We start from the raw sequence: 144,179 nt of genomic DNA, 5'->3' as shown, positions 1-144,179 counted from the left end.
TCTTTCTGGGTCTGATCCGTGTGTGTACTGTACACCAAAAAGAGTTTTGCCCTGTTTTCTCTGTCTGCTGTCTTGTTAGGCACATACATGATATATGCAACTCTTTCTTTACACAGATACTCCATTAAATTTACACATTTTTCAGAAACATTTGATTTCTAATTCATTGTGGAATTATGACTTTCACGGGTTTTAAATAGTAAATTTTGAATGCATGACATTTCCTTTCTGAAGGTATAAGTGAGCATGTTAGGTTGACAAAGGTACTTTTGATGAATGGAAAATGAACAAAGTAAGTTCACCGAAAATACAACTGGCCACAGTGGAGTTTGTTTTTTTTTTACCACTATTGTGCAACTTTGGAGTTGGTATATATATATATATATATATATATATATATATATATATATATATGTTTGGGGGGGTGCTCCCCTTGCAAAAAAAAAAAAACTTTCCTCTGGATGTTTGCTGAAGGCAGTTTTAGCAAACATTTTTCAATATTTTTTTCATTCTTTGAAACTGCCTTCAGGTAGTCAACATGGATCCCTGTATAGTACGGTGAATTAATGAATTTTATTTCTTCACATTCCTGGCCACTCTGACATTTTAGCTTCCCTTATCAGTTGCATTTATGTATCTTTTCTGTTAGCTCTTTTTTGGCTTTTGTTGTCTTCCAGGATTTACTTGAATTTGTGCTACAACTCACAGTACTCCAGATCTTCTTCTTTAAAATCTTTCTTGCATTCATCAATATATGTTTTACTTAACATGTTCGCAGTTTGCATCTGTGCTCTTAGCTTTTGTACTGTGCTTTCACATATTATTATGTCAGCAACATTGTTTGCAATTGTGCAGGTTCTTTATGCAGTGACTGTCTAAAGATGTTTTGCAAATGTCTGCCTCTTTGTCTTCTATACATGTAATTCTGGAATTTCTAACAAGCAAAGACAAGGACTAGCATATTGTTCTCCTGCTGTGCATGTCAAGTGTGAGCAACTGTCAAAGTTCTCGACACATCTGCTGTCTTGCAGTAATACCGCTGTTAGCCTTTTTCATCTACTTGAAACATCCTAAGTAATGCTACATCAAAATATTAAGTGCTGTTGTGGTGATTGCAAGTCTTTAGTAAATCAAAGCTCTTAGTTTGTTCCCCTTTTCAACTCCAGATTTTATCCTGCTATAACAACTTTAGAGGTACAGTTATATCTGATAAATGAGGTGTGAATTTTTGGATATTGTACCATCTTCAAAATTGTATTAATGTGGTTGTTTGCATATCTACAATAGCATATACATTATGTGTGTCTGTTTATAGTCCATTAATAGTGAGAAGATGGCCCATACCCACCTAGTTCAGAGGTGACATACCAATCTAATGTTTTTTGCTTTGTTTACTGTCAAGCATTGTGATCTTTCTTCTGTCCAGTTGTTTAATTACTGAGATGCCATGTTGTTTGGTAGAGCCCAATACACAAACATAACCAGTTATGTACACATTTGCTTCTAAGCCTGTAGGCATTTCAGTTACAGCTCTATGAATGCTGAGTTTAGCAGAAAAAATGCTAAACCATATGTTAGGGGAAGTGGCTTATAGCTTTCTTCATCAAGTTTGGTTTGCCAAAATTCCCAGTTGGTATCAAGCAGTAAAATAACTTTGTGTTAAGCAAAATAACAACCCTTTGTACTCTCTGCAAATTGTGATGTTTCCTCAGAATCCATTTAAGATCGTTTGGGTCTGTATATATTCCAGCTTTGTCTTCCTTCAAAACAGTTGCCATAATATAGTGGCATAGGGTGCTGACTTGTTGGAGCATGGGCTAAATTCTTGACTAGGCTTGTAAGGGCCTCAGGGCCAATAGCCTAGTAACTTCCTATGATCTTATGATCCTGTGACACATTCTGTAAATTCAGTCAATTTGCTTGAGCTGTATATACAAAAATTAAAGTGTATTTGCAGATTTTTCAAGCAGTGTCTCTCCAGCCTCCGTTATTCATCTAGTAGCTGTGGAATGGCACACCTGTAGTAGCTTCCACATGCTCTTAAATTCTTGATCATTTTCTGAAAATCGTAGAGCATTTGTTGTATGTCAGATTGAAAGTAAACTTCTTCCTATGCATGAGTTTTACAGAACACTATAATACAGATCTGGGGAAAAAGACAAGCATGACTTGAGTGTTTTTGAAAGGGCTGACACTGACAACTATGCTTGAACAGTTGAGGTAATGGTAAAGGAGATATCAGAAAAAGAGTTAGCACAGGCTGTTTGGCAACTATGGGGTGGGAGTGTTGCAGACCCTAACAGAACAGGAATTGCTTTTACAGACATGCATTAAAGAAGATGTGGGCCCATAATGGTAACTTACTTTAATCAGTTGTCATATGCTTTGGCAGTAACAGGTTTAGAAAATTATTATTTTTTTATTGCTAAAGCCATGTAACCCATATAGGGTGCTAGGTAGTTGTAGACCAATTTCCTTAATATCTGGGAGCATATGAACATGGACAGAATACTAGGCAAGTGACCATGAGAGCTATTAAGATGCCCTTTCATGTACACCTTTAAACAGCCGCACTTAAAATGTTCTTGCCACACTTTCCAAGCACTTTATAGTGCTCAGTTCCCTAATACAGCAGTCATGTGTGACAAACCTGGCGTAAGTTTGTGAGCAACCATCCGCTTAAAAGGTACCTGAAGAAATACTTTGTTTGTCCTCTCAATGGTAACAATCCATAGGCTGTGAATGAGTTGGGAATCTATTACTCCAGTGATTCTTGTTTATTTGTTGGTGTAGATTTACGTTCATATTGCAGTTGTTTGCAAAGCCACTGGTTTTGTGAATAGGATTATCTTTCGCTGTTCAAAAGCTTGCATATGCTGCCTTGAAGCAGCCGGTAGGCTACTGTATTTTAATAGATGCAGAAGCAGCTCTTCTGCAGCCCTTCTTTGAGAAGAAGAAGAAAATGTACTAAACTTAAAAGCTGATTTTTATTTTTAAATTAAAAATAATAATCTGCTTTCTGACTGCTTGTTTTGTGTCGGAGAGCCTTGGACTTCCGTACACTTGCAGTTCTGAGGCACATACCTAGTGGGAGCATACCTCTCAATTGTACAGATTTTTAAAAAATGTCATGATTTGTGTTCTTTTGATAAAATCACTGGGATGATCTAAGGATTAAAGTCATTAAGTATCCCTATTTTTGGCATGGGTGAGTGGAGGTGGCATAGATGCACTGAATTGTCCCTATTTTTTGCAGAATGTCACTTATTCTTTGCATCATATTTTGGTCTGTTCCTTGTAAATTTTGTGGTTTACCTGGCAAATCAATAGCAAGGCTGATGGGAACATTTAGGTATTCAGGGATCAAAGGTCAGTTCCTGGCAGTTGAAAATATAGGGTGCCCTCTTTAACAGAAGGAGTTATTGGGACCATGTTTTGGGTATGCAAAGGAGTGTAGAGGATTTAAGAACTAAGGCAAATCAAGTGAAAAGACTGTTGACTGCTTCTCTGGGAGGGTTTACATTATATTACATATGGTATAGGTTGCAATATTCTTGAGGAAGGTGGAGTTTAATGAATCTAGTCTGAGAAGACAAAGGTTGGTTTTGTACCACAAAGGAGCAAAGTGCTTCCATACAGTACAGGACTGACGTTTATGAATGAAACGGTTGGAGATAACCTGAAGAAGAGGTGTCCCCTCATCCAGTCATGTCTGTCATATTGTGACCTTGAAAAATGATGTCAGATCTAGGCAGGAATTTGATGATGTTAGCCTCTGTCACACTGATGCATGTTGCTTAGGTTTTGGTTAGTTGACTATAACAATTTTTTTGAATTTGTAAAAGTTGGTCTTTTTATTTTACCAATTTGTTGACCAGTAAGCACACTGGACACAAACGTCCCTTTTTCAGGGGTAATCCAGGAAGCACTGTCCGCTTAAGTGACTTGTTCAGTCACACAGTAGGCAGATGGAGGTGGAAGGAGTCAATGCCTGAATTGTGAGCGCAGGAAGCAGCTGATTTATGGCTCATAGCTGTAGTTCCCTGCGCTAACTGCAAGACTTTTGCGGATTGTCAGATGTTTACATAAGATATGTTAGTGTTACACAGGTAGCCTCTTCTTCATCCCTTCGCAGAGACTTCCCTTACTATGGAGCAGGGTCCCGATCTACATAAGACAGAGCCCCTCACTGTCACTCTTCAAGAGGAACCTTGATGAGTGGATGGGTAACAGAAAGTTCACACCGGGGATCACACCAACAGCACTACTAGATAGGGGCCAAGGGTACTAGCTGCTAGTACAAGGGTCTAGGGAACTACTAAAGGGGCGGTGAATAACACAATGTGGCTGGGCTAATATATGCCTTCGGGCAGATAGCCCAGTACCAACCTATGAACCTATAAAGTCAACCTGACTGCAGGAATTAATGTGTTAGCTCGGTCAGCATGGATGTACCTTTTAGATCATAGTACATGTTGGTGACAAGGAATTGTGTTGATAAGATTTGTATATATGTTTAAGTCACGTTAAACTTAAAACCTACTTTTCTGTATGTGAGATATTTCATTTTGTCAATAAGTTTTTATTTTTTAAGTGCATATTTCATACATTTGTAAGATGTTTTATCATACCCTGAGAGGACAGTTGCAGAAGTACAAAATTTTTTTATTGTTGCAAAGCAAAGGTTAGGCTTTACTAAAATCTGCTGTGCCTTTTTCTTTAGAGTGAAGCCCTTCTGACCAACTCCACAAGACAGGTTGGGGTAAATTTCACATTCAAATATAGTTTGTAGCTACAGAACAAATAAGTAGCCATTTATTTCGTTTTTACAGTGTTCCAACAAATGTAAGGCAAGTACGTTAGAACCGGTTCAATTTATTTTGTTAAGTTACTGGTAAGCTGATGTAGATGAATGTAGCACAGTACGTAACTCAGAAGAAGTGCATGAATTTAAAAATATGGTGTATAAATAGTTTACATAGTGTACACTAGAACTGATTAATAAATGACTTCATTTTATTCATCTGTAGGCTCACTAGTCAAAGAGTCTCATTATTAAACTCCATCAAGGAAAGTGCAGTGTAATATTATAAGGACGGAGATGTTCACATTACTTGTTAAGTTTTGTGAGATGTACTTGTGTCACATTTAGGTCTGCGGTTTTAAAAACACTGCATGGAAGACTTGTGAGTTTTATTTTTAAAAGAATATTTGTTTTTAAATGTCCATTTTTACTTACAAAGGGAATGTGTGTATTCTTTAACATAGAATGTCCACCGTGTTGTATTTTATTTATTTATTTATTTGTTTTATTTTACATTTGTTAACTGGGATGGTCCAACTGGACACAGGTCCATTTTCATTGGAGGTCAGGGGAAAAAAGCTCCACAGTAAGTAAAATTTTACACAATATGTTAAAATACAGTATACAGAGAATTTTCAAACAATATGTTAAAATACAATAGACAGCAGAAGGCATAACAAGATATATATATATATATATATATATATATATATGTATATATATATATATATATATATATATATATATATATATATATACAGGAAAAATAGTTACACATTGTTAATAACAGAATAGGTATACAAATTCATTAAGCATTAGGAGAAGACCTAGACTGAGTATATATTACAGTAGGTATATTACGAAGGGAGGTATATAAGTGGAATAATCTGAGGACTTATGTATTACATGGGCATAGACACTTGTTCTTTAAGTGTGGTCTAAGTAAGTTTTTAAAGTGAGAAGAGGTAGGGGCAGAAATCAGAGCAGGAGGGAGATTATTCCAGGTTCTAGCTATGGAGTGGGAGAACAGTGCATGTTAAGTTGTCTATCTCGCCTTCATTCTTGCTGGATGGGTTCGGAGCCGACCTCGGCTCCGACTCGGCCACTCTAAAAGCTCGAGAGTTGGTTCCACCGGCTCGAGGCTCCCCTTATATCCCACAATGCTAGGCGAGAGTTACCTCAGATCTCGTTTGCCGCTACAGCTATCGAGGTTGGTTTTCTACCGGTTCTTGGTAAGTGACTTTTTCTTGTGTAATTTAGTCTATCAAACCCCTTTAATTTTAATATTTTTACTTATTTCCCTTAGTTTAGAGAAATTTTATCCCCTTCTAAAAATTCTGCTTTTTCCCTCAAGAACTTTAGGTTCTTCCCTTGGGCCTACAGGCCTTTTCTCTTCCTAGTGGAGTGTGTATTATTTTAAAATCCTAGTTAGTGGTTTTTATTATAATTTAAACTTGACAGGGTGTAATTAGTGTGTTTGTGTGTGTGTTTGTTTACACCTGTTAAAAATGTCTAAGGAAGCAAAGGTCTCAGGATTCAAGAAGTGTGATGCGTGCTGTCAGAAAATGTCTCTGACAGACGCCACACTCTTGTGTCTACTGTCTGGGGCCTTTGCCTGCAGGACTCCTGTGCTGTGTGCCATGGCTTCAGCCCCAGGGTCCTGCAGGAAAGAAAAATAAATTGATATTAAGAGGCTTACTCAAGCCAGAGGATTCCCTTTCTGTTTCTACAGGAAGCCCTCTAAGGCATCTAGGTCTTCGGCTCCGACAACAGAGCCGAGACCTAAGGTTTCTCAACCTCTGCCTTCATCGGCTCCGGCTGGAGCCGATAAGTCTCAGTCCACAGTTTCTGTGGCTCCCTCGCTCGGCGGGCCGAGGTAGAAGTTCCCGTGTCGGCTCCGACCAGACCTTCAGAGCCGACAACTAGGAAGAGGTCCAGGTCACCATCTCTTGGCTCCGTTCATTCGGCTCCAGGATCTCCCCTGCTGTCTGAACGGAGCCAAAGATCTCACTCCTCTAGGTCATCGAGGCTATCGGATCATGACCTTCAGAGGGTAGTGAGTCGACTTCTTAAGTCCGAGGCACTGGCCCATATGCTTCAGAGCCCGACTCATCAGTCGATGCCTGCCCCGGTCCATCAACATATTCCTCCTTCGACTCTCTTGAGCTCGGGCCGGTGTCGGAACCGAGACTGTGATAGCGTCGGAGCCGATACAGTTGTCTTGGCTCCGTCCGGCTCGCTTTCTTCCTTGGAAGAATCTCGGCGCCGGACTTCCTCGCCGGCTCCGAGGGGTGAGTGGCATCGGACCCTTGTCCGACCCTCCCTCTCGGTGCTTGGCGCTGGTGAGTTCGGCTCCGACATCGACCTCGGAGCCATCACTGTCGGTGCCGAGGGGTTCTTAGCTTCTCGGAGACCTCTGGCTCTGCCTGACAGGGGTGCATTCGAGGTCATGCGGAGTGTGTTAGAGCCTGGCTCTACTCCACAGTCGGCTCCGTCCGCCCCTCCCTCTACAGTGCCTCAGGTTAAGTCGACTCACTCCCTCATCCCGGACCGCAGAGAGCCAGCTCCTCAGGAACCCCCTGTGGGGTTTTCATCCTCTTCCGAGGCCTCTCCTGATTTGGCAGAAGAGCCCCCTCGGAAGAGGAAGTGTAAGAGGAAACACATTGACTCACCTGAGTCCATCACGTCAGACACAGATTTGGATGACTGGCTCCTCACAGCTCCCACCAAGCATCTCCTTCTGATGGCCAGGGATTACACTTTTCGCGTTTGTCAAAAGCTGGGTATTTCAATAAATTGCAAAAAGTCTGTTTTGTCGCCTTGTCGTACTATTACCTACATAGGCGCAAATCTAGATACAGTAAACATGTCTGCGAGACTAACACATCAGAGAATAACAGACATTCACAAACTGGTATCACTCCTTTTCAACAACAACAGAATCAAAGCCAGGTTAGTTCTGAAAGTGTTGGGAATTATGGGCTGCCATACCTCTGCTTCCATTAGCCAGATTCCACATGCGGATCCTTCAATGGATGCTCTTTACTCAATGGTCATACCAGCAACTTCCAATGTCTCACACCATTATGATCACGCAAGCGTGCAAAATCATCTCATGTGGTGGATGTCTTCCCTCAGCTCTTGTTGGGAAGACCCTTTGTTCCACCTCCTCCGGTTGCTACTCTGACAACGGATGCCTCCTGATCGGGTGGGGGCATTATCAGGGCAGGACGGTCCAGGGCACATGGCAACCAAACGAATGCCACTTGCACATAAATGTTCTGGAGATGAGAGCAGTGCTTTTAGCGTTGCAAGCCCTTCAAGACTCTCTTCCCTTGGGAGCGATTGCAATCCAAACAGACAATATCTCTGTTATCTGGTTCATCAACAAACTAGGCCGAACCACGTCATACCCTCTGTGTCAAGAAGCTCTCTGACTGTGGCAATATGCGATTTCTTCTCAGCGGTTTCTGATAGCAACGACATCCCGGAAAGTCCAATCAAATTGCGGACAAGTTGAGCAGAGCTATACTCATGCCTCACGAGTGGTCTCTGAAAGACTCTGTAGTGAGAGAAATTTTTCTCAAGTGGGGTCAGCCTTGCTGCGATCTTTTTGCTACACCCCAAAACAGCAAGTGCAGAGAATATTTCACTCTATTCCCTTTACCAGGCCAACCCAGCAGAGACGCTCTAGTCCAAGTTTGGCCCGGGGACTTCTGTATGCATTTCCTCCCTTCCCACTAATCTCTCAAGTGATACAGAAAGCTATCGCTCAGAAGGCCTCATTGATCCTCATTGCTCCTTACTGGCCTCGACAAGTGTGGTTCCCCTTTCTACATCGTTTTCTTTTGAGCGACCGTGGAATCTGGACCTAGTTCCAGATCTTTTGATCCATCAGTCGGGTCAGTTTCATCGCTCCCTCCCCTCTCTGAACCTCACTGCTTGGTTCCTCCAGTTCCAACCTTAGCCAGGCTTCCTCAGTTATCTCACTCTGTTAGAGATATTTTGATAGCTTCCCATAAATCTTCCACTCGAAGATTTATTTGAGAAAGTGGAAGCGCTTAACATATTGGGCTCAAGGAAAGGACATAGATCCTTTCACTGCTTCCATCAATTAGTCCTTGATTTTCTAGCTGAACTCTTCCATGCAGGTTCATCTCCCTCTACACTTAAAGTTCAATTGGCAGCTATTTCTAACTTTCATGTGGGTATTTCTGAATCTGCCTTAATGTCCCACAAGCTTTGCAAAGCCTTTTTGAAAGGAGTTTTTCTTCTCAGACCTCCTATAAGAAGTCCTCCTTCTCCTTGGGACCTAAATTTAGTTCTTGCTTCTTTGATTCTCCCCCCTTTCGAACCTGCAGTCTCCTGTTCTTTAAAATTATTATCATGGAAGACTCTTTTTCTGGTAGCTATTACATCAGCTAGAAGAGTTTCAGAGCTTCAAGCACTCAGCTGTCGTCCTCCTTATCTTTTGTTTCATAAGGACAGAGTATCCTTACGAACTAACCCGTCCTTTTTGCCTAAGGTGGTCTCGACGTCAAATCTAAATCAAACCATTGCTCTACCTGTCTTTTTTCCAGAATACTCCAATAGGTCTGAACAAAAATTACACTGCCTGGATGTTCACCGTCAATTGAGGTACTACTTGGATAGAACAAAACAGTTCAGAAAATCTGATCAGCTGTTTGTCTCCTATGCGGAAAGCAGAAAGGGACTTTCAGTTTCAAAGGTATCATTATCCAGATGGCTAACATCTTTGATTTCCCTTGTATATGAAATTAGACATCAAAAGCTGCCTGATAAACCTAAGGCCCATTCCACCAGAGCTTTGGCTACTTCTTTAGCCTTCCAAGACAGACTGCCTATTGACACCATTTGTGCAGCGGCTACTTGGGCTACTCCTCACACTTTCATTTCTCATTATAAGTTGGATTTAGCTTCTAGGCATAGAGCTAACTTTGGTTCCACTGTTCTCAGGAGTCTGTTCCGTTAGGCCACCCGGGACAAGGTGCTAGGACGGTCCCATCCAGCAAGAATGAAGGCGAGATAGACAACTTAACATATAGAAGTTATGTTCTTACCATAACGTTCCATGTTAGTTGTCTTCTTCTCACCTTCTTCTTGCGTCCCACCCTCCTTCCCCCTGGCCTGGACAGACCTAGAGGAGTTGTGATTGTGACCTCTCTTTCTACCACCTCTTTCTTAGACATATGCTATTATGCATATTTCCTGGTTCAGGATGTAGGTCACCCTTCTTTCTTCCTGTTGTTAGAGGTGGACTCTGTTTACAGTTATACTGTTACTATTATAAGCTGGGGTTAGCTTACAAACGAGATCTGAGGTAACTCTCGCCTAGCATTGTGGGATATAAGGGGAGCCTCGAGCCGGTGGAACCAACTCTCGAGCTTTTAGAGTGGTCGAGTCGGAGCCGAGGTCGGCTCCGAACCCATCCAGCAAGAAGAAGGCGAGAAGAAGACAACTAACATGGAACGTTATGGTAAGAACATAACTTCTATTTTTCCTGCAGTATTGTTAGCCCTAGAGATACAGAGGAGGGGGTTGTCAGAAGATCGGAGAGGACGATTTGTATTATAGTGGGTGAGAAGTTGGCCTAGTGCATGTTTTTTTTTCTGGATGTGTTATCACATTATAGGCAATGACTAATTGGTGATAGGTAAGTAGCTGGGGAAGTTCCAGCCATTGTAGTTCCCTCAGAGCCTGGCAATGGTGGGTTCTAAAGGTAAAGTTGTTTGCAAACTTGGCAAGTTTATTATAACATAATGCGAGTCTGGCAAGGTCAAGTTTTCTAAGCTGGGTAAGAACTGGAGCAGCATACATTAGGGTAGACAAGAGGTGAGTTTCTGCTAGGCTAGGTTAATCCTTGCTTGTTTCGAGAGGGATTTCCTGTGCCTGTATAGTGTTTTGGTAGTTTGTGAAATGGGGACGTCGATGTGTGAATTTTATCAATTTCAATGCCTAGGAGTTTGGTATGGTTAGAGGGAAAGATAATTGTGCCGTTTTTGGAGGAGATAGTGAAGGATAGAAGGGTGGAAATGGTTTTGTTTGGGGTGAAAAGTAGTAATTTGGTTTTATTAGGGTTTAGGATAAGTTGGATCTGAATGATCCAACTTTCCACAGAGCTAAATGATTCCTGGGTGAGTTGTTGTAGGGTGGGCAGTGATGGAGCTGAACAGATAAGAGTTGAATCATCAGCATATTGTATAAGTGAAGCATGCTGTGTGGTGGTATGGAGATTATTGGTAAATATGGAGGAAAAGAAGTGGGCCTAATATGGAGCCTTGTGGTACACCTGTGGTAGTTGGGAGTAAGGGGATAGTACATTTTGACATTGGACAGATTGTTGCCTGTTTGACAGATAGCTTTTAAACCAGGCCATAGTGGAAGGGCAAAGGATAGGGATGTCAGGGTGTCTAGTAGTAAGGAATGTGAAACCATGTCAAATGCTTTGAAGAGGTCTAGAAATATTGCAGATACAAAATTATTTTTATTTCTATGTTGATCACATTGGTGAAAGAGAGCAGAGCGGTGGTTGTGCTGTGGTGTTGTCAGAAGCCATGCTGTGTGGGGGAGAGGAGATGTTGTGAGTTTAGGAAATGTATTACCTGAGAATGTATACATTTCTCTAGTATTTTAGCTAAAGGGATAGAATGGCAATGGGGCTATAATTTGAGTATTCGTAAGAGTTTCTGCCTTTATGTAGTGGAGTAATATATGATACCTTCCACAGCTGTGGGACATATGCTTCTTGTTTGGAGCGATTGATAAGAATAGAAATAGGGTAGGACAAGGATTCAGCAGCTATTTTTAGGAAATTGGCTGGTAGATTGTCAGCGGCAAGGGTGGTAGGTTTCAGTTTTAGGAGGTGTTTTTTAATTGTTGTGGTGGGAACAACAGGATAGCAACTCCACCTCCCTTTTCGCCCACTATCCAGTCTGGTGGGAGAATTTCTTCATTTTGGGTACTAGGTTTTAGCTATGTCTCGGTAATGGTTAGTATGTCAGGGAAGTAGTGAGCTATAAATGTGTGTAGGTCAGAAAGTTTGTTAGAGATACTTCTGATGTTGACATTCAGAATCAATAGGTCAGAGATTTGCCTAGCAGAGAGTAGAGAGTTTTGTGGTCCAGGGTTTGGGTGCATGTCTCCAGATATAAGTAGATTTTTACTGATAAACAGTATGTGTTTAATTGTGTGCATTATGTCTATGTTGGATCTAAATTATGTTTTTCTAGTGCAAGATGGTGTTATGTGAGACTTATGAATGTGTAAGATTAAGCTGTCTTTAAGTAATGTAGATGATAGGAAAGAAAATGTGTGAGTGTATATTTGTTTGAGAAAGTGTTATGCAGAATTAAGTGTTTTCTAGTGATGTGTTTGTATATAATGATGTGATGTTTGTTGGGTATGTGAGGGTTAGGAAGATAAATCCTAGGATTAATGGTATTTTATGAGGGAGTAGTGGTTGGGTCTTAGTGGTTTTGGGGTTTAAGTATGGGTGTGAGTGTGAATGCATAGCAAGCAGATACTATGTACTTTTTAAGGTAGAAAATTGATAGGGTGTGTGTATGAGAGGTCTTTGATTGGAGGAGGGTGTGGTCAGGTGATCTGGGGTTAGAATAAATGTAGAGGTAGTGGGGGCAGGGTAGGGGATCAGAGTGAGCCAAGCATAGCAAGGCTACACCAGTCCTTGAGACTGCAGAACCTATCTATAGGGCTGGTCAGGACAGAACAGTAAAAGAAAGATACCTCTGTAATTAAGCAAGTGTGGGAGGGAGTTGTGCAGGTTCAAGGTGGGGGAGGGGGTCGACACAAAGTAATACAAGGCTGTAAGTCAGAAAAACTGGACTAGGCCAGCTGCTAAAAAAGAAAACAGTAAAACCAAACTAAGCCAATTCCGGGTCAGTGTAGTGCAGTATCTTCCTAATAACTACAGATCTTATGCTACTAATCTAGTACAGTGTGGTGAAAAGGACCACCACTTTTACAGGGGAAAACAATTGAAGTATGGGCTGCAGGTACATAGGTAAACCTTTTCCAAGAGAAAGTAGTTTTAAGTAATTGACCTAGGAGTGCAATAGGAAGGGAAAATGGGGGGGGGGACCAGTAGTGTGCACTTGTACAGTGAAAGGGGAAAGAGTCTTCAGTTTAGAGGACAGATTAAATACACCTCTAACATACTCTAGTGTAGCTGAAAGCACTTTAGTGTTCCACCGACGCAGGGTCTCACAGTGCAGGGCAACGAGACAGCCTTGGGTTGATTGGAGGTTGGCCAAGACACAGGATGAAACTTTTGCTGAGGGGACTGGAAGTAAAAAGGAAAAGGAGGTAAATATTAGGTCTGACATTTTAAAGCACTCTGATTACCAAGTAACTAAGATAGAGGATGCAGGGGAGGAGCAGCATACCTTGTAAGAAACAGCACAATTCTATGAGCAACACAAAATGCAAGGATAGCAGAGAAAGAAAAGCTGCGTAGCTGGGTTCCTTGAGTTATGATATTCCAAGATATATTTTTTTCACCTAAGTAGTAGAAATGCTGGTGAAATACTGGGATATTTATGTTACATTGCAACTGCATAGAACTGGATTTTGGATGCCAAGAGAAATTAAGTTACAGTTCATTTGTATTATTTTATTTGTTTGAAATGCATTACATATGTATTAGAGGGGTCTATTTTGGAGTTTATTTTATTTATTTATTTTACATTTGTTTACCGGGAAAGTCCGACTGGGATAAGACCCATTTTCCGCAGAGGCCCGGGTAGAAAAGCTTCACATGTAGATATTATACAAAATTTAAGAAATTCTACAAAACTTATACAAGAAATTATACAAAAAAAAAAACAAGACATACAGTACACCAGAAATTACATTCTATGCTATTATAGCTGTCATTTGTATTATACAGTCATCTGATATAATTCCTTATTGTAGTGTAAACATTGTAGTTTCTCAAAGTAAGCTGATGAAGGGTTTGTAGGGGGGGGGATTGGATAGAAAAGGATGAAGTTAGAAATTATCTAGACACGAGAGAGAGGAGAGAGCATAGATTATGAGGTGGTCAGGGAAAAAGAAAAATTATGACCAGAAACTATTAAAACTAGTTAGGCAGGAGTAGTACAGGAACAAAGCCAGGTGGCATTAAGATCATTTTTAAGAATCTTTTTGAATTGGTTGGTATTTGTGTTGGTTCTGATGCTGTAAGGTAGTGGATTCTACCTTATTGCTACATGATGAAAAAACAGGGAGTCCCCTGCCGTATTAGTGGATTTGGACACTTGTAATAGAGTTTTATTTCTTGAGCGAAGACTTCAATTTGTGGTATAGAGCTGGAGAATATTCAGAAGAGCAAGTTTTTTTTCAGGTTGATATACTAGTTTGTGTGCTAAGGTTAATTGGTTATAGGATAGAAGCTGTGGGATTTCTAACCAGGAGAGTTTTTTTAGGAGTGACAGTGGTGAGTATGATGTGGGCAGTCAGATGTAAATTTAGCTATTTTAATATAGCATGTTTCAAGAGTAATTAAATCTGCCTTTTTAAGGTTGGTGAGAATTGGGGAAGCGTACAGAACTGTTGATAGAAGATGGATTCTAGCAATGACCGCCCTAGATGTGTTAGTTAGATACTTTTTATTTCTGTAAAGAGTACCTATTTTTTGTGATCTTTCTTAATTGTTTGTGGTATATGTAGGTCAAATCTTAGGTTATCTATTATGACTCCTAGAAGTTTTGTTTGTGAATTGGTATTAATTTTAATATTATTCCTAGCTGTGATGTAGAAGGTGCTGGGGGAGAGGATCTTGTGGGTTGGAAGATCATGAGTTTTGTTTTATTGTGGCTGAGTATGAGCTGATGGTTAGAGAGCCGTAGCTCGGTATCTGAGAAAGATATTTGGGTTATATCATGGAGGTGTTGCAGGTTATTAGCAGTGCATGTAAGTGTTGTGTCGTCTGCATATTGGACAGTTGAAGCCAGTGGAGTAGCACTATGCACGTTATTTGTAAAAATAGTGAAGAGTAGCGGCCCAAGAATTGAGCCTTGAGGTACTCCTAGTGTGATGGGAAGAGGTGGGATATGACATTAAGCCATTTTACAGATTGCTTGCAGTCCTGTAGATAGCTTCAGAACCATTGAAGTGCAGAGGGGCTGAGGTTCAGTTTGGCAAGTGTATTTAATAGTTTGGGGTGGGAGACTGTATCAAAGGCCTTGGACATATCTAGAAAGACAGCTGCTTTACCATTGTTTCTGAATTGGTTGATGGTATTGGTGAAATTGAGGAGTACATTTGTGGTACTATGATAGGGCCTAAAGCTATGTTGACATGTTGCTAGCATGTTGTTGAAGGTAAGATAATGAATCAATTGGGACTGGATACATCTTTCGAGGAGTTTAGATAGTGGAGAGAGAATAGCGATTGGTCTGTAGTTGATCAGCTGTGTGGAATTTCTACCTTTGTGTAAGGGAATAATGTGTGAGATTTTCCTTATTGCTGGGACATGTTGTTCTGCTATGGACCTGTTGATAAGGATCGACACTGGATAAGATATGGCTTCAGCTGCTAGTTTTAAATATTCGGCTGGTAGCTTGTCAGCTGCTATTGAAGAGGGTTTGAGTTTTTTAAGTAGTTTCTTATTGGTCGCTCTGGAAACAGGATAAAAGGAGAAGGAGTTGTAGTTAATATTAAGAGGTTTTGAGGCTAGTGATGGTTCTGTGGAATTACTTTTAATTAGAGATGGTACACTTTCAGCAAAGTATTTATTGAATTATTCTGCAATGGTGGTAGGAGAGTGTGGTAAGTTGGGGGAAGGGGTAGTGGAATGTACTGGGTGAAGAAAGGCATTTATGGTGTTCCAAAATTTTGGGGGGGTTATACTGGTGTTTATGTTACAGGTTATAGTAGAAGTTCTTTTCATCTAGGTTGATTTGTTGTTTAGCCTTGTTTGTAATGTGCTAGAATGTATGTGGTTGGTTTGGGTTTTACAGGTGAGCCATGTTTGCCAAGCTTTGTCTCTTTTCCTAAGTAGCGTTCTGGTGTTGTTAGTTAGCCGTGGTGTGTATGTGGCATTAATATAAATTGACCTGGGGGTTCCAGTTTGTTTAGAATTTCAAGGAAGGTACTGTTGAAATAATCTACTACAGCATCAAGGGTACGGATCGGTTAAATTTTTTTAGGGTATTGATTAAGTCTTAGGGTAAAGTTTTTTTTACTGCAGATTAGATGGAAGGGTGAGCTTGACAGTACTGATGTTTCTTCTCAATAGATAGGTTGCCATATGGTCACTAAGGCTGTCGGGTAAACAGCCACTAATCAGATAATTCTGAGGTTTGTTGGTTAGTGTCCAATCCAGTATAGATTGACGGCTGGAGTTTTTATCTGTTTGTGTTGGAGCTTGAATGAGGTGTGTAAAGCCATCGATATTGATGTGATTGCTAGGGTTATGTGAATTACAAGTTGTCCAGTCTATATTAAAGTCATCCATAATGATAGTTTCTTGGGTTATGGAATTTGATATAGACTGGATGATGTGCTCTATAGTGGAGATGCTATTTCCGGGTGGGACATAGGTAGCTATAATGGATATGAATTTATTTTTGTTAAGTTGAAGTTTAGTAGGCAGGATTTCTATGTTTCGAGGTTATCTATGTTAGTTATTTGTTAATGTGTAGGGGCAGCTACCATTCTGGAGTATGCTTGATGATTTAAGATGGCGGTTATTTTTCACAAGAATGATTTACATATAGCAAGCGTTGCATCTTTTCTCCGTGCCTGATTGTGAATGTCACAGAGAAAAATTGTTTTGACAAACTTTTGTTTTGTTTTTCTTTATAAAATTTGAATGAGAAGATACCATATTACTTATTAGGGAAACAACATGATACCTTTGGTTTACCTTTTCCCATGATGACCATGATTTAATGGAGAGCAGCTTGGCTAATGTTTTCCACTTAAGTAATGCACATTTAACCATACAGAAAAAGTTTATCAAAGCAGACTGGCAAAACACATGGGATCTTTATAAAAATAATATCCATCAGATGGAAGTTTTGACTCCTTGGTTGGTGTGACTGCAACTTTTATGAAATACTTGAAGCCATAGTTCACAAGTTTGTGAATTATTTGTATTTTAATGTTTTGTCTTACTGTCCTATTAGAGTAAATGGGAAATGTTAAAATTTAATTTTGTCATAATTTAAAGTTAAAACCTGCAAAAAGCACAGGTAGAGTTCCCTAAAATTAATTTCTGAGTAATAGGACAGCAAACACTGACACTTCTGGATATGAAACTCCTTAAGTTTGTGTCCTGCAGGGTAAGCCATGGTAATGTCCACAACTCTGACACTGCCTGAATGTGAATGCAGGATAAAACTTAGGTTTCACCACCACTGAAGTAATGGAACTAGAGTAGTGTATAGGTACATAGAATCCTTTGTCAAGCTTATGACCGACTGACCTTCAGAAAGCTTGACTGTCAAGTCCATGTTGATGCTTTCTTTTTCATATATATTTTTCAAGATTAATTTTGAAGGAAGTTTTCCTGATTATAACAGGAACATTAGTCAATATTCTTGGATGGTATTTCATAATGTGTCTGCAGTGTTTTTTTTCCTTTTATACCTGAATCATATGTTTCACTCTAAATGTTATCAGATGCATTATTTCTGTATTATAAATCCTCTTGCTTATTACTCTGTTTTTTTGCCGTATTTGTACTAGATGGTAACTGTTGTTTACCAATGTATTAGTACTTAAAAGTATGCATGCTATAGCTTGCTTTTCAAATATTATACAGTTCTTTCTATCTATGCTTATTTCTGTATTTTATATTATGTATTTTCTGTTTCTTACTAAACACACAGATTATGGCTAAAAAAGATCAATGGAGAACCATCCCATGTACCTAGTGAAGAAATGGAAGATAAAAGAAATATTTGCATGAGTGGCTTTGGTATTACATAAGAGTGAACTGGCATTGAGGTGAGGTAAAGAAGATAAGCATTCATAGAATTTGTAGCTTTCACTTATGGGAATGGAGCTGGTTCCAGGTATCTACTTGCCCTTATGCTAAGTGGCAATATGTTTTATGTCTGTATATCTGTCTGCCTGTATGTCTGTATGTATGTCTGTAACCTAAAACCACAAAAAAGTACTTAATGTCACCAAAAAACGAAACAAGCCGAACCAGCAGGGTAACCAAAAAACAATTCCAAGTCGTCAGTAATAATTCCAAGGAAGATAAAACAGTTGATAAAAATTAATTTATTCCAAACTGGATAAAACAACAGTATCATAAACACGCACGAACATTCAATGGAAGCCACAGCAAGAAATTTAGTTAAGCGCTTTCTCCTGGTATCAGTACCAGGCTTCTTCAGAACATTTTTAAAAATAGGCAACCATGTGCTTAAATAACTTCTCGTAACATCATGTGACCCCCACGTCATTAATAACAAAAGTTCGTTTTTACAAAATAAGTTACAAACATTCAGTCCTTTAAAATACCCGAACCCAATGTTAAAAATTATTATTGCACCTTAAATACATAGACTTTGCAAAAATATAAATTGATATAATGTAGTGTGATATAGAATATACCAGAGACCTGGAACCACTCAATTTAATTGAATTAAAAAGTAAAAATATGTTTAATAAATATTATTTCTTGTATGATATACAAACTAAGAAATGACATTAAAATAAATATTAGTCATTCCTTACCAAAACCCATACTCATAAAACATGTATACAACAGAATATTGAATAAAAAGTTGCCCTATCCTTACTACAACCTAGCAGATCTTAATTTAAGAACACTACTAATATTAATATTGTCATTTAACCCCGGGGTCTTGTCTGCGTCCAACTTAATTTGCCACAGCAACTCCCTATACTCCAATTTTGTCTCCCAACTTCCACCCCTGGGGTCTAAATCCACTTGCTCCAACACTAAAAACTTGAGAGCCATATTAGGACATGTAAGAGAATGTTTATAAAAGGCATGAGTCTCTTTTCTTTTACTAACATCATAAAGATCTTCATAGACTCTTCTATTCAGGTGCCTTTCGGTTTTCCCCATATAAAAACTGGAACATGTTACACACATCCCCAAATAAATCACCCCTTTTGATTTACAGTTAAAATACTGCAAAGATCTTATATTAAATTTCCTAGATGGAATGTATAAAGTAGTCTTATTAAACATAAAAGGACATTGATGACAAGACCCACATTTAAAAGTGCCCATCTTTTTTCTTTTGTCCCATGCCCGCTCTCTGTTTCCCCTTTCCAAATATTCCTTAAGGTTCAAATCTCTTTTTCTAGCAAACCTAGGTTGGACGGGTACATAATCAGATATCTCTTCATTTACTCTTAATACATGCCAAAATTTGTTAATAATTGTTTCAGTCTCAAATGATGATTCAGTAAAAGTATGAACAAATGCTCCAGTCTTATAATCCAAGTTAGTACCAACTGTCTCTATAATGGTTTTTCCTTTTCCAATAAGCGGATAATATTTATTTTCCCTGTTCTCAACCACTTCTTCAACAAGTTGATCAATAAATTCCCCCGGATAACCCCTTTCCAAAAATAAATTTTTAATGAAAGACACTTCATTCATAAATTCATCTAACCTACTTGTCATTCTAGAGGCCCTTATTATCTGTCCCTTCACAATCCCCTTTTTTTGATACAAGGGGTGGCCGCTGTCGAAATGCAAGTACATGTTTGGAAAGGTCTTTTTACGAAATATTTTGGACTGAAAACAGTTGTTTGTCAAATCTTTGTATAGGGTAATGTCCAAATAATCTAACCTTTCCTCTCCAATATTAATAGTAAATCTTAAAAAATCTGTTGTTTCATTGATATAGGCAAAAAAAGTATTCAACTCTTCCTTTGTTCCCTTCCATAACAAACAAATATCATCTAAAAATCTAGTGTATTGCACAATGTATTATTTCCAATCTGTTTCAAAAATAAATCTCTTTTCCCAATAGTATAGTACACAAGTGGCATACAAGGGGGCACAAGATGCCCCCATAGCTACACCTTTCATTTGATGATAATATTCCCCATTGAAGTATAAAAAAATATTTTTAAGGACCGTTTCAGTGAATTCAATCACCAAATTAATAGATTTACTATCTAACCCTGATTCACTAACCAAAATATTAGAAAACCATTAAATTCCCTCTTCATGAGGAATACTTGGAAAAAGTTCTGTAACATCTATTGTTACCATTAATAGTTCTTTATCAAACAATTTTCTATTGATCTTTTTCAAGAACTCCCACGAGTCCTTACAAATGTGTTGTATTGAACCTACAAACTTCTTAACTGTAGTGTCTACAAATATAGCTAATGGCTCGGTAATACCTCCTGCCCCAGCTACAATAGGTCTAAATTTCATGTTTCCTATACCCTTATGTGTCTTGGGGATACCGAAAATTGTAGGTATTTTGGTTTGTCCACCCTCAAAAAATTGTAGAGTCTTTCATTAATAGTACCTTGTAATAAATGGTCATACAAATAGTATTTTATTTTGGCATAAGCTATATTAATCTCATTTCGAGAAACGGATTCATATTGATCATTGTCCTGTAATATGTTATGTAAGTGAATCTCTTAATCATTATTATACATCAAAACTACACCCCCCCCTTATCAGGTTTTATAACTCTACATTTATTTTCATTAAGGGAATCTAAAAGTTCCATATCTTCTTTAGAGAAATTATTCTCGTTTTTCTTCTCTTTGTGCTTAAGAAGCCTAATTTCTCTCTCTACTAATTCTTCAAAAATGTTTAAAGAGGGATGAATAGGGGGTTAAAAGTGCTGCTCCTAACAAAGTCTGTTTTAAATTGACTTTGACCTTTGAATAATATATTCAAATTTAATTGTCTCACAAAAAGTTTTAATTCAATAATGGTGTTAGCAATTACTCCAGGACGCAAGGGAACAAAATGAAAACCCTTTGTGAACAATCTAAAATGCTGGTCCGTAATTGGTATATCCGTAAAATTGAAAATGGTAAAATTGTCTTTTTTACAAATCACTTGTTTTAAAGTCAGATCAGTTTCACCAAAAACCAAAACATTGTTCATCTCATTCTCAGGACCAGTATCTAATTCTGTCCAATATTCCAACTCCTCCCCTGAAAACTGTTCCCTCTCCCCCTCCCCCCCTCTGATAATGAAAATCCTGAGTAGATGCATTTCTACCCTTTTCAGCTATTCTCTCACTGCTTCTCAAAACCTGCGGTTTGTTAGAAAAGTTGTTCATATGATTTACATGAGAATTTTTATCCCCATTCCCTTGAAACACATTGTCCTGAAAATTGACCTGATGCCTAACATTAGGCAACGGATATGCTCTACCTTCTCGGTATTCTACCAGGTCTCTCTCTAATTTTCTGATTTTCCTATCACTAATTTTGTTACAATGATGGCCACTTCTCTAAACACATTCTCATATCTAATCTTTTCTTTCCCAACCATTTTGTCATTAATAAATGTCTGGTTTAATTGATTCAATTCTTTCAAAAGATTCTCTCCTTTAATTTCATAGTCCCTAATCATAAGGTTCATTACGTCAATGCCTGCTTTGTTAAATACCTCGCACAGTTGCTGATGTAACATACTATCCGGTTTCACATTATTGGGGTACTTAAAAAAACGCAACCCCTTAGGCACTCAATTCACATGAACACATTGTTTTAAATAATCAATTTCTAGCTGATTTACTTTAAATAAATACAATTTATCACTAAAAACTCTAAAATAATCATCAAAATTATTTACATTATTAGGAACCATACCTTCAGTAAAATGAAACCTCCTAGTGGTCCAGGTCTCAAAATTCAAGTCCGTGTAATTATTAACATTCAAATTATGTCCTTTAATTCCATTGTTCCCCCCTAAAAAAACAAATGTACTGTTATTATTGTTGTTTCCCCTAAAAGAGTTCATATTACTCTCAGTCTGGTTTAACAATGCCAGTCTGTTTACTTCCGTCCCTGACAATGGATTAGGCGCTCTTTCATTTCGCCTGTTACCATTGTCAAAATACTGTTGCTGGTTACCAGGGAGACCCGACCCGGTCTCAAATTCTCCATCTCCCATACGATTAGTAAGTTTAGTTAATAAAGCCAAAACTTTGTTAAATTCACTCCTGGTAACTGGAGTGTTGTCATTATTATCAGTATTGTCACTGTCTCTGAACACGGAGGGAATTTCTTCCAAATTGTCGGCCCCTTGCTCGCCGGCCATAGTCAACTCAAAACCACAAAAAAGTACTCAATGTCACCAAAAAACGAAACAAGCCGAACCAGCAGGGTAACCAATAAACAATTCCAAGTCGTCAGTAATAATTCCAAGGAAGATAAAACAGTTGATAAAAATTAATTTATTCCAAACTGGACGAAACAACAGTATCACAAACACCCACGAACACTCAATGGAAGCCACAGCAAGAAATTTAGTTAAGCACTTTGGTATCAGTACCAGGCTTCTTCAGAACATTTTTAAAAATAGGCAACCATGTGCTTAAATAACTTCTCGTAACATCATGTGACCCCCCACGTCATTAATAACAAAAGTTCGTTTTTACAAAATAAGTTACAAACATTCAATCCTTTAAAATACCCGAACCCAATGTTAAAAATTATTATTGCACCTTAAATACATAGACTTTGCAAAAATATAAATTGCTATAATGTAACGAACTTTTGTTATTAATGACATGGGGGTCACATGATGTTACGAGAAGTTATTTAAGCACATGGTTGCCTATTTTTAAAAATGTTCTGAAGAAGTCTGGTACTGATACCAGGAGAAAGTGCTTAACTAAATTTCTTGCTGTGGCTTCCATTGAGTGTTCGTGGGTGTTTGTGATACTGTTGTTTCGTCCAGTTTGGAATAAATTAATTTTTATCAACTGTTTTAACTTCCTTGGAATTATAACTGATGACTTGGAATTGTTTATTGGTTACCCTGCTGGTTTGGCTTGTTTCGTTTTTTGGTGACATTGAGTACTTTTTTGTGGTTTTGAGTTTACTATGGCCGGCGAGCAGGGGGCCGACAATTTGGAAAAAATTCCCACCGTGTTCAGAGACAGTGACAATACTGATAATAATGGCAACACTCCGGTTACCAGGAGTGAATTTAACAAAGTTTTGGCTTTGTTAACTAAACTTACTAATCGTATAGGAGATGGAGAATTTGAGACCGGGTCGGGTCTCCCTGGTAACCATCAACAGTATTTTGACTATGGTAACAGGCGTAATGAAAGAGCGCCAAATCCATTGTCGGGGACGGAAGTAAACAGACCGGCATTGTTAAACCAGACTGAGAGTAATACGAACTCATTTAGGGGAAACAACAATAATAACAGTACATTTGTTTTTTTAGGGGGGAACAATGGAATTAAAGGACATCATTTGAACGTTAATAATTATACGGACTTGAATTTTGAGACCTGAACCACTAGGAGGTTTAATTTTATTGAAGGTATGGTTCCTAATAATGTAAATAATTTTGATGATTATGAGTTTTTAGTGATAAATTGTATTTATTTAAAGTAAATCAGCTAGAAACTGATTATTTAAAACAATGTGTTCATGTGAATCGAGTGCCTAAGGGGTGGCGTTTTTTTAAGTACCCCAATAATGTGAAACCGGATAGTATGTTACATCAACAGCTGTGCGAGGTATTTAACAAAGCAGGCATTGAAGTAATGAACCTTATGATTAGCGACTATGAAATTAAAGGAGAGAATCTTTTGAAAGAATTGAATCAATTAAACCAGACATTTATTAATGACAAAATGGTTGGGAAAGAAAAGATTAGATAAGAGAATGTGTTTAGAGAAGTGGACCATCACTGTAACAAAATTATTGATAGGAAAATCAGAAAATTAGAGAGAGACCTGGTAGAATACCGAGAAGGTAGAGCATATCCGTTGCCTAATGTTAGGCATCAGGTCAATTTTTAGGACAATGTGTTTCAAGGGAATGGGGATGAAAATTCTCATGTAAATCATATGAACAACTTTTCTAACGAACCGCAGGTTTTGAGAAGGAGTGAGAGAATAGCTGAAAAGGCTAGAAATGCATCTACTCAGGATTTTCATTATCAGAGGTGGGGGGACAGTTTTCAGGGGAGGAGTTGGAATATTGGACAGAATTAGATACTGGTCCTGAGAATGAGATGAACAATGTTTTGGTTTTTGGTGAAACTGATCTGACTTCAAAACAACAAGTGATTTGTAAAAAAGACAATTTTACCATTTTCAGTTTTACGGATATACCAATTACGGACCAGCATTTTAGATTGTTCACAAAGGGTTTTCATTTTGTTCCCTTGCGTCCTGGAGTAGTTGCTAACACCATTACTGAATTAAAACTTTTTGTGAGACAATTAAATTTGAATATATTATTCAAAGGTCAAAGTCAATTTAAAACGGGCTTTGTTAGGAGCAGCACTTTTAACCCCCTATTCATCCCTCTTTAAAAATGTTTGAAGAATTAGTAGAGAGAGAAATTAGACTTCTTAAGCACAAAGAGATGAAAAACGAGAATAATTTCTCTAAAGAAAATATGGAACTTTTAGATTCCCTTAATGAAAATAAATGTAGAGTTATGAAACCTGATAAAGGGGGGGGGGTGTAGTTTTGATGTATAATAATGATTATGAGATTCACTTACATAACATATTACAGGACAATGATCAGTATGAATCCGTTTCTCGAAATGAGATTAATATAGCTTATGCCAAAATAAAATACTATTTGCACGACCATTTATTACAAGGTACTATCAATGAAAGACTCTACAATTTTTTGAGGGTGGACAAACCAAAAATTCCTACAATTTTCAGTATCCCCAAGACACATAAGGGTATAGGAAACATGAAATTTAGACTTATTGTAGCTGGGGCAGGAGGTATTACCGAGCCATTAGCTATATTTGTAGACACTACAGTTAAGAAGTTTGTAGGTTCAATACAACACATTTGTAAGGACTCGTGGGAGTTCTTGAAAAAGATCAATAGAAAATTGTTTGATAAAGAACTATTAATGGTAACAATAGATGTTACAGAACTTTTTCCAAGTATTCCTCATGAAGAGGGAATTGAATGGTTTTCTAATATTTTGGTTGGTGAATCAGGGTTAGATAGTAAATCTATTAATTTGGTGATTGAATTCACTAAAACGGTCCTTAAAAATAATTTTTTATACTTCAATGGGGAATATTATCATCAAAAGAAAGGTGTAGCTATGGGGGCATCTTGTGCCCCCTTGTATGCCACTTGTGTACTATACTATTGGGAAAAGAGATTTATTTTTGAAACAGATTGGAAATAATACATTGTGCAATACACTAGATTTTTAGATAACATTTGTTTGTTATGGAAGGGAACAAAGGAAGAGTTGAATACTTTTTTTGTCTATATCAATGAAACAACAGATTTTTTAAGATTTACTATTAATATTGGAGAGGAAAGGTTAGATTATTTGGACATTACCCTATACAAAGATTTGACAAACAACTGTTTTCTGTCCAAAATGTTTCGTAAAAAAAACTTTTCAGACATGTACTTGCATTTTGACAGTGGCCACCCCTTGTATCAAAAAAAGGGGGTTGTGAAGAGGCAGATAATAAGGGCCTCTAGAATGACAAGTAGGTTAGATGAATTTATGAATGAAGTGTCTTTCATTAAAAAATTATTTTTGGAAAGGGGTTATCCGGGTGAACTTATTGATCAACTTGTTGAAGAAGTGGTTGAGAACAGGGAAAGTAAATATTATCTGCTTATTGGAAAAGGAAAAAACTTTATAGAGACAGTTGGTACTAACTTGGATTATAAGACTGGAGCATTTGTTCATACTTTTACTGAATCATCATTTGAGACTGAAACAGTTATTAACAAATGTTGGCATGTATTAAGAGTAAATGAAGAGATATCTGATTATGTACCCGTCCAACCTAGGTTTGTTAGAAAAAGAGATCTGAACCTTAAGGAATATTTGGAGAGGGGAAACAGAGAGTGGGCATGGGACAAAAGAAAAAAGAAGGGCACTTTTAAATGTGGGTCTTGTCATCAATGTTCTTTTATGTTTAATAAGACTACTTTATACATTCCATCTAGGAAATTTAATATAAGATCTTTGCAGTATTTTAACTGTAATTTGAAAGGGGTGGTTTATTTGGGGATGTGTGTAACATGTTCCAGTTTTTATATAGGGAAAACCGAAAGGCACCTGAATAGAAGAGTCTATGAACATCTTTATGATGTTAGTAAAAGAAAAGAGACTAATGCCTTTTATAAACATTCTCTTACATGTCCTAATATGGCTCTCAAGTTTTTAGTGTTGGAGCAAGTGGATTTAGACCCCAGGGGTGGAAGTTGGGAGATGAAATTGGAGTATAGGGAGTTGCTGTGACAACTGAAGTTGGACGCAGGCGAGACCCCGGGGTTAAATGACAATATTAATATTAGTAGTGTTCTTAAATTAAGATCTGCTAGGTTGTAGTAAGGATTGGGTAACCTTTTATTCAATATTCTGTTTTATATATGTTTTATGAGTATGGGTTTTGGTTACGAATGACTAATATTTATTTTAATGTAATTTCTTAGTTTGTATATCATACAAGAAATAATATTTATTAAACATATTTTTACTTTTCAATTGAATTAAATTGAGTGGTTCCAGGTCTCTGGTGTATTCTGTATCACACTACATTATATCAATTTATATTTTTGCAAAGTCTATGTATTTAAGGTGCAATAATAATTTTTAACATTGGGTTCGGGTATTTTAAAGGATTGAATGTTTGTAACTTATTTTGTAAAAACGAAATTTTATTATTAATGACGTGGGGGTCACATGATGTTACGAGAAGTTATTTAAGCACATGGTTGCCTATTTTTAAAAATGTTCTGAAGAAGCCTGGTACTGATACCAGGAGAAAGCGCTTAACTAAATTTCTTGCTGTGGCTTCCATTGAGTGTTCGTGGGTGTTTGTGATACTGTTGTTTCGTCCAGTTTGGAATAAATTAATTTTTATCAACTGTTTTATCTTCCTTGGAATTATGCCTGTAACCTATATGAAGGACACAGCAGGAGAAGGCAGTGAAAGTCTGAATGGTACAAAGGTAAACCTTCAGAAAATGACTTTTGGGGTGCAAGGATCTTTTCAGAACCCTCATTACTAAGAGGAAGATGCATGCTTCCTGTCACCTAACAAAAAATGATAATAATCTGAAAAGTGTCTGTAAGTAAGACAATGCAAGACACAGTGAAGGTTTATTCTGTCATTGGTATATCACCACCCTATGCTACAGATGACTATTCAGTGACATTTACATATGTTAAAATTTACTGCAATGAATAAAAATTAAAAAAGCCTAAACTCTCCTATTCCTTTTGGATGGATTACCCCTTACTCTGCTGGGTGGAAAAGATGAAAGCAATGGCTGGAACTGGGGTTTCAGGCATAGTACATAGAAAAGGTGAGGGAAGATGAGTCTCTTTTCCATTTTATAGTCCTTTCCACTTTGGTGAAAATAGTGCTATAGACTTAATTCCAGCACCACAGATGCAGTGTGTACAATGAAATTTGAATTTAAAAAATTATCCATTCTACGACAATAATAGTTGTTTCATCAGATCATAGGTAAAAGCATTACTGTCCTGTTTGTGTGTATGTCTGTGACCTGTATCTGTATCTGTGTCTGTGTCTCAGACTTATCTCTAGCAGTTCTGCTTAGAGGCCATCAGGACATATCTGAACCCTTTGTACTTACACTCACAAAAGTAATTTGATGTAGACCCACAAGTTTCATCTTCTTTTTGAAAAACAAAAATGAATCCCTGAAAGCTGTGACCTTGCATTTTTTAGGGACACTGAAATATTGGAAGGGAAATAAATAAATTATGTTATTAGCTGGGAATTAGAAGAAAGAACTTCAAAATGTGTTTGCCACCATATATAAATCTGTTATGTATCTCAAGAGACTGTCAAAAAACTGAGGTATTTGGATACACCAAGGTTTGTTGTCATTCAGGATTGAGAGACATTATGGATGTTCTTGGTGTTTCACTGTTGCAGTCCTGACTTGTGGGATTTCCTGCCATTAAAGCCCTTGGCCGGCCTGACTACCAGAGAAAATATTTCCCTTCTCCAAGAGCTGGTGGACGTCCGGACTGACGTCAGTATGCTCGAAGATATAGGGAACCAGCTGACATCATGATTTCAGTCTTTTCTTGCCTTTGGAGCCCAAATCAGTATTTCAGTGCATCAGTCAGCCTGTATGAGAGAGAAGTCATCTGAAAGCTAAGTACCCCATTGGGGAACCTTTTTTTCATTGATTGACCCATGTCATATAAAGTTAATTGTCTCTGTTGTGGTAAGCAGCCTCCACACCAAGACTTCTAGTCTTTCTGTGTCACTTGTTTAGGTCCAGATCACACCGTACCTGGCTGGTATCTTCTTCACCTCCACAGAACCAGCAGTACAACAAACACCCAATCCACCAGCAAAATCTTCAGGCATAACAGGTACTTAATCAAGTGCATTAACTGTTTGAAATGTGTTCCTTTTGCACATCAAACAGAGCAATTCCTAAACAACTTTCACTATGAGCTTGATGAATGGATGGAAGACCATAAATTCACACCTAGAGGATGTAGAAACAGATGGCTTACTTGAGAAATTAACACGTTCATAATATTTTTAGGTGATGCAGGTTATTGGTGATCTCTTAGGCCATAAACTTACTGTGAACCTATAAATATAAGTTCAGCAAATCTATCCACACTGCTCATTTTCCAGTGGACAAGAGACCACCTGTAATGTGCAGATTGTTAGCTGACTTTCAAAAGTATTGTCATTGCCGTGAAATTTGCTTACTGGCATAAGTGGTTGACATGTGATTTTGCTTTATATGGGTTTTTTTATAGGTGGCAGTGAAAAACAATGACATTTTTATACCTCTTTCCTAATCTCTTATTTGCAGCTACAAGGACCAAGCACTGCAAGTCTGAGCCAGTGAGAAGTACCAAACCAAACAACGTGAGCGACACAAGTGAGATGCAGTGCACTTGCACAGCCTGTGGTAGGAGTATGACTTTCACCATACCAGATTTATCCAGCACAGAGGAGACACTCTTTATCTGTCCTTACTGTGGGGAGAGTTTCGTAGGCCAGGAGTCCAGGAATTCGGATCAGGAAACCCAAAGAGGTGAGTGGCAGTTTAAAACTGCTGTACACATTATAGCAAAACTTTGTGGACTTTTTCGCTTTAGATTGCTGCGCTTACTTAAGTTTTTGTTAGGATACTGCTGCTTTTTGTTCTTCTCTCCTTAATGTACCTGTAGAAATATCACCTTGCATTTGTGCAACCCACTGTTTACTGTTTTCTAGTTAAATCTATGCAAAAATGACTTCCTTGCTGTGGACTTGCTTTGTAACAATCATTGTTTAATCTACATTCATTCTTAGTGCAAATTAAGTGAATACTGATTGTTTATGTAAATATACTAAGCTTTGTTTTGCTTTACATTTCTGACCTAATTATGTTGCTTCATACATCAGTTTCTTAGTAACCTTTCCAGCAAAATGAAGGTTAGAAAGGCACAAGGCAGTGCTTCTCCAGATTAGAGGGAATTCAAACATGTAACAAGGACATAAGTAAGTCCTCTCTTAAAAGTGGAAAAACTCCCACTCATAAAGATACCCTCATAACCTGGAGAATAACTGACCCAAGCACTTCCAGGCAAAATGAAATCAGCCTGTTAGAGCCTGGGGTCCAGTCCACAGTGTATTAAATGGAGAAACAAAGAAACACAATCTGCAAAGATTTGCACTGCCTACTCAACTGGGGAGAGTCCTTTTAACAGAAAAATGGGTTGGGTTTTACAGACTGCCCCTTACCCAAAAGGAAGATTTGTTTTTGAAACCACCAAGCTTAAGATCATTGTCTTCTTAACTGAGATTTCATGCCACATAATGGGCATCCAAACTAAACTTACCCTCAATTAGACAAAATTTTCTGTTGATGTTCTCTAAGCTGAGAACTGTCTTGCATTGCAAACCAATGTTACATTCACGAGGCACAGTATGAACAGGTCATGTACATGCATGCATGCAGACACACGCACTCACATACACGCATGCAAGCAGACAAATGCACGCACGCACGCACACAAGCACTCAGACACATGCACACACACAGATGCACTCAGACACATGCATGCACACACACACACATGCACTCAGACATGTGCACGCACATGCAGCCATCGGACTGTCAGGCTCACCAGTACTGTCATTCAGCTGGATCTGGTTCAAGACTGGGATAAAGTTACCACTTGCAGTGCTTCTTAGCTCCTCAAAACTGAGCCAGCTCAGAACTGGGTGATGTAACCAGAGGATGCATTATATAGAATCTAATCAGACTGTGGTCTAAGCATGATATTGGTTCCATTTCCAAAACAGAAAATTTACAATGAGAACAAAGATTGTCCAGCAGTATTTCATGGTCTACAACATATAAATTTGCAAACAGGGATGGAAGGGTTCAAACATAGGATTTGAAAGATGAGCTGACATAAATATGATATCATTTGTGGCATGTAACAGGGTCATATAATTATATGATCAGATCAAAAGTCAGATTGAAAAGGATCAAAACAAACATGAGATGTCAAACAGAAATGTATAGTATCTGCTCAGTAAGTAACCTTTCCAGTAACATGAAGGTTACTCACAGGGACATAATTTTCCAGATCAGACAGACCCAAAGATGACTTATTTAACATAATTAAAACCTCTTTAAATTTAAATACTTCATCACATAAAGACACCCTTACAATCTTGATTTCACAAAGGCAGTAAGATGTTCTTGACATCTGTAAATTCTTTCCAGGATAGCATATGGTCACCCCAACTTCAGTTCACTCCCTTTGGTAATGGTAGGCTAGATACAAGCGTGTATCACACAACATTTGTTTGCCCCAATCTATAGCAGCATATCATAGTACTGCATGAGTGACAGACTTAATGAAACAGTCACAGGGTGATATAAAGTCCTCATCGTAAGTTATAATACCCATAACAGACAAGAGAGAAAACACTGTTGTATCAGTTTGCAGTTAATGGTTATATGCATGCATGTAATGTATAATTTGTGACTCTTTATTCTTCACTTGTTGTTTGACTTTGCAAAATATTTTAAAATGTGGTTCTTTACAGCTCAGTGTACAACAGAACATGTTCAGCTATCCAGTGTTGAACTCCCAAATCTTTACCTCCCATAACAAATCAATTCAGTGCAGTTTCCAAATGAGCATGAGCAGTGATTCCTTTGTTAAGCAAAAATTTCCCAGTTCTTCATGTTTGTGCAACCTGGATTTGAGATATATATATATATATATATATATATATATATATATATATATATATATATATACACACACACACACACACACACACACACACACACACACACATTTATTTATTTATATGTAAATTATGGGGTTATGATGAGTCTGCCTCTTTCAAGGGGTGCAGTGGGGTTTGCCCCCTGTAAAAAAACACTTTTTTTATAATTTTTCATCGGTTGAGTTCCCACAAGCTGAATTCTGTGCTCATTGATACATTAGTGAAACATTAAAGCTTTAAAATATGTGTGTGTGTGTGTGTGTGTGTGTGTGTGTGTGTGTGTGTGTGTGTGTGTGTGTGTGTGTGTGTGTGTGTGTGTGTTCGCTCGCACGTGTGTATATGAATTTCTCTGTGTGTGTGTATGTATATATGTATGGGTCTGTGCTTATGTATGTATGTTTTATAAAATCATAAACAATCCACTACTTTCCTGATACAGGTGTAAAACCCAAGGATACCAAAAACAATCTGTTATATACCACTTTCATCCTTCTTCAAGCAAAGACTTCCTCAGAAAAAAGACATTTAAAATACAGATTGTATACCCTACTACACATGTAAACTATAATGACCTTATTCAAATCCAGATCATAGTCAAATGAGGTCTTAGGCAGGTAATGGATCATGCCTTCTGCAACCATTCTAGTGTCCAATTACTTGGCCATTTCTGCCCATTTGTATAACACTGATCAAATCTGCGTGATACTATTTTCTTTAATTCTATACTGATTTAATTTTAAATTTTTATTTCAAATTTTATAGCACAAACACTGATAGTCATTTGCTAAACAAAACAGTACAGTCTCACAATGAAAACAGACTTATCGTGAGCAACATCCCTCCCCTAGAAACTCACATTCATTGAAACTGCATGGAAACCCACATTCGTACAAAATGCATTTTGGCCAGTGGCAAATTAAGTGTACCTTTGGGCTGTTTTCAAACCATGGGTCCCCTGCACATATTCCTGGGACCGTGCATAAATGCATGTGTTCTTTAATTAACCTTCCTGATTGTATTAAATTATATTCCTTGTGTAATATAGCACTACTTGTTAGTGTGCTTTATATTTGTAGTTTTTAACATTTTTCCAGTAAGCAGTGAAATAAAACATATGAACCAACAATGACAAAACTACCCATTTCAGAACATTTCAATCATAAAAGGCCACTCAAAGTACTGTTGTTAGAATTAGTATGTTAGTATTAGTCAATATGCATAATCCCTGCAGATGTAAATGTCATCTGAATAAATCCACATTAAATAGAACTGTAACTAATGGAAGAGGTTGCTGCTGGCAAACAACTTTGCATTTCAGTGCTTCATCCACAAATTCATTGTCTGCTGCCTTTGAAGAATAAATTGCATGTGTTATATTAAAAATGGTGTGTGCCAGCAATCAATCTACTTGGTGTGGGAAAACAACCCACACTCTTCTGCATTAAAAGCAAGTGTGCTACCTGTTGTACCACTGACACTGAACAGCACAACTATGAAAATGTATGATTAACACTGACAGACTGTAATCTTCAGTGACTTACAACTACAACAACAACTAATAAACACAATTAAAGGAGGCTTGGCACTTGGTGTTATGGAGGTTTTAATTAAGATCAGGGTTTCACTCTGAGCAAAGTCACTTAACTAAACATTGCCCCTAACTGGACATTTTACACACAAGCATGCAAACACACACACACACACACACACACACACACACACACACACACACACACACACACACACACGCTAAGGGATTAGAGGTATGCATCTATTCGCGTCTGTGATTGGGCTTGGCTGCTGCTCTTTACTGACTTCTCATGCTGAGAGGGTTGAGGCTTCACTACTGCTGCAGGGATTTTCTAATGGGGGTTGCATTATAAAAGTTGTCCTAATGCTGAGGTTTCTGAGACTCGCTGTGTTAAGATTTTTTTTTTTAGAGAAGCCCCCCCCCCAGCCAACACAAGCCCTAGGCAACTGCCTAGATCACCTAGTGCTGGAGCCAGCTCTGACCCTGTTACATGATCTTAAAAACTTTTAAAACTACAGCTATGCAAAGTACCATATCATAATATTAATATCTTATGTTATAAAATACATTTAAGAATATATACATATATTGAACAATCTACTACACTCCTCCTATAATGCCACAAATTATAAAAATAATCATATTGTAATTTTTTTTTTAATTTTCTTTTTCTTAAAGTACATTTAATATTAATAGTTCAATTCAGACCTGGGCTGTGATCAGCACATAGTCTTAACTGCCATTGTATTTCTTTTGTTTCTGCACAATTGTTATATTTTCCACCTTGCACAGCTAAAGGTTGGTGCTCCACTAGAAAGAATAACATTTTTTCCAGTGTGGACATACTATGATATGCCTATACAGTGCATTTTGAAACATTATACAGTGCTCTAGTCATCTTTCCTACATAAAAATCAGGACAGCATGGACACTGTGCAACAAACACAGCCCACATGGAATTACAATTGTAGCTCTTGGACACCCCTATATTTTTATCCATATGAGCCAAAAAATATTCTGTCTATCTAAAATGGAACAGCACCCATTACAACTTCGTCATTCATAAGTATAATTTTCCTTGGAAGGCAGGGGCAGCTCAGTTATGGTACTGTCATGCTGCAGAATATCATTTTAAAGGGGTAGTTTTCTTATAAGTAAAGGTTGGTTTTCTGCCAACAATTTGTGCAAGATCATTATCATCATCAGCCCCATTTTCTACATGGGGACGGGGAATTGTGTTAACTGTCGCCATCTCTCTCTCGATTTAATGCCACACTCCTGCCTTCTCTGGCACTCATGCCTGACTGTCTCAGATCTTCTTTCACAAAATCCAACCACCTCTTTGCTGGACATCCTTGTTACCTCTTACCTTCTTCCTGTCTGTCCAAAGTCTTCTTCACCAGATTGTCTTCTGCTTTTCTCCGCACGTGTCCAAACCACAGTGATCTGTTCATTTTGATCTTTTCTGCAATTGGAGCTACTTTGGCTTCTGCTCTTATGTCCTCATTTCTGTGTCTATCCCACAGAGTGCATCCTACCATCCTTCTCAGGCACTTCATTTCCATCACCTCTAGCTTCTTCATCTGCATTGCCTTTACTGCCCAGGTTTCTGCACCATACAGTAGTACTGGTCACACCACTGTCTTGTACACTTTACTTTTCAGCTTCTTTGGCATTCTTCTGTCATAGACTACACCTGACACTCTATGCAAGTTGGCTGCAGCCCCTCTGATTCTAGCTTTGACCTCTTCATTCAGACTTTCCTTCTCCTCAACCACCCCTCCCAGATACTTGAAGCAATTTACCTGTTCCACTATCTTCCCTTCTAACTCAGTTCTCAGTTTCTGATTTCCCCAGTTTGCTGCCATTACCACTGTCTTATCCATGCATAGTTTCATCCCATGTGCCTTCAGTTTTGCATTTCATTGCTGTATACTTTGCTGGAGTTCTTGCTCAGAGTCTGCCTGTAATACCACGTCATCTGCATACAGCAACTTTATTGATCTATCCCCTCCAACCTGTTTGCTAATGTAGTCCATTACCAGTATGAAAAGCAGTGGGCTCAGAGCTGAACCCTGGTGCACACCCACCCCCACTGGGAACCCCTCTGTTCTGCCAAAGACTGTTCTTACTTGAGTCTTTAGATCCTTGTACATAGCCTGCACTCATTCTACCAATGTTTCTGGGACTTCAGACCTTGTCATATGCTTTCTCCAAGTCCAGGAATGCCCAGTTGGACTCTTTCTTCATCTCTATCTTCTTCTCAACTTTCTGTCTCACTGCAAATATTGGGTCAGTTGTGCTGCATCCTGATCTGAATTCAAACTGCACATCTCCCATCTTACATTCTACTACTCTGCATATCTGTTCATCAATCACCCTCTCTAGAACTTTGATGCAATGTGATAGGAATTTGATTCCTCTGTACTGCCCACAGTTGTGGCTGTCCCCTTTGATCTTGTACACTGGCACAAGTATGCTTATTCTCCAGTAATGTGGGATACGCCTTTCTCTCCACACTGCTAGAATACCCTCAGTTGCCATTTTTCCCCTATCTCACCCAGCATCTTTATCATATCTGCTGTGACCTTATCTGAGCCTGCTGCTTCCCCTGACTCCATTTTCCTTAATGCTGTTCTTACTTCTTCTAAGGTATGCTCCTCTTCTTCTCTCATTATAGGCTGTTTCTGGGGCAGCACAGATTCCATCTACTTTTCATGTCCTGTGGATTGGTGAGCAGGTTGTTACTGGCATCCCATACAGAGGGTGCCTGACTGTCTTCTTTATCGTTCTGTCTTTGCCTTGCAACCTGATAACGTTTCTTTGTGCCATCCACCGAGTCACTTTTCAGAAGTTGGTAGAGTGCCTGTATTGCCTTCTTCTTTGCTATTGCAACTCTTCTCGTAGTCTCTTTGTTAGCCAACCAGTATTCCTAGCCTGGTCTGTCTTTTCTATCTCCCACCTTTTCCTGCACTCCTCCTGTCTTTTGATGACTTCCTGGACTTCTGCATTGCACCATCAGCTTTCCTAATGTAACTTATTTCCATACCAGGCTCAACCACATATTTGTTCTGTAGCCTTTACACTTGCTGTTTTGATGCGCTGACATTTTTCTTCAGTTCCATCTATTAACTCTTCTTCTTGAGGTACTAAAGCCCTGAGTAATACATAGAACTGTTGTTCTTTCTCTCCAGTCAACTTCCATGTCTTCAGCCTTGTATCTGTTGACCTTAGAGCCTTCTCTGACCACTGCTTGTAGCTGACTTATGCTGTGGGCCAACTGTTTCACTGGGGATGACTTTGCAATTGCTGATTCTATCCCAGTGTTCTTTCCTTACTAGGAGGAAGTATACCCAAGCTGCATTTTGGCCACGTTTGTATGCAGTGTTGTGGCAGTGTCCGTTTCTGAAGCATGTGTTGACTACCATCAAGCCATTTACCAGACAGAAGTCTAGAATGGCCTCTCTTTCTTCTGTTGTCCCATCCATGTGGTCCCAGGGAGTCCTCATATCCTATTCTGTCTGTCCCAGTATGTGCATTTAGGTCACCCATTATCAACACCAATCTAGTAGGTCCTGTCTGTCTGCACTATCACAGCCCTGCTGTGGTGCAAAGGCTGAGATTATGAATGCTGTTCTATTGTTACATTGGGGTCTGATTGCCATGAGTTTGTCACTAATTCTGACGACACCCCCCACTGCTTTCTGAATCCTCTCCCTCACCACAGTTCTCACCCCATTTCTAGTCTGTCCTTTTCCTGAGTAGAAGATTCTGGATCCCAAGCCAAGTAGCTTTGCTGCAGTACCATTCCACCTTATCTCCTGGATGTATTGTTTCCTCCTTACCATCATGTCATCCACTTCCAAGCCTCATCCTGTCAGTGAACCTACATTAAACATGGCAGTTCTTATTTCATGTTTGGCAGTTTGATTGGGTTTATGTACAGCTCAATAAAGTTATCTTACCTAACCTGAACTGGGCAGCTGAACACCAGGTGACCAGTAGCTTATTGACCCAGGGCTGCTGGGCTTTATGGTGGGCACACGCTGGTGTATAGGGGCACATACACCCCTCCCATCGAAGCATAGGTCCCTGACATAGTCAAGTGGCTAGCCCTGCCACGGCACACAATCTGTGTTGTGTTCTCCTATCTTGAGGATACTGTGTACCACAGTAGATGCTCAGACCAGTTGGTCTGTACAACTCTTCCTCCTGTAGAGCACCATCTAGAGTCTGTGCTGCTGCCCCCAGCTATATTCTTAGGTGAGTTTAAGATGGAGACACTCAGCATTTTTTTCAGAGGTGGGAGGAACCCCACAGAGACACAGGAAGAACATGCAAACTGAAACAGGCATTGGTTGGAGGTCAGGATAGAACCTTGTACCTTGTTACAGGAAAGGGGAGGACCTTAATCATCATACCATCATGCCAGTTAACAATCCTATATAAACGCATTCTATGGACATCTCCAGGAATGCATGGATCATGCTATCCCAAACAAAACCAAGACCCAATCATCCAAAGGCAGGCGTCCAGTCTGGTGGACCCCTGCCATAAATAAACTGTACAACAGAAGGAGGAAGCTACTATATGATAGAGCAAAATCCCTAATAGGGAAGGCATCTCTGATCAGTACTAGCAAAAAATTACGATCCCTCATAAAATCCTCCAAGGCCACCTTCGAAAAATTGCACTGGACACCAAAGACAATCATAAGGCTTTTTTCAGTTATGTTAGAAACCTGGGATGCAACTCCCAGACTTGTTCTGAGTTGATTCTAAATGACAAAAAATATACTGAACCCACAGACATCGCCAATATCCTGGCAGACAGGTTCAGTGCAAACTTCTCCACCCCCTCCCCCCCAAAAGAGCAAGTATCTATTCTGGCAGAGGGCTGCCTCCCAAACATCTCTGATGCTCAGGTGACAGCTGCCCTCTCCAAAGCAAAAAACACTGCTTCCATAGGACCAGGTGGTGTCCCAGGTTGCGTCCTACATGAACTCCAAGAGGAAATAATCCCTCAAATAAAACAGCTATACAATCTCAGCCTCACTACAGGATATATGCCCACAGAATGGCGTACAGCAACAGTGGTCCCACTCCACAAAGGTGGAGCCTCTATGGACCCAGGAAACTATCGCCTCATAAGCCTGACTAGCTTAGTCTGCAAGGCTATGGAGAGGATCATCATGGAGCTCATAAACAAAGACATTGGGGACCTACAGACACTAGATCCTACCCAGTTCGGCTTTGTCAAGGGCAGATCCTGCCTTTTGAACCTGGTTGACTTCTTCGAAACAGTCACCAAAGCCATAGATGAAGGAAAGGTAGTCCACACAGCCTATCTGGACCTTGCAAAGGCATTTGACACAATACCCCACTCGGGCATCATAGATAAGCTATCCAGCTTAAATATAAACCCCTATGTCACAAGATGGGTCGCAAACTGGCTCAAAGACAGAACCCACAGAGTGAGAGTTGCTGGAGCCATGTCAGACTCAAAACCAGTCACAAGTGGCATCCCACAGGGTTCTGTCCTGGGACCACTCTTGTTCGGTATATACTTTTCCGAGGTACAGGCAAACGTGGGAGGACTATGGCTCACCAAGTTCGCAGATGACTGCAAACTGGGCACCATAATCAACTCTCCAGCTGACACAAACATCCTTCAAAAGGTCTCACAGAGACAGATAACTGGTGCCAGCGCCATGGTTTAAAGCTAAATGCCAAAAAGTGTATAGTCATACCCTTTGGCAAAAACAATGTGCCCACAAATTACCACATAGGTGGAAACCCATTAAGTACAGAGAAAGTTATTAGGGACCTGGGGACCCAAGTTGATAGCAATCTCTCCTTTGAAAACCACATTGCCAAAGTGGTTAGAAAGACCTTCTACATAGCCCACCTCATCACAAAGGGTTTCACATCTAGATCAAGAGAGGTAATCGTGCCTTTATTCATCCCTCATCAGGCCCATCATAGAATACAATGCCCCTTTTGGGATGTACCTTACCCGACACCTGCAGCAATTAGAAAGACCCCAAAATTATCTCACCAAGAGGATCAAGGGTCTCAAACAGATGCCATATGCTGCTCGGTTAAAAACTCCAGCTCTACTCAGTTGCATACCGCCTACTTGAGGCGATCTATGCCTGACATACAAAGCTATGTCAAATCCAGAATTAATGGACATGCTCCACCTCAGTAAATCTAAATCCCTTAGAGCCACACGCTCGAGGGACTTGAACCTCAGCACAGAAATAAATAGAACTTGCTGGAGGGACAGGTTCATAACCCAGAGGCTCCCTTCGCTCTGGAATAGAATTCCAGTTCATGTGAGGCAGAGCACCTCACTGAATCTCTTCAAGAAGAATCTCGATAGGTGGATGGGGGATCGTAGGTTTGTCCCATGGATTACTCCCGTGTCACTGTTAGACAGAGGCACAGTAAACTAAACCTTAAAAAGGGCACAGTATACTCAAATCAAGGGGTGGCGTAAGCCATACAAAATCGGGCTAGGCTTATAATTGCCCCAGGGCAGATAGCCTGGTATGAACCTATGAACCTATAAAGTAATGAAGCCATTAGGGGCTGGTAAAATCACTTTTAAAATTCACAATATTAGAATAGCCAAAACACCAAACCTATAAAGATTGCAAAAAGAAAACAATTTTAATTTAAAATCTTTAAGACAAAACCCTATCACAGTATTCAGGATTCATTTATTTGAATAGCAGTAGTGTTAAGGGAAGTTTTATTTTTTAAGCAAGGTTAGGGTGAAGGTTAGCATGCATTATTAAGGTGAGCAGGGGGATTTTTTTGGGATTGCAGTTTTTTGCATTGTAGCACACATTTTAGTATGTTAAATGATAAAAATCAACATTTGAATTTGTGTTTAGGTTTTACATTAAATTTTAATTTGGATTAAAAAACTGTTAAGGAAATTGTTACAAGGAAACAGGAAGATTTTAGATGCAGACATACAGGTCCATCATGTAGCAGGTAATTGCCCAGTGTTTATTAATATGCAAAATTTTAAATTGAAAACTTTCTTGGAACAGCCTAAAACAATAATTATAAGGAAGCAACCCCCCCCCCCCCAAAAAAAAAAAGTGTATGTGTGTGTGTTGGGGGGGGTGATTTGCATATAATAACTGTAAATAGAGCTCACAAACACTTGGCTTGTATCCAGTGCAATGCTAACAAAGGTAAGCAATTTAAATTGATTTTTTTATAAGATGTGTAGGAGTACTACTGCTGTATTTCTGAATTATTTGTAGTATTCTTGTTTTTTTCTCACTATAAAGGGCCCTGCTTTTCTCCGACCTTGCAGCTGGTTTATCTGAATTTTAGTAATTTTAAAAGTGTGTGTTTCTAGTGAGTTTGTTTGATAGTCCTGTATGAATTCACTTTGGGTCAACTGTAATGTGTTTTTTACCTTTTGTCCTGGTCTGTCTGAGCTGGGGATCACACAGGAAGGCTTTAAGTGGAGACTGCTTGATTGGGCAGAGAGCTGTTTGGTTTGTTTAGTAAGTTTTCTCTGCTTCTGTTAATTTGGCTTGTTTTTGCATCACTGTTCATTGCACAGTGGTGATTAGCAGTGCCCTGTGTGTATGAAGACACACAGAACTGAAATTTTTCATATAAAACTATCCAGGAAATTTCCACAGTGTTTAGTTTCACAAAGGACAACTAATTGTGCACTGAGGAGCCCCCTGCCCCCAACCAGTTTGGTCTTGTATAGTACTGATTGTAATCCACATACTTACAGCTACCAAAGTAGCCAGCTCTAAACCCGACTTGTACCATCCCCTTGTAGAGCAAGAAATAAGGATCCATAGTCATGGACATGCACTTCCCTGCTATTTCTGCAGCCAACCTGGTGGATTTGGGCATTGTGAGGCAATGTAGCAATTGTCATATTTACTGACAAACACTTAATTCTTAGATTGATACAATGTGTGAGAGATGTAGTCACATAATATTACTGGGGCAAGGCTCTCAAATACAAGCATTTATAATAAAAAAACGATGGTCAGTAACACACACACACACACACACACACACACACACACACACACACACACACACACACACACACATCCTACAGCCACATCACATAGCACGGACCAAACCAATACACTCCCATATGACAAGGCTGTTAAATGTAATCTCCCTAAACCACAAAAACCTCCAAGACATTGCACAAGTGAAAAGTATCCTTAACAATTTCAAGTGCATTTCACAAAATCAGCACCCAACCCAACACATACAGCCACATCATATGGTGTCTTACCACTAAACCCAAGATTTTGGTTATAGGAGACTCCATTGTGACACATACAGATGCCCCATCTATCAGGGTAAGTAAGGAGAATGTCATAGCTGTCTGTCAGAGGCCAGGATCGGTCAGATCACACATGCACTTAGGTCATTGAACCACAAGTACCAGTATGACTCCAACACAGTCCATGCAGGCGTAAACAACCTGAGACGTACCTCCCTGGATTACATGGAGAGAGACATGACAGAGGTTTTGGACTATGTGTCCCAGGCCAGTATGAGCCTAGCATTAAGCAGTATTCTTCCTTCTTCAAGGATGATACCAAAAAATTAACAAAAAATAATTGATTTTAAAAAGCGGTTTAGAGTATGTTATCGGTGAAAGGGGGTGCAATATTTGTCAGCATAGGAGGATGTGGTTTGCAGACTGTGCTGCTTTGCCAGGAAAGGTCTGCCCCTGTCTGCTCTGGGATTTGAATATTGGCTAAAACTTTGCCCATCTCCATACTGCCTTTTCAGGCATTACCAGCCTGATAAACCTAGCAACATAGCTAAACCAGCTCAGGAAAGTCTGAAAGTGTTAGAGCGCAACGCCAGGAGTCTAAACAAAAAGCACCACTCCCTGCAAGCTCTCCTCATCCTGGAGAATGTAGATGTCTGTGCAGTTACTGAGATATGGTTTAAAGCCTTGGAGAGCACCTTGGCAGTGCAGAGCTACAATGCCTTCCACACATTTAAACCAACTACTGCACAGGCAGGGACAAAAGGTGGAGGTGTCTCTATTTACATTTAAAAACAGACACCCCTCAAAACTGGTCTGTCTGTATGATGCACTTGAGATTCTCCACATCAAAATTACTTTAAACAAACTCCAATGCCAGAAAAACCATACACATCCTTAAATGTACTAGATGCATTCCCATTCAACCCAACACCATACTCATGTGACTTTAATGTTTTGGGAAGGACATACTGTTTTTGTGGTTCAGGTGGAACTACATACAGTGGTGAAGAGTTAGGTGAATGCATACCTTAGATAATAATTCTGATCTTTTTACTTTTCATGCCAAAAACCCATAGCAGCTGCCTGAGACAAAGAAATGCAGTGCATATGTTTTATTTCAGAAAGCTGATAATGTGTGACTTTTAGCTGTAATGCAAGTTCTAGTTCTTTGCTTATGCTTGAAATCTTTGCATTTCCTGTTACAGAGCACTGAATGTGAGAAATGTTAGAGTTACCAATCCAGACCTAAACCACATTTGGCAGGAGGTAGCCAGAGTTCCAGTCCAGATGGTAATGAATGCCTTTGATGTAGTGCATTGTGTTTCCTCCTTGTTTACAACTGCATTCAAGCAACATTTTCATGTTTCATCAGCCCCCCCTCCCCCATGCACACTTCTTTGGAGGGATCTTTACCATCTTGCATTCCTGTCCTGTGAGAATAAATGTTTTCTTGAACATTACCACCTGAAGTAATTTAGTCGCTTATTTACTGGTCAGATCATCAGGGGCAGACTCAGAGGGATAAAGCCTTGACTGCTACCCAGCTGACCAAAGTTCAGTTAGATGTTTGGGCACTTGGTGGCGTAGGCTGGATGGATGGGCATGCCCATCCTGGAGGAAGAGGTGTCTAAACCACTGACACCTGGCACAATCTCTGCTGCAGGGCAGGGACAGAGCCTAAGAGAGGTGGCCAGTAAAGGGATGGTGGCTGTGTGCACAGAGCAAAACATGAATGGTTAGAAGGGCATAGTTGGTCCCTCTGATGATGTATGTGCTCATTTCAATACCCAAGGGCAGGGGTTGGGATCATTCACACAAAAATACTCTCACTGCCATGATGCTGGTGAGATTACCAAACACCCTGATTTCTGACTGAAAGATGGCCCTTCCAAACAGCTGTCACCCTAGGGAATATGAAGGAAATGGTTCTATATTATGTGATCGAACAGTGAAATGTTCGAACATGTAGTAATCAACCCCAAAGTGTCAAACTGTCGGAATGTCGAACAGTTCAATGGAGATCTCCGTACAGTGCAAACATGGAAATTTTCCATTGTCTGCACTGTAGTGCGATCTCGGAGTTGGTATATTTAAGTAGTGAGGGGAGTGGAGGCACAGCACCCCCTGCTTAGAGCATTTTTATGGTTTGTTTGGGTGTTTTTATAAGGGCTATTTTGCTGTTCGACATTACGGCGTTTCGACATTTACAGGTCGATTATTACGTGTTCGAACATTTCACTGTTTGATCACATTATATAGATGCAAGGAAAGACTACCCACCCCTGTGAAGTACCATAATCTCTTCTGAATGGGCTCTAGTCCAATTGAGGGTGATTTGATGGTAAGCAGGCAGAGGGGGTAAGAGCACATGTGAAAAAAAGACTCCTAGTCATCAATATCCCTTATATTAGTAATGATCTAACATATTCTGAACACTGTAAATAAGCTTCACAAAGATGGATGTTTTATTTGCAGTGAAACAAATTACATGTTGAAGCTGCTTTGGCATCTTTCAGCATTTCTGTTTATTAAATGACACACTTCAGTTTCACAGGGACGGACAATCTGAAATGCTTTGGTGCAAAAGGCTGGGAGCTCTATTCCCAAAAAGGTAGCTTGGTAGCTGACACTGCAGTGCAGTATTAGGGGGATGCTGCACTCTGGAGTGTGTCCTCCTTCGGATGAGACATTAAACTGAGGTCCCATCTGCTTGCGTTGGTTGCTCAGGTGGATGTAAAAGATCTTACGGCACCTATCGAAAAGAGTAGGCATCCTTTATTTTACACAATATAAAAAACACATTATTTACATAATTATAACATGTACATATTTACACATACATGTATAAACATTTGTATGTTTTACTATTCATAATTTTTCTTATCACAGCCTCATTATTGTTTTTCCATAATTGACCCCCCACTCCTTATTCCAGAACCATAGCCTAATTTTGCAAAATATCTGCCAGAAATCTATTTTCTATTAAATAAAATTTCATTCAGTCTTTCATTCCATATAACCCACATTACATAAAAGAAATTCTTATGTACTCTTTTCAGATATTTCTTTTTTCTTGTTTTTATAATATCCATACATAATCATATGCATTTCTATGTTGTTTGTCATCAATATTCTCAAAATGTTTTCTTCAGACTTTTTCAGGTGTTTCATCAGCCTTTCACATTTCAAAAAATATATATATATTTTTTTTCTCTGCTGCCTCTTCCTCCCCACAAAATAAAAACACTCTTTCAATTTTATTTTATATGGCATATACCCCTTTACTGATAACATATTCATTACCAGTCTCCATAGGAGATCCTGAAACTGTGCCATCTTGGTACACCACTTTTTCCTGACTTTAATCATTTCTTCTGATATGTTTTCTCACAGATTTATGTAATATTTTTTCATTACATTATTATGCCACATCCTTCTGTCCTTGTCTATGTCATCAGTTTTTATTTTCCGTGTTAGTATTTTTTCTTGATAATCTTTAATTTTTTTCATTTATATATTCTTTTTCCTCTGTTTCTTATTCTCCTAGAATGTTTTGTACTTTTATTTAAACATTGTCACTATGAATTTCTCATTCTGTACTTTTACCCACTTTAATACTATATACAAATTTAAAGAAACAGAATAAACAACTGGATTTAGTAACCCCAGTCCCCCTTCATCTCCACTCATATACAACACACCGCTTGTTACTAGGATTAATCTTGAAACCCGTATGAAAGGAAACATCAGTTACACAATATCCTTTCATATTTTTGTGGAATTCTAGAAACGTTTGACATATATGCTGTTTTTTCCATTAATACAGACTTCACCAGATAAACCTTTTTTCCTGAATGCTAATCTGTGTGTCCCCCACAGAAAACCTATTTCTTTAATTTCTTTAATCAAACTTTCTTATTGCAGCATAGCTTCATCATTTTCCCCAGTTTTTATCCCTAGAAAAAACAGCTTATTCATTGAGAAATACAGACCCCAGTTTTCACCACATCACCCAGACCCTTACTTTTATCTTTATTCATGGTCATTGCAATTTCCTTTAAACATCCGTTCAGACAAACCAATAATAATAATCCATATTTTGTGTGACGCTAGTGCTCTGGCCCAGCAATCAAGGAGCCTCAATCCTCACCACTAACACCAGTAAGGGTAGTCCATATTGGGGAAGGATAACAAATACACACACAGTAAAGTACAATTTCCCTTAAGAGCACACAGAGCTCACAGTCAATCTGAGGCTGGATTCTCCCTTTCTCTCCAGATCCCCAATAAGACTCCCCACTGGCACAGCTATAGAGTCCAGATCTCAGCCTAGTGGGCAAGCTAAAACCTCCAGCACCCTCTCTGTCCAACCAGTGCTTTGTGTCCCTGCACAAATAGCTGACACACACACACTTCGAGATAAGAGTTATATACAACCACACAGACACTCCCGGTGAAGGCTGGCACAGGTTCTCCAGCTGTGTCCCTTTTACCCAGACTTTATGGTAGAAATCACTGCCACCACTCACTAATAGTTATCAGCTACCAAAAAGCATTTATCAAAGGGTGTCCAATTCTACTGTGCAATATTATTATCCAAATGGTAAGTGCAACTGAACAGTCAAGGCTTATTTGGAGTGGCTTTGTACAGTAAACTATATATATGCAATTTACTCAAGAGCTTAAATTATCTCTACACAAAACAGCCACAGCTGCAATGTTTAAAAATATTTAATAATAAATAATAAAAACACAAGGCAATCTCCTCAGTTCAATACAGTGCTAGTCAAGAGTTCAGAGATCACAGAGATATGCTTAAAACAATACAGTAGAAAAGTTCTGACATCAGTACAGAAAAACACTTCCTATTTCCTAGCTATATCTAAGAGAAAACACAGTTCTAAAATAAACTTGCATATAGAGCAAATCAGTGCTGGTGATGTTTGATGTTGTCATGACAAATGCTAAATGCTCTGAGTCTCTCTGTCCTTAAATTGATAATACAGCACCACTGACTCATTTCAAGTTACATCATTTCTCCCTGGTTCCCAGGCTAATAGAAGCTCAGAGTGTAACAGCCCTTTTGATCTTGCAGCTGCTCAGGAAGCCAGAGCAATAAAATACATTATACATACAAATTCTAGCAATTAACTCTGGTCTCAAAACAATAGCCAGAATTCCTTCATCCAGACATCTCGGCTCCGAGTTTGAGATCAAAGAACAATTATACAATGCTTAACTTATCAGCTTTCCTCCAGCAGAGTGCATTGTGGTTACATTTTGGAAATTCAACATTTACCATCGTTTTCTTATATTTCAGAAAACAAGCATGTGGCTTACATTAATATTTACAAATGACAGAATTATCTACAAAATTCTATCTGGCTAGGCTGACAGCCTTCACATATCTTCACATACCCCCCCCCCCAGAGAACTCAAGCTAGTTTTTCAAGTGACCCTTGAGAAACGTTGCTTGAAAGGGTTAGGTCTATCTGAGTATGCCTTACCCCATTCCCTGTCTTGACAGCCCATCTGTGTTGGCATTGCTAATACCACTGCAGTGCGGCACTGACATATCATTGAACCATAGACTCCATCTTAGCAACTTGGCATTTTGCTGGCTGGCTCTATATAACCATATTAAGGGATTGTGGTCTGTAACTACAGTGAATTTTTTTCCATAAAGATAAGGATGAAGTTTCTGCAGTGCCTACACTATGGCTAGACATTCCTGGTCTATAGCTGCATAGCATTCCTCCCTGGGTTGGAGTCTATGACTGAGATAACCCACTGGGTGCTGTTCTCCCTCTGAAGAAATCTGGGTAAGTACAGCCCCCACCCCATGGTTCAAAGCATCCACCTGTACAACAAATTACTTGCTGTAATCTGGTCTGGCTAACACAGGGGGGGGTCCTTCCAAAACTTCCTTACGCTCCTGGAATGCCTGCTCACATGCTGGGGTCTACACTACCTTATCTGACCTGTTCTTCCTTGTCAGGTCTGTGAGGGGAGCAGCTGTGGTATTATAACTGGGGATGAACTTTCTGTAGTACCCTGCTGTCCCTAAGAATGCCCTCACCTGATTTTTGGTAGCAGGTGCAGGCCATGCCTGAATGGCTTCTACTTTGGCAGGTTCTGGCCTGATCTTACCACTCCCCACTCTATGTTCCAGGTAGGAGACTTCTGCCATACCAACCTGACATTTGCTGGGCTTAATGGCCAACCCTGCCCTCTGTAGGCTGCCCAGTAACTCCCTGACATCTTGAAGGTGCTCTTGCCAGGAATGGCTGTAGATGGCAATATCATCTAGGTAAGCAAGGGCAAACCCTCCTGCTCCTGTTAAGATATGATCTGCCAGCCTCTGGAACGTCGCTGGGGCATTTTTCATCCCAAAGGGCATCTTTGTGAACTCATACAAGCCAAAAGGAGTCACAAAGGCTGACCTCTCTCTAGCACTGGGAGTCAAGGGCACCTGCCAGTAACCCTTGGTAAGATCAATGGTGGTAAGATACTTAGCCCCACCCAGCTGCTCTAGGGCCTCATCTGTCCTAGGCATAGGGGTAAGCATCTGACTCTTTGTGACTATTTAATTTCCTGTAGTCCACACAGAACCTGGTGCTGCCATCCTTCTTTGGCACCAGCACCAGTGGGGAGGCCCAGGGAATGTTGGACTCTTGAATTAACCCTAGTTCCAACATCTCCTGTATCTCCTCCCTCAGAGTCTCTTTGACTCTCTCAGGCACCCTATAATAGGCATTTGGGGCCCTGGTGCTGCACCAGATGGGTGCACCCTGGTTTCCCAGTGAACATGTCTCTAAACTCTTGTAACACTGCTAGGATTTCTTGAACCTGGGTAGGAAATAGCTGCTGGGACATTGCTACCCCTTCCACTGAGGTGTCAGTCTGAGCCTCACTGAGGAGATCAGTCACCAGATCACCCTCATACTCCTCCTGCAACCCACTGCAAATACTCAGCACAAGGGTAAGGTTTCATCATGTTAACATGGTACAATTTGTGCTCCTGCCTAGCAATTCTACCATGTAGTTAATATCATGTACCTTTCTTACCACCTTGTAGGGTCCCTCCCAAGATGCTTGCAGCTTGTTGTGTCTGACAGGAAGGAAAACCATTACCTGCTGCCCTACAGCATACTCTCTAGCTCGAGCATTCCTGTCATACCATACCTTTTTCTGTTGTTGGGCTTCTTCCAGGTTCTCATGGGCCAAGCCCATGAGTTCCCTGAGCCTTATCCTGAGGTTTAGGACATATGCCACAACAGACTCCTTGTGAGGTTCATGCTCACCTTCCCACTCATCACAAATCAAATCTAGAGGTCCCCTCACCCTGTGCCCATACAGCAACTCAAAGGATGAAAAACCTGTGGATTCATGGGGAATCTTTCTGTAAGCAAACAACAGCTGTGGCAAATATTTGTCCCACTCCCTCTTAAACTGGTCTGCAAATGCCTGTAGCATGGACTTGATTGTAGAGTTTAACCTCTCAATCAGACCATTAGTCTGGGGGTGGTAGGGGGTGGTCTTCAGGTGCTTCACCCAGCCTTACTTCCACAGACAAAAGCCACCAGGTCTGACATGAAATTGGCTGGCACCTCTGTCAGTCAGTATTTCTTTTGTGAAATCTACCCTGCTAAAAATCTCTAACAAAGCATTTGCCACCTTTTCTGCCTCAATAGAGGACAAAGCCACTGCCTCAAGGTATCTTGTAGCATAATCTACTACCACTAGGATATACTTTTTCCCTGTGTAACTTGGCATACTCAGAGGCCCCATAATATCCATAGCTACCCTCTGAAATGGCTCCTTAATCACAGGCATAGGCATCAAAGGAGCTCTCACCTTGTCTCCTGCCTTGCAGGTAGGCACTGCTCACAGATGTTCTTCATGTTTCACTGTTGCAGTCATTACATTTGGGTAATCTGCTGGCAGGTTGCCCTCAGTTGGCCTGATTAACAAAGTCTTGGGTCCTGCATCAGTTGCTGTCCCTTCTTCCATGATGTCAGGTCGTCAGGGGTATTAAACATGCAGCTGGCACCATTACATCAGTCTTTCTTACCGTGCGGTGCCCGAAGCAGTAGCAGTTCGCAAGTGCTGGTCGGCCGACCTTTGAAATTTTCATTTTCGAGTTTCCGTACCGAAGTCTTCAACTAAAAGCTAAGTCCCCGCTGGGGAAACTTTTTTGTGCTCCTTACCAATGTCAGTAATAGTTAATAATTGCATTACTTGTGAGAAGCAAATACCTCATAAGGATTTTCATTTGTACTGTATTCCTTGCCTAGGCCCTGATCATAACGTATCTTGGTGTCAGTTTTGTGCTAGATTTAATCAACGCACTATTAAACGTCGGTATATTTTTGCTTCTAAATATTTTGGGTCACGATTTAACTATCCAGAAATGATGTCAGTTAGCAATCCGACTATCGGAATACCTAAAAAACACAAAGAAAAAGACAGAGACAAACAGTTGAGGTCCAAAACTGATGATGACGCTTCTCCTAAGCCAGTCGCTGGTTCGCCGGTACTCAGTGAGGTGCATTCGCAGCCCCTGATACCTGCTACTTTTGATTCGCAGGCCTCTACTGAGACCCTTTCTGAGTCCGGTATGCTGCGAGATGCTTTAAGTATTGAACTCGCGGATGTCTCTACCTTAGATGAGTCCAGAGTCGCTGTGGCTTCTGAGGGTGTTTTCAGGCCTAAAGATTTGTATAGTAAACCAACGCCATCTTCAAAACTAAGGCCAAAATCTACTTCTATGTCTACAAAAACGCTGCTTAGGCCACGTGTGCAGGCCCCAATGCCTAAAAAACAAATGATCAAAATGGCTGAAGATTTAATTACCTTGATCAGGGGTAGTTATCCCCCTCCTGCTAAGAGGCCTAGGCAAGGCACTGACTATGAATCTTCAGATCAGGTTTCTCTTTCTTCTGATTCTTCTTCTGAACAGGATTTATTTATACCTACTTATGAGGACTCTGATGCAGAAGATTCCATCCCTTCTGTTTCTCCCCGTGAGGATTTCTCTTTTGGAGAAATTTTACATACCTTAAGGAAACATTTCCACTGGGAAAGGCAGGATTTTTCTAAATCTAAAAAGAGACTTAGGGATTTTCTTCTTCTTCCTCAGCATAGGCCTTTGGCTGTACCTCCTGTTGTAGACATTATTGATGATGTTTTTTCAGAATCTAGTATGACTCCTGATTCTCTGCCTCTGGCTCCTTGTAAGCCAGACAGATATTACAGGGTTCCTGACTCCCACAAATTCCTTTTCAAAAACCCTACTGCTGATCCTGAAACCATTTCTCAGGGTCCCAAGGGCGTTAAGGCCTCTACTGCTAAAAATCCTACCCCTTCTGATAGAGATTCCAGGGCACTGGATAGATGGGGTAAGAAGGTTTATACATCTGCAACCTTGGCTATCAGGGCTTTAAACTGTCAATTTCAAATGCTTGAATATCAACAGCATGTCATGGGACTACTTAAACATAAAATGATGTTGATCTCTGACTGTGTGGAAAATAAAGAGTTGCAGGATTTATTACATTCAGCTGAACAAGTTGGAAAACATACTTTGTAATGTGGTTTTGATTCTTTGGAGGCCTCTTGCAGGGCTACTGTAACTGGATCTGTGATAAGAAGGCATGTTTGGCTCAAAGAGCAAAATCTGCCAGACCATGTTAAAGCAAAATTGTTGGATGCTCCTTTACAACAGGACAGTCTCTTTGGTAATAAGGCTGAAGAAGTTTTAAAAAAGATGGAAGATAAAACTAAATCTATGCAAACTGTGAAAGATTTCTTACAAGTGCAGCCACCCAGATTTAGTAGACACTGGCCTACTCAGAACTGGTCCTTTCTAGTTCCCTCGAGAGCCACTCAAGTCAAATCCAGACATTCCAAAAGCTCCAGGTTTTAGTCACAAGGGACTTTTAGAACAAAACAAATCTGGAAGCAACAAGGCACCTCCCTATGGTAAACAGTCTCAATGACTTTCCTCTACAATCACCAAGCACTTACCTTTTGGCCACCCCTTTGGGGGGAAAACTGGTACTTCATGCATGAAACTGGCAACTGATTACCCCAGACAAATGGGTTTTAAATATAGTATCCCAGGGATACAAATTTCATTTCCACACGTTGCCAATCTCAAACAGATGGCCATATCTGCCTCCAAATCAGTGGACAGTGGCCCAGGAACACGTTCTGTCCCTCATGAATATGGGGGCTGTTCAACCACTACCAGAAGAGGAAAAGGGACAAGGTTTGTATTCAAGACTTTTCCTGGTACCCAGAAAAGACAAATCATGGTGTCCAATTCTGGACTTATCCATTCTAAATACATTTCTGGACATTCCAAAATTCAAGATGCTGACTCTTCAACAGTTACTACCTATGCTAGGCAAAGATGCCTGGCTGGTAACTCTAGACTTAAAAGAGGCTTACCTGCATATCCCAGTCAGGGAATCTTGCAGAAGATACCTCCGCTTCAAAGCAGGCCATTTGCATTACCAGTTCTCTGCTCTGCCCTTTGGCTTATCTACTGCTCCCAGGGTCTTCACAAAGTGCCTGGCTCCAGTAATTGCATTTTGCAGTCAAAGAAATATTCAAATATATCTATACCTGGACAATTGTCTAATTCAGGCAGAAAACAAAGACATTCCTCTAAAGCATCTGGCTTTTGTAAAAAGGGTTCTAACTTGTCTAGGGTACACCATAAACGAAAAGAAATCACAGCTGGTACCCTCTCAAAAGATTACATTCTTGGGTGCAAGCTTGAATACAACTGCCCAGATGACTTACCTTACGCCAGAAAAACAAATTCAATTGGTGACTTACTTCAAACAGGTGGCCACAAAAACCCTGCCATCTGCAATGCAAATTCTGCAAGCCTTGGAGTTCATGGCCTCCTGCATTCTTCTAATTCCATATGCAAGACTGCATATGAGGAAACTTCAGTGGTACTTAAAAAGTTTATGGAGTCAACATTGTCGCAGCCTGGAAACAATGATTCCTATTATACCTTGCCTGCATCTAGAGTTCCTATGGTGGGCGAAGCCTGCCCCCAAAACAAGGGACTGTCATTCACACCACTCCCTGCCACCCAAACCCTAACTACAGACACATCAGACTATGCTTGGGGGGCTCATCTGGTAGGGAAATGCATTCAGGGCAAATGGAGCCCAAATCAAATGCACCTACATATCAATCAAAAAGAGATGCTAGCTATGCAGAATGCTCTGACAGCCTTCGAGGACTACCTTCATCCAGGACAACTACTGATAAAGACAGACAACACCACAGTCATGTGGTACATAAACAAGCAGGGGGGTACACATTCCTACCCCCTTTGCAGACTAGCCATGGCATTGTGGAACACGGCCTTGACTTATCAAATACATCTACAAGCTCAATTTCTGCCAGGAAAGCTAAATACTCTGGCAGACGAACTAAGCAGAAATCTTATGGACCCACACAAATGGAAACTGGAACCACAAGTTTTCAACATGTTGACACAAATGGGGGAGTCCAGACATAGTTCTGGGGTGAGGCAAAAAGAACTATCAGTTGGACAAATTCTGCACAAGAATTCATCACAAAAAAGCTTGGAAAGTGGATGCTCTATCATTCAGCTGGAAAAACCTATCAGTCTATACTTTTCCCCCTCTGCCTCTGCTCTCCAAAGTCCTACTAAAAGTCAGACAGGACAAACCAAAAATTATTCTGATTGCTCCAGACTGGCCTCGCCAACACTGGTACCCACTCCTGCGCAATGTGTCACACCTTCCTCTGTGGCACCTGCCTCAGACACCTTCCCTACTGTCTCAGCAGAACTACCAAATTCTGCACACTCCGCTGCAAACTTTGAATCTCGCAGCATGGCTAATCAACTAATTTCACCCTTGACATCTCTCAGCAAACCTGTGATGGATGTCATTTTGGAGGCTAGAAGGCCTAGTACTAAAAAATCTTATGCTGACAAATGGAAAAGATTCTATGCCTGGAACCAATCACAAGGAATAAGCACAGCAATGCCCAATATTCCTCAAATTCTGCAATACTTAACTGAGATGCTTCACAAGGGCCTATCTTTTTCTTCCATAAAAATCCATGCCTCTGCCATTTCAGCTCATTACAACACAGAACCTCCCCTCTTCTCTCATCCTCTGCTAAAGCAGTATCTCAGAGGGGCCAAAAATTTAAGACCTCCAAGGAGAGCACCAACTCCTGCATGGGACCTCAATTTTGTTTTGGAAAAACTCACTCTACCTCCTTTTGAGCCAGCTGCTAGTGCGGACCTAAAATTTCTCTCTTGGAAAACAGCTTTCCTTTTAGCAGTCAGTTCAGCTAGAAGGATTTCATAATTACAGGCTCTTATGGCAATGGAACCCTTCATTATTTTTCATCCAGACAGGGTAGCTCTCAGGACCAATCCATTCTTTATGCCTAAGGTGGTATCCAGTGTGGCTCTTAATCAGACCATTCATCTGCCAACTTTCTTTCCCAATCTACAGAACAAGGGTGAGCGGATTCTGCATTCATTGGATGTACACAGACAACTTAGATTCTACTTAAACAGGACAAAATCTCTCTAAGAAAATCTGAACAACTATTGGTGGCATTTGCTGCAGGGGCAGAGGGAAAGGCTATTTCAAAGCAGACTATTTCCAAATGGATAAGCCATTGTATTCGTTTCTGCTATATGCACCATGGTAAACCTATCCCCAAAGGGATCAGATCTCATTCCACCAGGGCTGCATCTACTACTGCAGCCTTTCTCAGAGGAGTTCCTACCAGAGACATTCTAGAAGCTGCTACCTGGAGCTCAGTTCATATGTTCACCAAACATTACCATTTACCTCTCTTCTCTAAATCCAGAGCTGGATTTGCCACTGCTGTCCTGCAGGGCCTTATAGCTACTCCTAATGCTGTATAAATCCATCTTCCCAGCCATAGCTTTGGGATTCTACCCAAATGTAATGACTGCAACAGTGAAACACGAAGAACATACTACAGTTGTGTACACTTACCATAAATAGGTTCATAGGTTCATAGGTTGGTACTAGGCTATCAGCCCTAGGGCCTATACAAGCCTAGCCATAACAATTCCCTGGCTATTTCTTCCCACATTATTTACTTTCCTGGACCCCTGTCTAGCAGGGCGACTGACGTGATCCCTGGGGTGAATTTCCTTTCTCCCATCCAATCATCAAGGTTCCTCTTGAAGAGGTCCAAAGAGGCACTCCGCTTGACATGTATGGGCAATCTATTCCAGAGTCTGGGGAGTCTCTGGGTCAGGAACCTATCCCTCCAGCATGTTTTGTTTATTGTGATGACAAGGTATAGATCCCTGGAGCATGTAGCTCTGAGGGATTGGGATTTCTTTAAGTGTATCATGTCCAACAGCTCTGGGTTTGACATGGCCTTGTATGTTAAGCAGAGATAGTCTCTGAGTAGACGATATGCGACAGAGTATAGCTGGAGTTTTTAAGACGGTCAGCGTAGGGCATCTGCTTTAGGCCTGTGATTCTTTTAGTGAGGTATTTCTGAGGCCTTTCCAGTTGTTGCAGATGTCTTGAGAGGTACATACCAAATGGGGCGTTGTATTCTATAATGGGTCTAATGAGGGATGAGTACAGTGGGACAATGACCTCCTTTTTTCTGGATGAAAAGCCCTTCGTGATGAGGCGTGCCACATAGAAGGATTTCCTGACTGTTGTGGCGATGTGGTTATCGAAGGTGAGACCACTGTCCACCTGTGTCCCTAAGTCTCTTATCACACTTTCTGTGTTTAGTGTACTGCCGTGACACACTAACCCACGCACGTTCAAGCTTGCACGGCCCAACAGCAAAACAGGAACAAACAAAAGCCAGCAAAACGGTCCCCAAGGCTTTATTGAAATAAATGTAGTGTCAAAGACACTAAATCACACTCTCTTGACCATAAATGTAACAAAGACATGCCTCAAACTAGTTTCGGTAGAATACCTTCTTCAGTGAGGAAAAATAACTATCATAATTCCATTAAACAGACTCCATATTTATATAGTTGCTTAGCCAATAAACAAATGGCTAGCAATCAACTGCTAACTTTTAATTATACAAATCATTATTTAAAGGAGATGCACTTCCAAAAAACATATATTGTTAATAAAAATATAAATACACAAACTGTGCATAAATAGTAGTGTATTAACAAAAATATTGTGTCAACAAAAATATTTAGCCAAGGTGTGGTGTAAAATACCATATAAATATATATGATAATTTATAAATGGTCATTTAATCCAGGTGGAAAAAGGGCTCCCAAATGTATAATCCAATATTTTTCTTTCTTGCTAAGAATACTCTGCCAACCTAACTGATTTTGTCTATTTCCCTGTACTTTATCAATAACACAAAATATGAATTTAGCAGATGAATGCTTAATAGTGTGTTGATATAGGGCATTACTGATTTTGTGATTCCGAATGTCACTGCGATGCTCTCCTATTCGGATTCTAAGGGACCGTGAGGTTTTACCAACATAAAAAGCCTGACAATGACATATAGCTAAATAAATCACCCAACTGGTTGAACAATTTGCAAATATGCGGGTATCAAATATCTTACTAGTATTAGCACTAGAGAATTCTTTAGTTTTATTTATACTTCCACAGGAGGTGCAATGGCCACAAGGGAAGGTCCCCAATAGCTCATCCCCAGTGATAGTAAGTTGTCTGTATGTTGCACCTCCACTATCCTGATGTTTATAATGGGAAAATAACATACCCAAAGTTTTGCCTCTCCTGTAGGAAATGGAACATTGGTCTGTCAATATGTGACGAAGATGGTCATTAGCCATAAGTATGTTCCAATTATTGTTCAACACATTTCTAATAAGTTGGTGATTTTTCCCAAAAGTAGTGATGAATCTAATGGTATCTCCCTTAACATCATCCTTGATCTGATATTGTAAAAGATCTGATCTCTGCTGTTGATCTGTCCACACCCTGGCTCTAGATATGTCCCTAATTGGATAACCTCTATCCAAAAATCTCCTATTTAAATCCTTTTTAGCATCCTCATAATCTTGAGGAGATGAATTAATACGCTTAATATGTAAGTATTGTGATTTTGGGATGTTGCGGATGGTGTGATGTGGGTGCATACTTGAGGAATGGAGCAACGTATTAAACTGTGGATATTTCCTATATATTTTTGTATTTAGGGTATTGTCCTCATTCCGATATACCGTAACATCCAAAAAGTCAATAGTAAACTTATGATATGTTACTGAGAATTCAATACCCCAAATATTGCTGTTCAAATGTTCCACAAATTCCATCAAATAATCAGCATCCGCACGCCACACCATCCAACAATCATCGAGATAGCGTCTCCAAATATCCATCTCCTCTAAATAGATATTATGCAAAGGGTCATATATGAGACATTCCTCCAGGTATGCCATAAAGAGATCGGCATATATAGGGGCAAAAGAAGCCCCCATAGCTGTACCTCTTAGTTGCCAATAGCAATCACCCTGGAAGAAAAAAACATTCTTATTAAGGACATGCTCGGACATACATACTAATAAGGTGTTAAATCCGGGTGGATATAGATCAGATCTTTGAAGCCAATAATCTAACGCTGTAGGCCAGCCCAATGGGGAATACTACGTATACAGGATTTCACATCTAAAGTGCACATTATCCATTCTGGATCTAATTGTGTATCAACAATGATGTTAAGAAATTCTGTTGTATCTTGTATACGAGCTCTAACCATGGGCAATAATGGCTTAAGGTATGATGTTAGGAAAACCGATAAAGGTTCTGTGAGGGATCCATGTCCAGACACAATAGGTCTCCCAGGGGGAGCAGTGAGAAATTTGTGGATTTTCGGTAACAAATACAGAATCTGTTTTTGTGGATCACTGACTTGAAGATGTTGGGCAGTCTTTTGTGAGGTAATTCCTTCTTGTACTGCCTCTTGAATGAATAAATCAATGTCTTGTTTAAACTTAGGAGTCGGATCTATACCCATGTGCATGTAGCACTGGGTATCTGACAATTGTCTCAATCCTTCCTGTACATAATAATCATTATTCAAGACAACCACTGCGCCCCCTTTGTCCGCCTGAATAATAACAATTTTATGATTTTGTCTCAATTCTGACAAAGCTTCTCTCTCCAAAGGAGTAATATTGTCATGAGCTATATTGGTATTAAAGTGTGGAAAATGTAAGTCCCTCAATACTGCTTGTTGGAAAATCCCAGCGTTCTTATTCATAGGAGGTTGAAATGTTGATTTTTAAAAATGAAATCAGTAGATCTTTGAGTTGCAGAATTGTTCTGATCATTAAAGAAAATTTTAAATTCAACTTTCTACAAAATTCCAACACATCAACAGATACCAAATAATGGTCGGAGTAAAACTGGGACAAATCCCAATCCTTTATTAAGAATACAATGTTGTTCCTTCGTAAGTGTATGGTCAGACAAATTTAAGACATTATCAAAGGTTCAGCTATTTGTTCAGCAATGCCTGAACTAGCCCTGTCATTGAATCTGTATTCATATCTACTCTTATGTTTCCTCCCCTCGATTTCCCAACATATCTAAAGGGAACTTGGATTGAGTTTTCTTTTTTACAGGTGATCGGACACTGGTGCCTCCCTCACTGTCAGTGTAGGATGACTCCTCTCCTGAAGTACTAGTATAACTCAAATCTTGTTGTTTTAAAATGGACCTAGGTCTTTTCTTGGATCTACCTCCATTTACCCCAGATCCCGTATCCTTGAATCGAACACTTCTTTGAACCTGAAAGGGTTGACCTCTCTCATAATCATGTGTGTCCCTAGAAAATTTTTTAAGTTTTCTGTCTTTCACCATATTGTCATAGGTCGTCAGTTCCTTGGACAACCGCTCAACACAACTAGAATATTTAGTACTATCCTTATATTTTTGGCATTCCATACTTAGATCTTGTACCTCCTTGAGCAAAACGTCCACTGTTCTTTCATAATAATCCAATAGAATTTTGACAAATACCATTGAGCCCTTCCTCAGGGCATCATCCCATTCCTCTGTAAGTCTCTGTTCAGATCTACCTACAAGAGGACGTAACTTAATCTGAAGACCTCTGGGTGCCAAGCCTTTATGAAAATAGGCCTTGAACAACCTTAAATGCCAAATATTGGCTCTAAGGCCCCTGAGGCCCTTGTCCAACCTACGGAATGCCAAATCACAACCCCCTTCACTATTGGGGTTGTTTATATATGGGTTGTTGCTTGGGACATCTTCCAAGCCAAAAATGGCTATATCCTCCCTATCAGCACACAACCCCTGTAGTATTTGATCTAAGTCCATATTAAAGTACAGTGTGTTGATCAGCAATCCAAGGAAATTCCCCAATATAAAGACAAAAAAGATTCAAGGAGCACGGAATGAGTGGTATTGGTCTATAGATATAAATAATGTTATGCCTTCATAAACCCAATTTTGTGTCATTCAATTATACTATGTAACAAATATCCAATAGAAGGAGTCATCCACCATACACTGATATAATGTTCTCATATGTCCCTTAAATTGTTTCAAACTATTGTATGGTAAACATTTAGCAATGCCAAACAGAATGATTGTAACGAAATCCCATCAAAAATGTGAGTAAAATGTGGTTCACTAATCACAAAAATACAAAAAATGCAATCACCACCTTTGATAGACTGTACATATGGTGCAATAATAATATGCACTAAAGTACAAAAGATAAATTCAAAGAATTACACACACAACAAACAGATAATATAATATGGATATTACAATCCCATAGCTATAAATAACTGTTAATTGCCAGTTGTACATATATGAATGGTTGCAAGATGAAAATCAACCATCTGTGTATTTTCCTAACTCTAATAAAGTCTATAAATATATGATGATAAGCAAACTTAAATATGTGATCAGTCCCCACTTCAGAACATTCAAAAATGATGGTCAATATTCAAAATGTCTGCGTATATGGCTCACATGACCACTATAAAAATAAATGTGATCAGATAACAAATTATAATCCTGGATCATAAGGGTTAAGCATTCATATACAAATAGTATGTATAATGACAATCTATTAATATGATATAGCCCTTATATTATTATCAAACATGAATACCATAATAAGTATTCTGATTGTCATAAATGTATGTTGCAATAACCCATGTGAATCCAAGTTCACTAACCATCTCAAATATAGAGAGAATAAAGCCCCCTATACAAATATACATATATCCTGACAAAAAAGGATATAACATGCTTATGCAAACATTATATTGTGCTTAATTATCAACCTTAGTATCATTGCATATAATCATAAATGCATGTTAATAAACATATCACATAAGCCCTAAATATCTGTCACAAAATATAAACACAATTGTTTCCTAAGAGAGGCTCAACATGTGATTATATTCCAACCCCTGTAGCCAAGATATAATAAAAAGTCAAAAAATGAAATGGTTATGAATAATAAACTGTTCTAATAACATGTCGTAATGTACACTTCCATTAAAGCATGGTTCCACATAAACATGACATCTTCATACAAAATTATAATTCAAATCACATTAGTGACTGGTATTTACAACCATTTAGGCAAAAAATGTTGTCCCAATCCAAAAGAGAAAGTCCAGACGAAACCCGTTCAGCGATACACCATCACAAACAAGGCGCCATTATAGCCAAGACATCAGCGTTTTCATGTTCTATAGTAAACGCTAGTAGGCCCAGAGTAATTCGTTGAAAATGTTCCTACAAACAGTTCCTGAAGTAGGTCCCAACAAAAAAATTGTAGTATACACAGTTTAAAGTCCAAACGCGAGCCCTTACAAAAAACGAAACCAACCCTGCCAAGAAACAAGCTTTCCGTTGCACTTCGCCAATCTCCAGCAAAGCAAATCCAATTCCCCAATAGCGTTTGGAGCAAAGATCCCCTTAAGTGGTAAAACCACTATATTATTTGTCCAAAAGTAAAAGTGAGCACATATCTCATAAATATACTCGATAAACAATTCAAATATGCGCTCTGGTATATCAATTTGAAAACTAAACATGTGTAATAAAGCGTGGCAGTCTATTCAAGACAGGGCTTCAGAATAGTAAAAAAAGACCAAAAATATAAAAATAAGTCACCATTCCTTGGCGTTTCAAAACTGGAACGTGCAATAGAACCATTGAAGCCTTCGTTGAATGGAAAAAGGTCCAAAATTCAAAGGAGAGGCCATCTCTACAACAGCCAGGAGCCAGCCAACAGCGAGGAAAACACTTCAGTGACACACTAACCCACGCACGTTCAAGCTTGCACGGCCCAACAGCAAAACAGGAACAAACAAAAGCCAGCAAAACGGTCCCCAAGGCTTTATTGAAATAAATGTAGTGTCAAAGACACTAAATCACACTCTCTTGACCATAAATGTAACAAAGACATGCCTCAAACTAGTTTCGGTAGAATACCTTCTTCAGTGAGGAAAAATAACTATCATAATTCCATTAAACAGACTCCATATTTATATAGTTGCTTAGCCAATAAACAAATGGCTAGCAATCAACTGCTAACTTTTAATTATACAAATCATTATTTAAAGGAGATGCACTTCCAAAAAACATATATTGTTAATAAAATATAAATACACAAACTGTGCATAAATAGTACTGTATTAACAAAAATATTGTGTCAACAAAAATATTTAGCCAAGGTGTGGTGTAAAATACCATATAAATATATATGATAATTTATAAATGGTCATTTAATCCAGGTGGAAAAAGGGCTCCCAAATGTATAATCCAATATTTTTCTTTCTTGCTAAGAATACTCTGCCAACCTAACTGATTTTGTCTATTTCCTGTACTTTATCAATAACACAAAATATGAATTTAGCAGATGAATGCTTAATAGTGTGTTGATATAGGGCATTACTGATTTTGTGATTCGAATGTCACTCGATGCTCTCCTATTCGATTCTAAGGGACCGTGAGGTTTTACCAACATAAAAGCCTGACAATGACATATAGCTAAATAAATCACCCAACTGGTTGAACAATTTGCAAATATGCGGGTATCAAATATCTTACTAGTATTAGCACTAGAGAATTCTTTAGTTTTATTTATACTTCCACAGGAGGTGCAATGGCCACAAGGAAGGTCCCCAATAGCTCATCCCCAGTGATAGTAAGTTGTCTGTATGTTGCACCTCCACTATCCTGATGTTTATAATGGGAAAATAACATACCCAAAGTTTTGCCTCTCCTGTAGGAAATGGAACATTGGTCTGTCAATATGTGACGAAGATGGTCATTAGCCATAAGTATGTTCCAATTATTGTTCAACACATTTCTAATAAGTTGGTGATTTTTCCCAAAAGTAGTGATGAATCTAATGGTATCTCCCTTAACATCATCCTTGATCTGATATTGTAAAAGATCTGATCTCTGCTGTTGATCTGTCCACACCCTGGCTCTAGATATGTCCCTAATTGGATAACCTCTATCCAAAAATCTCCTATTTAAATCCTTTTTAGCATCCTCATAATCTTGAGGAGATGAATTAATACGCTTAATACGTAAGTATTGTGATTTTGGGATGTTGCGGATGGTGTGACGTGGGTGCATACTTGAGGAATGGAGTAACGTATTAAACTGTGGATATTTCCTATGTATTTTTGTATTTAGGGTATTGTCCTCATTCCGATATACCGTAACATCCAAAAAGTCAATAGTAAACTTATGATATGTTACTGAGAATTCAATACCCCAAATATTGCTGTTCAAATGTTCCACAAATTCCATCAAATAATCAGCATCCGCACGCCACACCATCCAACAATCATCGAGATAGCGTCTCCAAATATCCATCTCCTCTAAATAGATATTATCATATATGAGACATTCCTCCAGGTATGCCATAAAGAGATCGGCATATATAGGGGCAAAAGAAGCCCCCATAGCTGTACCTCTTAGTTGCCAATAGCAATCACCCTGGAAGAAAAAAACATTCTTATTAAGGACATGCTCGGACATACATACTAATAAGGTGTTAAATCCGGGTGGATATAGATCAGATCTTTGAAGCCAATAATCTAACGCCTGTAGGCCAGCCCAATGGGGAATACTCGTATACAGGGATTTCACATCTAAAGTGCACATTATCCATTCTGGATCTAATTGTGTATCAACAATGATGTTAAGAAATTCTGTTGTATCTTGTATACGAGCTCTAACCATGGGCAATAATGGCTTAAGGTATGATGTTAGGAAAACCGATAAAGGTTCTGTGAGGGATCCATGTCCAGACACAATAGGTCTCCCAGGGGGAGCAGTGAGAGATTTGTGGATTTTCGGTAACAAATACAGAATCTGTTTTTGTGGATCACTGACTTGAAGATGTTGGGCAGTCTTTTGTGAGATAATTCCTTCTTGTACTGCCTCTTGAATGAATAAATCAATGTCTTGTTTAAACTTAGGAGTCGGATCTATACCCATGTGCATGTAGCACTGGGTATCTGACAATTGTCTCAATCCTTCCTGTACATAATAATCATTATTCAAGACAACCACTGCGCCCCCTTTGTCCGCCTGAATAATAACAATTTTATGATTTTGTCTCAATTCTGACAAAGCTTCTCTCTCCAAAGGAGTAATATTGTCATGAGCTATATTGGTATTAAAGTGTGGAAAATGTAAGTCCCTCAATACTGCTTGTTGGAAAATCCCAACGTTCTTATTCATAGGAGGTTGAAATGTTGATTTTTTAAAAATGAAATCAGTAGATCTTTGAGTTGCAGAATTGTTCTGATCATTAAAGAAAATTTTTAAATTCAACTTTCTACAAAATTCCAACACATCAACAGATACCAAATAATGGTCGGAGTAAAAACTCGGGACAAATCCCAATCCTTTATTAAGAATACAATGTTGTTCCTTCGTAAGTGTATGGTCAGACAAATTTAAGACATTATCAAAAGGTTCAGCTATTTGTTCAGCAATGCCTGAACTAGCCCTGTCATTGAATCTGTATTCATATCTACTCTTATGTTTCCTCCCCCCTCGGGATTTCCCAACATATCTAAAGGGAACTTGGATTGAGTTTTCTTTTTTACAGGTGATCGGACACTGGTGCCTCCCTCACTGTCAGTGTAGGATGACTCCTCTCCTGAAGTACTAGTATAACTCAAATCTTGTTGTTTTAAAATGGACCTAGGTCTTTTCTTGGATCTACCTCCATTTACCCCAGATCCCGTATCCTTGAATCGAACACTTCTTTGAACCTGAAAGGGTTGACCTCTCTCATAATCATGTGTGTCCCTAGAAAATTTTTTAAGTTGTCTGTCTTTCACCATATTGTCATAGGTCGTAATATTGGATTATACATTTGGGAGCCCTTTTTCCACCTGGATTAAATGACCATTTATAAATTATCATATATATTTATATGGTATTTTACACCACACCTTGGCTAAATATTTTTGTTGACACAATATTTTTGTTAATACAGTACTATTTATGCACAGTTTGTGTATTTATATTTTTATTAACAATATATGTTTTTTGGAAGTGCATCTCCTTTAAATAATGATTTGTATAATTAAAAGTTAGCAGTTGATTGCTAGCCATTTGTTTATTGGCTAAGCAACTATATAAATATGGAGTCTGTTTAATGGAATTATGATAGTTATTTTTCCTCACTGAAGAAGGTATTCTACCGAAACTAGTTTGAGGCATGTCTTTGTTACATTTATGGTCAAGAGAGTGTGATTTAGTGTCTTTGACACTACATTTATTTCAATAAAGCCTTGGGGACCGTTTTGCTGGCTTTTGTTTGTTCCTGTTTTGCTGTTGGGCCGTGCAAGCTTGAACGTGCGTGGGTTAGTGTGTCACTGAAGTGTTTTCCTCGCTGTTGGCGCTGGCTCCCTGGCTGTTGTAGAGATGACGCCTCTCCTTTGAATTTTGGACCTTTTTCCATTCAACGAAGGCTTCAATGGTTCTATTGCACGTTCCAGTTTTGAAACGCCAAGGAATGGTGACTTATTTTTATATTTTTGGTCTTTTTTTACTATTCTGAAGCGCCCTGTCTTGAATAGACTGCCACGCTTTATTACACATGTTTAGTTTTCAAATTGATATACCAGAGCGCATATTTGAATTGTTTATCGAGTATATTTATGAGATATGTGCTCACTTTTACTTTTGGACAAATAATGTAGTGGTTTTACCACTTAAGGGGATCTTTGCTCCAAACGCTATTGGGGAATTGGATTTGCTTTGCTGGAGATTGGCGAAGTGCAACGGAAAGCTTGTTTCTTGGCAGGGTTGGTTTCGTTTTTTGTAAGGGCTCGCGTTTGGACTTTAAACTGTGTATACTACAATTTTTTTGTTGGGACCTACTTCAGGAACTGTTTGTAGGAACATTTTCAACGAATTACTCTGGGCCTACTAGCGTTTACTATAGAACATGAAAACGCTGATGTCTTGGCTATAATGGCGCCTTGTTTGTGATGGTGTATCGCTGAACGGGTTTCGTCTGGACTTTCTCTTTTGGATTGGGACAACATTTTTTGCCTAAATGGTTGTAAATACCAGTCACTAATGTGATTTGAATTATAATTTTGTATGAAGATGTCATGTTTATGTGGAACCATGCTTTAATGGAAGTGTACATTACGACATGTTATTAGAACAGTTTATTATTCATAACCATTTCATTTTTTGACTTTTTATTATATCTTGGCTACAGGGGTTGGAATATAATCACATGTTGAGCCTCTCTTAGGAAACAATTGTGTTTATATTTTGTGACAGATATTTAGGGCTTATGTGATATGTTTATTAACATGCATTTATGATTATATGCAATGATACTAAGGTTGATAATTAAGCACAATATAATGTTTGCATAAGCATGTTATATCCTTTTTTGTCAGGATATATGTATATTTGTATAGGGGGCTTTATTCTCTCTATATTTGAGATGGTTAGTGAACTTGGATTCACATGGGTTATTGCAACATAAATTTATGACAATCAGAATACTTATGGTATTCATGTTTGATAATAATATAAGGGCTATATCATATTAATAGATTGTCATTATACATACTATTTGTATATGAATGCTTAACCCTTATGATCCAGGATTATAATTTGTTATCTGATCACATTTATTTTTATAGTGGTCATGTGAGCCATATACACAGACATTTTGAATATTGACCATCATTTTTGAATGTTCTGAAGTGGGGACTGATCACATATTTAAGTTTGCTTATCATCATATATTTATAGACTTTATTAGAGTTAGGAAAATACACAGATGGTTGATTTTCATCTTGCAACCATTCATATATGTACAACTGGCAATTAACAGTTATTTATATCTATGGGATTGTAATATCCATATTATATTATCTGTTTGTTGTGTGTGTAATTCTTTGAATTTATCTTTTGTACTTTAGTGCATATTATTATTGCACCATATGTACAGTCTATCAAAGGTGGTGATTGCATTTTTTGTATTTTTGTGATTAGTGAACCACATTTTACTCACATTTTTGATGGGATTTCGTTACAATCATTCTGTTTGGCATTGCTAAATGTTTACCATACAATAGCTTGAAACAATTTAAGGGACATATGAGAACATTATATCAGTGTATGGTGGATGACTCCTTCTATTGGATATTTGTTACATAGTATAATTGAATGACACAAAATTGGGTTTATGAAGGCATAACATTATTTATATCTATAGACCAATATCACTCATTCCGTGCTCCTTGAATCTTTTTTGTCTTTATATTGGGGAATTTCCTTGGATTGCTGATCAACACACTGTACTTTAATATGGACTTAGATCAAATACTACAGGGGTTGTGTGCTGATAGGGAGGATATAGCCATTTTTGGCTTGGAAGATGTCCCAAGCAACAACCCATATATAAACAACCCCAATAGTGAAGGGGGTTGTGATTTGGCATTCCGTAGGTTGGACAAGGGCCTCAGGGGCCTTAGAGCCAATATTTGGCATTTAAGGTTGTTCAAGGCCTATTTTCATAAAGGCTTGGCACCCAGAGGTCTTCGTATTAAGTTACGTCCTCTTGTAGGTAGATCTGAACAGAGACTTACAGAGGAATGGGATGATGCCCTGAGGAAGGGCTCAATGGTATTTGTCAAAATTCTATTGGATTATTATGAAAGAACAGTGGACGTTTTGCTCAAGGAGGTACAAGATCTAAGTATGGAATGCCAAAAATATAAGGATAGTACTAAATATTCTAGTTGTGTTGAGCGGTTGTCCAAGGAACTGACGACCTATGACAATATGGTGAAAGACAGAAAACTTAAAAAATTTTCTAGGGACACACATGATTATGAGAGAGGTCAACCCTTTCAGGTTCAAAGAAGTGTTCGATTCAAGGATACGGGATCTGGGGTAAATGGAGGTAGATCCAAGAAAGACCTAGGTCCATTTTAAAACAACAAGATTTGAGTTATACTAGTACTTCAGGAGAGGAGTCATCCTACACTGACAGTGAGGGAGGCACCAGTGTCCGATCACCTGTAAAAAAGAAAACTCAATCCAAGTTCCCTTTAGATATGTTGGGAAATCCCGAGGGGGGAGGAAACATAAGAGTAGATATGAATACAGATTCAATGACAGGGCTAGTTCAGGCATTGCTGAACAAATAGCTGAACCTTTTGATAATGTCTTAAATTTGTCTGACCATACACTTACGAAGGAACAACATTGTATTCTTAATAAAGGATTGGGATTTGTCCCGAGTTTTTACTCCGACCATTATTTGGTATCTGTTGATGTGTTGGAATTTTGTAGAAAGTTGAATTTAAAAATTTTCTTTAATGATCAGAACAATTCTGCAACTCAAAGATCTACTGATTTCATTTTTAAAAAATCAACATTTCAACCTCCTATGAATAAGAACGTTGGGATTTTCCAACAAGCAGTATTGAGGGACTTACATTTTCCACACTTTAATACCAATATAGCTCATGACAATATTACTCCTTTGGAGAGAGAAGCTTTGTCAGAATTGAGACAAAATCATAAAATTGTTATTATTCAGGCGGACAAAGGGGGCGCAGTGGTTGTCTTGAATAATGATTATTATGTACAGGAAGGATTGAGACAATTGTCAGATACCCAGTGCTACATGCACATGGGTATAGATCCGACTCCTAAGTTTAAACAAGACATTGATTTATTCATTCAAGAGGCAGTACAAGAAGGAATTATCTCACAAAAGACTGCCCAACATCTTCAAGTCAGTGATCCACAAAAACAGATTCTGTATTTGTTACCGAAAATCCACAAATCTCTCACTGCTCCCCCTGGGAGACCTATTGTGTCTGGACATGGATCCCTCACAGAACCTTTATCGGTTTTCCTAACATCATACCTTAAGCCATTATTGCCCATGGTTAGAGCTCGAATACAAGATACAACAGAATTTCTTAACATCATTGTTGATACACAATTAGATCCAGAATGGATAATGTGCACTTTAGATGTGAAATCCCTGTATACGAGTATTCCCCATTGGGCTGGCCTACAGGCGTTAGATTATTGGCTTCAAAGATCTGATCTATATCCACCCGGATTTAACACCTTATTAGTATGTATGTCCGAGCATGTCCTTAATAAGAATGTTTTTTTCTTCCAGGGTGATTGCTATTGGCAACTAAGAGGTACAGCTATGGGGGCTTCTTTTGCCCCTATATATGCCGATCTCTTTATGGCATACCTGGAGGAATGTTTCATATATGACCCTTTGCATAATATCTATTTAGAGGAGATGGATATTTGGAGACGCTATCTCGATGATTGTTGGATGGTGTGGCGGGATGCTGATTATTTGATGGAATTTGTGGAACATTTGAACAGCAATATTTGGGGTATTGAATTCTCAGTAACATATCATAAGTTTACTATTGACTTTTTGGATGTTACGGTATATCGGAATGAGGACAATACCCTAAATACAAAAATATATAGGAAATATCCACAGTTTAATACGTTACTCCATTCCTCAAGTATGCACCCACATCACACCATCCGCAACATCCCAAAATCACAATACTTACGTATTAAGCGTATTAATTCATCTCCTCAAGATTATGAGGATGCTAAAAAGGATTTAAATAGGAGATTTTTGGATAGAGGTTATCCAATTAGGGACATATCTAGAGCCAGGGTGTGGACAGATCAACAGCAGAGATCAGATCTTTTACAATATCAGATCAAGGATGATGTTAAGGGAGATACCATTAGATTCATCACTACTTTTGGGAAAAATCACCAACTTATTAGAAATGTGTTGAACAATAATTGGAACATACTTATGGCTAATGACCATCTTCGTCACATATTGACAGACCAATGTTCCATTTCCTACAGGAGAGGCAAAACTTTGGGTATGTTATTTTCCCATTATAAACATCAGGATAGTGGAGGTGCAACATACAGACAACTTACTATCACTGGGCATGAGCTATTGGGGACCTTCCCTTGTGGCCATTGCACCTCCTGTGGAAGTATAAATAAAACTAAAGAATTCTCTAGTGCTAATACTAGTAAGATATTTGATACCCGCATATTTGCAAATTGTTCAACCAGTTGGGTGATTTATTTAGCTATATGTCATTGTCAGGCTTTTTATGTTGGTAAAACCTCACGGTCCCTTAGAATCCGAATAGGAGAGCATCGCAGTGAAATTCGGAATCACAAAATCAGTAATGCCCTATATCAACACACTATTAAGCATTCATCTGCTAAATTCATATTTTGTGTTATTGATAAAGTACAGGGAAATAGACAAAATCAGTTAGGTTGGCAGAGTATTCTTAGCAAGAAAGAAAAATATTGGATTATACATTTGGGAGCCCTTTTTCCACCTGGATTAAATGACCATTTATAAATTATCATATATATTTATATGGTATTTTACACCACACCTTGGCTAAATATTTTTGTTGACACAATATTTTTGTTAATACAGTACTATTTATGCACAGTTTGTGTATTTATATTTTTATTAACAATATATGTTTTTTGGAAGTGCATCTCCTTTAAATAATGATTTGTATAATTAAAAGTTAGCAGTTGATTGCTAGCCATTTGTTTATTGGCTAAGCAACTATATAAATATGGAGTCTGTTTAATGGAATTATGATAGTTATTTTTCCTCACTGAAGAAGGTATTCTACCGAAACTAGTTTGAGGCATGTCTTTGTTACATTTATGGTCAAGAGAGTGTGATTTAGTGTCTTTGACACTACATTTATTTCAATAAAGCCTTGGGGACCGTTTTGCTGGCTTTTGTTTGTTCCTGTTTTAGTGTACTGCCACCTATATGGTAATTCATGGATACATGTTTTTTCCCAAAGGGGATAACAATACATTTCTTGGCATTGAGCTTGAGCCCATGGCTCTGGCACCAAGCATCTGTTTCTGTAAGGCCCTTTTGTAGAGTATCCACATCATTTGGGGGTTCAATAATGGCTCCCAGTTTGCAGTCATCTGCAAACTGTGTTAGCCAGAGTCCCTTAGTGTTGACCTGTACTTCAGAGAAGTAGATGCCAAACAAGAGCGGCCCCAGGACTGAACCCTGAGGTACTCCACTTGTCACTTGTCTGGAGCTGGATTTGGAGTCGGCTACTTTTACAGTGTGGGTTCTATCAGTAAGCCATTTAGCAACCCATTGGGTGACATAGGGATTAATACCCAACTTAGTAAGTTTATCTATGATTCCAGAGTGGGGGATGGTGTCAAAGGCCTTGGCAAGGTCTAGATAGGCTGTGTGGACCACCTTACCCTTGTCCATGGCTCTGGAGACTGATTCAAAGAAGTCAATTAGGTTCAGGAGACAAGATCGGCCCTTCACAAACCCAAACTGGGTGGGGTCCAGTGTTTGAAGGTTGCCAATGTCTTTGTTTATAAGTTCCATGATAATACGCTCCATGGCTTTGCAGATAAGGCTTCTCAGACTGATGGGACGGTAGTTTCCGGGATCCAAGGTGGATCCCCCCTTGTGGAATGGGATAACTGTAGCTCTGCGCCACTCAGTGGGCACGAAACCTGAGGTGAGGCTATGATTAAACATGACACTTAGGTGAGGTGCCAGTTCATATTGTAGTTCATGTAGTACACAGCCCGGGATGTCATCTGGTCCCATGGATGCTGTATTCTTGGCTTTAGAGAGTGCGTTTTGTACCTGTGCGGCCGTTATTACTGGAATTTGGCAATCTTCCGGTATTGAGATGGGCCATTTAGGGGGTGAGGGGGGTGAAGTTGGCACTGAATCGATCTGCCAGGATATTGGCAATATCCTTTGGATCAGTATATTTATTGCCATTCTGTTTTAGCTCAGAGCAGATCTGAGCATTGCCATTTAGATTCTTGACATAGTTATAGAATGCTTTGTGGTTGTCTTTGGAATCTTTGGCAATTTTATTTTCATAACTAGCTTTGGAGTAAATGCAGATGTTCGAGTGTATTCAATGTTGCAGTCCTGGTTACCCACCCTCCAGCACCTTGTTTTTCTCTTACTATACCTCTCCTTTATTTTAATATGATTAAAAGCCTTTTTGGTGTATTTGCTTTTGTTTGGAGGTATATGTTTTGTGTTTTAAATTATATACACACATACACATATATAGATATAGATATATATATATATATATATATATATATATGTATGTATGCCTTCCCCACTTACTGGCTCTCTCACCTTTTGTTCCCCACCTTGCTTCTGTGGATATCTGTATGCCACATGGCCGCACTGGTTGCATTCCAAACATTTAACCCTAGGTCCTTGATGTGTACCTGGAATAGTGGCTTCCCCTGCTACTGGCAGATTCTGTTTGGGCAGTCTGGGGTGCTCAGTATGGGTTCCTTTAGATCCATGAGCAGTACTTGGGGTCTCTTTCCTGTGCAGGGATGCCCTGTTTGCTAGGCATAGGTCTCCCTTCTTTCCCAACTCCTCTGAAGTAGCACATCGTTTATCAGCTAACCAGAGCCACATGTCCTCAGGCAAAGTCCTAAGGGCTTGTTCCCTCACCAAAAGGTCTGCCACCCCTTCCAAAGTGGTGACCTGACATCCACTCACCCACCTATGAAAATAAGTGCTCAGTTCAGCAACATATTCACACACACTTTCATCTGCCTTGCGTCTCTGCTCACAAAACTTTTTCCTATACGTTTCAGGTGTAGCTTAAAAAATTCTAACAAACCGTTCTTAACAGCAGTATAATCAAAACATTCATGATCAGAAATTTGAGACAACACAGTCACCGCTTTACCATGGAGTAAGGGGGTCAGGAACCATACATAGAGCATTTGGTCAACATCATACTGTTTACATACCCTCGCAAACATATGAATGAAACTATCAAAATTATCCCCTCTGTAAACTACGGAAGAAATTTACTGACCTTTTGTGCTTCTGGGGTCCAGTTACTCCCTGTCCCACTACCTCCATGACTCTGGTGAAGACTCAGCATCTCATTTTCGTGCTGCCTCTGCCTTTTCTTCTCCTCAGCTTCCAGGCATAGCAGTTTCTCATTCTCCTCAGCCTGTAGATGTCTCAGTCTCTCTGCTGCTTCTGTTTCCAAATGCCTGGCCGCCAATTCAAGTCTCTTTAGCTCCAGATGGATTTTTAAGTCCTCTCAAAAAGATTGAGCTGTCCATTCTCTGAGTGTTGTACACCTCCACTGCCAGTCTGAGTGTCCTCCTGATTGCTGTTTTCTGATGCAACTGTGACCAAAGCTGCAATCATTTCTGCCTTAGTCAGGTTTTCATGCACCAGTCTCCTATCCTGGCACATCTCAGCCAGCTGGCTCCTTGTCAGCTTTCCGTACTCCTCTGCTGACATGCTTGCCTGCTCTCCCTGACTAACTAAGCTACCAAAAGAAATAAAACAATTGTGATCTGAACTCTGAGTATTCACTGCATGGCTGATTTTGAGTACAAAAACACCTTCCGAGATCACTTGTACACAAGCTACAGGAATTCACACTATCCAAACCACTACAAGCCAATTAGTATTTGCCAACCAATTAATATGTGGTGTGGATATCCCACCACTGCCAAACAATATGTGATGCCCATGCACTGGCCCAGCAATCAAGGAGCCTCAATCCTCATCACTAACACCAGTGAGGGGTGTCCACACAGGGGAAGGATAAAAATACACACAAAGTAAAATACAATTTCCTTTAAGAGTACACAGAGATCACAGTCAGTCTGGGGCTGGTTTCTCCCTTTCTTTCCAGATCCCCAATAAGACTCCCCACTGGTACAGCTATAGGGTCCAGGTCTCAACCCAGTGGGCAAGCTAAAACCTCCAGCACCCTCCCTGTCCAACCAGTGCTTTGTGTACCTGCCCAAGTAGCTGATACACACACACTTTGAGATAAGAGTTATATACAACCGCACAGACACTGGGGAAGGCTGGCACAGGTTCTCCAGCTGTGCCCCTTTTACCCAGACTTTACAGTAGAAATCACTGACACCACCCACTAGTATTTATCTACCAAAAAGGCCCTTATCAAAGGGTGTCCAATTCTACTGTGCAATATTATTATCCAAATGGTAAGTGCAACTGAACAGTCAAGGCTTATTTGGAGTGGCTTTGTACAGTAAACTATATATATATATATATATATATATATATATATATATATATATACACACAATGTACTCTAGAGCTTAAATTATCTCTACACAAAACAGCCACAGTTGAAATGTTTAAAAATATTTAATAATAAATAATAAAAACACAAGACAGTCTCCTCAGTTCAATACAGTACTAGTCAAGAGTTCAGAGATCACAGAGAAATGCTAAAAATAATACAGTAGAAAAGTTCTGACATCAATGCAGAAAAGCACTTAGTCTAATCTTCCTATTTCCTAGCTATATCTAAGAGAAAACAGTTCTAAAATAAACGTACATATAGAGCAAAGCAGTGCTGGTGATGTTGGATGCTCTCAAGACAAATGCTAAATGCTCTTGAGTCTCTGTCCTTAAATTGATAACACAGTACCACTGACTCATTACAGATTACATAATTTCTCCCTGGTTCCCAGGCTAGCAGAAGCTCAGAGTGTAACAGCCCTTTTGATCTTGCAGCTGGTCAGGAAGCCAGAGCAATATAAGATATTATACATGCAAATTCTAGCAATTAACTCTGATCTCAAAACAATAGCCAGAATTCCTTCATCCAGACATCTCGGCTCCAAGTTTGAGATCAAAGAACAATTATACAATGCTTGACTTATCAGCTTTCCTCCAGCAGAGTGCAGTGTGGTTACATTTTGGAAGTTCAACATTTACCATAATTTTTTTTTATATTTAAGAAAATAACCATGTGGCTTACATTAATATTTACAAATGACAGAATTATCTAATTCTGTCTGGCTAGTCTGGGAGCCTTCACATATCTTCACATTTTGTTCTTAGTAACTACATCTAAATTGTGTGCATATGTCAAAAGTACTGGAATCACCACCTCCTTTTGCATCTTATATCTAGCATATTTCATTTTATAAGCTATTTCTTTCATACCTCTCAACTGTCCAGATTTTTGCAGAATTTCCAGATTTTTGCCTCTTATTTTTGGTCGTTTCCTCATAAAATGTGTGTTTTTCTGGCAAATCATTGAGGATTGAAGTCACTAAGTAATACTAAATAATGACAGACATTTGAGTTTCAGACTTCATATCCTTCAGAAAATATATAATAATGCAAATCTGTCATTCCAGCAGCTTTCTAATTTTTTAGGAGCAATATTTAAGATATGTCCCTATTTTTTGGCCTTTGTCCCCAATTATTTCTGACTTTGTCCAGACTTCTTTCTCTGAGGGGTTGAAAGGCATGATTTCATTCACTATTGCATTCATTACCAGTGCAAACAATGTTCCACTCATGGGACATCATTGCATTATACCGCAATTCATGCATATTTATTTACTCAGCCACACTAACACTCACTCTGTTATTTTGATATGCTGACATACACACTCTCCTAATTCTGTTACCTATTCCATACTTCTCAATAGAATCCTACAAAGCATCATGTTGTATAGTATCAAATGCCTTGCTATTATCACCTACCATAAGTTTCACATCCTCCATTTTACTTATATCATCCATAGTTTCTCTCACATCCAATAACAATTCTAGACATCCCTTCCCTTTGTACCATATATACTTTCTTGCATAATATCCCTCATGCTTCCTTCCATTCTGCCCTGTATTATTGTCATAAAAAATGTATAATCTGTATTATTTAGTATGATAGGTCTCCAGTTTTTTTATTTCATTCTTCTCATCTTTCTTCCATATAAATTTTAATATCTCACTACATAAATCTTCATAAACAAACCCTTCCTTCAACAATTCATCCAGTACATTTACAAAATGCGTTTGTTGCCAATCCATTAATTTCTTGTACATTCCATACCCTGCGCCATCTGGGTCTGATAGTGAATTAACATCTACTTTCCCAAGTACTTCATCCAATTCACTGATAGTAATTTCCTTAACTCTTAGTGGACTTTCTTTTTACTTTCCATTCTTTTTTTTCCTCCTTTGCACTGTTATACACATTTTCCACATGACGCATTACACCGCTCACAGTTTGCATTTATGTTCTTGTTACCTTTCCTTTTAGATTTTTTTTTTCATTTTCTTCATTATACTGATATCCTCCTTTACTATTTTATCCAAATATGCAGTTACCTCTTCCCTTCTCCTTTGTAAATAATATTTCTGTCTAAACAGTAATGCCTTCATTTTTCTCTATTTCTTATTATAGGATCATAGGAGGTTACTAGGCTAATGGCCCTGTGGCCCTTACAAGCCTAGCCAAGAGTTTATCCCCAAAAAAGAAACCTCAGTTAGCACTTGTCACCCCTGTCAGTGAGGGATAAAGATGGAACCCCTGGGACAAATTTGTGGTTTCCCATCCACACATCAACGTTGCACTTGAAGAGGGTCAGAGAGGTACTCTGACATGTATGGGAAGTCTATTCCAGAGATGGAGGAGCCTCTGGAAGACAAACCTGTCTCTCCAGCAGGTTTTGTTGATGTTGCATATTAGATGTAGGCCTATCGAGCGGGTAATGCGCGTGGAGTTAGACTTACGGATATGGAGCATCTCTAGTAGGGCAGGGTCCGATATTGCCTGGTAGGTGAGACACAGATCACCTCTGAGCAATCTGTATGATACCAAGTAAAGTGATAGTGATTTGAGCCTGTCCACATAAGACAGGTGTTGGAAGCCATGGATTTTCTTTGTGAGGCATTTTTGTGGCCTTTCCAGTTGGTGCAGGTGGTACATACCAAATGGGGCATTCTACTCAATTATAGGTCTAATGAGGGAGGAGTACAGAGATGTAATAACCTCCTTTTTTCTGGATGCAATCCCTTAACTTATGAGATGAACCAAGTAAAAGGCTTTTCTGACCACTGCCGCCACATGATGGTCGAATGTGAGATTGTTGTCAGCCTGAGTACCCAGGTCTCTCACCATGGGTTGTATGCTTAGGGGGTTGCCATTGATGTGGTAATCAGTAGGGAACGTATTTTTGCTGAAAGGTATGATAGTACATTTTTTTGCGTTTAACTTAAGGCCATGATTTTGGCACCAGTTATTTGTAGTGTGAGACCCTGTTGCAGTATGTTAATGTCATTTGGGGAGTCAATGACGGCACCCATCTTACAGTCATCCGCAAACTTGGTCATCCACAGGCCCTTGGTCTTTGCCTAGACCTCTGAGAAGTAGATGCCAAACAGTAGGGGTCCCAGGACAGATCCCTGGGGAGCACCACTAGTGACAAGTCTGCTATCAGAGGTGGTCGCGCCTATTTTGACCTTGAGAGTCCTATCTTTGAGCCAGCTGGCCACCCAAATGATGAGATAAGGATTAACACCAAGTTGTGTTAGTTTTTCAATGATGCCTGAGTGGGGAATTGTGTCAGAGGCCTTGGCCAGGTCAAGGTAAGCTGTATGTATTAACTTTCCCTCATCCAGGACCTTGGTGACAGTCTCAAAGAAGTCAACTAGGTTCAATAGGCAAGATCTTTCCCTGACGAATCCAAATTGGGTAGGGTCAAATGTGTGGAGATTGCCTATGTCCTTGTTTATGAAATCCATAATAATATGCTCCATCACACATCAGACTTGTCAAGCTAATGGAGCAATACTTTCCCGGGTCAGTAGTGGCATCACCTTTGTGCAAGGGGATGACAGTGGTGGTTCTCCACTCTGCTGGAATGAAGCCTGTAATTAGGCTGTAGTTGAATAGGATGCTCAGTGGCGAAGCTAGATGTTCATCGTGTTACACTGCTGCAGTCATTACACTTGGGTTATCCTGCCATCAGGCAGTTTCCCAGTCGGCCTGAGTTCCAAAGTCTTGGTCCAGCATCGGTTGCTGTCGCCTCCTCCCTAACGTCAGTGCGACAGGGGTATATAAGATGCAGCCGATGCCATTTTCTTCAGTCTTTCTTGCCGCGCGGTGCCCGAAGCAAAAGCAGTTCACAAGTGCCGGTCAGTCGTCTCCTGAAATTTTCATTACGAATCCAGAACCAAAGTCTTCTATAAAGCTAAGTACCCTGTTGGGGAAACTTTTTCTTGCCTCAGACCGATGTCAGTAAAAGCTAATAACTGTATTTCTTGTGGGAAGCAAATACCTCATAAGGATTTCCATTCCTATTGTATCCCATGCCTAGGCCCAGACCACGACGTCACTGGTTGTCGGTTTTGTGCTAGGTTTAACAAACGCACTATTAAATGTCGGTTTGATTTTGCCCGACTTTATTTTGGTAGAAAATTCAATTATACCATGCCGTCGGAACTTCCGACGACCGGAATACACAAAAAGCGCAAAGGCAAGGATAGGCATCCGAGACCCAAAACTGACGACGAAGCGTCTGCTAGGCCAGTCGCCGGTTCTCCGTTTTTCAGCGAGGCACCGTCGCAGCCCCTGACGATCGCTTCTGTAGAACCACAAGCCGCCTCTGACTCCCACGTGGAGATGGCTGGGCCTTCAGATACACAAGTTATTCAGCCTTCCGAGACTAACCTTTCAGAGGGATCTGGAGTAGCTGAGCAACCCACAGCTTCAGAGGGTGTCTTCAGACCTACTCAGTTAAGCATTAAACCCTCAGCTAAGTCTAAGCCTCCTATTATTCTTTAATGCCTAGTGACGTCTCCAGGCGTTTCTGCAGTTACACCCTACTGCTCCTCTAGGTGTCTGATATTGCCTGTTCATATTTGCATTAATAATTCCAAAACCATGTTACGTACAAGGTATCGGAAAATTTTATCTTGAAGCATACATGATAGAAAACACAATTGTATTGATATATGACCTCTGTCAATGGGTATTTGTTAAAAATGTAAGGTGATAACTTCAATTTTTAAATGCGGAAGCCACGCCCACTAGGAGTTAAAGGTGCACACTCAAAAGAGCTCTACTGGAGGGAATGAGGAAACAAATACAGCATTCTCCAGGGCAGGCCTCCATGCCTAAGAAACAAATGCTCAAAATGGCCGAAGACCTAATCACTCTGATCAGGGGGTCCCATCCCCTTCCTGATAAAAGGCCTAGGCAGGATGCAGACTATGACTCGTCCGACCAGGTGTTCATCTCTTCTGATTCATTCTCAGACCTAGGATACTCTTTACCCCCTTATGAGGATTCTGATGCTGAGGAATCAATTCCATCAGTCTCATCGCCTGAGGACTACTCCTTTGGGGAAACCCTGCATACCATGAGGGAGCATTTCCACTGGGAAGGCCAGGATTACTCAGAATCCAAGAAAAGGCTCAGAGACTTCCTTTTATTACCTCAACACAGACCCCTTGCTATTCCGCCAGTGTTAGATATTGTGGATGATGTGTATACTGAATCCAGCTTAAATCCTGATTCCTTACCTCCAGCCCCTGTTAAACCTGACAGATACTACAGAATCCCCGACTCACATACATTTCTGTATAAAAGCCCTGTAGCTGACCCTGAAACTATTTCTCAGGGACCCAAAGGAGTTAAGGCCTCATCAGCCAAGAATTCAGTTCCCTCTGACATAGATTCCAGAGCATTAGACAGATGGGGAAAGAAAGTATATACGTCTGCAACTTTAGCAATGAGAGCCTTAAATTGCCAGTTTCGCATGATAAAATATCAGCAATTTTTACTGTCTCAGTTAAAACAAAAAATGCTACCAGAATCAGATCCTCCTAATTTTAAAGAGATGCAGGATTTATTGCATGCAGCTGAACAAGTGGGAAAGCATACTTTGCAATGTGGTTTTGATTCTCTAGAGGCCTCCTGCAGAGCAGCAGTTACAGGCTCTGTCATTAGAAGACATGCTTGGTTAAAAGAACATACGTTACCAGACCATGTTAAAGAAAAATTATTGGATGCACCTTTGCAGCAGGATGTGTTATTTGGAGTTGAGGCAAAGGAGGTATTAAAGAAAATGGAGGATAAGGCAAAATCTATGCAAACGGTGAAGGATTTCTTACAGGTTCAGCCTCCTAGATTTAACAGAAACTGGCCAACTAAGAATTGGTCCTTTCCAATTACAATTTGATGAGAACTGTTACAAAGAAATGCAGTCTTGAATTGATCATGTTACCTTGACAATTAATTAACAACAGGTCAAAGCATGTAGCCAATTAATGAATTTGGTATATAATTGATGTAATGCCTGTGGTTCACTGTTTACAAGCTTCTGATGAAGTCAAGTATACGTCCTTGACGAAAAGTGTATTGAAATTTAACGCACTTTAAGCCTAATAAATCCATTGATTTTATTTGTGAAGAGGGTTCCTGTTCCAGTTATTCTATTTATTGGTTGATTGTTCACAATATTTCCTGGTTTGTCTTCTTTCCAATTACAGACAGACCTCAAAGGGGAAGATACAGACGTCCAAGAGGTAGAGGTCAAACACAAGGTCCTTATAGGCCTCGACAATGGGTTGCATTAGGCCAGAAAGAAGGGGAAGACGGGCCCCAACCATATAAAAAGCAGCTCCACTGACTTCCCACTATAGCTGCCAAACAAATCCCTCTTGGCAGCCCCCTTGGGAGGAAAACTGTCACTCTTCTACCACAACTGGCAAATGATCACCAAAGACAAATGGGTTCTCAACATTGTATTTCAAGGTTACAGGTTCCACTTTCACATTCTGCCAAGGTTAAAAGGAATGCCAAATCTGCCACCAAATCAATGGGCAGAGGCTCAAAAACAAATTACAGCACTCATGGATATGAGAGCTATTCAAAAAGTACCATCACAGGAGCAAGGACAAAGATTCTACTCAAGACTTTTTCTGGTACCCAGAAAGGACAAAGCCTGGAGGCCCATTCTGGATCTTTCATCTCTGAACACTTACCTAGATGTTCCAAAATTCAAAATGTTGACATTACAGCAGCTTCTTCCCATGCTGGGCAAGAAAGCTTGGCTCGTGACTTTGGACCTCAAAGAGGCATACCTGCATGTCCCTATCAGACAAAACTACAGAAGATACCGCAGATTCATAGCTGGTTCAATGCACTACCAATTTTCTGCACTGCCCTTTGGCTTATCTACTGTGACAGGGTCTTCACAAAGTGCCTGGCACCAGTAATTGCATTTTGCAGACAGAAAGGAATTCAAATTTATCCATACCTGGACGACTGCCTGATTCAAGCAGAGAGCAAGGACATTCTTCAAAGTTTGGAAACAGCTATACCACTAATCTCATGCCTTCAACAGGAGTTTCAGTGGTGGGCACAAGCTTGTCACCTCAACAAGGGACAGCCTTTCACACAACCCACAGCCAGGCAAACACTGACAAAAGATGCATCGGATTACGCCGGGGGGGCACACATGGCAGGCAAATGTATTCAGGGCACGTGGCCCGCAGAACAAAGGCATCTTCACATCAATCAAAAAGAGATGCTATCTGTACAAAATGCCCTTATAGCTTTCAAAGACCTGTTGCATCCAGGACAACTACTGATAAAGACAGACAACACCACAGTTATGTGGTACATAAACAAGCAAGGGGGCACTCACTCCTACCCCCTGTGCAGACAAGCCATGACCTTGTGGAACACAGCTATAAACCTTCAAGTTCATCTTCAAGCACAATTTCTGCCAGGAGAGAAAAACACACTGGCAGAAACATCATGGATCCCCAGGAATGGGAATTAAATCCGCAAATATTCAGAATGATAACACAGAAATGGTGGAGCCCGGACTTAGATCTGTTTGCATCCCCAATAAACTGCCAGCTACAAAAATTCTGCACAAGGAGTTACCATCCACAAGCATGGAAAGTGGATGCCCTCTCATTCAGCTGGGAGAACCTACAAGTATATGCTTTCCCACCACTACCTTTCCTGCCAAAGGTACTCATAAAAGCCAGGCAAGAAGAGCCAAAGATGATCCTGATTGCACCAGACTGGCCACGCCAGCACTGGTACCCAATCTTAAGGAGCTTAGCACAAGAACCACCCTGGATTTTGCCTCAAATTCCACATCTGCTGACTCAGCACAACAATCAAATACTACACAGCCAGCTAAAGACCTTAAACCTAGCTGCATGGAAGATTCCTTAGTCAAGCAAGCAATGCCTCTCTCCAAAGCTGTTATGGATGTCATTCTGGAAGCCAGAAGGCCAAGTACCAGGAAAGCCTATTCGGATAAATGGAAGAGATTCTGTGCCTGGAACCAAGCTCACAGCATTGACCCTCTTGTCCCAAACATTCCTCAGATACTACAATACTTAACTGAGATGCTGGACAAAGGCCTCTCCTTCTCATCCATCAAGATCCACGCCTCTGCCATCTCTGCTCATTACAACACGGATCCACCAATTTTCTCTAATCCTCTGTTAAAACAGTATCTCAGAGGGGCTAAAAACATAAGACCACCCTGTAGAGCACCTACTCCAACTTGGGACCTCAACTTTGTTTTGGAAAAACTAACTTTACCTCCTTTTGAGCCAGCTAACACAGCAGAATTAAAATATATCTCTTGGAAAACTGCTCTGCTTCTGGTAATAACATCAGCACGAAGAGTTTCAGAATTACAGGCACTAATGGCAGTGGAACCTTTCCTCATTTTCCACCAGGACAGGATGTCTTTAAGAACTAACCCTACGTTTATGCCAAAGGTGGTATCCAGTGTGGCTCTAAACCAAACTATTCACCTGCCAACTTTTTATCCTAAACCACAGAATAAAGGGAAGAGACTACTGCACTCTTTGGACATTCACAGGCAGTTATGCTTCTACTTGGGCAAAACCAAAGCTTTCAGAAAATCTGAGCAATTATTGGTAGCATATGCTGCAGGAGCACAGGGAAAAGCCATTTCAAAACTGACTATTTCAAAATGGATAGGACATTGCATACGTTTCTGCTACACATACCATGGAAAACCTGTACCTAGCAGCATTAGATCTCACTCCACCAGGGCAACAGCCACTTCAACTGCCTACCTCAGGGGAGTACCTACCAAGGATATTTTGGAAGCAGCAACTTGGAGTTCTGTGCATACCTTCACCAAGCATTACCATCTGCCTCTATACTCTAAATCCAGAGCTGGCTTCACCACTGCAGTACTGCAGGGTCTTATAGCCACCCCTAATGCCTTATAGAACCAGCCACCCTACCTCAGCTTTGGGATTCTACCCAAGTGTAATGACAGCAGCAGTGTAACACGATGAACATAGTACAGTTTTGTACCTTCCATAAATGTAGATGTTCGAGTGTATACACTGCTGCAGTCAAGGTTACCCTCCCTCCTTCCCCTCGTACTGGCTGGTACGTACCTATGTCTTCTACCCTTACTACCTATGGGAAGTATTTGCTGGTAGCTGTAAGTTGTTTTTTGCTTTTTTTATGTATGTCTCATTAGCAATTGGAATTGTCTACCTATTTGGAGGCACCTGACATCTGAGGCAAGAAAAACTGAAGAAAATGGTGTCGGCTGCATCTTATATACCCCTGCCGCACTGACATCAGGGAGGAGGCGACAGCAACTGACGCTGGACCAAGACTTTGGAACTCAGGCCGACTGGGGAACTGCCTGACAGCAGGATAACCCAAGTGTAATGACTGCAGCACTGTATACACTCGAACATCTTCATTTATGGTAGGTACAAAACTGTACTTTTTTGCTGGAGATGGTGCAGAATACAGCCTGGATATATCCAAGGCAAATAAGCTGTGTTCTTTGCCTTGGATAAGGCCTTTAACACTTGATCTACGAAGATGTGAGATGTGGGACTAGTATCGAGAATGTCGACTGGGCCTTTGGGGGGGTGATAAGGGGGTGAAGTTTGCTCTGAACCTGTCGGCTAGTAGGTTGGCTAAGTCGGTAGGATCAGTGTAAGTGGCACCATTAAGTACTAATTCGGAACAAACGTGGGCTTTGCCATGGAGGTTCTTAACGTAACGAAGAAGGACTTGTGCTTTCCCTTTGTTTCAACTCATAATTGGCTTTGGAGTTTTTCACTAGTGATCTAATTTGCTTGTTGAGGCAGAGGAGGGAGATTTTCCAATTTGGAATTTGTTCTTTTCCAACAGTTTCTTCCTTTTTGTTGTAAAGCCTGTTGATCGAGGATGTCCACCAGACAGGTTTTTGCTTCCTTGAGGAGCAGTTTTTTTTTTTTTATATATATTTCTTTTTCCATATCATAATGCTTTCTTGTATTGTTTTCTAAATGTTCTAATACATTTCTATACATTTTCCCACACTTCACTTTCTCTTCCTGTCGTACATCATCTTGCCATTGGAAGAACATTTTTATACTTTTAAAGTTTAGTCCACCATTCAGACCAGTTTTTTATAGGTGGCATAGTAGTATAGCAGATACCATTATTGCCTCACAGCAAGAGGGCCTCCAGTACAATTCTTAGCTGGGATGCCTTCTGTGTGGAGTCTGCATGTCCTCCCTGTGTTTGGGTCTCCTCTGGGTGCTGCAGTTTTCTTCCACATTCCAAAGACATGTATTAGGTGGATTGGACCCTCTAAATTGGCTGTAGGTGTGACTGTGAGTGCATGGTATGGAAGAACGACAGTTACATGCATAGCTACCCAGAGGAGTGAACCTTGGCTCTAATTGATTATCACTGTTGAAGTGACACGCTGATCCCATGTGTAAAATGGGAAAAGGGGTGGATGGATGGATGGATGGATTTAGACTAGTTTTTATAGAAATCCGTCTTGGTTATATGATCCTTCCATAACTGCAGCACTTCCCACACTCCAATTTCATCCCATAATTTCTCATTTATTCTTTTTATTCCCTTTCCTATTTTAATATCCTCCCTTTCTTCCATCACTTCAGTCCATATTGCTAAATGGTCTGAAAAACATGTCACAACTGTATTGCCATCTGCTTCCCCCAAACCTTCCGATAATATAAAATAATTCATTTCAGGTCTTAGTGCCCCCCTTCTGTAAGTCTATTGATTAGTTCCACACAGTTAATTTACCACATTTTATCACTACCTGTATTTTTAGATCTTTCCCTTTCTTTTTTGATTGTCTCCTTAAAATAAACATTAAACTCCTCTGCAATTATAGTTTTCTTGTTAACTACCAGATAGTCTAATATTTGTTTAACCAGATCCTCAATTTCCTTGCTAGTTATATATGCATATAATACTATAATTCTTTAATCATATTCTCTTCGCCTCACATCTACAACAGTTATCCTTCCCATCCTTACCAACAGTACATCTAGTATTTTCACTGCTTTTACACAACACACACACTCCAGAACAATACTCACTTCCTAAGTTCCATGTTATATTTCCATCTCATAATTTTTCTGTTTGCAGTCTTTCTTAACTTGCCAGGAATCTTACATCCTGTAACAGAATAATATCCACATCACATTTATCGCACAATTCCAGAACCCCAATCCTTCTTACAGTGTTAATAATACTGTTCACATTTGCTGGAATTACTCTAAAGTTGTTGCTATTCCTTCTTTTTGAGTTTAGGGGAAATATTTTTTAAATTTTCTTTTTCTTATTTTTACTGTTGAATGAATATTATTCCAGGATTTATGTGCAAATAATCCTTGAGCCTCAGAATCAGATTTCTTCACTGGCTAGAACTTCATAAAAATTATTAGTATCAATCCGTTCTCCCAACCTCTCTTTCAGCTGTCCAGATTTTCACAGAGTGTCCAGATTTTTGCCTCATGTTTTTATTCTTTTCCTCATAAAATTTCTGTTTTGTTGGGCTAATCATTGAGAAATGAAGTAACAAATAATAATAGACATTTGCATTTCAGATGTCATATCCATTGGGAAATACATAAGTGCAAAACCTGTTAATCTAGCACTTTCTAAACTTCCAGAAGTAAATTTTTAAAATCTATCCATATTTTTGGGCCTTTGTCCCCTGTTATTTCTGGCTGCATCCACATTTCTTAGGCTAAGAGGTTGATAGGTATGCCTGCATGCACTCGCTCCTCATTTTCTCCTTCATGTTTTTTTCTTCTTCTACAGATGTTCTTCGTGTTTCACTGTTGCAGTCATTACATTTGGGTAATCTGCTGGCAGGTTGACATCAGTCGGCCTGAATAACAAAGTCTTGGGTCCTGCCTTGGTTGCTGTCTCCTCTTCCATGATGTCAGGTCATCAGGGGTATAAAACATGCAGCTGACGCCATTTTAATCAGTCTTTCTTGCCGCGCGGTGCCCGAAGCAGAAGCAGTTCGCAAGTGCCGGTCGGCCAACTCCTGAAATTTTCATTTTCGAGTTTCAGAACCGAAGTCTTCAAACTAAAGCTAAGTACCCCATTGGGGAAACTTTTTCTTGCTCCTTACCGATGTCAGTAAAAGTTAATAATTGCATTACTTGTGGGAAGCAAATACCTCATAAGGATTTTCATTTGTACTGTATTCCTTGTCTAGGCCCTGATCACAACGTGCCTTGCTGTTAACCAACGCACTATTAAGCGTCGGTATATTTTTGCTTCTAAATATTTTGGTTCAAGATTTAACTACACTGAAATGTCTTTGGTTAGCAATCCGACTACCGGAGTTCACAAAGACCGCAAGGAAAAAGGCAGAGACAGACCGTCAAGGTCCAAAATCAACGATGATGCTTCTCCTAAGCCAGTTGCCGGTTCGCCAGTACTCAGTGAGGTGCTTTCGCAGCCCCTGATACCCGCTACTTTTGAGTCGCAGGCCTCTACCGATACCCATTCAGAGTCCGGTATGCCGCGAGATTCGCAAAGTATTGAACCCGTGGATGTCTCTTCCTTGGATGGGTCCGGAGCCACTGTGCAGGCACTGGCTTCTGAGGGTGTTTTTAGGCCTCAACATTTTTATATTAAACTGACGCCATCAACAAAAACAAGGTCAAAAACGACTTCTATGTCTAAAAAACCGACACATGAGCCACGTGCTCAGGCCCCTATGCCTAAAAAACAAATGATCAAAATGGCAGAGGATTTAATTACCTTGATCAAGGGTTCCCAACCCCCCCCCCGCTAAAAGGCCTAGGCAAGGCACTGATTATGAATCTTCAGATCAGGTTTCCATTTCTTCTGATTCCTCTTCTGATCAGGAATTTTCTATTCCACCTTATGAGGATTCTGATGCAGAGGAATCCATCCCATCTGCATCTCCTCCTGAGGATTACTCTTTTGGAGAGACTTTGCATACTTTAAGGGAACATTTTCATTGGGAGAGTCAGGACTTCTCTGAATCAAAAAAGAGGCTTAGGGATTTTCTTCTTCTTCCTCAGCATAGGCCTTTAGCAATACCTCCTGTATTAGACATTGTTGATGATGTGTTCTCGGAATCAAGCATGGCTCTTGATTCCCTGCCTCCGGCTCCTAGTAAGCCAGACAGATATTACAGGGTTCCTGACTCCCACAAATTTATTTTCAAAAATCCTGCTGCTAATCCTGAGACTATTTCTCAGGGTCCCTAGGGTGTTAAGGCTTCTACAGCTAAAAATCCTACCCTTTCTGATAGAGATTCCAGAGCGCTGGATAGATAGGGTAAAAAGGTTTATATGTCTGCAACCTTGGCAATCAGGGCTTTAAACTGCCAGTTTCATATGCTTAAATATCAACAGCATGTTATGGGCTTACTGAAACAGAAATGATGTTGATTTCTGATTGTGTGGAAAATAGAGAGTTACAGGATTTATTGCATTCAGCAGAACAGGCTGGAAAGCATACTTTGCAATGTGGTTTTGATTCCTTGGAAGCCTCTTGCAGGGCCGCCGTAACTGGATCTGTGATAAGAACGCATGCCTGGCTCAAGGAGGAAAAGCTGCCTGATCATGTTAAAGCTAAATTGTTGGATGCCCCTTTACAGCATAACAGTCTGTTTGGTAATAAGGCAGAAGAGGTTTTAAAGAAAATGGAAGACAAAGCTAAATCTATGCAAACTATAAAAGATTTCTTGCAAGTGCAGCCACCCAGGTTCAGTAGGCACTGGCCTACTAAGAAATGGTCCTTTCTTGTGTCCAACAGAGCCACTCAGGGCAAACCCAGGCGCTCAAAAAGCTCCAGATATCAATCACAGGGATCTTACAGGTCAAAGCAATGGGGTGCCTCCATCTCCAAATCTGGAGATAACAAAGCACAATCCTACAGTAAGCAGTCTCAATGACTTTCCTCTACCATCTCCAAGCACTTGTCTTTTGTCAGCCCCCTTGGGGGGAAAACTAGCACTTCATACTCAAAATTGGCAGTTAATTACCCAGGAAAAGTGGGTATTAAACATAGTATCCCAGAGGTACAGATTTCATTTCCATACTTTGCCACTTCCAAACGGATGGCCAGATCTGCCACAAAACCAGTGGGCAGAGGCCCAGAAACAAGTCATGTCCCTCATGAATATGGGGGCTATTCAACCGGTACCAGAAAAGGAAAAAGGACAAGGATTTTATTCAAGACTTTTCCTGGTACCCAGAAAAGACAAATCATGGCGTCCAATATTGGACTTATCGATTCTGAACAAGTTCCTGGACATTCCAAAATTCAAAATGCTGACTTTACAACAGCTACTGCCTATGCTAGGCAAGAATGCCTGGTTTGTAACTCTGGACTTAAAAGAGGCATACCTGCATATCCCAATAAGGGAATCTTGCAGAAGATACCTCCGCTTCAAAGCAGGCTTTTGGCATTACCAATTCTCTGCACTGCCCTTTGGCTTATCTACTGCATCCAGGGTCTTTACAAAGTGCCTGGCACCAGTAATTGCATTCTGCAGACAAAGAAACATTCAAATTTATCCTTATCTGGACGATTGTCTCATTCAGGCAGAGGACAAGGACACTCTTCTTCAACATCTGGCATTTGTAAAAAGGCTTCTAGCATGCCTAGGGTACACCATAAATGAAAAGAAATCACAACTGGTACCCTCTCAAATAATTACATTCCTGGGTGCAAGCTTGAATACAACTGCCCAGATGGCTTACCTCATGCCAGACAAACAAATGCAATTGACAACATACTTCAAACAAATGGCAACAAAAAAACAGTTATCTGTAAGACAGATTCTGCAGGCTTTGGGGTTCATGGCATCCTGCATTCTACTAATTCCATATGTGAGACTGCATATGAGGAAACTTCAGTGGTACCTAAAAAGTTTATGGAGTCAACATTGTCACAGCCTGGAAACAATGATTCTTCTCATTCCCTACCTGCAACAGGAGTTTCTTTGGTAGGCAGAGACATGTCACCAAAACAAGAGACTGTCATTCACTCTACCCCCTGCCACCCAAACCCTAACTACAGACGCATCAGACTATGCTTGGGGGGCCCACCTGGCAGGAAGATGCATTCAGGGCAAATGGAGCCCAAACCAAATGCATCTACATATCAACCAGAAAGAAATGCTAGCTGTTCAGAATGCTCTGACAGCCTTCAAGGACTTACTTCATCCAGGACAACTATTGATAAAGATGGACAACACCACAGTTATGTGGTACATAAACAAGCAGGGGGGTACCCATTCCTGCCCCCTTTGCAGACTAGCCATGGCCTTGTGGAACACAGCCTTGACTTACCAAATACATCTTCAAGCTCAATTCCTGCCAGGAAAGCAAAATACTCTGGCAGATGACCTAAGCAGAATTCTTATGGACCCACACGAATGGAAACTGGATCCACAAATCTTCAGCATGTTAACACAGAAATGGGGAAGCCCAAACATGGATCTATTTGCCTCTCCCCAAAACTATCAGTTGGACAAATTCTGCACAAGAACTCATCACAAAAAAGCATGGAAAGTGGATGCTCTATCCTTCAGCTGGAAAAACCTATCAGTCTATGCCTTTCCCCCTCTGCCTCTACTCTCCAAGGTCTTACTAAAAGTCAGACAGGGAAAACCAAAAATGATCCTAATTGCTCCGGACTGGCCTCGCCAGCACTGGTACCCGCTTCTAAGGAATATGTCACACCTTCCTCCCTGGTACTTGCCTCAAACACCTCATCTATTGTCTCAGGAGAACTATCAAATTCTGCACACTCAGCTCCAAACTCTGAATCTTGCAGCATGGCTAATCAACACATTTTTCAAACCACATCTCTCAGTAAACCTGTGATGGATGTCATTTTGGAAGCCAGAGGGACCAGTACTAGAAACTCTTATGCTGATAAATGGAAGAGATTCTGTGCTTGGAACCAAGCACAAGGAATAGACACAGCAAAGCCCAATATTCCTCAGATTTTACAATACTTAACTGAGATGTTTGACAAGGGCCTATCTTTTTCTTCAATAAAAATCCATGCCTCTGCCATCTCAGCTCTTTACAACACAGAGCATCCCCTCTTTTCTCATTCACTGCTAAAACAGTACCTCAGAGGGGCCGAAAATGTAAGGCCTCCCAGGAGAACACCAACTCCTGCATGGGACCTCAATTTTGTGCTGGAAAAACTCACCCTGCCTCCTTTTGAACCAGCAGCTACTGCAGATATAAAATTTCTTTCCTGGAAGACAGCTTTTCTTTTGGCAGTTACTTGAGCTAGAAGGGTTTCAGAACTACATGCTCTCATGGCAGTGGAGCCTTTCATTATTTTTTACATGGACAGGGTGGCCCTCAGGACCAATCCTTCATTTATGCCTAAGGTGGTATCCAGTGTGGCTCTTAACCAGACCATTCACCTGCCTACTTTTTTCCCAAATCCACAGAACAAGGAGGAGCGGATTCTGCATTCATTGGATGTAAACAGACAACTACGATTGTACTTGAACAGGACAAAATCTCTAAGAAAGTCTGAGCAACTGCTGGTAGCATTTGCTGCAGGCTCAGAGGGGAAGGCTGTATCAAAGCAGACTATTTCTAAATGGATAAGCCATTGCATTTGTTTCTGCTACTTGCACCATGGTAAACCTGTGCCCAAGGGGATCAGATCCCATTCCACCAGGGCTGCCTCTACTTCAGCAGTTTTTCTTAGAGGGGTCCCTACCAAAGACATTCTAGAAGCTGCTACTTCGAGCTCAGTTCATATTTCACAAAGCATTATCATTTACCTCTCTTCTCTAAATCCAGGGCAGGCTTTGCCACTGCAGTCCTGCAGGGCCTTATAGCTTCTGCTATTGCCATTTAGTTCCATCCTCCCATCCATAGCTTTGGGATTCTACCCAAATGTAATGACTGCAACAGTGAAACATGAAGAACATAGTACAGTTGTGTACACTTACCATAAATGTAGATATTCGAGTGTATTCAGTGTTGCAGTCCAGATTACCCACCTGCCAGCCCCCTTTCTATACCTTTTCTTTCCTTCACTATACTAAAAAAGCCTTTGTGGTGTATTTGCTTTTAGTTGAAGGTAAATGTTTTGCTTCTAAAGTGGATTTATATTATTTACAGTTTATATATATATATTTTTGCTCCCCGTTTGGGGAGCACCTGACATCTGGGGCAAGAAAAACTGATTAAAATGGTGCCGACTGCATGTTTTATACCCCTGACGACCTGACGTAATGCAAGAGGAGACAGCAACCAATACAGTACCCAAGACTTTGTTATTCAGGCTGACTGAGGGCAACCTGCCAGCAGATTACCCAAATGTAATGACTGCAACAGTGAATACACTCGAACATCTACATTTATGGTAAGTGTACACAACTGTACTTTTCTTCATCTATTTCACCCTCTCCCTCACCCTTTGTTATCCTTCCTTGGATATGTTTGCTTCCTTTTCCCCTTCTTTTTCATTATTTACTGTTTGTTTTTGGTAATCCATCCAAAAGCGTCCTTTGTTGTATACAATCTGCATTCAGGCACACACCTTCTTGCTGTAATTCCTTTCTCCCCAAACTGGATAAATTATACCTTACCAAAATCATTAATTAACTGAGAACAGTCCCCATAAAAGAAACATTTAGGTTGAACAACGTATCTTAATAACCGTCTATGATCAGCCACAAAAATAACACTTGGCAACTATTTCACCATGGTTTTTTTTCACATTTCAAAACAGTTTTCAACCTTCACCCTCTGTTCCATAAGTTTCTCTCATTTCTAACTCTCACAATATTATTACAGTCCCACACAGATCCAGCATGCATCTTTTAACATCTTCTTCCAGTTCTTCAGTTCTAAACTCCAAAGTAACATTTTTTTAACATTTAAGTTACTACCAGAAAATAAATAATTGTTTCACTGATAAATGTCCTTTTTTACAGTTGAAGAAATTTCATCATTGATCCATGAGTTTCAAGTGTTAAGTCACAAAAAGTCTCTGTTCCAACAAATAAAGACCACATTTCTTGAGCTTTAAATGCCATTTCAGCCACCAGTTTTTCCCATACATAATATCGGTGCATTGCAGTGTCATTTTCTGCTCGTATTCTCACAGTTGGTCTTCTCTTCTTTTTAAAAATATTTTTACTTACAGATTGTTGCTGCGTTCCTTTTTTGCCTGCTGTCTCTGCTGCTTAAGTTTTAGTCACTGCATTATATGCTGCCACAAAATTAGACACCTTCTCAGTTGTTGCTTTCCTCTTTTATGTTTGGTAACTGTTGCATAAGTTTTAACTGCTGCGGCATCACCTGGTTCCTTTTCCACATAACTTTTTCAGAAGTGCTGGGGATAGTAATGTGCTGTCTCACACCATGAAACAGCAGACCTGTCACCTGGATCATCCTGCTCGATTATTTTTAACAGAACATCATCTGGAAGCCCTCCTGATGCCAGTTCTGTTATCTGCACCACTTCAACAGACTTGCATACTTCCTTCTGTATAGACACAGCTAAACAACACTCATGTCTAACATCTACCACACAGGAATCGTTATTTACAAGTAGCTCTACATTAAACATTTTTTTCTCCAAATTCTCACTTTCCACTTACAGACTCTCCATAACTTTTCTTTCTGCCTCCATGCTGCTGCTTCCCTTAGGTCTCTTCCTTACTGCTGTAGGGGCCTTTCAGCACCATCTAGCTGCTCCAAACAGTAGGGGATATTCCCTGATGTCCTAGCCAAAATATCCCCTAATCATTATCAATGCTTCCAGGTCTCCCCTGAAAAGAAGCTATTGGCCTAGTGGGTCTAACTGGTCAATAAAGTGTAAATAAAAATAAAATGTTTTTAAAGTCTAGATCTGAAGTAGGATATTCATTTGTCTGCAACCTGTGGGTTATGGATCCGATATCGGATCCGAACCGGCATGGTTTTCCAGCTATGGATCCAAGCTCTCAGCTCCTCCCCTCACCCATAATGCCCTGCTCTACCCTCATGACCTCAGATCTCGTTTGCCGCGCTGGTGACTGGATTGGTATTCATAGCTCTCAGCTAAGTGGTTGTTCTTAACTGTTAATACAGAAAATTTAAAGTTTTTTGTGCATTTTTGTGTGAAAGTTTAGGTTTCCCTCTTTGATAGTTTTATTTAGAGTTAAATTAAGTAATTTTTTTTTTTCCCTCCCCTCGCTGTTGGCGTAGAGTGTGTGTGTTGGGCCTGTGTGTCTTATTAGTTTAGTTACTTTTTTAGTAGCTTTATAGATTTGAATGGCTGATCAGCCCAAATCTGTTTTTTCAAAATGCTTCAGTGTGGCCATAAGCTCTCCCGGCTGATGGCCACACTTCGGTCGATAAGATGCCTGGGGTTGAACACCTCACATCTGGATGCTCCATTTGTGCAGGGTTCAACCCCAGGGCACTGAGGGAGCGGAGGTCCAAGCTTGTCTTGGCGGGTCTTTACCGCCAGACTCGGCTCCGCCTCCGCAACCGTGGTTCGGTTATTCCTCCGTGGCACCCTCCTGCTCCTGGGACTCAACCTCCCGTTTCTGGAGAGGAGAGGGATGCTAGAAAAGGACGGAGGGAGAAGCACCAAGCGGCGGGCCGAGACCTCTGTTTCGGCCCGCCAGCCAGGCTTCTCCCGGCTCCGTTAACGCTCGGTCTCCTCCTTCGGCTCCGGTCCCTGTGTGCTTTTCACGGGTCCTGAGGAGGAGCGAGGCTATCGAGGCACTCCAGGCCTGCCTCGGTAGCCTCATATAGCCTTTCAGATGCTGATCTGGACCGGATGATGAGAAGATTCATCCAGGCCCAGATGCAGATGGGAGTGCTCTTGCCTCCCCTCTGGGGAGCTCAACACCCTTTTAAGCCTATTGCTCCTTCTCCGACCCGCTATCCGGGTTCGAGCAGCTGGAGCCGAGCAGCGAGCCAGGGTGGGTCGGCGCCGATAGTACTTGGTACCGGATCCGACCCTGCCGGATCCAACCTCTCGGAGCCTGGATCCGAGCCTCGGATCCGGGGATCAGTGCTCGGATCCAGCGCCGGCTCCGTCCACTCTTCGGATCCGAGGGCCATTGCCGGATCCTTTGGTCGGCTCCCCTCGGCTTTTGATGTAGTGGAGAGGGCTCTGTTGAGGGTCTCGGACCCCGGCACTTGTTCGGCTCCGTCCCTCCCTCTGCACTGGGCCAGGCTTCCACCATCCGGCCCCTGGGACAGCCCGCTTCTGTGCCCCAAGTTGCTCCTATGGAACAAATTGCTGCTTGAGGACTCCTCTGACAGCCCCCAGAGGATGTCCCTTATATCAACGCAAAAGGAGGCACATTGACTCCCCGAGTCTCTCACGGAAGACACGGACTTGGAGGAAGGGAAGGCTCCCCACGGTCACCCCGAGGATGTCTCATTTGGAGATATCATGGAAATGCTCCGTATAAGGGGTGGTCTGCCCCAAGTCTTCCAGTCCGTGTTCTTGGAGGCATTGCGGGCCCATCTACCTCTTGGGTGTCCCCTGCCGACCCCTGGTGGACCTTATTACCACCAGGGCGTGGAAGGAACCGGACACCGTGGAGCCAATTCCCAAAAGACCAGATAGGATCCTTAGTCCGCCATCCGACCGGGTCCATTGGAGTAAGGGGCCTCCGATAGATGCCATGTTGACGGCGGCGGCCACCAAGAGGGAACTGGCTCAGGAGAGTCCCTCAGTCCACCCCCCGAGCAAGGAGTCTCGGATGATGGACCGCTTGGGGAAGCGGATGTTTAGTTCAGCGACCTTGCTGAACTATTTGTCATTAGGATGCAGCGAGATCTTATAAAGAATCGCTGCATCCCCCGAGTCCATTTCGGAGGAGGACAGGGTTCTGCACTCCACCATGGCCACTCTTAGGTCAGTTTCTAATACTTCTATGCGGCTACTCTCATGCACGGAAAGGCGCGCTAGAGCTGCGGGGACAGGACTGGTCACTAGGCGTCAGGCCTGGCTCCACCCATTTTCTGAGCCCTTCAACTGCTTTAGCGCCCCTTTGATGGTTCTGCTCTGTTTGGCAAGACCGCATGGAGCGTTGACCCAGAGCAAAGCTGTCTGCCGTGGAATCCGCTTCTCTGCACCCCAGAGGCCCTACTCTAGGAACCAAAGGGTCAGAAGAAGATGTGGTTCGAAGTCGCAGCAGTCCCAGCCTGCTCCGGACAACCAGTCCTTCCGTGGCAGAGGAGGACAGGGAGGGCCGCCCTAGAGGCAGAGGGGCTCCCAGAAACTGGGTCCAGGGAACCTTTCTCTGAACGGCCCGCAGCAACCCTGAGGGTTGCCCGACTGCTCCACTCTGGAGGCAGTCGGGGGCACCTAGCGGCATGGGAGTCCATAACATCAGACCGCTGGGTTCTCCAAATCATATCCAGAGGATATCGCATCCCCTTCCTTCACCATCCAAAGTTGAAGTCCCTCCCAGATGTCCCACCCGGTCAACGGGAGGCGCTGGCAGAAATTGGCCATCTGCTAAAAAAGAGCCATCCAGCCCGTCCCCAGACCAGATCGGATCAGGGTTCTACTCCAGGTTCTTTTTAGTGCCAAAAGGGAACTAAGACCAATCCTAGACCTCTCTCTCTTGAATCTGGCAGTCCCCAAAGAAAAATTCGAATGGTCACTCTGCAATCTATTCTCCCCTTCTGGGAGAAAATCACTGGATGTGCTCGATAGACCTCAAGGGCGTACTACCACATCCTGATGGACAGGCTCCAGGAGGTTCCTCCGCTTCCGGCTGGGAGCCAGTCACTACCAGTTCGGGTCCTTCCCTTTGGTCTCACCACAGCCCCCAGGGTGTTCACCAAAGTATTAGCAGTGGTAGCGGCCCACCTGAGGCTTCAGGGGTGCAGGTGTTTCCCTACCTGGACGACTGGCTTCTTACCGCCCCAACAAGGCATCTACTTTTATTGGCCTTGAGACTCCTTTCTCCATCTTGCTCCTTTTCTGGGCATCACAATAAATACAAAGAAATCCAACCTGGCACACAGCTCTTAGATTTTATAGGGGCCAGACTAGACACAAGGAGTTCTGAGCCTTCCTCACTGCGGACAGAGTTCAAAATCTGCAGCTCCAGGTCATTCTCCACTCAAGTTCTGTTCCAGCGGAGTTGGTCCTGAGGGCTCTGGGGTCCATGGCATCTGCTATAGCACTTCTTCCTCTTGCCAGGCTCAATATCGCATTCTACAGTGGACGCTCTTAGTACAGTGGTCATACCTTGCTCTCCCCATGCATCATCCCATTGCGATCAGCAAGGCTTGCAAGCGTCCCTCTTGTGGTGGCTTCACTCCCGGATCTCCACAGGGCCCATTTTGTGCTTCTCCCCTCGCCACGGTGACCACGGACGCCTCCCGGGTGGTGGGGCACTTATGGGCCGGACCGTCCAAGGCACGTGGGACGATTCAGAGACCTTACTGCATATCAATGTTCTAGAGATGAGAGCAGTGCTCTTAGCGTTGCTAGCACTTCAAGACTTTCTTCCCTTGGGAACAATTGCGATTCAATCGGACAACATGTCTGTGGTCTGGTACATCAACAAGCAAGGGGAACAAGGTCTTACCCTCTTTGTCGAGAAGCCATGAGAGTTTGGGAATGGGCAATCTCCACCAACCGCTTTCTAATAGCAACGCACATTCCGGTCGGTCCAACATCCTAGCGGACAAGCTCAGTCGCACCATTCTGACCCCTTACGAGTGGTCTCTCAATTGTCGAGTAGCGAACGCATATTGTGGGGAACCCTTCATGCGATCTTTTGCCTCTCCCTCAAACACCAAGTGCGACAGTTTTTCGCTCTGATACCTCCTCGGGAGGTTCCCCTGGTGCATGCTTGGCCACCCGGTCTTCTGTATGCTTATCCACCCTTGCCTCTGATGCTCCAAGTTCTTCAGAAAGCCTCTCGGGTGGGTTGCAGAATGATTCTCATTGCTCCGTTTGGCCTCGACAGATCTGGTTCCCCTTCCTAAGGTCTCACTCGGTGAATCCTCCTTGGATTCTAGATCCCATCCGGATCTGATATCCCATCCATCCTGCATTCCTCCTCCGAATCTGGACAACCTGAAGCTGACCGCTTGGCTGCTCCAGTTCCACTCTTGATCAGGACTCGGTATTTCGTCACCTGTTAAGGCAATTTTGGTGGCAGCTCATAAACCATCCACTAGAAAGGTTTACGCAGCAAGTGGAAACGTTTTTCTTTGTGGGCGGGCAAGGCCTGAATCCCTTCACGGTTCCTCTTCCATTAGTGCTTGACTTCCTAACCACTCTCTTTAACGATGGTGCCAGCAGTTCCACAGTCAAAGTACAACTGGCTGCTATTTCTCATTATCACATTGGCCATGACTCTAATCCTCTTATGGCAGCCAAATTGTGTAAGATTTTCTCAAAGGAACTTTTCTTCTCAGGCCCCTATAAAACAAGCGGTTCCTCCTTGGGACCTCTCTGGTTCTACAGGCCTTGACCGCCCCTTCGAGCCAGCGGCTACGGTGGATCTCAAATTCTTGTCCTACAAGACAGCCTTTTTGGTAGCCATTACATCGGCCAAGAGAGTTTCTGAGCTTCAAGCATTATCAGCTAAACCTCCTTACTTGGTATTTCATCCGGACCGTGTCTACCTCAGGACCAACCGTCCTTTCTTCCTAAAGTCGCTTCTGAAGCAAACATCAATCATTCCATTAACCTCCCTGTTTTCTTCCCTAAATATGAAAACAAAGGTGAATATAAGCTACATTCATTAGATGTTCACAGGCAACTTAGATTTTATCTGAACAGGACGGCTGGTCATAGGCAATCCGACCAGTTGTTTATTTCCTTTGCAAAATTCAATTTGGGCAAGCCAATCTCTAAAGTTTCTCTGTCCCGCTGGATTTCACAGTGCATCTTATTGGCTTATCAATCTTCAGGAAGGCCGCGCGGAGGGTGTTCATGCCCATTCAACCCGGTCAGTATCTACCTCGGCAGCCTTCAAGGCTAGGATCCCTCTAGATGATATTTGTGCAGCAGCCACGTGGGCTTCATCTCATACTTTATTTCCCACTATAAGTTGGATCTTGCATCTAGGGTAGAGCATCCTTTGGCGGTGCTCCGGAATATCCTTCCATGATGGCCCAAGATTCAGGTAGCTGGGGACTCTGTCCCACAGGTTGCAGACAAATGAATATCCTACTTCAGATTTAGAAGTTATGTACTCACCATAACGTTCCATCTGAGTAGGTGTATTCATTTGTCTGCAACTCCCGCCCTCCTATCCCCCTGGCCTTTCAGTTTCCTGCATATTCTATGTTACCCTTTTCAGGGTGTTGTTGCTTTGGCAAACTCGATCTGAGGTCATGAGGGTAGAGCAGGGCATTATGGGTGAGGGGAGGAGCTGAGAGCTTGGATCCATAGCTGGAAAACCATGCCGGTTCGGATCCGATATCGGATCCATAACCCACAGGTTGCAGACAAATGAATACACCTACTCAGATGGAACGTTATGGTGAGTACATAACTTCTAATTTTACAGCTGTACAAGTGGTCAGGTTGTTCTACTAATGCACTGTACCATAACCTAATTTATGTCTTGAAGCTTAATTAGGGTTTAGTTACATCAGCAAAGTAGAGAATTGACACGGGTAGTTGCATTGATTTAAATTTTTCATAAAAACTTGGAATTGTAGCTATTTTTATATCCCTTATGGTACTGACTGTGTATAATACATGGATTGATATTATTATTGTTTACAATTAACAATTGATGCTGTTGATTTTTAGGTACTTTTCCAAAAAAAAATCTGCGCCAAAAGTCAACAAGTAAGGTCCATGGTAACAACATCCACAAAACCAAACAAACCAAAAGATGTGGAGGCATTGAAAAATTATGTGTATGCAGCAAAGAATGTGGAAAACATGAGTAATGTTTGGCTGCCGTGTCAGTTTCTTATGCATGGTCACTTCGCAAAGGACACTGAGAACAAATATGCTCAGGCTTTCAAATGGGGCCTGTTCTTACGTTGGTGTTAAAATTCTCTAAATATCTGGACATATTTAATGTGGAACAGAGAATGACTGGCAAGATGAAACTTAAGTGTTATGTAAAATTAATTTTACAGTGAAATTTGCTTAAACTTGAGCATGCATTTTCATGCCAAAGCATTTTGCAGCCTTGCAAATAACAGGACTGCAGAGATTTGAATAGAATCCACAACTTTTCAGAAGGGCCTATCTAATGCCACCTGTAAATACCATGGAGTCGTGTAAACTATATCATGTGCTAAAGGAAGCAGGACTAGAGTTAACACAGCGAAGAGAAGTACATGTCTGCAGTTGCTAAGTTTTCTTGTGCAGAGTTCAAAACATCTGGATCCAGTTCCGAGGCTGATTGGCTTTGGCTTGACCATATATGCCATCTCAGTAACTGACATATCTGTTGTTGAATATACTGTTATAGTGGTTTGAAGAAACGGACCTGTAGATTTTTACTACAACAAATGTTTAACAGATATTCTTGTGTAATTGACCAGGCTGGTATGCCTTAAAAATGTAGACAATGAACAGAGTCTCCAAACAAAATCACAGAAATAATGTAACAATTAAATTCTTGCAGTAGGGAGTTCCTACAGCTTTAGGTAGGACTGTTGCCCCAGTATTCCATATAATTTTTTATTGGATAGTATTTTCTGAAAGTCCTATGCATGTGCATCACTGGAATTTTGCATTTAGCTTGGATTTCTCAATTGGCTAGCAGTAAATATTTGTTTTTCCGTATGGTGTTTTACAAACCTATTCATGCATAGCAAGCTTGTAATATACAGTGGAACATGTTTCCAACCTAATTTTAGCAAATATTTTGTTTCTGTGAATAACTTAAAAAACATAGTTCAGAGATTTTGCAGTATAGTTTTACCTATCTTGGGAGCAACTGTGTTCTTAAAATTTTAAAGTGTATCACATTATATTTCATTGATATTAGAAAGCATATCAACTTTGTGAAACAAATGCAACAGGATTAAATCATTTATCTGATTGTCTGTGTTTCTTGTTAGGAAGTTAAGCATACTAATCAGATGTTGCTTATTTTCAGCAGTGACCTGTAATGGTACAATAAAAATATCAACATCAGCAGTCTCCAGTGGCTACAGTTGCTTGGCTAATATGCAGACTTGATGGTATACATGCTGGCTGATATAATCTGAGGACTAGAGAGGAGGTAAACAGTTGTTAAGTCAGAGTGACATGTCAGAGCAGCTGTGCAGTGGAACAGAAGATGTTCTTCCTTATTGCTGTTGCAGTATTCTTTACAGATGGGATATCCTGCCGATGACAGCTGAATGTCCGGCCAACATACCAAAGCCTTATCTCCCTCCAGGTCCCATATGTTAGACATATGTCCTGCGACTAAGGCATAAGGTACATAAGTGACATATTTATTTATTTATTTATTTTATTTTACATTTGTTAACCGGGCTGGTCTAGCTGGATACATATCCGTTTTCAGTAGAGGCCCGAGGAGAAAAGCTCCAATACACAATAGAAGTACATAATTAAATTGCAAGAATTTAAATTGCATATAAGCAACTAATCCTCAGAACTTGTTTGCCACCAGTCTAAATGCTGTCATCTTGGGGTATTCTAATTGATTTGCCTGTTTCTGAGGCAAAGTCTTCTGCTATTTCTTTGATGATACCTCTTCTAGGGTAGCTGCTTCAGGGTCTGTGTTGAGAAGGTACTCGTGGTTACATTTACAGGCTCTTGTTAATGATATCAGATCCTGAATTCTCGTTTGGATAACCAAAATCACATTGGCTCTGCTGCAGATGAGCTGTTTAAGATGATAAAGGGAAAGTTATGCAGAATGGGAAACAAATCTTTTTGTTTCCTGTTCCTAGATTCCAGAGGAATTACCCCTTTAAGTCTTTCTTTGTCCGAAGGCAGCCAAGATAGCCTTCTAGGGGTAAAAGGTCCTCCAAGTGTTTTTTTTTTTTGTTTTTTTTTTTGATAAATCTTGTCAGGATTCTAAGACTCAAATGTTATTTTTTTGTATTTATTTTTTTTATTTTACATTTGTTAATCGGGGAAGTCCGACTGGACACAGGTCCATTTTCAGCAGAGGCCGGGGGAGAAAAGCTCCACATAACACTAAGAATTAATACAGCCAAGAATACATATAGGCATACATAAGCAACCATTATCATTTTCTAGGTAGTTGCCAATGCAAATGCAAGTGCAAATGCCTTCTTTCCCCTGACAAATTTGCTTTCATCTGACATTCAGCAACCTCTACCTCTCAGCCAGATTCTTCCCTCCCTCAGGTTAACTCTGTCCTTTCCTATCTGGCAATGGATTACCAGAGACTCTTGAGTGTATTCCATTATCTAAAATAGTTTAGTTATTTTGTGGTTTGGAAATCATATCCTCCCTTTTCAGGTCTTCCCAAACCTAATCCTTCACAGCTTCCCTCACTTTCCCTTAATTCTATAGGATTTTTTATTGCGGGGGTCCATTCAGTCCATTACCCCTCCCACCAGGGCACAGGGTTTTATTCCAGGATGTTTCTGGTTCCCAGAAAGGAGGGGTATCAGTGGTCCATTCTGGATATTTCTTTCCCCAACACCTTTCTGAAGGTTCCTTCCTTCAGGATGCTGTCTCTTCAATCTGTCTTCTCTCTGCTGCTTTCTCAAGCATTCCTGGTGTCTCTGGATTTGAAAGTTGCTTACCTTCAAATTCCTATTCACCTCCTCTTCGGGGAGTTTTTATGTTTCTCTGTGTCTTCCTCACATTATCAGTTCTCTGTTTTGCCTTTTGGTCTTTCTATGGCCCCATGGGTTTTTACCAAGTGGTGGCCTTCTTCAGACTTCAGGGAGTTTAGATTTTCCCTTTTTCAGATGACCTCTTGATTCATGCTCCCTGTCAGCATCTTATATTTATTTATTTATTTAACATTTGATAACTGGGAAAGTCCGACTTGGAACGAGTCAATTTTCAGTGGAAGCCCAGGGAGAAACGCTCCAGACACATGTCTGTGTAACTTCTTCAGGATCTTAAATGTATATTACTTTTTCTGCAAAGTCTAGGGTTTACCTTGAACTTCAAAAAGTCTTTGCTGACTACTTCTCTCAAGGTCAGGTTTTTCTAGGCTGCAAGGTTTAGACTGTGCCAGTGGTGACTCTGCTGCTTCCTCCTAATTTCCTGCCTTGACAGCTTATTTTCAATCCTTTCTTCTTCTTTCAGTGCTTCCTGCAAGGAAATTCCTTTGAACTTTGGGGTTCATGGCATCCACCAGTTCTATGGTTCCTTTTGACAGAGTGCATATGAGGAGGGTTCCACTGGTACCTCAGAACCATTTGGCTTCAGCATAGCCATCCTCTGGATCTTGCCATTCTTCTCATACCTTGTCTCAAGTTCAAGTCCCATTGGATGATTCATCGGATCTCTCTGAATCCTAGCCTGCATTTTCAGGTTCCTCTTCTCACTCAGAAGCTGTGCATGGATGTTTCGAATCAGGGTCGGGAAGCTTCCTCCAACTAATAGTGTCAGGGTACAGAGTATCTGATCTCCTCCATATCTAGCAGACCATATCACTGTCAAGGAGTTGAAAGTTCTGATTCTGGCTGTCCACTCCCTTTGGATCATCTGCCTTCTAAAGGTTTTTACCGACAATACCAGAGTCATATGGTACAGAAACAAACAAGGGAGCACAAGGTCATACCTTCTTTGCAGGTTGGCCCTACAGGCTTGGGATTTTGCTGTCCATCTTTACTTGAGTCTGCAGTATATTGTCTAGTGGCAGAGATTCTGAGTGGGCCCAGGGCAGAACCTCACAAATAGATGTGTCACAGGGAGGTGTTTCTGGACATTGTTCATCAGTGGGGTACTCTTTTGCCTTCGCTCTGAACAGACACCTTTCCAGGTTCTGTTCAAGAGTGCCAAGTCTTGTGGCTTGCAAAGTGGATCCCATGTCTGTTTCATGGAAGGGGATGTTTCTGTATGCTTATTCCCCCTCTTCCTCTGTTGCCAAATGTCCTGCAAAAGATCATGTGGGAGACACCCAACATCTTGCTGGTGACTCCCTTTTGCCCCAGACAGCATTAGTTCTCCCTTCTGTTCCATCTGACCAGGGGCAGTCATCACAATTTACCTCACAGGATGGATCTACTCACACAAGACAAGAGATTTATTATCACGCTCACTTGTCCACCTTTCATTTGACTCTTTGAATGATAGGGTTTAATTCCTTTTAGACACTAACGTGTTTCGGATTTTGCAGGAGACCAGCAGAAAACCCACTACTAGAATATCCTGTGTGGCTAAATGGAAGAGATTTTCTATTTGGTGTCTCAAGAATGACCTGGACTCTTTTTTTCTGTGCGTATTCTTATGGTCATTTCTTATTTATGTGGGTTGCTCACTTCTGGCTTGGCATGTTCATCTCATTTGTTGGCCATTTCTACTTGTCTGCCTTTGAAGCTACCACTGGCTTCTAGTTGTGAAGTCAAACAATTTTTGAAAGGCGTCCTTCATATTAGACCTCCAAGAAAACTTCTATCTCCTTCTTGGGACCTTAATTTTCTTCTTGAGAAATTGACTCAGTCTCCCTTTGAACCTGCAGTTTCTGCTTCCTTGCAACACTGTACTTGGAAAATGGTACTTTTAGTAGCCCTTCTGCCAAAAGAGATTCTGAACTTCAAACGTGGCAGTTTCCACCTTTTTTTTTTTTCCACAAGGACAGGGTATCTCTTTGTACCAATCCTTCTTTTATGCCCAAGGTGGTTAATCATTTCTCCTTAAATCAAACAATTCATTTTCTTTATTTTTCTCCTTCTGTAAAGAATGATAGTGAGAGGCTGCTTGACATTTTGGATTTACATTTTACTCTTGGGTTGCTCTGGTCCTTCTGCTGAAATTCAGTAGTACAGCGTAGAGGAAGGTGGTGGTAGGCAGCATAGAACACATAAACCACACGTGGCAGATGTCAAAAGTCTGTAAGTGAATTTATGCAACTGTACAAAGAAAAGTACACAAGTATTGTATAAGGCTTAATTTCAGTACAAAAGAGAAAAATAACTTAAAGTACCCGGATACAGCTTCCAATTTTGTATTTCCTTGTATACATGCACAAGCAACACTTTGATTTGCATCTGGTGGTACATCCTAAAGTATTTGACAATATTTGTTTTATGTTTACTGTTCTTACTTCACTAGATGACATCTATAAATACCAGTGTTGTCAAGCATCACCAATATTCCAAGTTAATGCTAATTGAACAATACAGGCTTCAGACTAACTCATCACCATTAGGAAATTTAGGACTATCTTATGCAGAAAATAAGTATTGTAGGACTTTACCTGCCTCAAACATCTGTATCCAATATCAAAAATGTCCGGCTGTTGTAGCCATCTATATCCACTAATATCATAATGATGTTGGAGGTAGTGCCTGCCCATATTCACAGTTTTTTTTTCTGTCATGGAACAAATCATATGTAAAATGAAATGTACTGTTGGGTCTAACCTATTAGAACTAACGCAAGTCATAATCCCATGGCATCTATTCTGTCCATCTCTTCCTTTAGCTGCATTATCTTGTAGTCCAGCTTTCTGCTGAACATTTTATTGTCAATACATTTGTGCAATAGGTAAGCATATGTATGTTTGCAAGGATGCATCACAATGTATTGTGGTAGTTATAGTGCCAGTTTCGGATGACTGCCTTGCAGTACTCAGAATGCTTTAATGCTTATTTGTGCATTTACTAGTGCATTTTATGCAATGAAATATTATGTAAGACCATCTTTAGTAGGATTTGAGGAGTGCTGGTGGTGTGTGTGGGTACGAGGTCGGATCACTATCCTTGGGTAGTGTTTTGTTGATAGTGTAAAGGCCTTTATGTAAACAGATGTTAATAAAAGTACTTGGTAGAACCCAGTAAAATAACATCTGGTGATCAGTACAGTAAATTTTGAAGGTCCATATTGTGTATAACTGCTGCCACAAACTCCATTGAATTGTTTTGGTGCTGCTGGAAAATATAGTGCCCAAATATAATCCACATTTTTAAATTTATAGATTGTTACTAGGCTAATGACCTGGGCTGCGGGGATTTCAAAGCCTAGCCAAGTTTTCCCAATAATGCTGTCCTGTGTACAAATAGGACACTGAGAGCCAGGCATTTATAAGCTACATCTGTCCATAAGGGTCATGGGTGCCAGGCCCGGTGTAAATTTCCTGTTTCCCATCCACTGATCTAGGTTGCACTTAAACTGGGTAATAGATAAATTCAGCTTCACATGGCTGGGAAGCCTGCGCCATAGGAAGAGCATTTTCTGGGATACGCATCTGTCTCTCCAGCATGTTCTGTTTAAATCACAGACAAAATTCAGGACGCTAAACCTTGTATTACTAGTACTCTTTAACTTATGAATACGCAGGAGATTCATAAGTGGGGGGGGGGGTTGCAGATGTTTTGTAAGCTAGGTATAGATCACTTCTCAGCAGTCTATAGGAGGCTGAATAGAGGGAAAGGGCTTTAAGGTGCTCTGCGTAAGGCAGCTTTGTTATGCCTTGTATTTTTTGTTTGTAAGGAACCTATGAGGTTGCTCTAGTTGCTGCATGTGGCTGACCAGGTACAAACCAAAGGGAGCATTGTACTCTATGATTGGTCTGATAAGGGTGGAATAAATAGGATTATGACCTCTTTGGACCTAGATGCCGAGCCCTTACTTATAAGTTGCACAACGTAAAAGGATTTCATCACTATTGTGGCCACATGGTGGTCGAAGGTAAGGCTACTGTCTATGTGTATACTCAGATGTCCTTCCATTTCACTGTTGCAGTATTCATAACATTAAGGATCCCCTGCTTAGTGCAGCCTGATGTCTGGTCAATATACCAAAGCCTTAGGTTGCTTTAAGGTATGGCATACATCACACATATGCTCCTCGCATAGCATAGGGCATAAAGGTGACGTACAAACGTACCGTTCTCAGAACTTCTTTGCTGCCAGTCTGAATGCCTACGTTCTGTTGCTGGTTTCATTGAGTTTTTGCAGATAAGTACCATGTTGGAGTTCAGTTTTTACTTGTCTTTTTCATGCTTGTGGGGTTTCATGTCATCCAAGAAGGGTAAATGCCAGTGTATCAGACAGATTACCCATAAAGACCACCATGAACAGTGTCTGTTTTACCTTGGCGTTTTGTGTAACCATACATACTGTTCCATCTGTCAGGCTTTTGTACCTAAAACTTTGCATAGCAGACTCTCTTCTTTGGCGCTGTATCTTCAGAATTAGTGACTTAAATTTCTCATGAAAAATACGATGGCAGGACCTTCCTGCCCTGAGGGACAGCCATCAGTGAAGAAGAAGGCTAAGAAGCCCAGGCCAAGAATCTTCCAATGTTCACCCTCCACCAGACATTTCTTTTGAGGGGAGTGAATGCCCAGAAGTTCACCCAGATTTGTCGGATTTCTCTGCTCTGACCTGGTTGGAGGCTGGCAGGATCTGGCTTTAAGCATGTCTGAGGAAGCTTTGCAGACATCCATTTCAGAAGTTCAGGGGGAACCACAGTTGATTATTTCTGAGGGGCCTGGGGTGTTCCTCAGATTTTAGTCAGAGAAGAAGTCTCTACTATTAGTATTATTGAATGCTGTCCTGGGTCAGAGCCTTCCAAGTTTTATAAGGCAGACATCCGATTAAAGAAAAAACAGAAAACTAAACATGTTTCTCCTAACCGTAAGAATTCACAGTGAGAGTGACAGGGCTTCTTCTAGGGCTGCTATTTTTGGGTCAGTGATGAGGAGGTATTCTTGGCATCAGCTTCAACCTTTCCCTGATGATATCAAAGCTAAGATGATGGATGCCTCTCTTGATAATAAATACTTGTTAGGTGAAGTTGCTGCTAATTTGTTTAAGTCCCTTCAGGATAAGGGAAAGGCTTTACAGGAACTCAAACTTGTTTTTCCTGTTCCTAAATTTCAGAGAAACGACCCCAATAAGCCAGCCTTTGTTCACAGGTAGTCTTGCCGTCCTTCGAAGGGCAAAAAGGGTGACAACCTGGCTCGTCCTTCTGAGGCTACTCAGACTTCAGGCCCTCAAAAGTCTTACTTTCCAGATAAACCAGGTGTTGTCTGACTACCCTATTCTTTCCAGCCACTTTCCTATTTCTCTTCACCCCTCTTTCTCTCTGTCTCATCCTGTTTTGCTAAAGATTACCCAGGATTCCTGGGTTCTGTTCATTATTTGCCAGAGTTATTTCATGATTTGGAAATTCCTTCCCCCTTTTATGGGTATTCCTCAACTCCCTTTGGAAGAATTCTCTTTTTTCCCAGAGGTGCTTCAGGACCTTTTGACTCAGGACACAGACAGCTCTTGAATAGTACCCTAAGGGAGGAGGAGTTTTTACTCCAGGATGTTTCTTGTACCCAGAAAGAAGGGTACCTGGAGAACAGTTCTAGACCTGTCATATCTAAACACTTTTCTGAAGGTGCCCAGTTTTTGAATGTTGCCCCTTCAGCCTTTCTTTCCTCTTTTGCTTCCTCAGGCTTATATGGTGTCTTTGGATCTCAGGGATGCTTACAAACATATTCCAAACCATCCCTTTTTTAGAAAATGTTTGCATTTCTCTGTGGCTTCCTTGCATTTTCAGTTCTCTGCTTTGCCTTTGGCCTTTCTACTGCCCCAAGGGTATTTATCAAATGCCTCGCTCCTGTAATTCTTTTTGCAGGCTTCAGGGGATTCAAGTATTTTCCTGCTTGAATGATCTGCTGATGTTCTTCATGTTTCACTGTTGCAGTCATCACATTTGGGTTATCCCTGCTAGGGTAGCCCTCAGTCAGCCCGAATACCAGAGGCTTAGTATTTCTGCGTCGGTTGCCGTTGCTCCAGGACTGACGTTAGGTCATCAGTGGTATAAAATAAGGCAGCCAACGCCATTACATCAGTCTTTCATGCCGAGGAGCCCAAAGCAGAAGCAGTTTGCACAAGTACCGGTCGGACGCTAGCTGAGTTTTTTGTTTCTGAATTGAAGCTGAATTCTTCTAAAGCTAAGTACTGGATTGGGGATCCTTTTTTCTTGCTCTAATTCATGTCAGAAAAAGTTAACAATTGTCTTACCTATAGAAAGCAAATACCACACCGAGACTTTCATTCTTACTGAGTCACTTCCTTAGGCCCAGACCACGACGTGCTCACTGTCGCTTTTGTGCTTTGTTCAACGCCAGAACTATACATCATCGGGCCCTTATTGTAGCTAGATATTTTCACTCTCAGTCCTCGAATTCCGATATGGCTTTGGTAAGCCATCCAACAGCAGATCTTCTGAAAAAAACGTAAGGATAAAGACAGAGACAGACCGCACAGGTCCAAAACTGCCGACGACACTTCCGTTAAGCTAGTCGTCAGTTCTCCGGTCCTCAGTGAGGTGCTTTTGCAGCCCCTGATGCCCGCTTCTGTGGATTCGTAGGCTGCTACCGATACCCTTTCGGAGATCGGTATGCTGCAAGACTCTTCATCGACTAAGGATCCTACTGATGTCTCTACCTTGAATGGTTCTGGAGCCACTCAGCAGGCACCAGCTTCCGAGGAAGTACTTCGCACTACCGATTCTCGACACAGACCGATGCCTTCTTTTGCATCTACCATTCTTTCAAAAACTACCGAGTTTCTAAGGCCCAGGGTACGAAGCACACCAAGAAAAATGATGACCCAAGCTAAAGCCTCTGATTCCTTGCCTCAGTCTCAAATGCTTAAAATGGCAGAAGACCTTATAATGCTTATCAGGGGAAGGCAGGCTACCCCTTCCAAAAGAAAAAGAGATTTGTCCCCAGTAGTTTTATCTGAACAGGAGTCTGATGACTCTGATGCATCTGAATATGAAGATATGCAATCCCACTCTGCTTATCAGGATTCTGATGCAGAGGAATCCATTCCTTCAGCCTCTCCACCCGAGGACCTTTCCTTTGGAGAAACCCTACATACTTTAAGGGAGCATTTCCAATGGGAATGTCAGGACTACCCTCAGTCAAAAAGGAGACTCAGGGAATTCTTTGTTCTTCCACAGCACAGACCTCTGGCCATTCCTCCTGTCCTGGATGTTGTGGATGATGTTTTTATGGAATCCAGTTTGACTGCTGACACTCTCCCTCCTGCTCCCAGAAAACCTGACAGGTACTATTGAGTCCCTGACTCTCCCAAATTTTGTTTTAAAAATCCTACTGCTGACCCAGAGGTTCTCTCTCAAGGACCTAAAGGAATTAAAGCAACTTCTGCTAAGAATCCCACCTGCTCAGATAGGGATTCCTGAGCATTAGATAGATGTGGTAAAAAAGTATACACCTCTGCTACTCTTTCTATTAGAGCACTAAGTTGTCAGTTCCATATGCTGAAATATCAGCAACATACCGTGGAACTCTTCAAACAAAAATATTTTCCTTTCCTTCTTGTGCAGAAAATAAAGAGTTACAAGAGTTAATGCATTCTGCAAGTCAAGTAACTAAGCACACCTTACAATATGGTTTTGATTCCCTAGAAGCATCTTGCAGGGAAGCAGTCACTGGTTCTGTCCTTAGAAAGCATGCTTGGCTTAAGGAGCAGCCCTTGTTAGACCATGTCAAATCCAAATTATTGGACACACCCTTGCAGAAAGACAACTTATTTGGCACCAAGGCAGAGGAGGTCTTAAAAAAGATGGAAGAAAAAGCTAAATCTATGCAGACAGTTAAAGACTTCTTGCAGGTCCAGCCAGTGAGGTTCAGTAGGCATTGCCCCTCCAAGCACTGGTCCTTTCCTGCCCCCTCCAGGTCAGCTCAGCCCAGACCCCGGGGAAGCAGACCCCACAGACAACAGCCCCAGGGAATGCAGATATCTAAGCAATGGAGTTCCTCCTCTTCAAAACAAGGGAGTGCTAAGCCACCCACTCATAGTAAGAACTCACAATGACTTTACACTTACACCCCCCTCCCTCTGCCCACCTGCTCTTGCCCCTAGGAGGAAAACTCTCATTCCACACAAGCACCTTGGCCACCATTACCAACTACCGCTGGGTCCTCAACATAGTGTCCCAGGGATACAAATTTTATTTCCACACTCTACCAGCCCCAAAAGGGTTCCCAGATCTTCCCCCAAACCAGTGGGCAGAGGCCAAAAAGCAAGTCCTTTTCCTGCTCTCTATGAAGGCAATAGAGCATGTTCCTGCAGAACAGATAGGCCAAGGTTTCTACTCCAGACTCTTCCTGGTACGCAGAAAAGAGGGCACATGGCACCCCATCCTCGATCTATCCATTCTAAACACCTTTCTGGTGATACCGAAATTCAAAATGCTCATCCTCCAGCAGCTTCTTCCTATATTTTCCAAGGATGCTTGGTTAGCCACCCTAGACCTAAAAGAGGCCTACCTACACATACCAATCAGGGAATCATGCAGGAAATACCTAAGTTTCAGGGTAGGATCACTGCACTTTCAGTTCTCTGCACTTCCATTTGGTATCCACTGCTCCCAGAGTTTTCACAAAATGTCTGGCTCCCGCCATTGCTTTTGCAGACAAAGAAATGTTCAAATTTACCCATACTTAGACGACTGCCTGATTCAGGCAGACAGTCAGGAAAAGTTGCTAAAGCACCTGACCTTTGTAAAGGACCTACTGCCCTCCCTGGGGTATACTGTCAACGAAAAGAAATCCAAACTAGTACCCACACAAAAAATTGTATTCCTGGGAGCAAGCCTGGACACAGCATCCCAGATGGCATTCCTTACATCAGAAAAACAAACCTACCTGACAGCCTACTTCTCTCAACTAGCCATCAGACCACAGTCATCTGCAAGGAAAATCCTGCAAGTTCTAGGGTTCATGGCTTCTTGCATTCTACTCATTCCATATGCCAGACTGCATATGAGGAAACTACAATGGCACCTAAAAAGCCTTTGGTGTCAGCACTCCCAAGACATGGAAACTCTTATACCAATGATACCTTATTTAAGGAAAGATTTTCTTTGGTGGGCAGCAGCATGCTACCACAACAAGGGACTTCCCTTCTCACAACCCCACGCTGCCCAGACCTCACCACAGATGCATCAGACTATGCCTGGGGTGCATACCTGGATGGCAGGTGCATTCAGAGCCAATGGAGCCCAAATCAAACACATCTGCACATCAACCAAAAAGAGATGTTAGCGGTTCAGCATGCTCTGACAGCTTTCAGACCCCTACTTTCCCCGCGCCTCTACTGATCAAAACAGACAACACCACTGTGATGTGGTATATCAACAAGCAGGGAGGGACTCACTCGTACCCTCTGTGCAGGCTTGCTATGACCCTTTGGTACACGGTCTCAGCCATGCAACTACACCTGTTAGCACAATTCCTGCCAGGCTCTCTAAAGTCTCTGGCAGACAACTTAAGCAGAAATCTTCTGGATCCACATGAGTGGCAGCTAGACCAAAGAACCTTCACCCTTGTAACCCAGAAATGGGGCACCCTGAAGGTCGACCTCTTTGCTTCCCACTCCAACCATCAGCTCAGCAAATTCTGCACCAGGGAACCTCACAGCAAGGTCTGGAAAGTGGATGCTGTATCCTTCCAGTGGGTCATCCTCTCGGTCTGTGCATTTCCCCCTCTACCGCTCATTTCAAGGGTACTGCTCAAAATAAGGGAGGAAAAACCGAGGACAATCCTGATTGCCCATGCCAGCACTGGTACCCACCCAGCCTGTCACCCCTGCCACCATGGCATCTCCCTCAGATCCCAACACTCCTGACCCAGAGGAATGGAGAATTCATGCATTCCCAATTGCAGACCCTCAATCTGGCAGCCTGGCTTATTCCCTGACCACTTCACAAGCTGCCAATCTAAGCAAACAAGTTCTAGATGTTATATGTGGGGCCAGACACCCTAGCATTAGAAAGTCTTATGCTGACAAGTGGAAAAGGTTTGCACCTGGATCCAGGCTAAGGGAGCCAGAACCGCACAGCACTCCCTACCCCTCATTCTGGATTACCTGGCTGATCTACTACGCAGGGGTCTATCCTTCTCTTCTATTAAAATCCATGCCTCTGCCATCTCTGCTCATTTCAGCACAGAGTCACCTGTTTTCTCCCACCCTCTCATCAAACAGTTCCTAAGAGGGGCTAACAACTTGAGGCCACCCAGAAGAGCACCTACCCCAGCTTGGGACCTAAACCTTATGCTGGAAAAGCTCACCCTGCCCCCCCCCCCCCTTGAACCAGCAGCTTCAGCAGAGTTAAAGTTTCTCTCTTGGAAGACAGCCTTGCTTCGGGCCATCACTTCAGCTAGAAGAGTATCCCAGCTACAAGCACTTATGGCTGTAGAGCCCTTCATCATTTTTCATGCTGACAGGGTCTCCCTCAGGACTAACCCATCCTTCATGCCAAAAGTGGTGTCCAGTGTGGCTCTCAATCAATCCATTAATTTGCCCACCTTTTTCCTAACCCACAAAACAAGGGGGAAAGGATTCTGCACTCTCTAGATGTGCACAGACAGCTCAGATTCTAGCTAGACAGGACTAAATCATTTAGAAAGACTGATCAATTGTTAGTCAGCTTTGCTGCAGGAGCAGAGGGCAAGGCCATATCCAAACAAACCATTTCCAAATGGATAGCACACTGCATCCATTTCTGCTACAAGCAGCATGGGAAACCTCCTCCCAAGGGGGTCAGGACACATTCTACCAGAGCAACCTCCACCTCTGCAGCTTACCTCAGAGGGGTCCCCACCAGGGACATCCTGGTGGCTGCAACATGGACATCTGTTCACACCTTCACCAAGTATTACCACCTGCCTATCTTCCCTAAATCCAGGGCAGGCTTTGCCATCGCAGTCTTGCAGGGCATCCTAGCCAGCCCCTAGTCTTCCTGGCTGCCTCCTTCAGCTTTGGGAATCAGCCCAAATGTGATGACTGCAACAGTGAAACATGAAGAGCATAGTACAGTTGTGTACACTTACCATAAATGTAGATGTTCAAGTGTATTCACTGTTGCAGTCCTCCATCCCCCTTGTCTCTCTCTCAATTTCTCTCTCTCTCTCTCTCTCCCTCTTTCTCTCCTTACAAGGAATTTTTGGTATTTACTTTCTATTGGTGATGTTCTTCCACCATAACCTAACTTCTTCTTGGGGGCTCCGGACAGTTAGGGCAAGAAAAACTGATGTAATGGTGTCGGCTGTCTTATTTTATACCACTGACGACCTGATGTCAGTCCTGGAGTGATGGCAACCGACGCAGAAATACTAAGCCTCTAGTATTCTGTCCAACTGAGGGCTACCCTGGCAGGGATAACCCAAATGTGATGACTGCAACAGTGAATACACTTGAATATCTACATTTATGGTAAGTGTACACAACTGTACTTTTCAAGCATCCTGTTCAGAGATCCAGTTGCAAAATCTCAGTTTTGTCGTTTGCCTTCTTCAGAGCCTGGGGTTTACAATAAACTTCAAAAAGGTCTTCACTGACTCCTTCTCAGGGCCATGTTTTTCTGGATTGCAGGATTCAGACAGTGGCTTTGCTGGCATCCCTGCCTCCCCCAAGGCCTTGACCCTCATCTCCTTCTTTCAAACTCTTCTTCCTCTGGCTTCCATTACAAATCTCCTTGGAATATCCCTCTCTGAGTTTTTATCTCCAGGATAATAATTTGCCTTTTGTCATGGCTCAGCTGCAAAGTGTTTTACCATTGTTTCATGGTCACTGTAATGTAATTGATCAATGTAAGGTGTATCTTACATGTCTGTAAGTACTCCTTTATCCATGAAAGTGTGATACTGTCAAATACTTTTTTGTAATCTATCCATGCCATACTTAAATTATTCCCCCTTTTACAAATCTCTATTATGTCTTTGGCAACAAATGATCCTTTGTTCCATATTATTTTCTTTTGTCACCCTTCTGTTCTATTGCCATGATTGATTTTTTTTTTGGAAATGACTACAAACTCTGCCTACACCATTTCCAATACATATTTTGTATATTGTCTGAAGGCAAGTTATTGGTCTGTAGTTCTTAGGATGGCTTGCAAGTTCACTCTTAAGGAGTATAGCTTTTCCTGTTGTTAACCAGGTTAGTGTCTGTTTGGGATGCACATATAAGTGATTCTTACTCAAGGGTAAATCTTTGTATAAAGATGTTAATGCTTTTAGGTAGAAGTTAGGTACTGCATCTGGGCCTGTGGTTTTCCATTTAGGAGCTTTTCTTAATTTGTCTCAGTTTCTCTTTCTTATGATTATCATGGTCTTTTCAGCAATATTTTTTATAAAATGTGCTTATTTTTTTCATGGTGTTTCTTTTCATTTTGCTTTGTTTCCCAGTAATCTTTTTTGGGGTCATTACTGAATTGCGTGTTTTGTACTTTTCCCTTATTTGTATCTCCATACCTTATATGTTGTTCTGCCTATGCTGATATTTTAGTAATAGTGTATGATAAGTCTTGACCTGGTTTGATACTGTGTGTTGTTTTTATGATGTCTTAGTATTTTTAATTTTCTGTTCCCTTTTCTATATTCTTCTAACAATGATACTTGTCTTAACTGCCTTTGTAGTTTTCTCTAGTCGATGCTTACACGATTGCATTTTACTTGATTCTTTCCTTTCCTTTGTTACTGTACATTTTTGTGGTAGCACTTTATCCATTATTAGTTTAGCTGCAGAGTAAAATATTCTATTTATTTCTGTTATATCACATGAATTTCTCTTAATAGTCCTGACTACTGTATTCATCTGTTTTACCATTCTTCTCACATTTTGGGTCTTATTTACTTTCTAGGTTTCTTAGTTATTTTCACAGGTGCTACCAGATTGATAGCTGAGGGGTCTCCAACTATATGGTTACCTCCTTGCCATTTACTTAACCTATGTCTGGTGCCAGTAATAGCACAGAGCAGAACCAAATGCATTCATATATATGTATGCATATGTATATAAACACACACACACACACACACACACACACACACACCATTAGCTGGACAACTGCCTCATTTATGCACAGTCCCAGAAGGAGCAACATAGAGCTTTGACTGTCATCCTAGATTATTTTCAGAAGCTGGGCTTTTATATGAATCTTCTAAAATCCAATTGAATGCCCTCCAGATCATGATACTTGTGGGGTCTACATAGACACCACAGAACTAAAAGCTTTCCATCCTCAGGCAAAAGTGGAATTGCTGACCACATTCCTTTGAGGTGTGCCACTGAAGGACAAGGTCATAGGTTGAGAACTGCTGTTAATTCTAGGTTACATGAGTGGTTCTTGAGAAACACTTGGAAGCAGCATAACTGGTCAATGGAATTTGCCATCAAGATATCCCATGTGTGAAACAGGGACTAGAAATGTGATCCCTTCAGGTCCAAACATACAGAGTATGACTTTCAGGGTACATCCCCTGAAATACACCTTGACCACAGAGGCATCAGACACAGCTTGAGGGGGCTTATATGGTAGCCTCAAAGTACAGGAGACCCTAAGCTCCAAGGAGAGGAAGAAGGACATAAATCGGAAAGAAATAATCCCAGTTGTTCTGGACATTAAAGATTTCAAACCTATGTGAAATCCAAGAGAAGTAAATGTAATGATGGACAACACCATGATGATGTGGAATCCAGGAGAAGTAAATGTGATGATGGGCAACACTATGATGATGTGGAATCCAAGTGAAGTAAATGTGATGATGGACAACACCATGAGGATGTGGAATCCAAGAGAAGTAAATGTGATGATGGACAACACCATGAGGATGTGGAATCCAAGAGAAGTCAATGTGATGATGGACAACGCCATGAGGATGTGGAATCCAAGAGAAGTCAGTGTGATGATGGACAACACCGCGATGATGTGGAATCCAAGAGAAGTCAATATGATGATGGACAACACCATGATGATGTGGAATCCAAGAGATGTCAATGTGATGATGGACTACACCATGTTGATGTGGAATCTAAGAGAAGTAAATGAGATGATGGACAACACCATGATGATGTGGAATCCGTGAGACGCAAATGTGATAATGGGCAACACCATGATGATGTGCTACATAAACAAAAATGGGTTACACACAGCCACTTTGCAGGCTGTCAGTTCAAGCTGCAGTGGAAGCCCTAGATGCACATATGCTCCTGGGTGTTGCATACATTTCAAAACAGGAAAATTCTCTGGTAAAACAGTTAGGCAGGACTACAGCAAACCCACACAAGTGATGTTAGAGACAGAGATACCTTTTACCTCTTGAAAAGGTGGAGTTTAACAGAAATGGACCATTTTGTTTCTCTGAACAAAAGACAGCTAAGAAAATTCTGCTGCAGAACACCACACAAGCAGACTTGGGCAGTATATGCCTTTTACCTGAATTGGGCAGATCTGTTTTGGTATGCATCTCTTCCTATACCCTTGCTCCCCATGATAGTTCAGAAGTTAAACGGAGAGAGGCAGAAAATGACACTGATAGTTCCTTTCTTGCTGAGACAGCATTGGACCTTCCTCCCTGTGGAGATGGTAAGATAAAAACATAATTCTGCTTCAGAATGAAAGCGACTGTATGGAAGATGTGACTTTATTGTTCTTTGGTCACCTTTATTCAAAGGACATGTTTAGCATGAGGGAAGCTAGAAAGTCAAATACTAGAATCCTATATCTCAGTTGTACACATTGAGTATTGTTCCTCATTTTTACTGTTAAAAAGTCCATGTTCCTCACCGTTCCACACTGAAAGACTCTGTGACAAGTGCAGTGTTAAGATTTTTTTAACTGATACCCATGGTAAAAAAATACTGAATAATTTTAATTCAACAGAAGAATTTTTTAAGTATGAAGTGACACATTTTAACCATCCTGTGAGCACCCTAGTGAGGGTGTTAGTAAGTTGTTATTAAGTTCATGGGTTCATAGGTTGGTACTAGGCTATCGGCCCTAGGGCCTATACAAGCCTAGCCATAACAATTCCCTGGCTGTTTCTTCCCACAGTATTTACTTCCCTGGACCCCTGTCTAACAGGGTGACGGACATGATCCCTGGGTGGAATTTCCTATCTCCCATCCAGTCATCCCATTTGTTCCACATATTGGAGATGGAAGGCTCAGATCTATAACCTAACTAGCTAAATGGAAAATTTTTCCCTCTGGTGCCAAAAGAGGGGCCAAGGCATAAAAAAAATGGCAGACACAACTGTAGTTTTACAGTTCTTTCCTGAATTGTTTATCACAGGTCTAGTTTATGACTCTTAGAAGGTATGTTTTCTAGTTGCCTTAGCCTGCTTGCCTGTGAAACCTCATCTAGCATCCAGGCCTCTAGTCAAACAGTTCATGAAAAATGTCCTTCATTTGATACTCCTTTTTAAAAGAATGGCCTCAGTTGGGAACTCTGTCTTCATGCTTGTGAAACTGACCCTGCTACACTTTTTGCCAGCAACCATTATACCCCATGTTTATTACCTGGAAAGCAGCCTTCCTAATTGTCATTACGTCAGCAAGGAGATTATCTGTGCTACAGACATTGATATGCAAAGATTCATGCCTAGTTTTTCATAATGACAGAGTAACTCTGCATACTAACCCCTCATTCATACCAAAATAGTGACAGAGGTATCTTTAAACTTTAAACTGTCCAGTTACCAGTATTTTCCTAAGTGTTTATACTGGAATAAAATCCTGTACTGCTTGGATGTTTATAGACAACTAAAATGCTTGATGGAGATAACCAAGGAGGTTAAAAAGACAAATATTTTTTAATTTCTTTCACTGCAAAGAAAGAGAGGGTGCCAGTTTCTAAGCTTACCATTTCTAAGTGGCTAGCTCATTGTACTTCCTAGGTCTCATAGCAAGACATTACAAGGCCCCCATTAGGCCACATTTTACAAGGGGTATGGCAGGTACTACTGCACTCCTCATGGGGTAGGTCTGCGGGGCATTTTTAAAACAGACCCATGGTCCTCATTACACAACTCCTAAAAGCACTACAAGTTGGTTGTTGTCTCCGGGGTAAGGACTGGATTTGCCTCCTCCATTTTATCTGGACTTCTTCAGGATTCTTCTGGTCCCCAGTCCACCTGTCTCCTTTGCAACAGGTTTGGTAATCATGCTGTCTCTTATGAGTGTAACACTGATCCACAAAATGAACATACTAAAGCTGGGTTGATAACTTACCTTAACAGAAGATGCTCGAGTGAGATAAATTTTGAGATTCTACTTTTCCTCTTTTTTCCCACTATTTGAAATCATAGGTATGAGGTGGTTGCTTAGAATCCCTTCAACCCTTCCTTACATAATCCCTTACTCCTACTACATCATAGTTGGACTCAGTTACGTTCTTTTTTTATGCCCATGTTCCCTTGGAAGAACTGGATTTCTGAATTTCCTTAACCAGGCTTAGAGAGGGCAAGTCATGTAGAACCATCTAGTAGAGAGGGCTCTAGTTTCAACCTCACTTGGAGAAAAGAAAGAACTAAAGCTATTGTGCAGACATAACTTTTATACCAGCAACATACAGACATCCATTATTTCTTGAATCTTGATTTCAGGATCCAGAGCTCTTTTGGCACCTTAGTGCTTCGAGACTTGGTCTTCTGAGCTCTTGCCTTTTGGCTTTCCTCTGGCTGTGGCTTCCTAGGGGGTTTACTTTTCACTGGTTATAATTCTTTTCAGTAGTTATCCACTGCAGAGGGTCAGATTCAGCATGCAGACATACTCTATAGATCAGCAAATCTGCAGGAAGCTCATCTGCAGCAAGGCCTTATTATCTCCCCATCATTTTTTCCTTTGATTATCTTTTTCCATCCAACACCTACAGATTAATTTTCCTTTAATTCAGGGAAGTACATTAATTAGTGCTGTTGAATTCTCACAGTAAACTTGATCAATGCATGGGGACAGGTTTACAGAACATAGGGTCTGGGTACTCAGAGTGCTGTGCATGGTGTCATAATATAGGGTCATATGCACTTCATCTTTATCTTTAGACCCAAAGGAAGCCTTCCATTGAAACTTTGCTAGGTCTTTAAGCCCACATTTCTAAGCCACCCATGACTGCAATCCATGTGTTAGAAAGTGATGTTCAATTCAAAGTATAGTTAAGAAAAGTAGTTTTGTATGCTGGGCTCAAACATAGTTGAGAAAAGTAGTTTTAGAGCAGAACGTGCGTGTGGGGTAGCACATTCTTGGAGTACGTTTCCCCGAGGCATTCTGATTTGTTCCCACATGCCAAAGTATGCTGCTTACTGTCTACTTCAAATTATCTCTGAAAATAATCTGTACTGTTACCCCTCTGGCCTGGGATATGATTGAAAATGATCTGCATACATTAGTCTACTTACCTAGTTTAACACATAGTTAAATAAAAATCTACATTCAGAAGGAATTATAACCGAGGTTGTGTGTGAGCAGTGCTTTTTCCATGGAGAGACCTTGGAGTATTGCTATTATTATTATTATTATTATTATTATTATTAAACATTTTGAGGAAGTTGAAGAGGTTAATATGGTTTTGTGAAAACATGCTGACTGTAACAAGGTATGAGAATTATGAGGGCAAGGGACTGCAGCATTTCAGAGCAAGTGGAGTAGATGATTGGAAGCTCATGAAGGAACAAGAAGGTAATATGAGATTTTCCTATCTTTACATGCCTTTTTCTTCTCTTTTATACATTTTTTTTTCATTTCAGTAGTAAGCTATGGGTCACTACTCTGGGGAAAGGGATAAATGTCCTAGTAATGCATGTCATTGTTGATCGTGGTACAGAGGAGATCGGGGAATTTACAGTTTTCCCCATTGAAGTGTAATCTTGGAGTTGGTATATATAATTTGCAGAGGGTGTGCTGGGTGCATCCCTCCACATAGAGGATGCAAGGGAACTTGCCCCCTGCATAAATGTAGATTTTCTTTTTTACATTCAAGTTTTCAGAAAGTCGATCACATGATCACAACCATATGAATTTCAATTTCCAAAAACTCGATAATATGATATAAAACTGTGTGTGTGTGTAAGCACGCACTCGCGCACACACACACACACACACACACACACACACACACACGTATGCATATGCGTATGTTTTTCTTATGGTTGAAAGTAATAGAATTTACAGTAGTGACTGTTGAAGAAAGTACTGGCTTTACCCACTTTGCTATACCTTTTGTGAAGTACATTTAATGTTGTTGTCTTTTGAAAGATCTGCATATAATGTTCATTGTGGTATCCTATAGGGAAGTAAGTGAAAATCAGGTTAGAGGATTATGTGCATACACTGGACTTTGTACAAATTGATTTATGGGAGAGGTCACCATGATACAAAAAAATCCTATATATATATATATATATATATATATATATATATATATGTGTATATATATTTTTTTCCCTTCTACTTAGAGCAAGCCATGCAGCTTGTATCACAACAAACACTACCTGCAGGTCAGTAGGTCCTCATTATTACTATTTTTCTGGGGGTCACCAAGACATTGAGAAGTTCCAGGTTATTTGTCATTCTGTCGGGCAAGTCTGTGCTGTACTAGAAATCAATTGTGATGATGCTGCAGCTTTCTCATATTACTGAGATGTACACCATACATTTCCACCTGTCAGGAACATTAGGGTCTGATGATATTACTTGGGAGGTGTTTCTTTAAGAGAACACGTGATTGCTTCCTTCTTCTGCCATTTCATGGTCTAACTTAAAGAATTGGCGTAAGTAATTTTGAGTCCACCCCCACTTCTTTATTTGTGCCTACTGTTACTAAGGTTCTTAATGTAAGCCTTACTTACTACATATTCTGAAATGTAAGTCCAAAACAGACATACACTATGGCATCACCTATATAGCAAAAAAGATAAACTACTATTATTGTAGCTTGTATGGAGGCCTGATGTCCTCTTAATTCCCAGTGTGAAAAAAAATCACCCTGTTATAAAAATACAGATTTTATTAACTTTTAAAAGATTTGCTCCTCCTTTCCAAAACATGCTCTTTTTCCTTTGAAGATGTTCGAGGATTAAGGACAGTGCCAACCTACTTCCACAAATCAAATAGTACATTATACACTTAGAGCAGTAGCGTTGTCGCCTCACAGTTAGATGTTGCCCATTCGATTTTCAGTTAGAGCGTCTTCTGTTTGGCGACATGCGTGAATGGGCGTTCCTTCGTTGAAGGTTGTGCGTTAGGCCCGGCAAGCCAGCACGTAAAACTCTACTGCCAATCATTAGCGGACCGGAGTTCCCCTGTGGCGACCCCTAACCAGGAAAAGCCGAAAGACACATACACACACACACACACACACACACACACACACACACACACACACACACACACACACACACACACACACACTTAGAGCAGTAGGAAGGGTTCACTAATAGTTTAAGTATAGTGTACAGGAATTTTCAGGCCACATTAGTGATGAGACAGCTAAAATTTGTTTATCTGAAAATCGTGTGTGTGTGTGTGTGTGTGTGTGTGTGTGTGTGTGTGTGTGTGTGTGTGTGTGTGTGTGTGCATCCATGCACATATGCACTGCCTATGAAAGACTGGCATCCTTTCCAGAGTTAGTTTCTTTGCTTTACACCCAGTATGTGCAAGGATAGGCTCTGTCTTTCACCCCCAGCACATTGGATAAAGAGGTTAATCATTGACTGAATGAATGACATTGATGGCATGCATCCCAATTTCTGTACTTATGAAAATATTATCACTATAGATACAGTAAGAGATCAATAGCTTTACTGGAAAAGCTCACTCAGACTCTGACATAGACTGCTGTGAGAGAAAGGTTAGTTTGTTTTTCCTTATATTGCTTTCTTGTAATTTATTTTGCTTTATCGCTTTCTTCTGTTTTGTATATTGTGGTGTATTTTCATTACACTGTGTTTTAATTGTATTCTGTTTTCTGTTGCATATTTAAACTAGGGAAAAAATAAAGCTGTATCTGTTGTGCATCGCACAGAAATTACATTCTCCCTACCCACCCTGGTGTAGTTGTGTTTTTAAACTCACTGTCTCTCTAGTTGCTTGCCCATTTTGTTAATTTGACCACATAATTCTTTCCCTCTTCCCTTTCATTGACTATTGTCAGTAAGCAGAAAATTATCTTTTTGTGAAGTCACTCCCCTTCAGCTATTTAAATGTATTGGCCACCCCACTGTATTCCATAGAGCCGGAATACTAAGTGCCCACCTCATCCAGTCTGTCTTGCTCTTTTAAAATTACTGGCTCTCCCCTTAGCTTGCTATAGCTTGAATTATTTCTTACCTTTAAAATCTTCAGCATCTGGTCTAAGACCACCAATCACCAGAGACCACATTCTGCTTTTCAGAAGTCATTTTGATACTAGTGCTTCTTTTTTGCTCCTGGTGACAGAAGGAGCAAAGGGACACTATTTCTTGGAGACTGCTGATCACCAGAAGGCCTAATAATTGCTTGGAATTTGTGCTGCTGTTTTGCTCCTGGTAAGAGAAGGAGCAGAGGTTATTGATTCCTGACTGTCTATGATTGGACAGTGTGTGTCTGTATGGGACCATTCTGATTAGTCTGACTGGTATACAAGCTATCTACCAGAAAACGGCTACACCAAGCCCACAGACCCCTGCATCATCTTGGACAAGACTACTGAACACCATAGAGCCTGTGTCCTGCTTCCCATCTTGGGACTAGTGCTAACATTTTGCTTCTAGAGAGAGAAGAAGGAAAGGGTCATTGTATCCCAACAGTGTGAAGTTGTGCTGGGACAAGCACTAGTAGTAGCCAGGAGGTAATCAATTAGGTGAATCCTCCCCAGTCATCATTCTTGATGAAGCTAATGATTTCTTTTCAGTAAGTGCTGCTTGATTAGCTACTGTCTAACTTAACTACTTCAGAATATATCCTTAAATACTTCATCCATAAAGCATCAGGGTCTACTTTAGTTGCTTCCCCTCAAGTGCTTAGCACTGCCCTGTATAGACACAGGCACCATGAGGTGACATTTCTTCTGTAAAAGCACCCTTAAAGTTTCACCAATATCTAGTTACACACAGGTCAACTAGTTTGCACAGTGGCAAGCACTGCCTCCAGAACTGCAACCAATATGCTGGACTTTACTCTATATTCTCACCAGAGACATGTAATCAATAAAACAGGCCTGTTGCCATGAATATGAAATTTCCCACTATCTCCGTTACCAGCTTGGTGACTATGAGCATCCTGAGACAATGTAGACATTGCCACATGCTTACTGTCACTCATCTTGTGTATTCAAATAAAACAATGAGACTTGGATGTTCATGTAAGTAGTTTATTGCATTCAAACACATCAGGATGGATGACTGGAACATTAAACTTTAACTGACTGACTGCTACACACACACCTGCTTTCACTCCAGCTGCTCACTCAAAATGGCACTCTTGCTTGCATGTGCTCAGTACTTATGTGCAAGTGCCCATGGACTGGAATGGCTATTAAAGGTACAACACGCACTCGGTCCTGCATTCTGCCTCTTTGATTATTCTGTCCTGCAGTTGAAAATGACAATTCATAGCATCATAGGAAGTTACTAAGCTATTGGCTCTGAGGCCCTTAGAAGCCTAGCCAAGAATTTAGCCCATGTTCCAACAAGTCAGCACCCAATGTTCCTGTCCAGCAGGGACACAGATGGAATCCCAGGGGTGTATTTTCTGTTCCCCATCCAGTTATCCAGGTTGCTTTTAAAAAGGGTTAATGAGGTACTCTGCTTGACGTGGAGAGGGAGTCTATTCCACAGAAGGGGTAGTCGCTAGGACTCAAATTTGTCCTGCCAACAAGTATTATTGATGTCACAGACCAGGTTGAGGTCATGAGTGTGGGTTACTAGAGTGGAGTTTGACTTACGGATATGCAGCAGTCCCATCAAGATGGGGTCTGAGATTGCTTCGTATGCCAGACAGAGGTCACCTCTGAGGAGTCTGTATGAGACTGAGTAGGGACAGGGCTTTTAGCATATCTGTATTGGGTAAATCTCTGAGGCACTGGATTTTCCTCGTGAGGAACCTCTATGGTCTCTCCAGCTGCTGCATGTGCTTTATGAGGTACGTGCTGAAAGGGGCATTGTACTCAAAAATGGGTCTTGTAACGGAAGAATACAGGGATGTTATGACCTTGTCCCTGGATGAGATACCCTTACTAATAAGATGGGCCATGTAGAAAGCTCTCTGTACAGTGGAGGCAATATAGTGGTCAAAAGTCAGTTTGCTATCAACCTGGGTGCCCAGGTCCCTCATGACTGATTGCATGTTTAGGACCTTCTTATTAATGTGATAATTTGTGGGGACATCACTCTCCCCAAAGGGGATGATGATGCATTTTTTAGCATTCAGTTTGAGGCCATATTTCTGGCACCAGTTATTTGTTTGGATGAGACTGTCTTGGTGGATGTCCACATCACTAGGGAATAGATGACAGCGCCCAGCTTGCAGTCTTCTGCAAACTTGGTCAGCCATAACATGCTGGTTTTGATCTGCACCTCAGAAAAGTATATCCCAAACAACAGAGGCCTAAGACCAGTCCCTGGGGTACACCGCTCATTGTGGGTCTACTGCTTGAGGTGTCTTTCCCTATTTTGATTAGGTGGGCTCTATCAGTGAGCCAGTTTGCTTCCCATCTGGTAACATATGGATTGATGCCTAGTTGAGAGAGTTTATCTATTATACCTGAGTGGAGAATAGTATCAAAGACTTTGGCCAGGTCAAGGTAGGAAGTGTGCACCGTCTTCCCCTCATCTGTGGCTTTGGTGACTGTCTCAAAGAAGTCAACCAAATTTAACAGGAATGACCTCCCCTTGATGAAACCAAACTGTGTGGTATTGAGTGTTTGGAGGTTACCAATTTCCTTGTTAATGAGGTCCATAATAATCCATTCCATGGCCTTGCAGATCAGACTAGTTAGACTGATGGGTCTATAATTTCCAGAATCGGAAATGTGTAAGGATATGACAGTGGTTGTCCACTTGGCTGAGACAAAGCGACTTATCAGGCTTTGGTTGAATAGGGTGCCTAATGGTGCTTTTGAGAGGGCAGTGATGACTTGCTCCCTCGAGATAAGGTGAGGGGGGCAGGTGCTGGGGATGTCCTGATTTACTGATGGGGGACAAGAGGGGTGAAGTTTTCACTGAACCTGAACCTGTCTGCCAGCGGGTTGGCTGTATCTACGGCATTTGTGCATGTGGTGCCCTTGACCACCAGTTCTGAGTAGATCTGAGTGCTTCCTTTCAGATTGCGGACATATGTGAAGAAGGCCTTATGATTGTCTTTAGTAGATGTGGCCAGTTTGGACTCTAAGTTTGCTTTGGAGGATTTCACTAGTGCTCTTATTTGCTTGTTCAGGCTAAGGAGAGATTGCTTCCAATTAGGCAGCTGCTCCAATTATTTCCTTTTATTATAGAGTTTATTTATTGCAGATGTCCACCAGACAGATTTACTCTTCCTTGAGGAGGAGGATTTTGTCCTGTCTGGTATTCCTGATTCCATGCAGCTATATAAATGCTCGTATAGTACTTTGGTGTAGGTTTGGACATATGTACCAGTTCCTATGGATGGGGAGGGGGCTGTGAAGCTATTATTCCCTCAGGAAGTTGTAATCCGCTTTGGAGAAGTTTTTTTGTTTGACCTAGCTAGGGGAGGTCGGAGGAGATGGTGACTTTGAAAGTGACCGCTTTGTGGTCGGATATTAACAGGGAGGATGACACTGTAGGGATGCTGCAGTGGTTACTACAACTGGATAAGCATGCAAATTATACAGAAATATACAAACAGTAACAATCGTGTGTAAGATGGAGTGTATTTGAGATTAGATCTTGAGATACAGCCTGCCCTCGTGATGTAATAATTAGAACTGGGTTTAGCAGCAGGGACAGACACTGAGGAATGTTGTTCTTCAAGATTTTCAGGAACACTTTCAGGAACAGGAAAAGAGGATAAAATGTTCTCTGGAACAGGAACATTGGACAATTCACTCTGAAAGATGCTGTAACACTGACTTGGACACCGGTAGTAAATGTTTCTGATTCCGCCTGAATTCTATCCCTTGCGACTCAATGATGTATGATCTTGGTTCCTCATACAAATGTTTCACAAGTCCTATTCAGTCATATCTTTCCACGGTCTGCATCCTCACTATCTCTCCTTCTTTTAATGGATTCAGAGGCTTGCTGGCTTTATCAGAGTAGGACTTTCTGGACAAACCTTTCTTTAGGAGTTGAGCTTTTACTGCTTTGTTGTTTTTAGCAGTCAGAGTCAATAAATTCTTAACTGATTGGTAGTGTGGTTCTGGTTTGTCTCGACATTAATCTCTGGGCAGGTGATCCAAGTAAATTGTCATGAGGAATGTTTCTGAGATCAAGTAGATTAAGAAAAACATCAGTATTGTCATGTTTGGACTTCTCCAATAGCTGTTTTGCACTTTGAACTGCACGTTCAGCCAGGCCATTCAATTGTGGGTATTCAGGATTAGTAGTAGCATGAACAAAATCTCATGTTTCAGCAAATCTTTTAAACTACTGATATGTAAACTGTGCACCATTGTCAGAAATGACTTTGTGCAGACTACCATGGACAGACAAATGTCTCTTCAACTCTGCCTTAACAGTGCTGGACATGAGATTATACAGTAGGTCAGTCTTGAACCAATTTGAATAAGAGTCTGCTAACCCCAAATAATGTTGACCATTCCATTCGAAAATATCTGTAGCAACTGTTGACCAAGATAGTTCGGGAATCTGGCTTAGTTGAAGTGGTTCTTTTTGTAGATGTGGTTTAGTACTACTACAAACAGAGCTCTTTCTCAATATTTTTGACATAGAAGGCCTAACTTGTCTTCGAAAAAGGTCAGCATAGTCAGAAAAATTAGTTTGTGTGAAATTTCATTGCTACAAATGCTTACATGGTGGACTTCTACATTAAACAAAAGCAGCTCCATTTTCAAACAGTCTTTGAGGTCTATGACTGTATGCCACTCTTGACTATGTAAAATGTCAAGTCATAGCTGTTCCCAGTAGAATAACATGAAAGCACTACCGAGTCTTCGGTTTGAATTTCTTCACTACCATAAGCAACAAGCTTCTCACTAGCTTTTACTTTGACAAACATTTCTGCTGGCATAACATTGCACTTTGAATCAGTTTCAACTTTGAGCTCTACAACTCTCTCATTAATCAGAACAGTACAAAATACTTCATTCTTTGCCAACAAATCTACAGCATTGACTGTTTCATCAAACATAGACACACCGTTAATATAAAGAGTCACAGCTTTCTAATTAATCAACTTGCCTCTTTGAATGCTCTCAATAAAATAATGTGCCCTTTTTGATTTACGTAACCTTTTGAAATTATTCTACTTTTTACATGTGTGACACTGCTGACCAAAAGCTAAGCACTTCTCTTGTTTGGGCTCATGGCTATGTCCACAGTTATGACAGTTGACTATAAGGCCTGTTACAAGTTTTGCTGACTCACCCGTCTGCTTTACTGAGTGTACCTTAGGTTTTACTATAGCTGCTCTGGGTTTTACTAGGGAGTCCCAGGGTGTGGCCCTGCCGTTAGGCCTGTATCTTTTAAACTTGCGCTGCTGCATACTATCAACATTAGCACAGGAAGGCACTGCAAGCATGCTTTTCTCATTTGTAATTGTAAGCATATTTGTGTGCTTTTCTGTGAGAGCACATAGCTGGCAAATCTCTATTGCCTTATTCAAAGTTAAATCACTGCCTCAAAGCAAAATCTTTCTCACTGCATCATCTTTAATATCACACACAAGCCTGTCTTTTATCAACTCATCTCTTAAATCACCAAATCTGCATGTTTTTGCCTTGTTTCTCAAGTCAGTTATATATGCTGCAAAACTTTCTCCAGGCTTTTGATTTCTTGTGTAAAATATGTGCCTTTTCATTGTAATATTCATCTGGGGTTACACAGTTCTCTAAATTTACATTTTAAGCACACAGGGTCTTCCCACGTTTCTTACCCCTCCCCTGCATACACAGCTGGGGCATACACAAATGAAAGCGCCCTTTCAATGGCTTCTGAATCAGCTAGATTAATCAGAATAAATGCCTTTGTACATGTGTCTTTATCCGAAAAAGCAGCCTGAATGAAAATATTGTACTCTTGCTCAAACACTCTCCAGTTTTCAGCAATATTATTATCAAATGCAAGTGGACCAGGTCTGAGAAATCCTTCTGCCATGCCAACAAAATGCTCTTGTAATTATATTCAAATGCACACACCAGGTACTCCAAAAATATTCAGCTGCACAACGATCTCTTTGAAATGACTGTATTATGTAAAATTACAGTACTGTAATACTGCACACACTTGTGAACCCTTTGCCCACCTTAGATATTTCGAATAGCTTTAGTTAATGTGAAAAAGAAGCACATAATGAAAAAATATGGTAGTTTTCCCTTTTTTTATACATTTTATGAGATTCTGAAGTTATTTCAATCATTTTTGTAAGCATTTTGAGTACTTTTTATCAATATATCATAGTTTTGAACATTTTGTTTAATTAGAAACCCTTTTCAAATGGTTTGAATGCTTTGTTTTATATTCATTGAGTAAAAAATCATCTTAAGTGAGTTTTAGTACCTGGATGTAACGTTCTGAGCTGTTTGCAAGTCGTTTGAGCTTCAGATGATTCACTTCTATATATTCCTCCAATTGTAGCTGCGTGCCTCATGGTCTTGAGGGAATTTTACTTCAGATCCCATTCTGACACCATGTCGCTTATCTTGTGTATTCAAATAAGACGATGAGGCTTGAGTGTTCGTTTAAGTAGTTTATTACACACAAGCACATCAGGATGGATGACTGGAACATTAAACTTTAATGAACTAACTGACTAACTACTACACCCATACATGCTTTCACTCTGGCTGCACACTCAAAATGGCACTCTTGCTTGCATGTGCTCAGTACTTATATGCACGTGCCATGGACTGGAATGGCTCTTAAAGGTAGAACACACACACTGATCTACACTTACTGACAACTAGCTAATTCTCAAATAAACAGATAAGGTGAGAGATCTATTTACACAATATAACTGGAGGCAAAACATTCACATAAAAGCACTCCTTATGTCACTTGGGCTGTTAGTAGTACACATGCTGCACCCGTCACACACAGCATGAAGCAGACACATAGACCCACATGCTGAGGCATTTAAATGTAACCTTCCTAAACCCCAACGATCTCCTAGATAAAGCACGCATAATAAATGTCCTCAGCAGTGAGACACACTGATGTCCTTCTCACCAGACTGAATAAGGAGAATGTCAAGGTCATTTGCTTGTTAGGGGCCAAGCTCCATGATCTTATGTATGCACTCAGATCACTAGACCACATGTACCAGTATGGCACAGTCATAGTCCATGTGTATGTAAATGACTATATGAAGAAAGACAAAGTTGTATCTTTGTCTTAGATTTTAATACAAAAATACTTTCCTTTCAAGGACAAATATTATGTTCATACAGAAATACAAGTTATTTGTAGGCCTAAAATAAAATGACACTATGGCTAGGATTCAGAAAAGTTGGCCACATTATGATCAACTGTTGTGCACAAAGAGTAACCACACACAAGGTATGTATAATTCATAGACACACCGAGAGTGAGTTGGGGAGGCTGAGCAATATAGTTGCAAACAATGTATGCTAATGGTGGCATAATGACATGGTAATGAGTAACATTATTACAATGAAGGACTTTATGTATGTATGTAAATGAGGGGGAAGCAATCTGGCAGAGCAATTCAAAAATGTCTAAAATCCATGACTGGAAGCATCACAACATATGAATTTGACCACCATAACATCCTGATGTTAAAGCAGGTGATTATCAGAATGACGATAGGTGTAGCCACATCTTTAGCAAATATGTATATGGAGCATGGTATTATTGCCACTAGTAGCCAGTAACTTCTAGTAGTAGGTGCCATGTCATTCAACCTCACTTAAACATCTTATGGTCTTCATGATACTGACATTATAGACCACTACCGTATGGATAAAGTCACCAAACAGGAGCTGGTTATGTGTCATCCTCGTCTACAGACCCATAGCAGTCACAGACTACCTATCCATATGTGTACTAAGGTTTGTACGGCTTCACTTACAGTGACCAAGAGGGGAAACAATGAGGCTTTCTCCAGAATCTGCCCAGACCATGCAGGTTTTATGCTATAGCCCATTTCCCTGATGTACCTTGGGGCATAGGCTGTACCCACAATAAAATAAAGACCCACCTGGTGAGATGGGAAGAAGATATGTGAACTGTAAAGGTTACCATTATATTGACTGCCAGATGGTCTGTAAGGCACAGAGTATGATCTATAATTTGCCTACATGCCACGAAGGCAGTACTCATGACTCCCATGTATAGCACGTATATGACTTGTATCAACTGGTTATGAAGGGTGGCTTTCTTCTGGGGCATCTTATTGGTGATAACAGATGTCTCCTGGAGCCATGATTTAATGACACCATTCAGAAAGCCACACATTTTTCAGATGATGAACACAGTATGCATGAATCACAAACAAGAGTCATCATCAAAAGTGTGTTTGGGCTGATGAAGGCATGCTTTCACTGGCTGGATATATTGAAGGTGGGCTACAGTATGACCCTCACACATGTGACGTTTATTCGGTATGTGCAATGATACACAACATAATATTGAGGGAACAGTTGCAGCAGGGAAGGTGTATGCAGAAGGAATATCTCCAACCCCAGCAGGCAGAGGAAGGTGAGCTAGATGTGGAATCAGTGGTGGATCCAGCAGCAGGAGATGACTGTACTAGATGGTGAGTGCAGTATGCTGTAGCACTAGCCAAGAGGCAGTGGCTGGCCCATAGCTTTAGGCCAGATTAAAGCATATACTGTACAGTGAAAGTGATGCATGCAAGCCTAAAAGTAGACTGTGCTTAACCATACACAGACTGGCTACACATCAGACATAAACTAGGCAAGTAACAAAGTACAAAATGACAGGGCACAGTTATCATTTTTTGCACAGGTGAGGGAAATGGGCGTGTGTGTGCTGTTCTAACTGTAATAAACTTTGTGAAGTTTGCGTGTATGATGTTGCTTGGTTTGGATTGGGTTGAGACCCAAGCTAACATGTACTTGGAGGGGCCAGTGTCACTGTGTATGTGTGTGGAACTGAATCTTGTATTAGAATGTGTGTGTGTGTGTGTGTGTGTGTGTGTGTGTGTGTGTGTGTGTGCGTGTGTGTGTGTGTGTCTGCTGGGACACAGCCTCAACAGATCCTGCAGCATTCTACTTGGGTGTTATGGACAGGTTCAGAGCACCAGCAGAAGAAGTGCAGGCATCTTGTACATGCCCCTAGCCATGGGAGCTGCCTGTCCTTGGAATGTCACAGGCAGTAACAAGCCCTTGGTTAGAGACAGGAGTGTTGCATGAATGTGAGCAATGGGTAGTATCAAATGTGCCACTAGCATGAGCACCATATCCCTGTACATGACCTCATCTGCCCGTACGCACTTCCATACAGATGGGATGGAAGTGGAGGGGCTAATTGCGCTTGATCTAGGCATCCCAAATTTGCTATGGCTATCACCATAGCACCTGATGTATAGTGACTACATGACACATACCTGGAATACATCATGTGAGCAATATGGCCTTTGTAGTGCCCGCAAATGATAGAATATGTTCAGGATGTTATACATACAGAACATGTAGTCCTTCTCACTCATACTCTGTAACACATGTATCATCTCTGCAATGATGTATCGCTAGTCTTTGCATCTGTGATGGCTGTGGACTGTGGCTGGGTTGCAGACATTGAGAGTGCTACTTCTGGGGGGTGGGGAGAGGAACAGTACTGATGGCAGTTACAGCCACCAGTAGACCAACCACCCCGTCTCCCCATAACCTCTGGAGCTTATGGCAGATAATAAGGTGACAACCTGCTCTACATTTGAAATCTGTGTATCTTTTGTGAGTTCAGAATATACAAGGGTCATGTCCATTGACTAGGTAGGGGATTTGTATTCCATATTCCTTGCATTGAATGCAGACACTGCGCTTCCTGACCATGCCAGCAGTTCACCATCAATATCATCAGACTCATGCGCATCACCAAAATTAGGTAGTAAGATATCCATGATGGTGAAGTCAGATAATACATCACCTGTGAAGATATCAAATTAAAAATACCCATGGCAAGTAAGACCCATCACCTTTACTTTATTCCCAGTGCAGAAATTATAAGCATAGCAGATCATGATAGAATGTAAAAAGATGGAACTTGCCTTATGCAGGTGGTCTTGTTCTTTGAAGCCCTGATGTTTCTACAAAGTAGAAAAAAGTGCATTTAGTGATGTGCACTAAAATTCACAGATCAGCAGTATGCATTTTCCACAAGAGTACTGACATACACCTGGGGCATGTCCAGTGGAGATTCTAGGAACACTGTGCAGTTTTGCTTTACCAGAAAGGCTCATCCAGACTCTGCTACACTTTGCTGTGAAGGAAAGGTTAGTTTGCTTTTATTTTTTGTATTACTGTATTGCCTTTCTATATTTTGAATACTGTGGTTTGTTTTCTTTACCTTGTGTTTTGCTTGCATTCTGTTTTAACAGCATATTAAAACTTCAAAAGAGACCACAGCTCTCTCTGTTCTGAGTCAGGCAGAAAATACCACTGTCTTTCTAGTTGCCCGCCTCTTATGTTAATCTGGCCATATATCTCATTTATCTCTACTTTCACTGGCTTATGTGAGTAATCACAAAATCATCATTTTTGAAATCCCACCCCTTCAATTATTTAAATTTATTGGCCATCCTACAGTATTTCATAGTACCAAAATACAAAAGTGACCACCCCTTTCAATCCATCTTGCTGTTTTAAAAATAGTAACTCTTCACTAAACCTTAACTTTTTAAAGAGGTAAAACTCAAGTTACCTACTTTCACATCTAACTTCTCTAGTGCACACTGCAGAGTGCATTCTTTTCAATCTTACCTTTAAGCATCCCTGTGACTAGCACTTTCTCTAATACCTGCTGGAAAGCACTAGGAAGCCTTAAACTCATACAAACACTGAACTCTCCTTGTTAACAAGTAGAAATTAATAGTAGGCACTAAACAGCCTATAATTGCAAAGTACCTTGCTAAGGAAACAGCTCCTATACTTTACAAAGAAAAAAAAGCCCCAAACCAGGCATGTCCAAGGGTCAGCTTCCGGTGATTTCTCCTGTCCACCTGGTGAATCTGGGCATACTGGGGCAATGCAGCAATTGCCTCATGTACACAGACAACCCTCTCCTCCTACCACCCAACACTACAACCTGTGAGAGATGCACTTACATAGCCAAAATGGAAGCAAAGCTCTCTCCACCCAAGATTGTGCTAAATAGTCAAGAGGAGAAGGTTAACACCCACACTACACCTCAAGCAACACATAGCCCTTCTAAACCCGCACCACCAACACCCACATATAGCAACACTAAATCCACATATGCAGAGGCCCTTAACTGTAACCTGCCCAAGCAACAAAGACCTCTGAAGCTGAAGCATAAACAAACACCAATCACAACCAATGTGTCACATAGTTCACAACACCAGTGTGTCACCCAGCAACAGCCCCTAAGGCAAGACAATGTACCTAACACTTTAGTCATAGGTGACTCTATAGTCCGGCACACTGATGTCCCTCTCACCAGGTTGAATAAGGAGAAAATTACAGTCAGCTGCCTGTTGGGTGCCAGGATCTGTCACATAACGCATGCACTCAAGTCACTCCACAACAAGTACAAATATGACTCTGTCATTGTCCATGTTGGAGTGAATGACTTGAGACGTACCTCCCTGGACTACATGAAAAGAGACATGGAAGAGCTCTCAGATCATGTGGCCCAGGCAGGTATGACCCTAGCCCTGAGTATCATCCTGCCTTCACCCAGAATGATACCACAATATAAGGATAAAATGATTGACTTCAACAATTGGCTAAGCTTATGGTGTCATTCAAAGGGGATCCAGTATCTGTCTGCCTGAGATGACATGATTGACAGACCACAATGCTTTGCCAGAGATGGTCTGCACCTGTCGCCCCTGGGATTCAGGTTACTGGCTAAGGCTCTTGCCACCCCTATAGTGCCTTTTTAGGCAAACTTCAAAGGACAAAACCACCACCGTAACAGGTACAAGCATGCAAAATCTGAAGGTAATGCTACTCAATGCTAGAAGTCTAAACCTCAAAATGCACTCTCTCGATGCACTCCTAAAAATGGAGAACATCGATATCTGTGCAGTAACTGAGACCTGGTTCAAGGCTCCAGAGAGCACCCCTGCAATACCAGGCTACAACTCTTACCACACTTTTCGGCCACCAAACCAGGACCAAAACACTAAAGGTGGAGGAGTGTCAATATTCACCAAGGATATTCACACCACCAGGCTAGTTGGCCAACACAATGTGTCTGAAATTCTCCAAGTGCAACTAACACTAGGTAAGACTGCAATCCAAATTGTAGCTTGCTACAGATCCCCACCATACCCCAAGATTCTCACTACACCTTTCTAAACATACTGGAAAATATTAAGATAGAACCAAACACCCTAATACTGGGTGATTTTAACTATCCTGCCATTAACTGGGAAAACTACTCATGTCCCAACACGGTTCTTGGAATTCATAAATTCCAACACCCTGGATCAACTAATCCATAGTCCCACCAGAATATCCTAGACCTGGTCATTACCAACATGGGAAATCAATGCTCCATACCTATGGTCACCTCCTCGTTAGTCAGGTCTGACTATAAGTTAATCACCCTTAACATCCACATCCCACCCCACCCCCAGTAAAGAAACCACCATAAAACTTCTCCAAAGCCAACTTCATGCTACTCAAGTCAGAAGTGACAAACTTCATGACACCCATGCAGACGGGAACTGAAAGTTCAACTGCTGAATCCTACACTAAGGCACTGTACGAGCACATCCACTCATGCATGAATCGTGCCATCCCAAATAGAACCAAAATGCTCTCATCCAAAAAAAGGAAGCCAATCTGGTGGTCCCCTGCCATAAACAAACTCTACAACAAAAGGAAGAAACTTTTGCAGAAAAGAGGAAAATTCCAGGATGCAAAAAACTCCCTTACTAGCCTCAGTAAGAAACTGAGATTCCTCATAAAATCCTCCAAAGCTAGTTATGAAAATAAAATTGCCAAAGATTCCAAAGACAACCACAAATCATTCTATAACTATGTCAAGAATCTAAATGGCAATGCTCAGATCTGCTCTGAGCTAAAACAGAATGGCATTAAATATATTGATCCGAAGGATATTGCCAATATCCTGGCAGATCGATTCAGTGCCAACTTCACCCCCCTCTCACCCTCTAAATGGCCCATCTCAATACCGGAAGATTGCCAAATTCCAGTAATAACGGCCACACAGGTACAAAACGCACTCTCTAAAGCCAAGAATACAGCATCCATGGGACCACATGACATCCCGGGCTGTGTACTACATGAACTACAATATGAACTGGCACCTCACCTAAGTGTCATGTTTAATCATAGCCTCACCTCAGGTTTCGTGCCCACTGAGTGGCGCAGAGCTACAGTTATCCCAATCCACAAGGGGGGATCCACCTTGGATCCCGGAAACTACCGTCCCATCAGTCTGACAAGCCTTATCTGCAAGGCCATGGAGCATATTATCATGGAACTTATAAACAAAGACATTGGCAACCTTCAAACACTGGACCCCACCCAGTTTGGGTTTGTGAAGGGCCGATCTTGTCTCCTGAACCTGATTGACCTCTTTGAATCAGTCTCCAGAGCCATGGACAAGGGTAAGGTGGTCCACACAGCCTATCTAGACCTTGCCAAGGCCTTTGACACCAACCCCACTCTGGAATCATAGATAAACTTACTAAGTTGGGCATTAATTCCTATGTCACCCAATGGGTTGCTAAATGGCTTACTGATAGAACCCACACTGTAAAAGTAGCCGACTCCAAATCCAGCTCCAGACAAGTGACAAGTGGAGTACCTCAGGGTTCAGTCCTGGGGCGCTCTTGTTTGGCATCTACTTTTGAAGTACAGGTCAACACTAAGGGACTCTGGCTAACAAAGTTTGCAGATGACTGCAAACTGGGAGCCATTATTGAATCCCAAATGATGTGGATACTCTACAAAAGGGCCTTACAGAAACATATGCTTGGTGCCAGAGCCATGGGCTCAAGCTCAATGCCAAGAAATGTATTGTTATCCCCTTTGGGAAAAAACATGTATCCATGAATTACCATATAGGTGGCAGTACACTAAACACAGAAATTGTGATAAGAGACTTAGGGACACAGGTGGACAGTGGTCTCACCTTCGATAACCACATCGCCACAACAGTCAGGAAATCCTTCTATGTGGCACACCTCATCACGAAGGGCTTTTCATCCAGAAAAAGGAGGTCATTGTCCCACTGTACTCATCCCTCATTAGACCCATTATAGAATACAATGCCCCATTTGGTATGTACCTCTCAAGACATCTGCAACAACTGGAAAGGCCTCAGAAATACCTCACTAAAAGAATCACAGGCCTAAAGCAGATGCCCAAACTCCAGCTATACTCTGTCGCATATCGTCTACTCAGAGGCGATCTCTGCTTAACATACAAGGCCATGTCAAACCCAGAGCTGTTGGACATGCTACACTTAAAGAAATCCCAATCCCTCAGAGCTACACGCTCCAGGGATCTAAACCTTGTCATCACAATAAACAAAACATGCTGGAGGGATAGGTTCCTGACCCAGAGACTCCCCAGACTCTGGAATAGATTGCCCATACATGTCAAGCAGAGTGCCTCTTTGGACCTCTTCAAGAGGAACCTTGACGATTGGATGGGAGAAAGGAAATTCACACCAGGGATCCATCGCCCTGCTAGACAGGGGTCCAGGAAAGTAAATAATGTGGGAAGAAATAGCCAGGGAATTGTTATGGCTAGGCTTGTATAGGCCCTAGGGCTGATAGCCTAGTACCAACCTATGAACCTATGAACCTAAGGTCCAGAACCCCACTGATGGATAAAGATGAGTTTGATATCCTACATGGGGTAGCAAGAACCTCCTGCGTCACAGTTAATAGTAGTTCAGCCACTGGCTGCCTCTTATCATCCTATCCTCCAGTGCAAGGTGGGCAGCATGCTTGTGAGTATCTCTAATTGTGTCACTGGCCTGGTGTCTGACTTGTTCATTTTTTTCTGCCTTGGCTGCTGACTGCATTTATGTCATTCACTGCATCCTACCAGGCATGCCCATGATAGGGCAAGTCAGATGTCTCCTCAAAAAACATCCATTGGCAGTGGAGATGGAGGTCCTGCAGCAAGATCTCTTTCGCTGTGAGAGAGAACTTGCATGTACATGCCTTTCCTTTGTCAAACAGTATGCTGTCTGTAGAACAAATGTGTCTGAGGATACAAATAAGGATAAATTTGATACGCCATACCATCTGCACTTAACTATCCATGATGTGTTCCTTAAATGCCTGCAAATATATTATAGCCAGACATGTCTGACAGAATCAGTGTCACAATTAGTGTCATTACTTCAAACCCCCCCCCCCCCAAAAAAAAAAAAACATAGCAGTGTAGCCAGTTTACATGTTATGCTTCAGCTGTATTTCAGGTTACCTGACAAAGTATTATACCAGGCAGCCATAAAAGCAGTCACAGTACTGTGACCAAAAATATTATCCATCATCTCCGGTAAAGGTTATGTACAGCAGTGGTACTGCCTTCATTCATACTATTCTCTCACATAATACTAGCACAGCATACAAATTTTAACAAATGTGTGGCTGAACTTCCATTAAACATGTCTTATCTGCACTGTCACAGTTCAGCAGAAAGCTGAGTGCCCTCTCAAAAACAGCGGGCCACTCTCCTAATACCTGCATAATCACCTGCTCTGCATTACAAAATGACAGTATACAGCAATTCAAAACAGTATTACTTTGCACCTTTAACGGTGAATTACATTTTCACTAAAAGCAATCTGACTCTAGTTAACCTCACCATTTGATTAGTATATCTGCCTTCAATGTACTTTTCATGGCAATAGTAGGTTAAAATGTTTTTACTCATAGCCTCAACCTCTTGGTACAAATATCTGAACAAATCCAAAATAATGGGGGGACAAAGCCTCAAAATTGTGACAAATTTTAAATAGTGATCTTATAAACTTAGAAAGTTGCTAGAATAAAAGGTCTTCTTTACCATGCACTTTCTGAAGAATGCAAAGTCTGAAACTCAAACGACTGTTATTATTTAGTGAATTCAGACCTCACTGATTTACCACAGAAATCCAGAAAATCACAAATTTAATGAGGAACAGACCAAAAATATGAGGCAAATATCAGGACATTCTGTGAAAATCTGTACAGTTGAGAACTATATTTCTACTCCTTGGAGATTTCTACAAGCCAAACCTTCTGCAGACAGACTATCAAGGGTAAAAGACAGGGAAAGTAAGTCTTACCTCACACAGCCAGAAATGTTGTTTTCTTCCGTCTCAAAAACTTTATCCAGATGTAGCAAATTTCCTCACCGTTGCTGTATGTAATCTTCCACATTGAAATGTGGCTGTGAGCAGCCATGAGATTTTATATTATGTAGATTAAAGCCTCAGAGTATGGTGATTATGCAAATGAGGGCCCAACTCATGAATGTATCTGAATTGCTCTTTATATACATAAAAGCTATGACCATGGTTGTGTAAGGAGGTTCTCTCAGTCTGTTGAACTCCCATTCACACCTGATAAGCATGCATGTGTGGATAAGTCAAAGACACAAATGGGAGTGATTTGTAACATTTATTACATTTGTTTAGTGTCTATAAATCCTCTGTCCTCCTCCTCCCTCAGTATGTCTATGTATTATCTCTTTGTGTGTTTGCCCTCGCTACCTGTCCTCAATGTCTTAATGTGCATTCACCTTCCCTTACTTACTTAACCTTTCAGTATTGAAAAAAATGGGCTTCTGTCCAACAAAAGAAATTTACTCTTCCTTCCCATTGCCATCACATTCTTTCCTTACCTGCTTCCCCTGTGTGTTTCGCTCTGCTTGCTGTCCCCTTTTCCTAATGATGTATACTCCCATTTCCATCCTTTATTCTAATAAAAAGGTAGATTTCATCAGGGCATTTGGTACCTTTAAAGTAGCAAGCTGCTCTTCTTAATTCATCACTTAATGTATGTGTGCATGTTAAAAGTGAGACATGCTCTAAGTTCAGCAGTTTTGCTCTTTCTATTGCATAGTCACCAGAACCATAGCTGGTTCATCTAGCACTCTCTCCCTAGAAATACTACCCCAACCCTCAGCTCTTCAAGTGAAGCTGATTGGCTTCCTACAGTACAGTAGACAGCCCACAATCCTCAGTTCTTCAACAGAAGAGCAATATATATATATATATATATATATATATATATATATATATATATATATATATATGCTTTTACTGAACCAATTATGCCTCCTTCAGCTCTTTTAGCTCTTCAATCACAGAGTAAAACAGAAATTCTTCTTTGTCTACAATTATAGCAAACAGATACTGGCTTGCAATACAAAGTGCCGTTGAGAGATCATGCCTCCTAATACTTTGCCCCTGGGGCAGCTGCCCCCTTCACCCAACCCTTGCTATGCTACCAATAAGATGAGAGGTGAAGAGCAAAAAAATTAAAAAAAGAGAGAGAGAAGAGAAGCTGATTGGCTTCCTACAGTACAGTAGACAGCCCACAATCCTCAGTTCTTCAACAGAAGAGCAATATATATATATATATATATATATATATATATATATATATTCGGCTTTTACTGAACCAATTATGCCTCCTTCAGCTCTTTTAGCTCTTCAATCACAGAGTAAAACAGAAATTCTTCTTTGACTACAATTATAGCAAACAGATACTGGCTTGCAATACAAAGTGCCGTTGAGAGATCATGCCTCCTAATACTTTGCCCCTGGGACAGCTGCCCCCTTCACGCAACCCTTGCTATGCTACCAATAACCACTACTGTGGCTTTCGTTCCCTCACTGCAGGTCCTTTTATGAGATGTTGTTTTAGCGCTGAATTTTCACATTATTAATTGAAAATGGCTCTGCGCTGCATAGTGCTCAGACAATAAACAACAGGAGCATAACCACAATTATGTTGAGCATTTTTTTCTGAATCCCTGGTTATACTTATGTTTTTGCTAATTTTTATATTTGTTACTCTGAAAACAGCTACTTTCTTTTTTTATTTTAAGATGAATGTTTTGTAACTATTATACTTTTTCAAAATTCTAATAGTGATTTTCTGTTAAAAATTTCAGAACGGGACACTTGGATGTTGAACCTTATAAGCTAATACATTACGTGAGCAAATTTTAATAAAAGCAATGAGATAATGGCATCTCAATCACACGATTGTTAATTTGCACTTGTTTTTGTTATAATATGTAGCATGAGAAAAGCATAATTTTTTTCTGATGTGATTTTTTTTGGTATAGTTCCATAACAGTACACAGATGATATGATTCTGATATTTATTGAAATTTTCAGTGAGAACAGCTATCATTTATATATACCAAATGGCAAAAAAGATCTCCACACCCCAGTAGCTATATAAGCCAAATGATGGTACCTACTGGAACAGTACTGTATTTCTTAAACCATTTGAAATTTTCTGAAGAAATATTAAGACACTTGGCTTCATGATGCACTTTATAATATTAGGTATAAAGATAATGCGTACAACGTATACATTTAAGTAATATGCAACATTAACTTATATAAGATTATTGGGGGGGGGGCTAGCATTATCCCAGTGGAAAGAAAGGTATTTTTTTCTAAAGAATTGGATTGTACTTCTTGTGTAGTGCCAATGCAACATCGTTGTATTCTGTACGTACATTGTATTCCTCAACCTAAACAGAAATTATATACCTACAGTAATGAAACCTAAGTAATGCACCATTACAGACTGTTATTTTAAAATATCAGTAAAAGTCTGAATTTTGTACCTATATACAGGATGTAATACCTTTTTTAATAATTAAACAACTTTATTTGCAGGCCACTGTGCTGTTATTACATCCTGTCTGCAATTCCCATGCATGGTGCACTTCATTATTTCCCCAGTGGTTGGCCAGTTATACCAATTATCTTAGGCACTGGATTTTAATCTTTAATTAACATCTGGATACAGTTCAGTACTAAAGATTACACTCTTAACTTTATTGTATTTTATGAAATAATGACGTAATTGAATGAGCAAACCACTGTAACTAAACCAATACAAACTTTCTAAAACATCCATTATTCCATTTTCTGCTTTTTTTACAAGACCACTTCCTTCTTACTCTATTAGCCATCTATGGATGATATACTTCCCATGCTTGCTTCATATTATCGATGGCCCCCATTAACTTTTATAAGCATACACCTTTCTTAAGCAAATTAAGGGAACCCACAATGTCCTTTATGGTGTCAAGTCATTATTTCACATTTGCATAGTCACTGTGCTTTCCACTTTTAAGTAACCTTATACTTGAAAAACATATTTCCTCCAAGAGAAAATATGAACAAATTTATTTAACTATTTATTGAAAATTTATTTAACTATTTACATTATTTAAAATCAGTGTCCCCATCGGTCATTGCTAACATCTAATACAGGATTACTGACATTTGTTTACCAGAAAAATCCAACCGGGTCTAGACTACGTATTTTCAATGGGGGGCCTAGAGGGAAAAGCTCCAGAAAACAACAGAAACACAATAATAATGCATTGAAAATTCAGATATACAAGAAATACAGTTAAAATGCAATCAAAGCACAATTTAGGTAAACATACATTACAATGTAGATCAAGGAGAGATTATCATGTTATTCATAAGAAAATAGTTTGTAGTTTGAAATAGTGGTTTTAAGTATGAGAAGTATTACAGGCAGGGGTATAAAGTGTTATTGAGTAATAACATAGGAAGAAATAGCTTGGAAAAGTATGCAAGAGATAGATCAATGGGGATAGAAGTTAGTTATAGACTATTAATATTATATGCTTATTTGAAAAATGAAGGATGTTTGTAAGGAGGTAGATTCAGAGAGAACAAAGGTCCTTTGGAAACAAGAAACAGAAGAATGTATGGAAGTTCAAACTTAAGGAGAGGCGAAAGGAGTTAAGGAAAAACAAGTAAAATACAGAGATTAAGAAATTAAAAGATTAGTTTGAGATTAGTTTAAAGGGAAAGGCAAAATAAATATAAGGGAAAGAGTATGGGGAAGAGAAGCGGAAAGGGGAAGATAGTATTATTTAGACTGGGCTGGAGCAGGTCCATGATGTGCTTAGAAATTCTTTTAATGCATGTTTAAAACATGATGGCTACTGTTAAGTCTGATGTCAGTAGGAAGATTGTTCCAGGCTTTTGCTACTAAGAAGGCGCATATGCTTTTTCCTGCAGATTTATTGGGTTTATGTAGTGAGAGTAGTTGTTTGTCTTCTGGTCATAAAGATCTAGTAAAAAAATAAGTGTGAAGAAAAGAGAGTAGGGAAAGGCAGGCAGTGGGTCTCTACATAACTGTATGGGCAGTTAGAAGTTATAGATAGAAACAAGCAAACACCCCAGGATCAATTTAACTCATCAATTTAATAATCGCAAAAATAGCATGCAAAGCAAAGTACAAGACCAAGCTGTGAATCCACGCATTGAGGAACCAAGAAATGTGGTTCCTAAAACCAATGTATGTATATTCTTACTGAGTCAAAGGTTAGAATTACTGAATTTAGTAATAGAAAAATATATAATGTAAAAATAATATTAGGAGTCTATTGAGTTGGTTACGCGGAGTTGTTGTCAAACTCTGTACATTACAAAAGGAAAAACAAAAAGGAAACTCACAAAAAAGGGCAGCGGAAGCACATTTAATCACAACTAAAATAGATGTTAACAATGCACTGCAATGGCAGGCATATTTCAGTCCAGGACATTGTTTTTTTTTTGCAGTTTTTTTAGGAAGTCTGATAATGATAATTATTTGTGTGGGCAGAGACTACTTGGAAGTAAAAAAACTTTTTTGGGCAGTAAGAAGAATGTAGTACACTAACCCAGGTTTAAATGAATATGTTTTTTGTCGCCCCAGTTTTGAAACTTCTGTCTAAAGTTATAGATAGGTTAGCTGATGTGATCGCTCAAGCCATTTAAGGGACTGTAGGGAATACAGCGGCGAGTATAGTGTGTAGAACTAGTTGAAAATTTGGCTATTTTATTTTAACAAAATTTGAGTTTTTGACTTAAATAAGATTTGGAGGTTGATGAGAATAGGAGCGCCATAAAGGAGTGAAAGTAAAAGGTAGGTATTGACTAGTGTGAGTTTGGTCGATGTATTTAGATAACATTTATGCCTATAGCAAATCCAGAGTTTTTGATGTGTGTGTTTTTTATGTTGTTGATATAGAGATCAAATTTTAAATTGCCATCAATTGCCTTGCCCAGGAGTTTGGTGACTGGAATGACTTAAATTACTGTGTTGTTTTGGGAGTGGATTGTAAAAGTCAGTTTATCAACATAGCATGTTTTGGGAGTGAAAAGGAAAAGTTTGGTCTTTTTGAGGTTAAGTAACAGTTGGAAGGCATTAATCCATGTTTCTTGATAGTAGAAAACTTCTTGGGTTATTTGCTGTAAGTGGGTCAGACTGTTTGAGGAGCCTATAATAGTAAAGTCATCTGCATATTGAATTAAAGAGCTTTGACAGGAATCTGTATGGAAGCTGTTGATATAGATATTAAAAAGGAGAGGTCCAAGTATAAAGCCTTGGGGGACACCAGTGATGGATGTTTGTTAGGGTGAAAGGGAGCTTTGCCATTTTAACGATTGTTGTCTGTTGGTTAAGTAGCAAGAAAACCAATTGATAGAGGAAGAGGAGAGACTGACGTCAGAGACCCAATGTAAAAGTCAAGTGGTGAAGACAGTATCATAAATTTTTGAGAGGTCAATGAATAATTAGGAAATAATTTTTTAGACTCTCCATCTCTGTCTACAGTGTTCATGAAGGTGTGGGCTGGCCTGAAGCCATTTTGAGCAAGATACTTGAGAAGTTGCTAATGGACTCATTTCTCCAATATTTTGGAGAGGTGGATAGGATGGAATAGGGCGAAAGTTTGATACTTCAATAGAGTTGCCTCCTTTATGTCATGCAATGATGAATTACTTTTTTCCATACTATTGGGACAGGTGCTTCAGTGGATGATCTATTGTTGAGAATGCAGAGCAGATATGCTATGGCATATGTGTCTAGTTTGACATATTCAGTGAAAATGTTATCTTCTGAGGCTGAGCTGGGTTTTAGCTTATAGAATTGTTTTTTATGTGATTTGTGGAGACAGGTTGTACATCAAAAAATTGAGTACTTATGGTGGGTTGTGGGGTAATAGTTGTTTGAAGAGAGGATAGACAAAAGCTTGAAGATGTGTTTAGAAGGGGACGTATTGTGAGAGAGGTGTTAGAAAATTATTTTTTAAAGAATTGTGTGAGTTTGATTTTAAAGAGTTAAGATTAGTTATACTATGAATGAAATATGTACTAAAATAGTGACAATCTGAAGAGGTGTTTTATGTGGATGAGGGTTTGTGTTATTTTAGCCCCAGGCTTGAGAAGTGAGTTAATGGTTGTCCATAATTTTCTGTGGTTATTTTTTGACAACTTGAAGTTTAGACTAAAACTATTTTTTTGTCTCTAGAATCTTGCTTTTTTTACCTGATTGCAGAGGTGCATAACGTTTTTCAGATTTGAGTTGGTTTTGTTTAGCTTTTTTCCATGCTTTATTTCTGCATGACATGAGTTGTTTGGTAGGCTTTGTTTACCAAGAAGTATGGTTGACTTTTATTCTTGAGTGAAGGGGAGCAGCATTGTTAAGGAAATTTAGGAATGTTGTATTAAAGTGATTTACTGCATCTTCCAGGGGGTAGGGTCTGTAGAATAGCCCAGTTAATAGTCATTATGAAAGGAGTCCTGGTTGAATTTGCTTATATTGTGGGTCATTTTGTAGTAATGTTCTTTGGAAATGTGGAAAGTGTTCCTTTCAATACATACTGGTAGATTATCACTTAGGGTACAGATGAGGGTGCCAGCTATAGAAAATTTACTAGGGTCAGAGACCAAGATCCAATCTAATATAGATCCATGTGTAAAATCTTTATTGTATTTGGTAGGGTGTAAGATAAGTATGGGATAGGTGGGAAAGAATGAGGGTGGTGGTGGAGTAAAGTAGCTACAAATGTAGAGTAAGTAGGGGTGTTAGGGAATTGAGGGTAGGGGAGTGATGTGAGCC

General features: G+C 40.6%; 1 long non-coding RNA gene across 1 annotated transcript; it reads left to right on the top strand.

The window, feature by feature from the left end:
• The first annotated feature begins 28,839 nt into the window (after positions 1-28,839).
• LOC122809257 lies at positions 28,840-98,967 on the top strand. The gene is made up of 2 exons (XR_006365881.1): positions 28,840-29,060; positions 97,621-98,967. It is a non-coding gene; the product is annotated as an uncharacterized LOC122809257 (long non-coding RNA).
• The last annotated feature ends 45,212 nt before the right edge of the window (positions 98,968-144,179 follow it).

This window comes from Protopterus annectens, chromosome 8.part0 (assembly GCF_019279795.1).
Source record: "Protopterus annectens isolate FY-2018-M chromosome 8.part0, PAN1.0, whole genome shotgun sequence".
In the NCBI taxonomy this organism is placed as follows: domain Eukaryota; kingdom Metazoa; phylum Chordata; order Ceratodontiformes; family Protopteridae; genus Protopterus; species Protopterus annectens.
Note: the sequence above shows the minus strand (reverse complement) of the source record. Positions and strands in the feature narration are given on the sequence as shown.